The 142,158-nt window shown below is 48.1% G+C and overlaps 5 protein-coding genes across 6 annotated transcripts; 3 read left to right on the top strand and 2 right to left on the bottom strand.

Annotated features, from left to right (window-relative positions):
• Positions 1-5,386: 5,386 nt before the first annotated feature.
• Positions 5,387-8,775, top strand: LOC144106231 (transcription factor 21-like). The gene is made up of 2 exons (XM_077638973.1): positions 5,387-5,821; positions 6,507-8,775. The coding sequence occupies exons 1-2, from the start codon at positions 5,453-5,455 to the stop codon at positions 6,819-6,821; spliced, it is 684 nt and encodes a 227-aa protein (XP_077495099.1). The 5' UTR covers positions 5,387-5,452; the 3' UTR covers positions 6,822-8,775.
• A 559-nt stretch (positions 8,776-9,334) lies between these two features.
• Positions 9,335-14,879, bottom strand: LOC144106595 (uncharacterized). Its single transcript, XM_077639443.1, has 4 exons — positions 14,768-14,879; positions 14,640-14,664; positions 10,307-14,407; positions 9,335-9,681 (listed from the first exon to the last, which is right to left on the bottom strand). The coding sequence occupies exons 2-4, from the start codon at positions 14,659-14,661 to the stop codon at positions 9,593-9,595; spliced, it is 4,212 nt and encodes a 1,403-aa protein (XP_077495569.1). The 5' UTR covers positions 14,662-14,664; positions 14,768-14,879; the 3' UTR covers positions 9,335-9,592.
• A 215-nt stretch (positions 14,880-15,094) lies between these two features.
• Positions 15,095-45,858, top strand: LOC144107058 (CYFIP-related Rac1 interactor B). 2 transcript variants are annotated; one of them, XM_077640035.1, is made up of 10 exons: positions 15,095-15,236; positions 20,831-20,907; positions 22,607-22,728; positions 24,823-24,928; positions 26,129-26,265; positions 28,984-29,058; positions 30,072-30,274; positions 32,654-32,780; positions 34,787-34,857; positions 39,575-45,858. In XM_077640035.1, the coding sequence occupies exons 2-10, from the start codon at positions 20,838-20,840 to the stop codon at positions 39,636-39,638; spliced, it is 975 nt and encodes a 324-aa protein (XP_077496161.1). In that variant the 5' UTR covers positions 15,095-15,236; positions 20,831-20,837; the 3' UTR covers positions 39,639-45,858. The 2 variants fall into 2 exon arrangements, with proteins under 2 accessions (XP_077496161.1, XP_077496160.1); XM_077640034.1 differs by lacking the exon at positions 15,095-15,236 and adding an exon at positions 16,596-16,742.
• A 5,052-nt stretch (positions 45,859-50,910) lies between these two features.
• On the bottom strand, positions 50,911-58,231 carry LOC144107117 (galactose-3-O-sulfotransferase 3-like). Its single transcript, XM_077640103.1, has 5 exons — positions 58,135-58,231; positions 56,655-56,958; positions 55,886-56,026; positions 53,908-54,206; positions 50,911-51,390 (listed from the first exon to the last, which is right to left on the bottom strand). The coding sequence occupies exons 1-5, from the start codon at positions 58,221-58,223 to the stop codon at positions 51,018-51,020; spliced, it is 1,206 nt and encodes a 401-aa protein (XP_077496229.1). The 5' UTR covers positions 58,224-58,231; the 3' UTR covers positions 50,911-51,017.
• Positions 58,232-67,743: 9,512 nt separating this feature from the next.
• Positions 67,744-134,646, top strand: LOC144107864 (phospholipid phosphatase homolog 1.2 homolog). Its single transcript, XM_077641076.1, has 4 exons — positions 67,744-67,976; positions 127,853-128,174; positions 130,298-130,643; positions 131,320-134,646. The coding sequence occupies exons 2-4, from the start codon at positions 127,869-127,871 to the stop codon at positions 131,670-131,672; spliced, it is 1,005 nt and encodes a 334-aa protein (XP_077497202.1). The 5' UTR covers positions 67,744-67,976; positions 127,853-127,868; the 3' UTR covers positions 131,673-134,646.
• Positions 134,647-142,158: the final 7,512 nt, after the last annotated feature.

The raw sequence follows: 142,158 nt of genomic DNA, 5'->3' as shown, positions 1-142,158 counted from the left end.
GACTTCTTTTTATTCTGGGCAGTTTCATAAAATGAGGAAGAAGAATGGTTGGTCATTTCTAAATTTGTGATTTGTGCGTTAGAGGTTGACTACGCGGGGAACTCCGCATTGCGCGTTGTCTGGAATGTGTGTCCAATGCTTTCGTTGCGACATTGAAGTGTTTGTGTTGGCCGCGTTTCTTCTAACTTTCCATGGGATTTGGTTTGGTTTATGGTGGGTTTAACGTCCCAAAGCGACTCAGGCTATGAGAGACGCCGTAGTGAAGGGCTCCGGAAATTTCGACCACCTGGGGTTCTTTAACGTGCTCTGACAACGCACAGTACACGGGCCTCAAGAATTTCGCCTCCATCGAAATTCGACCGCGGCGGCCGGGATCGAACCCGCGTCTTACGGGCCAGCAGCCGAGCGCCATAACCACTCAGCCACCGCGGCGGCTATTTCCATGGGATTCCGTTCACTGAGAATGCTTGCCGCCTATACAGTACTCGCACGGGCCAGCGAGTCTGCTCTTACATTTTCGAGCATATCCATATGACCTGGGCTTAAAATAATTCTCCACTGGCTGCGTTAGTGCTAGTTGAAAATGCTTACTGCTATATGGGCGGTACATTGTTATTAATGACGTTTTCGCTGGCTTCCTGCTAACCCTTAAATATGGTGGGATGTGCTGTGTAATTAATCTATTCGCCGAAGTGTCCCTGAAAACACGAGTTGACCGCTAAAGAAAATGTACATTGCGAAAAACAGCACTCCACTTGGTACACAAAATGGCTCTGTTTCTTTTGCTTTCTAACCGATTGTTTCTCAGGTATAAAATGATTTCCGGCCGAATGATAAAGTGAACACCATGGATTAAAAAAATTATTCCCCTAAGCTATCCTTGGATTGTCGGCTTCCTTTATATGTCCTTACAAATAAGTTACACAAGAGTATATTCATTCAGACAACTACTTTTATAAAAAGCATGCCGTCTTGTCGCTTTTTGCGTCAATTTATCATGTTCTATGACTACAGCGCAACGAACGGGACGTAGAAGAAGCACACAGGCAGGGACACAACACAGCGCTGCGTTGTGTCCCTGTCTGTGTCCTTCCTCTACGTCCCGTTGCGCTGTAGTCATGGAATATCGAAACCAACTCGCCAACAACCTACCATGCGTCAATTTGAACTTAGTTTTCAGCATGTACTTGAGCGTGTCATGATCTTGGAGCTAAGTGATTTAAATGATCAAATAAGCATCGCTTTAACGCCACAAAGCACAAACTATTCCTTTATGTGAAGTTATAATTTTGCACAGACGACGGCACCTCCCAGCTGTGTTCCGATACTCATTGCAAAAGTACTTGCCGTGACGAGAGCACACGGAAGAAAAGTGTTATTAGTGTTGTGTTTGTGGAGTCGAGGTCATTTTAGACGAATTTCATCAAAAGTACCAGTACTCCACCGATGCAGCGGAGGATGCAGCTGCTGTATGCAAACTTATATGCTTGGAGGAGGAGCTTACGGAGAAGAGAACGGCGCAGTAAAACTCGCAACTGCGTTGTGAAACGAAATTCGCAAGGTACAACCAACCCGCCGCGGTGGCTCAGTGGTTGGGGTGCTCGACTACTGATCCTGAGTTTTCGGGTTCGAACCCGACCGCGGCGGCTGCGTTTTTATGGAGGAAAAACGCTAAGGCGCCCGTGTGCTGTGCGATGTCAGTGCACGTTAAAGATCTCCAGGTGGTCGAAATTATTCCTGAGCCCTCCACTACGGCACCTCTTCCTTTCTTCTTTCACTCCCTCCTTTATCCCTTACCTTACGGTGTGGTTCAGGTGTCCGCCGATATATGAGACAGATACTGCGCCATTTCCTTTCCCCAAAAAACAATTATTATTATTATTATATCGTACAACTTGCCAGTGCACGTTAAAGATCCCCAGGTGGTCGAAATTATTCCGGAGCCCTCCACTACGGCACCTATTCTTGCTTTCTTCTTTCACTCCCTCCTTTATCCCTTCCCTTACGGCGCGGTTCAGGTGTCCGTCGATATATGAGACAGACACTGCGCCATTTCCTTTCCCCAAAACACCAATTATTAATTATTACAACTTGCCTCCCTACGCAAGTACGATTGTTTGGGAGCATGAAGAGCTTTCTGTTTAAACTTAAAATTTCGGTAGCGTGGCTAGTTGGGCTTGTTGGTACATATTTGACAAAAATTTTCTGTTTCATTTTCAACTAAAGAAATTATGCCCGCTGTCTTTGTCGTTTACACCGGTGCCTAACACTTATTATCTGTAGCTTTATTCCCTAAACAGCCATTTTTTTCCAGATGTTACCCACTGAATGCATTAAGTAAAACATATGGGCCCGCATTTGGAAGTGTCCTCTTCGGAGCACGCAGATTGGCTGGAGCCCCAAGTGTGGAGGTGACTGTTTCGCCACCTCAGCTGATGCGCTTATCCTGTTACGTCACCTCGGGTAAGACTACACACACCGTTTCATCGATAATCGTAGTGCAAGAGCGAGTATAGCACAAAACGTTTGCTGCGAACTCAAACAATTGCAAATGAAGAGTTAGAAGGTAGGAAATGATAGCTGCGTTCCATGTAGAAGAGTTTTCGGAGTATTGCAACGTGTCCGGTTTAAGGCACGCCTCTTTAGACGCCCCCTCTTAGTCGGCACATAGAGAATAAAATCCCCCGAATTGCTCGGTTTCATTTGAATTGGTTTATGGGGCTTTAACGTCCCAAAGCGACTCAGGCTATGAGGGACGCCGTAGTGAGGTGCTCTGGAAATTTCGACCACCTGCGGTTGTTTACCGCGCGCTGACATGGCACAGTACACGGGCCTCTGGAATTTCGCAAAAGGCGACATTGAGATAAGCCAGTGGGAGAATATATATACGAACGAAATGTGTACGGTTGTCTCAAATGGCGGTGCTCAGCTTACTGTGTGCGTCCTACAGCCGCTTGATGACGTCACCTTATTTTTTCTTTCCATCCCTGGGATTTTCTGTATCATCTGTGAGTACAAACACACTACTGCGCAATTTGAGTGCACGTTAAAGAGCCCCACGTGGCCGAAATTTTCCGGAGCCCTCCACTACGGCGTCTCTCATAGTCTGAGTAGCTTTGGGGCGTTAAACACCCATAGACCAAAACTATAGCATATTAACGCATGCCGCCGGCTTTTCTCGTAATAGATAATTGGTTTTTGGGGAAAGGAAATGGCGAAGTATCTGTCCCATATATCGTTGGACACCTGAACCGCGCCGTAAGGGAAGAGATGAAGGAGGGAGTGAAAGAAGAAAGGAAGAAAGAGGGTGCCGTAGTGGAGGGCTCCGGAATAATTTCTACCACCTGGGGATCTTTAACGTGCACTGACATCGCACAGCACACGGGCGCCTTAGCGTTTTGCCTCCATAAAAACGCAGCCGCCGCGGTCGGGTTCGAACCCGGGAACTCCGGATCAGTAGCCGAGCGCCCTAACCACTGAGCCACCACGGCGGGGCTAGGGTAAAATGAAAATTGGTTTTGGGGGGAAAGGAAATGGCGCAGTATCTGTCATATATCGGCTGAGTGCGCCCGAAGTGCGCTGTAAGGGAAGGGATAAAGGAGGGAGTGAGAAAAGAAAGGAAGGAAGAGGTGCCGTAGTGGAGGGCTCCGGAATAATTTCGACCGCCTGCGGATCGTTAACGTGCATTGACATCGCACAGCACACGGGCGCCTTTTGCGTTTCACCTCGATCGAAACGCGGCCGCCTCCTCATCTTCCTCCGCGGTGGGCGCTAAACTTTTGGCGCCGGAGAAGCGTACACAGAAAAAGGCATGTAATCGATTTTTACCTAGGCCAAAGAATGTATGCAGTTCTCCTTTGTGCCTCTTTTAAGTAAATAACCTTCTGTGGTTTGTGCGAAGAAACGTAATTGGATCTTTTTGGCTGCTTCCGCTTCAATACAGTGCGGCAATTTTCTCAGAGATCATTACAAAATCGGTATGTCCCTGATTGTTTCGTGCAGTACCAAGAAGGCTGCAGTGGACACAGTTGTTGGAATCGTTATAAAGCGGTGTTTCGGGGCTGTTTTCGTGCAGGAATGCATTTCACCTTGAGGCGAAAGCCGCCTTAGCTCACGAGTGGCTGGACTGTCCACGCAAGTGTCCGCGCGAACCGTCAATCATAACGTGATTGGTAATTAAATTAAAATGCAAAGGTTGATTAAGCAACAGTTGGTAGGCAACATATATGCGTGATAGTAAATAGTAAAAAATAATGATAATGATAGCTACTGATATTAATAGTTATTGCTAGAGATAGATAGTGATGATGATTACGGCAGGTATGATGATAGTAAGCTATAGTGATAGTTGGTGATAGCTATTAAGGCCACAGTGATGATGATGATGATGATGATGATGATGATGATGATAATGATGATGATGGAAGCGATAGCGAAAAAGGTTGTGAGTTCGAGCGCCGCAAAGGTCATATGGGTTCGAGTTCCATGAATGTCGTGGGCTCCAGTCCCGTGAAGGTCATGGGTTAAGCTCCACTTCCCATACCATAAAAAGTTAAGCCTACTCCCCATAAGATCAAAATGAAAAAGGGAGGGGAAGAGAGGGGAAAGGCTTTCTCATTTCCCCTCTTAAGCGGACTTAATAATAATAATAATTGTTTTTTTGGGGGGAAAGGAAATGGCGCAGTATCTGTCTCATATATCGTTGGACACCTGAACCACGCCGTAAGGGAAGGGATAAAGGAGGGAGTGAAAGAAGAAAGGAAGAAAGGGGTGCCGTAGTGGAGGGCTCCGGAATGTTTTCGACCACCTGGGGATCTTTAACGTGCACTGACACCGCACAGCATATGGGCGCCTTAGCGTTTTTCCTCCATAAAAACGCAGCCGCCGCGGTCGGGTTTGAACCCGGGAAATCCGGATCAGTAGCCGAGCGCCCTAACCACTGAGCCACCGCGGCGGGTGCGGACTTAGTGCAATCCTGTAATTTCTTTAACACCAGAATTTGGTCCGTCGGTCGACACCGCGAGGAAACTCGAGGAAGCAAAACACACAAGGAAGGGCATAGATTCGAGTTGGATTCGAACCCATGCCTTTTGGGTGCCAGAAATGGTAGTGGAAGCGCGGTGCGCGGGGGCATCTTTGCGTAGACCCGAGCCAATGGCGCTTCTGCTCTGTGATGTCTCGAGCATGAGACAAAAATTACTCGCTGTTAAGCTTCACCCATTCATGAGGAAAAACAGCGCAAAAAAATTACGGACAAGAAGAAAGTGGTCACAGGACAAGCGCTGTCTTCCTGTCTGTCGTTTTTTGCACTGTTTTTGTACCATGAAGCCATACCATGTCGCCAACTCAACGTTTTACTAACCTTCAACCATTACCGCTTAGGTTCTCCCAAACGTGTGCGTCTTACCTCCGGGTCATCATCTCCGACGGCCGGTCTTCATCACGTTCGGTGATGGCGCGAAGACGCCGTCTTCCCCACGACGCCTCGTCTCCCATAGCTCGGCGCCGGATCCCCGGTTCAGACACCGACTCGGCGCCGGGGACGAGACTCAAACCCCGGCCCCTTCAAAGGAACGCGGCCAACGCCCGCGAGCGAGCCCGGATGCGAGTCCTCAGTCGGGCCTTCTCGAGGCTCAAGACGTCCCTGCCTTGGGTGCCCGAGGACACCAAGCTGTCCAAGCTGGATACGCTGAGACTTGCTTCCGGCTACATTGCTCATCTGAGGAGGGTGCTGTTGGCCGACGATGACCAGGCGTCGTCTCCTGGTGGGCCATCTGAAGAGGCCTGCAGCCCTCCGCGATGTCTACACCCCCTGGCGCTGGTGAGTTCCACGCAGAGGTAAACAGTTCTGGAATAGTTTCGAAACCGTAGACGAACATCGTTTGATTGAACTCGGTTTCATCGCGCTCTGTACCATCGGAGGATGATCGGCCGAATGTCTTATGCAGCTATCTTCGAGGTACTTCGGTTACACTTTCGGGGCGCTTCATCTTTTTTATCTTAATGCCTATAAATAATATTAATTAAACCAAACCCTAACACTTTCTGATGTCCGATGTACCCTCGGCACAATAAAATGCTAACCAGGTTGGTCTGGAAAACGATAGCCTCGGTAATGAGCTACTACGAGACCTCCAGTTCTAATAGACATTGATTGATTTATATTTCTGTTGAGACTTGTTTATTTCTTTATATACTTACCGGGTTCTTCTCTGCTGTATCCGTTAATGCCAATCCTGTATATTCCGTCATAATAAAGCTCCCGGCCACCCCGTAAATGCTAATAATTTGTTCCGCCATTCGAGCGTGCCTTAGAGGCGGCCAGATTTTCCTCTTTTTAATGTAAAAGCAATTCTGTCCATGGCGTTCTCGACCTCGCCTTCACTCTGATAGACGATGACACGCACCGCAATAATTATGTTTTAAAAGCTCGTTTGGTGACAGCTGTAGGGAAGCAAAAACGAGAGCCTCTCATAACAGCGACGATATCTACGCTGTCGTTCCAGACCTGGCCGTTCTCGTTCCATCAACGCCTGCCCAGTCCAGTGGGAGAGGAGACGGAGAACAAGGTGCGAAACGTCGCTTCCTGCCGAGTATACGACGATGACGCGTCTGTGACCTCGCATCGAGTGATGAAGCCGCAGCATCATCAGCATCAGCAACCACCTTCTTGTCACGGCGCTCATCGTTACCCGTCATCCGCGGACGACGGCTTCGACTCGTTCCTGGACTACCTGAGCAGTTCCTCGGGGCCTTCGCAACCGCCCCACTCCGGCCGATTTTTGTCAGTGGCCAATCACAGGCCGATGTGTTCCTCCTAAGCCTCTCTGCGCTCGGTGTTGTGTCAATCGCGGAACGTGATGAGATCAATCATATGCGTGACGAAGCCTCGTCTGGACGGCATAACACAGCCTTGTCAGGACGGGTGTTAGATTTCCTTAGCTAGATGCCAACCAAGAAAGTCGAGGTCGCAGACGTCCAAATTGAATAGAGAGATTGCGTGAAGATGGGTTTCGTGAACAAAGTCTAGTTAAAACCTGGACTACAAGAGTTTGTTCACAAATCAATTCTTTAACCGCAACCGCTGATTTAAACCTCAGCGTTTTTTACCCCAACTTTTTTGATCGACGTCTTGTTCATAACTGTAGTGGAAGTCGACGATATAATAATTTTTTTGCATATCGGGTTGTATTTAATGGTTGATAAAAATCGCTGAGGCACATTTTTGGCCCAACATTATGAAAAGGCTTAGAGAAGATACAATACCGTCGAGGCATCCCAGGGTACCTTTTATGAGTTGCCAGTTACGAAACAGATTTACAGCGATCCGGATTGATTCGCATCTTGGTCCGAGCTCGACACCGATGCGACATTACTACATTACTATAGACATACATTCAGAGACCTACATTACTTTGAAACATGCTCCCAGTTTTCTGCAAAAACAATTTCTGCTGACATGTCGGTTGCAGTAGACATCGGTACAATTCTTTTAGCATTTCACACAGGCGAGGCATGTATTGTTGGCCTATTAGCTTAGGTAATGAGTTCCTAAATGTTTTCGATGCCAGCTGCTTTTCATAGTGCGCCGTCCACAAATTGCTGCTGAGAATGCTGAAAAGCTATGCACAACTTCATTAGGATGTGGAACTAACCGTAAATCATAGATGCGGCCCTTGATGCGAGCGGGTTCTCAGCATCAAAGGGCCACACCAGGCCTGGTCGTATGTTTACATCAGTGGAAAGGGGTATGACATCAAACGTTGGCAAATGTGACCATGTGAGTTTATGGAGTGTTTATCGTTTTTTTTTTTACCTGTGACTAGCGTTGCGGTGCAGGCTTTGTTTTTTTCACTGCGTGACAAAGGTTTCATGATGTGGGACTACATCTTTTCGGGCAAATCACTGTTACGTTATAGGGCCTTGTAGATCGGCAATTTCGACGTCACCTGGTATGACAAAGGTTTCATGATGTGGGACGACTTCTTTTCGGGCAAATCGTGGTTACGCTATAGGGCCTTGTAGATCGGCAATTTCGACGTCACCTGATAAAGTATGTGAGCCAACGCTAACATTCTTCAAACGCACTCTAAGGCCGCCTTCCAGTTCAGAATATTCATCAGTTTATTTTACCGTTCGGAGCTCGTGGATGTATATATTTGTATATTTTCAGTGCAACAGAAAAATAAAAACCCCAAAACAGTTTGTGGGCCGTAGCAAAGCTCTGGAACAGAGAATAGTTTACCGATTCACGCAAAAAAAAAAAATTAGTCACGATGTGATGTATTCATGTATGGATATCTCCGGTTTTCTTTTCTCTTCGCAAATGCAAAGAGCCGAAAAAGATCCGTCCATATTTAACCTGTCTTACTGTTGTTTTTAGAAAAGCTCGTTTTAGGTCATCAGTTACGATTATCTGCTAGATATTTCTCAGTGAAAAGGGGCAACTTTACAACGCTTGAAAACAGCACCGACAAATCTCTCAAAAGGTTGTGTTTTTGGTCGCACCATCATCATATGTAGCTTCCTGAGCTAAGATATTTATCGTACTAATCTTCAAGGCACCATGCTACATAAAGGCAGTGGGTGACCACTCACTGAATTTGCATGAACGGTGATTGAGAGACTTAACCATCTGTTGACTGCTGTTGCAATGTTCCTGCGTTAGTGTCACCCCATCAAAACTATTTTGCAACATATGCCGTGCACTTACGAAACATATTTATTTCAGTGCCTGCATCGAACAAGTGCAATAAATATATAAATATTTATGTCATCTCCTGCTTTATTGAATTTCATTATTCTGCTAGCCTCCTAAGTCCACCAATCACTACTAGGATCGTTGGACTGCTTCACCTCGCGCACTTGTGCACTGAGGTAAAGCAGTTTGCTCTCTAATGCCAGACGCTTCGGAGAAAAAAATGTGTCGTCAGTCATAAAATCCGCTGATTGGCTGGAGGGAAATGACGTCACAAAATCGAATGATTCCTCTTGGCTGGAGGACGCTGACGTCACCAGGCTGGAAGTGTCGTCACTTCCGGTAAAAGCATCCACAGTTTGTGATGTTATCGCATTGACAGCACAAAATGAAATTAGAAGTCCCTGTGATCTTTAATGGAGATATAAAGTGCCTAACAAAAGGTACTGCCTTGTGCGACTGTTTGGTCCATCGTGTGTTGATAAACATGGCTCATAAACTCGTCAACAAGACTTGTCGCGCACCAACAGAAAGCAGAGTTTTCGGCTACAGTTAGCAACAATAATTTCTCACATACGGCGTGTTGCTTTGATGTTATAGCAATTTTACTTTCAAGAACGACACATTGGACAAAATAACGTTGAACCAAAATTTTATTGCAAGAAACATGGGGAACAAACGAACGTGTGCGCACGGCACTGCAGAACTTCTGCGTTCAAATCAAAAAGGCACAACTCTCACGTGCTCTTCAAACTAAAACACGGAACGTGAAGTATCTGCATCCAAACAGAAAGGGTACAGCTTTCACGGGTTCTTACAACTTAAACATGGAATATAATGTTGGCTGAATGAAATGTGTTGAGAAACGAATAAACTGTAGAATCCAGGCTGGCGTTAATTGTCGCAATCAGCCTTCCATTTTGAGTGCAGGCCTGGGCCCTTGTAGCGCTTGGGGAGCCCGATCCTGCGAATCTTTCTTGGAGCTGTAAGAACAAAAAGAAATAAGATTTTCCTCACTTGATTTCATTATTTAGTAAACTGCTGGCTTGTGTACCATTTACGCCCTTTTCTGTGTTTGCGCAGTTACATAGTTCAATAAATACACACAATGGTATGAATATCAATCATTAATTCGGAAGTATATTTATTATAAAACTTAGGCAGCTGGTCAGTTAGCTAGCTGATTATCTAGTTAGTTGGTTGCTTAGGTAGACCACTAATTAATATATCAGTCAAGTAACCAATTAGTTAGCTAGTTAATTAATTAATTACTTAATTAGTAAGTTATGTTAGTTAGTTAGTTAATTAATCAGTTAGTTAGTTAGTTAGTTAGTTGGTTAGTTGGTTAGTTAGTTAGTTAGTTAGTTAGTTAGTTAGTTAGTTAGTTAGTTAGTTAGTTAGTTAGTTAGTTAGTTAGTTAGTTAGTTAGTTAGTTAGTTAGTTAGTTAGTTAGTCAGTCAGTCAGTCAGTCAGTCAGTCAGTCAGTCTGGCAGCCAGGCGGGTGCCAGAATGAGACGAGCAGCCTAGTCTAAATCAATGGCCTCTCCCGAGGGGCAAATATTGAGCGCATGTCAGCGGTTAGAGTTCAGTCTCCATGCCAGTCGTTACCTCCACAATGGGCGTTCTCTGGGTACATCGGGTCTTCAGACGAATTCACGCCGCCAGAAGCACTTATGTCTGGAACCACTTGATCGTTGAGGGCTCGAATCGTGCACAGTTCAACCGGCATGGCAGCGTCACTGCTGGCGGAAGCTTCTTCCTTCTCTGCGGTTCCTCCCGGGGTATTTGCGTTTATCGCTTCATCTTTGACGAGACACTCGTCCGACGTCGGTACCACCATGAATCGCTTGGAGTCTTCGTCGAAGAAGACCTCCATCAGTTTCTTGTAAGTCCCCTTCACAACCTGTTCGCCCTCTGGTGGTAGCGCCGACGGTTCGCCGTCTTCTACGAGACATATTTCTGGCTCTAAGCAAGGCTGCTGGTAAGGCGGACTGCTGTCGCAATGTTCCTCCGATGTCAGCTCTTCGTAGTCCACCAGGCTGACAAGCTCCATGTCCAAAGCCCCGGGATCCGTTGGTTTTCCGTAGGTTACCGAGTCAGGATTCCTCTTGTCTCTTCCTGGACCTCCAGCAAAGCTTTCGGTGACGTCATGTTCTTTTGAGTCGCCCGAAGTCAACTTGTTCGGGGTCGTATCACGGTTAAAAGGAGCGGCTGCGCATGGGTTATTATTGCGGTAATTATCAACCGGCTTCCATCTCTCCTGAGAAACTCCGCTGCATGAATATGTGTCCGCACTCTGCCAGCCACAGACTCCCGACTCCGAGCTGTGAGCGAATCCCAGCTCATTCAACGCACATTTTGTGCGCTGATTAGGGCGTTCCGTATCTCCATGTTCGACAACAATCTCGTCTTCGGGTCCCGGGACAGGGTACCGTCGCATGATCTTCACTGCTACTGGCGACTCCGAAGGCTCGCTTGAAACTAAACCCCATTTCCTCTTTCTGGGTATTGTCGAGGCAGAGCTCGCTGAGCTGAACAATTCGGTGTCATCATCTAACTCTCTTTCCTTTGCATGCTCTCCCTCTTCTACGGGGCTCTTAGCGACAGTTCTGAGTGGAAGATCTGCAGCTGAGACACTGTCTCCAGACTCTGGGCCATCCGAATCAGAATAGCTGGACGATGGCGTGTCGGTGTCATCGAAGAGGTCCAAGTCCGAGACGTCCGAGTATTCTTCTTCGCTCGTAGAGCACAGGGTGCAGGACTTGTCTTCAGAGTAGTCATCGCCGCATTCACTGTCGTAACTTGTACTGCTTGATGGATACCCGTTGCACAGAAGTCTGCCGCGCTGCACCATGCCTATCGGAGCCAGGGCTGCCGCAGAGGCGTATTTCAGGGTCCGCAGTTTGATTCGACGGTGGACTGCCTCGCTACGTGAGCTCGAGAGTGAAGCATCATTGTAGTTTTCTTTGTCGTCGTCGTCGCGACTAACGGTTTGCGAGGCTTTCAGGTAAGGAAAATTATCCTGACGAAATACGTGGCTAGACCCGGGGGCTGTGTTTTCGTCGTAGAAGCTCGCGTCTTGGTCCTCGACCTGACTGTCCGGGCTCTGAATGCAAAGCACTTCGAAGTTGTCGTCGCTGCATTGAGTCCTGAAGGTCGGCGACCTTGAGGAGTCGTCCATCTCCATGGCTTCTGAGCGAACGGGTGTTTCGTCTTTCGGGCAGGTATCCCTAATTTCCTGTCCAGCATTAGGGAGCCCGCCGCAAGAACTGACCTGCCCATAATACGCTTCGTGTTGTTCCTCATGTAAAGGAGGAAATCCTGCGTATGTCTGCAACCACGGTGAGGACAATACGAGTGAGGGGTCATTGCAGGCACCACTGGGAACGGTTGACGCAACGCACTGCTGCCGACTGGGAAAATTTGATCCCGTTCCTGAAAAGGAAAGCTGTGGAATGGAGTGAATCGTCGCGCACTTCTTGGTCATGTTTCTCGGTTCAGCATCAGCACTGCCAACTTGCACTTCCAAGTTGCTTGACTCAGTGCGCTCAGTCGAGGATTGACTAGAAGGCATGCAGGTATTCTCGTTGACGGCGGAACTCAGACTTTCCGCGACCGCCTTGTAGCCTATCTGGACTACTCTGGCACAGCCCACTTCTTCACTGGAAACTGCTCGAGAGTGCTTTCCTTGAGTCCAACTTTGTCCTTCGAAAGTGTAGCTTTCAGAGTCCTCTGGCTGGAGCTCGGGGTAGGTTGGAGGTTCTTCCGTTGGACGACTGGTGGTTACTGCTGACTCATCGTCTGGGGATTCTTGCGAGAAGCACTCGGAAAGGTTCCATGGTCTATACTGCTCTTCGAGCAACAGCGGAATGACTGAAGCAGGTGGTCCACTGTCGCGACTGTTACCCGGAATATTCCATGCGACGACTTTCTTGCAATATCCATGGTCTGAAAGAGGTCCTGGAAACACGGCCGTTTGACAAGGTGAGAGTTCCCGGCATTCTGCCGCATTGTTCATCGGCGCAGATTCAATAGCTCGGGTCTGTCGGCTCCAGTCGATCTGGTCGGCATTCTGTCGCTTCGTGTAACAAAGGGGGATTGTTTCGTCCTCGTTAGCAGACCTAGTCCATCCACTGGACACTACTCCATCACTCACGGAGACTATCATGCCACGAGCCAAGTCACCACTAATGTCTACCTTGGGTAGTTCTTCCTCAGTCCCACGCTGCCCCGCGAATGCAGCATCGGTGCAGGCATCGTGCATTAAACTGTAGTAGAAGCTGACAGTGCCTTCTCTATTCATAAACGCTCCCGTTGGAACGCCGTCGATAATTAACACCTCGTCTACGACCATGGTGCGAGTTCTTTTGACCACGGCAACCACGTCTCCAGAGTCATAAGGTCTCTTGAAGCTCTCATTCGTCGGTTCGGATTTCAATTCTACCTCCCTGCAGACTTGCAAGTACCCTCTTTCGCCTGGGTATGAAACTTCGGGCATTATTGTTGGTCCACTGTCTTGAGATAAAACTGGCGTGTCCGTGACCACTCTAACGTTGGCTTCAGCGTCTTCGAGAGGTTGCAGTTCAGTGAATGCATGTCTTGCCGGAAGAAGCGAGCAGTTCAACACCCTCTCCTGAGTTCCAGCCAGTTCGTCCATCTCCATTTCAGTCCCCACCGTTTCAGTTTCAAAGCAATAGTTTTGTTCCGGGTCATTGACACCATGTCTTGATCCCGAAAGGTGGTCTCGAAGAACTAAAGGAAAGGCCAAGCATTGCAAATCCCCTTCCTGAGTTCCAGCGTGGTCGTCCATCTCCATTTCAGTCTCGACCGTTTCAGTTTCAACGCAATAGTTTTGTTCCGGGACATTGACGCCATTCATTGATCCCGAAAGGTGGTCTCGAAGAACTAAAGGAAAGGCCAAGCATTGCAAACCCCCTTCCTGAGTTCCACTGTAGACGTCCATCTCCATTTCAACCTCCACAGTTTCGAAGCATTGGTTTTCTTTCGGTTCATTGACCTCTTGTCTTGGCCCCGGAAGGTGGTCTCCAAGTCCGCTGTTTTGAGTTGAAAGCAAGATCTTAGCATCTGTTTCTCGTTCTTCTCCCTCAGAAGGTTGAACAGGAAGGAGTTCATTGTCCAGTTGGTTCAGTCGCAAACCGTGGCCATTGACAACTTCAAAAACTCTTTCATGGCTTAGCAAACCGCGTCTACTCGCTGCCTCAGTCAACAGATCAGCGGTGAACGATGTGTCGGCGTTCTCGTAATGCAATACAAGCTTCCCTTCAGCTGTGTGGTAGCGTGAATCACCCGACGACAGCTCCGTCACCCCGGCTGAGGTGTCGCTGGTCGCAGTCTTCTGTTCTGCGTTAACCGCCACGCCAGCAGACGGGAAGTTCGCGGTAGCGTTGTCCGTTAAGAATGCCGGCTCGGCCCTCCGCTTTGTTGCACCCTCGCTTGAAGAGGCGAAGAACGTAGCACCCAAACGAAAGGGCAACGAAGTGCAATTGGCTTCTTCAATTGAGCGCTCGGCTAGTACGAGCGACAAGGCGTTTGGGGCGCCGGCGCGTCGCTGGCCTTGACGCTCCGCTGGCTCGGCGTAGTCGCCGCCATTTCTCGGTTCAAAAGAAGCGCCACACTGCTGTGCGCTGGCTGGCTCAGTTTGTTCAGTTTCGGTTTCTGGGTCTCCGCTGACGACGGCCATTTCGGCTCCTGCGTTTTCAAAAGGTCGTGTACTTTATCACAACCACATCGCGCTGCTCATTGGAAAGCGACAGTTATCGCTGACCGGGTTTTTAGCTAACATGACGCGATGTCTCGACCCGTTACACGTATATTTCCTCCATAAATTCAATATTCACAATGTGCAGAGTACGGCAATCCAACACTGCTAACAAATCAGGGTTGCAAGTAGCTTAATATTCTATTTAAATGAAAGACTTACCTATTTTTGGGACCTGTTCCATGACCTGGAGCAGAGAGACAAGTGTTAACGAAGGTTCGGTAAATTCTTGGACGGCTAAGCCCAGACTGCGTAGGCAAAGTTGAAACGTTGGTTATGAAGAACCTCACCTCTTTGATAGTTCGAATTATATGTGGCGACGTTGCATAGTAACACTGGGGCTGTGAAAATTATTCTTCAACAGTGGAGCGACGTGAGTCCAGCAAATCGAAGAGAAGCGTTCCGAGTTGTAGTCTGCTTCCAAATCAAAACGCGATCTTGGCAGAAAGAAAACGTCATATTACACAATAAAATTTATGAGTATGTTTACATAATATGGTTAGTTATGCTCTACGCTCGTTTCGATAGCGTTTTGTAATGAAAAGATTATTTCATACGCAACTGCGCCTTTGCCCTGTCCGTCTGCTAAAACCGGAAACTGGCTCGACGGCGGTGCTACACTTCCTCCCCAATGGCAGCGGTCGGTGGGTGTCGGCGGAGCTCCTCGAGCCGTCGTTGATAATGTTCGCCCGGTTTCCTTCTAGTCGCGCAACGATTGCTCAAGCCCTCACAAGTCACAGGGAGAGCCAGCTACGAATTGTAAGTACACCCCCTTACGTCCACATCTCGACCACGAGCGTGGAAAGCAGCGCGCGCAATTCCTTCACTACCGAGATGTGTCCGCGCGTGCTTTCCGATCTGACAGGGACTTTTATTTCTCTCTTCATTTCAACTCTTCCGTAGACTTCCTCGGGCTACCGGATGGCTCCGAGCTCCGCTTCGAATGTCCGGAACGCTTCGCTAGCCATATAGGGTTCTTGAGAACGTCCGTTGTGGGTATAAAGAAAACGAACCTCCGACCTATATATTACCCAGAACCAAACAGCTCTCGTCTCTGAATGGGGAGCAAACTAGCCGGGTTTCTCCCGAGACTGTGTTGCACTTTTGAGCCGGCCAAGAAAAACACGTCCCTGCGCCGGTGTTCCCGTACTGCTTGACCGATTTGGCAGGTTGCAGGGCAGCGTTTTGTAAATAAGCAAACCCCGCCGGGATCTCTCCGCGCAGGTTCGACGAAAGGCGCATCGTGCTTGCTTCGATGTTCTGGCGGGCATTCAAAGCAGCGATTTTTTGTTTTGTTTTCGATTGCTCCGAATGGTGCTGTAGTGGTGTTGGTTGCGGAAAATACATCGACGGCGGAAGGAAGGGGAATATGGGGTGATTTTTCGTGCGTGTTTATTTTACGCGGTATCTCAGTCGGCCAGTGGAGGAGGAGACCGACTGGCCGGCCAGCGTCCGTAGGCGCGTCAGGGTCGCGCGCGCTGAGCGAAATGCCCCGTTGTACGACATTCCGAAACAACTTTTTTTTTCTTTAGACCCCCCTCCCAGATCTCTCTTCCTCTTTCTCTGTCCAGGTCTATATTCCACTCACGTAACTTGCTCTGGCTCTTTTCCGTCGCTCCTTCAGCAATATAGTCTTCGATAAACGACTCTGCAGGAAACTAGTCAGTCGGACAGCGGCGCTTGCCGGCTGTTTTCCTCTCAGCAGCCGCCTTGGATTGGCGTCTTTCCTTAGTTTTCTTTTTTTTTACTCGTTTGTTTTTGCCTGCCTCGTGTTCGCTCTCCTCCGCGAGCAGCAGCAGGTGTTTCCGGTCGAAGTAGACCGGCCCCGAGACCCGTCCCAGAGGCGACGGCAGAGTTGCATGCCTTTTACTTCACTCATTTACACACGCACGCACACACACGGACCATGCTCCGTGCCTCGGCTTTGTTCTGAGGGCGAGAGACCGCTGGTCTTTGTGTCTGCCTCTCACCCCCGTTTTTTTTTCGTCCAGACCTGGCCCTCTTTTCTTTTTTTGTGTTCTCCACCATCCCGGACGTATATATACGACACACGTAACAACTGCGAAAAAAAAGAGAGCGCGCGTAACTCCTGAAAGAAAGAAACTCGGTCACTGAGCGCCCAGCTCTGTTGTTTTTTTTTCTTCTCTCGTCACCGCGCCGCCACTTCATGCCTCCCTCATCTTCCCATTGTGCGCGCGGTTTGTTTTCGTCATCAACTCGTCCGCTTGCTCCGAGCCTGTTTGGTCACACCTGGTCTGGCATGCGGTGAGTCGCTATTTTTTCGCTCCGCACACGCGCCCCTTGCTCTCGCCTCTTCCTTGCATGCCCGAGCGGCGACGGCTGCGCTGGCTACAACGCTCGTGTGTGTTTGTAGAGCCAGATCTCCGATGCGGTGTTGCATCTTGCAAGGGGTGACCCGAGCGCGCGGTGGTGTGGTGATCCAGTTGCCTATGCACGCGCACACGCATTCACGGTGCGTGTCAGTGTGTGTGTGTGTGACCCGGCGTCGTTCATCGCTTCGGCTGTGTTGTGAGGACGTCGCTTCAAGCACTCGTGGTGGTTTTTCGCCTGCGACGATACCGGGCGGGAACGTAAGCGTGTTTGGATGTTTCGCAAGTTTTGTTTGGGTCTTCCTTTTGCAGCGACTGCATTTGCCGACGCTTGGTCGGGGAGTCGGGTTTCCAAGCGCGTTTCCGTCACCTCCCAACTTATATAGAGTTCCTTTGCGAGTTTGCGTTTTTTTTTTTTACCCGATTCTGGAGAAGCGCGTGACGTATCAGTTTCGTTATGACGCCTTTCTCGGTGGTTGGTGAAGTCAGAGTATGCAGCGCAGTCGAGGAACGCGTCTAGGGGAACCAAATAAGGGGCTTTAATCTAGGCGCGAAAAGGAAGAACTGAATTCGAAACCTCTCCATAGGCGGACATACTTCGCTGTCAGCAGCTCGGCGCGGTGAAATCGGCCCGAAATCTAAAAGGACACCGATGCAACGAGATTTATCAACTGTCGCGCCATATACGGAGCGTTTTTTTGTGTGCCGTCTAAGGACTCTGCCCCAAATTGCCTCGTGGCTGCTAAAGTTTTCCTTTCCTTTTGCCTTTTTTTTTCCCCCTAGCGTCGGTGGGTACCAACGCCCATGTTTTATCCGCACCGAAATCGCACGACCTTGTATCTGTAGGCACGAACTCAGAACAACCTGCAAAAAGCGGCGGCCGCGGGCGAAAGCGATCCGCGCTGCTGCTGTGGGGAGCCGGTAGCTACTGCGGCTTTTTCTTCTTCTGTCTTTCTTTTTGTGAGTTGAGGTGAACGACATCGGGCTCGAAACTGGCGCCTTGCCACTGGCTTCCGGGGAGCGCAAATAGCAGGAAGGGATATGCCTTTTATGCCTGTGTTAATTTTTACGTGTCCCTTTGTGCGTACGTGTGTGCCTGCGGCGAGCGCTCGGCGCGGTGATCTTGGAAGGAACCGCCGCCGCCTCTTTCTGTTCGTTTCACTTACTCCCCCGAGAGACTGCTTCCATCTGGGGCGAAACCGCTTTGCACGTGCCCAAGTTTAGCACTCCGCTGAAACTCCGTGTGCGCGCGCGGCGTGCGTGTGTGGGTGGTTGTGGTACTGGAGTGCGCGGAGTGATTCGTTCCGATCTCCTTCACGTCTTCCTTGGGCTGTGTTCCGAGTTGCAAGCGTGAGCGACCAGTGCTGGTGTTTCTGCCTAGTCATCCACCCTAAGTGGATGAAAGAGGCGCTATACAGCCCCCTTGGTTTATTGTGATGTATATGTGAGTGACGTGGTGTGGACCCTGGGCTGGCAGTTTTGATATTCAGTAGAGAGAGACCTAGCCGAAATGTTTCTCTGCAGGTGTGTATTGTCCGTAATGTGCTGCCTGTTTTTCGTCATATCTATCTATGTGTTCCCATCCATGCTAGGCTGGCTGTCATAATTTATAGTGAATACACATAAACACTTGACAGGAAGTAGAGCATGTCTACTGCAAATACTTGAAGCCTTCATATATTGTGTAGAAAAGTACCGGCATTCTTGTTCTACAAATGGTGTATATATCTTTCAAGACCGAGAGACTTTGTATCCTGTTGTTGGGGGCAATTACTTTTTTATTTTTGTTTCTTGGGGCCATGCTATGGCATCCCCAGCACAAGTCAATATCAGTCTTCAGCGTGGTTATATCTGCTTTGTCACTACAAGTTGCTGATTCCTTATCAGCATTTACCAACTCCACAGGTTAGAGCAATGCAGGCCAATTTGTTCCAACCAAGGTCTAACTCCCTGCCATTACAACTTACGACTTTCTCGTGCTCAGTCTGCATTTAGCAACTCGCATATGCATCACAACAACGGCGGCAGCGTCGTCCAATGCGCATGCCGGAAGGCTAGCAGCCTTGACTCTGGCCAAATGCCAAGGCTTCATTTGCAAGGGAGATTGCCCTACATGGAGAGACACGCGCCACAAGTTCCTCTCCCTCCGTCAAATGACGCGTGACCTCCGAGAGGAGCCAGAGCAGAACAGAGGGAGTCGCAGGGGGGTGTGACAGTGTCTTCGTCGTCTTCTTTTTTTTTTTTTTTCTGGGTGCTGTCACGCCAGGGTGCTCACATGTTTTGGGGTCAGGGCGTCTCTCCGATGCTCCTGCGATCACTGGAGGCTCCCTCGAGAGACAGATGAATATGCCGCTCCGTTCTGTGGCGTGGTTGCCTCTGTGCTTGATGTGTGATAGGAGCTTGTGGAAGCTTTAGGTTGAGCGCCAGGAGCTCGGCTGCCATGATGTGTGTGCGGTAAATGTGCCTCATTTTACGTTGTCGCTGTTGTTGGCACTGTTCATTGTCGCCATTGTTTCAGGTTTTCCAAGCCGTATTGCCACTGACCATGTTACTCTTAGAAATGATGCAGTTTGCAAGAGCTGCACGTTGCATCTTTTTAATGTAACTTGTCTTGGTCAAGCATTTACTAACAGCTCACTGCACTCTGGCAAGAAGGCAGCTCTGCTTTCTTTGATTAGTGGCATTATGTATGACTGCAGCTACATATTAAGGTTTTCAGGTTGTTTGTTGCTTTTTGGGGGCTTTCTTTAAAGTTAGTCATACTGTGACACTTGTTGCTGTTGTCATGCAGCTTATGGAAGATGCACATAACATATCTGGAACTGCATTGTACATCATACTACTCCAGGCTTCCATTTTAGTAAACTACCTTTTGACATGGGATAGAAGAGCACTTTTGTGTACTTTTTACAACATCCCAAGCTGCTGCTGCTAACTGCTTTCACAGCCATTTCCTCTGTGTACTGCATTTTGCGTGCAGTGTTTCATTTGAATGTAAAAACCATAGCAGTATGAGTAATGTCATTGTTCTCTGAACTGGCACATGGAAAGCTATAACTGTTTTAGTGTTCCCTTTTGCCTATAATTTTTAAAGGAACAAAAGGCAAATTGGCATTTGGAAGGTACCCGCTGCGGTGGCTCGGTGGCTCAGTGTTTAGGGCACTGGCTCTGCGTATAGGGCGCTTGGCAATTGATCCAGAGTACCCGGGTTCGAACCAGACTGGGGCGGCTGCGTTTCAATGGCCCATGTGCTATGTGATGTCATTGCATGTTAAAGATCCCCACATCTTTGAAAATTATTCCGGAGCCCTCCACTACAGCACCTTCCTTTCTTCTCATAGTCCCTCCTTTATCCCTTCCCTTATGGTGCAGTTCAGGTGTCCACTGATACGTGAGACAGATACTATGCCATTTTCTTTCCCCAAAAACCAGTTTTCAACTTGGAAGGTTGGGAAAGTTGCAGTGTACCTTATTGCTTGTAATGTGTTTTTAGGAACGCGCTTTCATTGTGGTAAACAAATGACAAATTGGCAGTGCATGTGTACTCGCAAAGGTTGCAGTGCTGCCTATTATCTGCACTGTGTATCTTGGAACACTCTCATTCTTGTAATTAAATGACTTATCTTTCTTATCTTTTACCTAGTTTGCTGGGATGTAAGCTCTGATATTTGCTTAGTGGCATCACACATATCAAAAACTGTCACCTCTCTGTCTGCTTTCGTGATCAACACTGTTTATCAGCGTAGATGTAACCTTTTTAAAAACAGGAAATCCTTTCCACCAACTATGTCATTTAGAACTCAAACAGAAGGAAGCCATTCTGAGTAAAAAATTTCGTAGAATCGAATTAAAGCCAAATAAGTTCAAAACAATCCCGAGACATTTCTGTCTGTCTCATGTATTCAGAAGATTAGCATGTACTGTGATGAGAACATGTGTGACGAATAAGCGAGAGTTTCCCAGACACCTGTCAGGAAATTGCATCGATGTGTAAGGCCTGGGCATTCTCTCTGGGTTTCACAGATGTGAGATGGGAAACCTCCTGCGCTTGCTGTCGAGGGATGACACCCCGAAATACGATGTCTTTGTCGACTTTGAAAGTAAGTGGTATTGCCTAACCTGCATGTTTGGATGTTTATAAATTTTTGAGTAGCTATATTCTAAGCTTATGGACACATTTTATGGGAAGGCTTTTAACAATGTATCGTGTTGTTACAACAATAATCCTTCTTGCTCAGACTGCTGGACAGAGGAAGTTCTTCAGTCATGCTCCTTTCTTATTCCCAAATGTTTCCGCTCTTGAAAAGTTTTTTTTTAAAACTTTAGTACCACAAAGCAATGCATTTCTTTTTCAGTTATAAGAAAGTTTCTATACACTGCATGTTTCGTGCATATTGTCTTGTTCTGAGCGGTTAAACCTAGTCTCTGTGTTACTTTTTTTTAGCTTTGGCTGATGGACGTATATGCTGTCGTATGTCCAGCCACAGCCATGTCAGTGTTCAGTGTCTCACTGAAGACATTCAAGGGTTTAACGGTATTATTATTCCTGCGTTGTAAACTTCGCAAGTTAACTGCATCTTTGATATTCTTGCAGCTGGGAACATGTAGGCCAGATAGAGTGACGTTTCATTCTTTAAAGGTGCACTAACGAGGAAACTGAACTCGTCTTTTTACCGCAGGAACACTATCTACACATTCCGGGCAGTCTTAGAAACTTCGAATTATCGTCCTGTACGGTTGATTGCCCTAATTAAATCGGATTAAACATCCCGGTTCCCGCCTTTTTTTTTGTTTATCTCAGCTAGGTAGGTCGGAGGAGTTAGCCAACGCGTCAGCCAGTCCCGTGGCGGCTTGCCGCTCTGCCATCGGTGGAGTGATACGTAAATCAGAGTCCACATGTATTTTATTTCCGTGGACCTAATTTGCAGCTATGTTGTCTGGAACTGAAACTATTTATTCACAGAAACCTAAAAAAACTAAATAAAAGCGAAAGCAAAGCCACCACACTACTGGTTGAAAGGAACTCCACGCGTTGGTTGACTCCGCCTACCTACCGCGTTGAGTTGAAGAAAAGGTGGGAGCCGGGCCATTTAATCCGATTTAATTAGGGCAATCGGCTGCATGGACAATAATTCGAAGTTTCTAACAATGCCCGAAACGTGTAGATAGAGTTCCCACGGTAAAAATATGAGTTCAGATTCCTCTTTAGTGCACCTTTAAGAGACGCATCTTCCTTAATGCAAGCATATTCCATCGCTTAAGTACTACCCCATTTTTGCTCCAAACCCCCCAGGTTAGAAAAAAGTGTAATGGAGGGATGATGTCATTTGCGTTCCATCTAGTGCTGTCACATATTTTCATATTCAAAGTTGCTATTAGGACCATAAAATGTGCACACACAAGTTTGCACACTTGCACAAAAATGCAGCCAATATGGTGAAGAAAAAAATGCCAAAACATATACAGGCGGCCAGGCATGGAAATACATGATTATGCGTATGTGTCTTCAATGGCGGATCCAGATTTGCCAGATGAAAATGAGTAAATTGCACCGGGTAATGAGTTCCATTCTTCAGTAATGCGGGGACGAGAAACTGAGCTCAGGCGTGTGTTTGTGTGTGCGTTACAAATTTTTACTGCCAGATTCAAATTTCTTCCTTGTTCCGCACTTAAAGTTTTCCCAGTTTTGCTTCTATTTCTTGGTTCTGTATGTGTGCCATTACGTCCATTTTGCGGTGTTGCATTAGTGTTATCGGTGCATTGCAACTGATCTGTTTGTGATCCTTTTTATGGTTTCAGACGCTGAGCCATCGGAGTCTGAGGAGGAAACATACTACATAGTGCAAGATGTGCTACAGCACTCAAGGGACATACTCGTGGAACTGCAGACGTATAAAGGAGCGGGCAGCGAGATCAGAGAGGTTAGCCACTGGAAGCTCTAGAGATGTCGTTGCGTTTACGGTCATGGCATGTAAGCTGCAAAGGCCATCATGTGCCAAAAGCAGGGTTAGAAGGATATGTACTTGCACATTACTGATTGATTCTCCGTGGTAGTGCATTTCTGTAGGAGATAACCTCCTAGTGGGAATTTCCTTCTGCATTGTTTTGCTCAATTGCAGCTATATGGCATCTTTTCTCAGGTATGAAGTGCTTGGAAGTGCCACTGTAGAGGCTCTTAGCAGAAAACCAAAACACAAGTGAATTGCACAGTAATGCTCAAAATCTATCTTTTGTTGGGGCGGTCTCACAGTTGCAATAGAAAAGGTTCAGAGTAGTGGCTTCAAGCTTGAATAACATGGCTGAGCCTCAAAGGAACACAACTGTGGATCTTGTTGAAGCATAGTCGAACCTTGCTGCAGCAAAGTTGGAGGAGCGCTGAAATTTTTTCGTAGCAGTCATTGAGTTGCATCCACATAGAATTGCATCGTGGCACTTTTAAGCAGTAACTATGTTTCCTTTGTTAGGTTTGCAGACCATTTCGTTACGATATTGAGCTGTATAGTAATGGTAACCACGATAGTGATCAGCATTCTAACAATATAGTTTCCAGTGTCCTTGCCATTGGCTGGTCCCATCATGTGAATTTTGAAAGAACACTGAAGTAAATTTTGGTAATGTCTGCACATTGCAGAGTGAGCTTATAAAACACTGCTGGAATGTTCAGCCATGCTCCAGAGCTTTAATCTTTTTATGATACTATAATTAAGCTACAGCGATGCCATAGGTTCTGTGAAACACTAGTAAATATGGTGCCACTTTCACCATGCTAGCATGAGTATGTTGGCTTAACTAGTAGCGTATGTTGCCTAGCAAAGGTAGCGCACGCTAGTTGAGCCATGCAAGAGACTGCTTCAGTGCAGTGGCAGTAATTCGCGACATTCGCCCCTCAGAGCTTCTACAGTGGCTTTACAGTTTTCATCACTACAGTCGACAACTTTTTCCCAGAATAGAGCGGAGGTTACAGAGCCAAAACACACCCTCTCTTCATACGTGGCAGAATATAATCCTTGCTTGGCTTAATTAGTTTCCTATTGAAACATACTATATTGTTAATATTCGTTATTTATGGCATATTTCTAACACAGCTGTTAACTTTCAATGTTGGAAGTAAAAAAAAAATGCAGTTTTTGTGATTGCAACAAATTTTCTGGGCATGAGTAGTTGCAAGTAGCTTCAGTTAATGGCGCTAGCTGCTCAAGGGATGGCATGAAGGTACCTCGAAGGGAGTAGCGTGCCATGCAGCTGAACTATTTGGCGGAATTGCCGAGAAAAGCTGTCACCGAGTGTAGTTGGGAAGGGAACACAGCAAATTATTGCAAAAAAAAATGTATCATATGAAGCACTCCTGTCATAAAAAAAACTTGAAGAAATGGTATGTGTAAGTGTCCATGACTAGAGACAACAAACTGCTAGTCTTCGATCCATGTAGATGATGTCGGGGTTCATCTTAGAGGGACACTCAGCACAGCTTCGTACAATTTTGTTTTTGTAGTAAAATTCGATTGCTTAGTTTTTGCAGCTGTGTTGACGTTCGTTCAGCAGCACAAGATGTTTCCATTGCAGAGAAATGAAGAGTTGATAATGGCATATTTTTGGTCTGCACTCAATTCAAACTCGTAATGTTGACGAAGTCAAGGCAGTTATGGATATCATGTGGTCCTATTGGATGTGGCTGGTGGCATAGTCTAGCCTGAGAGATCTGCATAAAAAAATGAAAGTGTTGCTGTCGTTGCAGTTTGCCTGTGAAAAACCCTGACGGTGACAGTATACCTGTATTTCATTTTTCAGTTTTTCTAGGTTGCAGAAGCTCCGTTTTTCTGTTAATCTCTTTACCATTATAGCAAGGCAATCAGCTGATACATGCAAACTTTAATTTGTGCTTGGTGTCCTTAACGACTGCTAGCTCTAAATCTTGGTGCTTGCTTTGTTAACAAAGTATGTGAACGAAATTTGTTTGCAGCCTGCCTAGCTCGTTTCTTCGGCCTGATGCAGCATTTTGGTCATGCTTTGTCCAGGCCATAGCCAATCCGAGAAGTGAAGCCCGCCAAATGAAAGCCTGGGAAGCTGTGCTGCCCCTGGTCTCCAAGTTAAAGCAGTTCTACATCTTCTCCCAGAGCCTTGGTGAGCATTGGCAATAAGTAGTTTGCCTTAGCTGATTTGGTATCCCTAGCCTTTATCACAAAGCAGGACAAAGATCTTTTGTCCTTTCATGTCACTTTATAAAGAGAAAGTAAAATCATTGTAGCCTTGATTAGTTGTCTTGAAAGTAGCCATTGTTTGTGGGTTGGTTGTGTATTGCTGTCTGATTTGTTACCAAATGGGCACGCCAGTTGCCTAAAAAAAGAATGCAGTGCAGAAGATAATAGCCGAAAAGGGTGGCCATCTTGCATGCTATAATTAGGGGTGTGCAAATAGGGTCTTTTATCTTCATTCAGTTCATATTTGGAAATTTAAATATTTGCACACCCCTAGTCTCATAATCAGTTGCACACTCAGGAAATTCCTGTTATCAATCGTGTTAGTAGGCTGAGGCAGCCAGTTAAATATGTCTCTGGAAAGTGCTGTTCTATCACCTGTATTTGCAATATAGTTGTCATTGCCTGTCGCATCGTTTCTTTTTGGCTTTCCAGGTTTCGAATACATTCCTGTGACTGTACTCTTTGCTGTAATGAACATTGTGCATTAAAATTAAAAGTTGGGTAATGATGCTTAACACGGATGGATTTCAGGAAGACTGTGCTTTTCATAAGCTAGAGTGATGCTTAAAGGGGCTCTGAAAGGGGCTCTAATAAAGTTGCAGTATGGTTGGAATGTTAAAGCACGCCTGTTCATGAATACTGTCCAGCAAGAAATTTTCTAATGCGCTTTGTAGAAGCTGAGTTACCTGTAGTCAAAATTTGAATTTCAGCGTCTTCGTGCTTTTTCCTCTTCTCTCGTCACTTTTTTCACGCTGGAAGGTCGGCGCTCCACCGCTGGAGCTACGCGGGTTATTGGCATTGGCTGTGGCCACAGTAGCTGCCTGACGACTGAAAGAATCTAACCCAGTAGCCACCTCTCAACATGTATACGTAGATGCGAGCAACGAAGGAGGGTGCGAGCATGAAAAAGTCGCCGGGAAGGGCTCTTCAACTTTCACGCGTGATTGTGGGTCCTCTGCTGCGTGTAGAAGAGTATTATTTGGCTCAGGTTTTCATGACAACACAATGCAGTGATTGAGCGAGTTGATGTGCTCTCCTCGGAAGGTGTTTCAGAGCCCCTTTAAGGAGTGAGCCAGTGTCTTCTAGGAATTCACACGCCTTTTTTCCATTCTGATTTCTCCAGAGGAAGTTGTGCCTCGCATCCTGTGGGAGCTGTGCTCCGGTCCACGCACTCCACGTGAACACCTGGAAACGCAGCAAGCCCTCGTCAAGCAGTTTGCGGAAATCCTGGACTTTGTACTCACATTCGACGACCTCAAGGTGAGGGGCGGGCTTGGTGGCATGGTCTCATTGATTGTGCGGCCATTGAGACTCATCCACTTGCCATTTTGTTGGTCTGTCTACATTCCCTGCCCTTCACTTGAAAATAGTATTTTTCCCGTCTTTTTTTCATGTTTGTTTAAGCATTGCAAAGGCTCAAGGCAGTTCAGCATGGGAAAATTCTTGTTGTCATTGAAAACACTGGCTCAACTCCAAAGCAAAAAAATGTAACCGTTCAGTGTAGTACTAGGTTACATTATACAAATTAAGGCTTAATGCATACGGATGACATTGTCTTGGTGCCGACCACAAGGAAAAGAAAAATGAGCATATCTCAAGATAGTAAGACCTTAACATTTCATGTTAATCAAGACCTGCAAGAACACGTGAAAGTATTACGCGACAGGGTATACAGCTCATTCTGTCTAAAAGCTATTGGCATCGTAGTAGTTGTAGTAGTACTAGTTGTCAGCACCGTGCGTTGGAAATATTCAGGGGCTGCATAAAAATCAGAGGGCACACACACTCAGTGAATAAAAAAAAACTGGGTCTAGGCCGGGAATCGAACCAGGGCCTTTGGCGTTCGAGACGGGGACAGTTCCACTCAGCCACGACGGCTCGACAGTTGAACATGATTAAAAGTGCGTCTAGTCAATGCACGGATTTCTTAGAAACCTATCTTCGAGTTCTGTACTGAGACATACATGAGTAATTATCAGCATGTGAAATGCAGATGTCGGAATTAAGCGAGGACCATGTGTTTCCAGAAAATTTCCTCCATGCTTGGTGAGCAGTCATAGTGCCATCGTGTGGGACCCACTGAAACCTTTCTTCGCCATGCACGGTGCTGGCCCGGCAGATGCTGCGCGCGTAGGCGCCCTTTCTGTGTCGGAGAAGTGTTGTTCTTTTTTGAACAGGTGTGATGGAACCGCCACCGTTTACGAGTGTTAGTGTGGAGCAGTGTCTGTGTTTTGAGAGGCCTCCTAGACTCTGAGCGTTTTGTCCAACAGGCAAGGCGTCGCGCCGAACGGGCGATTGCGTTCCGTGGACTCCTTGGCAGCGCTGCAACATGCTGTCGCGTCCCACTCTGAAAGACAAAGCTTAAGCGTCCTCCAATTTTTTATTCCATTTGGGCAACTGTACTGTCCAGTTGTGAACGCTCTTCACTGAAATTAAAGCATTAGAGTTCAAGCATTTGAGTGTTGAAGCACAAGTAACTGATTGATTATTACCCATATTTGGCCCCGTAATTCTGTCCTTTGGGGTTAGCCATTAGAAGCATACTCAAGCTGCGCTTCAAGAGAATGATGAGGATGACAGGAAACATGGTGTGTAAATATTGTCTGGTCAGAATTGAAATGTGAATGCCACCTGTGTATCAAGCGCAGTTTTACTCCTTGTCTGTTCAGTTGTAGTAAGGGTTTCTGCAAAAGTTATGCTCAAATAGTCAAATTGATGTCGTGTAGCTCTCGAAGAAGGACTCATTTGAGTGTTCTTGTCTGCATCTGACCACGAAAACTAGGTCCTATGAAAGTGAAGTAGTGATAAGCAAAACAAAATCCTCTGGCCTCTGACATTTAGCTTCGGTTATACATTCAGATGGCACGATGTCTTGCTGCATAAAAGGGCAGTCACACACACCACTTTGTTGTAACTGCTGCTCCATGTTATAAAATGCAACTCATTTGTTCAGCTATGCCGAGTCATTGTTTTGCAATGAAAGGAGCAGTGCAATTTTCTCGAGATATGTCATACATTAACCAGAATGAAGTCAGCACAATGCAGCCTCAAAAAAGGCGGCTGTTCTATCAGTTCAGTTCAAAATGAATTCACAGGCAGTGGTCGCATTCTTTGGTACCTTTCAATATATACACAGAAACTGCGTCAGATCAGACTGCAATATTGCTCAAAACGAACATCAGTGCCTGTTGAAATTTTTCTCACATGTAGTGCGCTGCTTTTGTAGACGGTTGCATAGTTGCATATTGCTGAGGTGAATTTGTAATCAAAAACGGGCGTTGCACGCATGTTCTTGTATAATATGTATGGCAACAGTGGCCGTGGGGATTGCCGCGCAGTCATCACTGCAAAGTGGTTGTGCAGTGGGCGTCAATTAAATGGGGAGTAAAGACAACACAGCTCACGAGCTGAGATGCCACTCTCAACGTCCTGCATTTATTCAACATGGTTACTGCGCTAGTTCGGTCAACCCTCGGTAACATGAATATGTGTACTTTGAATTAAGAGTAGCCTTTTTATAAGCGTAGTGCTCAAAGAACCTGAGAGCTAGTTCGAATAAACCAGTTTCAAATAAGCGGCTTGGAATTACTGAGAGTTCACTACAATCAAAACGATGCTGATGGATGTGCATGTGTGAATATGTGCACATGTATGGGTGTTCATTCATTGCCCATTCCATGGCGAGTCACAATGTGTGAACACGAAAGGCATGACCTGACAACTTGGAAAATCAGTTGATTAAGCCACTAACAGGTGTCACTGATAAACAGCCGCTCCAGGATATGCCTGCGCTTATTTGATGCTCACTTGTGTTTTTGATTCTGATCTGGGTTGGTTGCTTATAATTACTGTATGTGATACTCCTGCTACAGGGCGCTGCCCATCAAGCCATCCTTTGGCTTGGGTGGGCCTGCAATTGCAACCTTTTTTTTCTTTTCTGGCGAAAAAGTAAAACAAACTATTTCACCTTTTCCGCAGATGACGAACCCGGCGATCCAAAACGACTTTAGTTACTACCGCAGGACGGTTAGCAGGTTACGGCTGGCAAACCAGGTGAGTCTGAGCAGATAAAGAGTCAGGGCGGCCAATGCACCAACTGCCAGGGCTCTGCTGGAATTGACTTTCCCAATCAGGCTATGATGTGTTGAGCTGAGCCTTGAAACTGGAGGTACACTCCCTCGTCAAAGGTAGACGGCCGAAGGGGTTTGCTTGTGAGGCCTGCTGTATGCCTCGTTATGCAACCTCAGTGACCGTAACCTCTCGAAAGAGGAATGGCTTCACATCCTCAATCCTTCCAGGCTTTGGACTGCTAGATGTGCAGGGAGCCCCGCTAAACTGCTCAGAAGCAAACCACTTGGGCTGTATACTCTTGACGGGGGCTGTTTATAGCTTTCATTTTGTCACACAGATAAGATAAGGGGAAGCGAATTGCTAGTTAGCATCAGTGGAGCCAAAATCAGAGCCACAAAGCATTTCGTTTTGTGTTTCTGCCAACGCTTCAAAGATTTGCTCTAGTATTTTTATTGCTCACGATCTCGGCGTAGGCTCCAACTTCCTTCACTGCTTCCTTTTTGCACATTTCAAAAGAAATACACTACTTGAATGAGTTTGCTGAATCGAAGCTGCTAGTGTTGCAGATGTGCTGCAATGGTTTGAGTGTACATTTATATGTGGTGCATCATTATGATCACAAAGTGCTATTCCATAAGGATTGTCAGCGACGCTATTTGTAAAGTGCGTACTGGCTTGGCTTTGGTGTTTGATAAAACCAAATAAGAGAATGAACAAATTGGTGGCCTTATGTTTTTTACATTGCTGAATATGTTGACAAATTCATTGTTATTTCGAGAATTTCATTGAAGCGGAACTCCGCTCCAAAAATATCTCATGCTCGGAGGACCTGCATTACTCTATATGGTGTGCTGAAGCCTGACGGGGATTAGGGAATAATTTGTTGTAGTTGCGTATGTTTTAGCGGGGTTTGACTCTCGCCAGGAAACACAATATACGGGGCATAAACTGTGAACAGGTTGTAAAGGCCTGTCGTGCATGTCAAAACTGTGCAGGAGAACATTGAAGACGGCCTGGAGGTTCCAAATGAGCTGGCAAACCACATGTCGCTGTTCTACGCGCACGCAACGCCCATGCTGAAGGTGCTGAGTGATGCCACGACGCGCTTTGTGGCTGAGAATAAGGACCTTCCTATTGAGAACACCACTGAAACCCTGGGCACTATGGCCAAGGTCTGCCAACGAATGGTCGACAACAGGTATGCAATCGAGGGATAACTTGCAAGAACATGAAGACGAAAGGAAATGGGAATAGACAGAAATGGCCCTGGACAGTGCGCTCAGAGCAGTTACGTATATTACTGGCCTTCAGTATATAAAGGAACGTGTATTTATATGTGCCGATTTGAAATATGCCCTTTAATTTTATGTAATACAAATCCTTGTGCACTTACCATAAAATAATGAGCAAGTGCCCACATAAACTCTCACAAGAATCACAAAAAATTGGGAAATGTGCGCTCGCTAATTCTAGGCATGAAAATCCAGAATGGCACATGGCAGAGCAGGTCCTTGTTTGGTCTGACGGTCAATAATTATTCTCAAGATAGCAACCACTTGGGGGGAGGTGGGGCAGATATGAACAGTTTGTTAGAAGGCATGAGGAGCCGGATTATTGTTGCAGAAGTAGTACTACATACTTTGAGTCCCACTCCCACTATTGCTTTAGGTCAGTTTTAAATTTCCAACTTGTGCTGCTTACATTCTTTCTGTGCTCTTGATGCCACTGCACCACCTGCACTTTCTCGGCAACAGTATACAAGTGCATTATCAAAACGCGAAAGTGTCTGCAAGAACCACGCTGTAGGAATTCTCGATGCATTTGAATCCTAACTGATCAATGATCGTGAAATAAACACTAGCCAAATAAAATGCATGTGAGGAGAAAGTGAGCTGACAAATAGCGTGGCCACTTGATCGTAGACCCTCTATCAACACCACTGCGCATGCCTTACAGTTTGTCGGCTCCCCATTTCCTGTGCTTCTATCATCACGTTAGTCTAGTTCCTAGATCTTTCTGGCTCTTTATTCCACCCTCGTAAGCTTTTCTGTGGAAACTGCTTGACCTTGACCTTCGACACAACGTCACTGCCCCATTCAACCCCCCCTGTCCCCTTCCCCCCTCCCCCCCTTCGTCCGCTTAAACGTCGCGGAGATACCCAACAATGGCCACTTGATGTGCCTTTGCCGTCTTTTTGAACTTCTATTGGGCACGGGACATAACCGCACGGGTGCCTACTCGGTTTGCTAGGAGAATTGAAAATCTCAAGAAAATGGGGGTACTTATTCAAGCATGGACGGGTGCTCGGCATTTTGCATGTGCACTTATGTAGTATGTTATGCAAGTTTTTTGCTTACAGCTTTATAAGAAATTCTACTGCAGGGCAATTTGCTAAAATGCATGCCATTAGTTTGTTTTGACAGGAAGGAATGCAATGTTTTTGATATTGTAAATTTTAAGACTTTCTGGTGGCTTTTTATGGCTTTTATGTTCCATGCCACCTAAAAGTTTTATAAAATTATTTATATGTACATTCCACCTTCTTATATTTTTCTGTAAGTGTTAACTCACCCAATCCTGCAATAGCCTCGCACATGAGGCTAGTAGTATATATTAAATTAAATAAACAAGGGTAGAACTATCATCCTGCCTATTTGAAGCTTGAGGTTTTGAAGTTGCCACTTCAGGAATGGGAATAAAAGGATAACTGTACACTTATGGCATTTCTTCATGCCAAGACAAGCAAATTGCACGCGTTTTAGCTAGTTTCCTGCAGAAAAATTCCTCATAAACTCTCGACAAAAGCTTCCATAACACATTATGTAAGTGCATAAGAAATTGTTTTATGTTAAATGAAATGGCATTAAAAAACTGAAAAGCATGGTAATGTTAACTTCCGAAGAAGGAATACAAGTATGATTCATCATTGCTTTCAGATAAAATCAATCACACTTAAGAACTGATAATTAACCCTGAAAGTATTTCTTATAATGTTCTCATTTTTTTCTTTGCATTTCAGTTGTTTTGTTTGCATATCATTTGATAGTGCCTTATGACTCACTTTTTTCTTTTGAGTTTTGAACTGATGAAACTTAATTAAGCTTCGTCGCATTGATCAGACCATTTGCACAATTGGTACTGTTTTCTTGTGCTTCGTTAGGCAGGTTCTTCTGAGCTAATAATCATTTTCTGATGAAATTTATTATGCTAATTGCCTTAAAGGCACATGGAACATGTTGTGAATTCTTCTGTATTCAAATTCATTTTTGTATTGAATTTCATTGGACAGTGTGGTGTAGATAGAGAATTGACACGAGAAAATATTCTATGGTTCAGTATTTCACAATTTCTAAGGACTTCACAGAATGAAAACTGGAATACTGTTAATATTTATAGGGAACCTTTTGAATTCCGTTGAATTTTGGGGTCTTTCTTTGGATCTAGTTTAATGCCTTTGAGTCGTATCCAGAATGATGGCTAAAAACTGTTCCATGCTGTTCTGTTTGTAACGTGACATAACTTCTGAACATGGTAACTGGCACTTTATTACATTGAAAGTGTTCGTTGCATCATGCAGAGAAATCTGTTCAAGATTCAAGAACGAAGAGACCATCCTGTTTGTGCTGAGGGTGATGGTCGGTGTGATCATCCTGTATGACCACGTTCACCCCCAGGGAGCTTTCACCAAGACATCTCACATTGACGTAAGTTTACCCTTTCCTTTCATTCATCGAGTGCAGTTAGTGAGGTGAACAATGCTATCAGGATTGATTGGAGGCTTCCTTCCTGATGACTTGTACAACCTTTGTCCGTAAAGTTCTGAGACTGAGTCCATTAAAAAAGTGCGTTTAACATTGAAATCATTTGTGCAGCACCTCTTCGAAATAGTCTCCCTTGCAGTCTATACGCAGCTTCCAACACCTCTTGAGGTCTTGGAGACAGTTGGAAAATGCTTATTTTGGCAGGGCTGTCAGCTCCTTTGTAATGGCGTCTTGAACGGCCTCCACCCTCCCCGTCCAGCGACTTTTTAGGGCTCTCTTCACACGAGGAAACAGGAAAAAATCACATGGGGAGAGGCCAGGCTAGTATGGCGGATGGGGAAGTACAGTAAGGCTGTGCTTGGCGAGAAATTTTGTCACGCTGAGAGCAGTGTGCGGCCTTGCGTTATAGTGGAGAAGGCTCCAGTGTCCACATGCCCATAAGTCAGGGCGACGGCGTTGCAGCTCGTCGCATCACGCATGTGTTGGAGCACCGTTTGCCGTTGTGGGATGAACTCGTGGTGTATGACACCTCTGGCATCGAAAAAAACTATCAGCATCGTCTTTTCTTTTTTTTTTTGGTCTGCTCTCGCCGCACCTTTCTCGATGCCGGAGAGCTTGTGGTCCGCCATTTGGCGCTCTGCCTCTTCATTTGAGGATCTTATTGAAAACACCATGTTTCGCCTTCAGCGATGGTGCTGTCGACGAATGCAGCATCCTTCTCTGCCTCAGACAGAAAATCAGCGTTCACTGATGCCCCCATGTCCTTCTGGTCCTGTGAAAGGGAGTGTGGCACAAGTCTGGCATTCAGCTTTCGTTTCCCCAAGTTCTCACGCAAAATTTGGTGGCATGTTGTCTTACTACTGTCGAGGGCATCTGATGGCATGCAGACTGTAATGGTGCGGTCTTGCTGTACGATTTCCCTGATCCGAGCCACGTTGTTTTCATTCCGTGAGGTTGAAGGCCGCCCGTGCCTTGTGTCGTCTTCCACCAACGTTCTCCCCGAAACGAACCTCTTGTGCCACTCGAAAACTGGCGCCCGCGATAATGTCTTGTTGCCGTAAGCATCAGGAAGGAGCTCGTACGTTTGTGTGGCTGTCTTGCCAAGCTTCACATAGAATTTTGTTTACTCGCTGTTCGAGGTGGACGTCCATCTCTCCACATTCACTCACGGTAAAATGCGCAGACGACTAGTGACAACGTATTTTTCTACATGTAGTGCCATCTAGCGGCTGCCACAGCAATTAACATAAATAGCTCAGGTTAGCCCGAAAAGACGGTGCTACACATAGGCACGCACCAACATTTGTTTTGGGGAGTCATTTCTAGAGAAGAAAATAAATCAGTCTTGGAACTTTACTGACAAAGGTTGTAGAGTGCAACAAAAAGATGTCCAAATTAGCGCACCTAAAAGGAGAAGGCTTAGGAATTATTTGCTAGGTGACAGTTGTCACAACCCCATATACTTAGCACATTTCTGATTATATGCCTACGGGTCTAACAGAAATTTCACGCCTTTTCTTGGTTTTAACGACAAACCACAGCAGTGGCCTAGTGGTTTGAGCATCCCCCATGTGTGCAGCAGGTGCAGGGATTGATCCCTAGTGCCACCGGGTTTCCTATTGAGTGCAGGCGTTTCCCTCATCTGACACTTGGCTTTCTCGGGGGCGAAATTCTTTGGAAAACGGCTGTTGAACAGGCTGACAACACGTTACCCATGGCGTTGTTTTGCCGAACTGCCCTTGCATTGTTAAAAATCAAGCCATCATCATCATCATCAGCTGTAGCTGCAGTGCAGGACAGCAGTTTCATAATGGACTGTTGAAGTATCTCATCGCATAGCTTAGCGTCTTCCAAAGTGATTAAAGCGAGGTGTTGTGGGGAAACTTTGTTTTTGCCAAGGCTGTCGCAGCATGTGCCATGAATGCAGGCATATTTCTTCTTGTCCACAGGTCAAAAGGTCCATAAGGGTCCTGAAGGAACAGCCCCCTAATGTCGTGGAGGGACTCCTGAATGCACTAAGGTGAGAATGACTGACCGTGATAGCTACTAGCACTACTAGCATTGGTTTGACTGCTGCTTTTACTGGTGCTCTTTTAATGGTGTCTTCGACTGGTCGCTCCCGCGATCCGGTTAGGATCTGGCAGAGTGGGAGCCGCTCTCGCTCTGAGCGCATAGAGAGACTAGTCAAGCCGAATAGTCAGCGAGTTTTTAGAGCGGAAGCGCAGGAGGCAGAAAGGGGACGTAACTTCCGCAACCACTACGCGGCACCGCTGCTGATGTCAACAGTAGCCACACGTAAGGTCCCTTGATTACCTTTAGCTGCACGTGGCCACTCACAGTTTGCGTCGTGGTCGCCGCTTAGCCTGTATCGATCGCTACCCCGGCTTTCCGTCCCACGGGACGCTCGTTTTTCGAACATTCATCGTACCCTTGCTTACGCCGCACCCTAGTCTACTTGCAGCACATCTGTATCTTCGCCTACCACCTCTAACGGCGCCCGTGCAGCTGCCTCGAAGCCTAGTTGCCTCGAGCTGACAAAGCAGATTGCACCAGATACCGACTACGCCCACAATCTGCCCCTGCACCCTGGTCTCCTTCACCAGTGCCTCTACCGGCTTCTTGGCTGCATAGAAAAGACACTCCCCGCCTTGTGGATAGCACTGTCGTCCTCGTCTAAGCTGCTGCTGGAATCTCTGTTGTCATGCCACAGCAACACAGACCGCGTTCCTAGCGTAGTTATCCGGCGTCTCTTGGACATTTTGCCTCACACAGAGCGGCACCCGCAAAACACAACACAACAAGGACGCCACCACTGCGTCAAAAGCCTACACTTGCTTCTGCCTACGTGTAGGGGACGCCGAGGTCTCGCACCGCTTTCGCGAAATGGCGGAAGTAGCTCTGTCACGTGGACTCATCTCGAAGCCGCTCCGACTTTTTCTCGGAGGGCGTCAGAGCGCTCTGAGCTGGAGGCGAGCGCTCAGAAAGAACCAGCCGAATGTAGTCAGAGCGGCCGGTTTCGACTAGCCGAATGTGCTGTCGCCTCTAAGAGCGCTCTAGAGCGATCTAAAGCGACCAGTCGAAGACACCATAAGAGAAATGCATTTCTATTCTACTGGCAATAAAATTTTGCCAGAAGCTGTCGTCAACAGCTTTTGATATTTAGGGGAGATGCGGCTTTCAGCCACGAAAAATGACCCAAAAAATCAGTTTTTTTTTTTAAATCATTGAATCTACTCGTTTGCCTTGTTTTCAATGCTATGCGGTAGGCTGGTCTTTTTTGTGACCTGTAGCAGTGCAGTTGACCACGAAGAATGGCTTGCAGGTTGCTTTGAATACGCAAAGTTTTCCTCTCTTCTGTGTCGAATTTGAGAGAGTACCGCTTAGCTAACTCTTTGTGAGAGGCACTAGAACCTCTCACGACTTGTGCATTTCACATGCGACATCAGAGAGTAAGCACAATCGATGTCTTGCCAACAAGGGAGTATTGGTACATTTCCAGTACACTAATGAGTTCGGAATATTTGTACAATATATCGGAACAACTATGACAGGGAAATATCGCAGCACGTTTTTTTTTACACAGGTGCCGTCTCGTTGGCATAAATCGGTTGCATTCCTTGGCCAGTGCCATAAGCTGACATGCAACTAAGCCGGAGTATTCAAGACATGTCGCACAAATTAGTTAACACATTTTTGTTGATGGAGTCACTGCTAGCCTTCCTTGTTTCTGCATTTATGTAAATAAGAGCCTGAGGGATTGGCTGAAATGTCCAGAAGTGTCTTGTGCAGTTTATTCTATAACGTACCGTATTTACTCGCATCTAGGCCAACCCCTAAACTCCGAAGCCAACAATATACATATATATATATATATATATATATATTACCTCAAATGTAAGCCGAACGAAAAAAGCGAGGACAGCGTTCACAAAATGCAAACAGCATTTATTGAATTTGAACGTGCAGAGCTCATTCAATGTCGTCGCTGTGTTCCTTGTCACTGTCACCTTCAAACAGTGCACTATCTTCGGTACCGTCAAGCGCATTAGATATGCTGCACTTTTTTAAGGCGCGCACGATCAAAGTACCTGGGATGTCGTCCCACGCCAGAGCTACCCAGCCCGCCAGCTGCGATAGCGTTGCACGTTTGATGCGGCCCGTTTACGTTAGCGTGTGGTCTTCGTCAGTCAACCAGTCCGTGTAATGCTTCCGCAGATGATCCTTGAAAGGTTTGTTGATGCAGACATCAAGTGGCTGCAACTGGATGCCGCCCGGTATGACAGCGAGGTCCTTGTTCGCTTGGGCGAGCACAGCCTTCACGTTGTCGGTCAAGTGCCCACGGCAAGAGTCGACGACAAGGAGCGAGTTCTTTGTCAAAAGGGCTTCTGGACGCCGTTGCCACACAATCTTAACCCACTCTTCCACCATCGCACCCGTCATCCACCCGTTCTCATTTGCCCGCACAATGACATTTCTTGGCAAAGTTTCTCGAGCAGGCAGTGTCCTTTTAGATATCATATAAGGAGGGAGTTTATATCCATCAGCTGTGCAGCACGGCATCACAGTTGCGCGCTGCTTCTCGTAGCCCGCAGAGCGCACCTTCACCTCCTTGGCACCCTTTTCATTCACGGTGTACGCCACTGGCATACCAAAGTACACAGCCATCTGGTCGGCGTTGCCGATTTGCCCAAGGTTGTAGCCTGCCGCTTCTCTCTTTCGCAGCACGTAGCGCTGAAAAGCTATCAGCTTTTCTTCGAAATCGCTTGGCAGCTTCTGGGTGATGGAAGTGCGACGTCGGAGGCTGAAGCCGAAGCACTTCATGAATTTCTGAAGCCAGCCCCGGCTGGCTTTGAAATCCTCTGGCGTTAGGCCTCGCTCCCTCGAAAGTTCCCTAACTTTCGTTTGGAGCACTTCTGTTGTCACTGGAAGGGCAGCTGCTCTCTGCGTCTGAACAAAGTCAGCCAAAACTGTCTCCACTTCGTGGTGACGGCCTTTGTTTGGTCCGCTAAGTGCCATCCTTGCTGCGGCACACGCAAAAAGCTGCTGCCGTTGTCCCCTCCAACGACGGACGTTTTCTCGTCGACGCCGAAGTCCCACCCAGCTTGAAGGTTTGACTATGCCTCTGCGGCTATTGCAACTTTTCGCATGAAAACGGCACTATAGTGGCATCTCTTGCTTGGTGCCTTCGTGATAACACCACGCCGGACACCGATACAGCCGACACGACACAGGTCAAAATGGCGACCTCGCATGTGTACAGTTGGCTACTGGCACGACTAGTAGCGGCTGCAATACTGACTTTTTTAGATGGCGCTAGCTATGCACCATATTTAGCAGTTTCAATGAAAAACTGGCGCGTTTTTTAAAATCCTCGAATCTAAGCCAACCCTAGAGTTTGGAATATGATTGTTTGAAAAAAAAACTATTGGCCTAGATTCGAATAAATACGGTAGAATTCATATTCTAAATAAAGTTTATTTACCTTTAAGCCATCACTTCGTCTGCTTGAAATACACTTGACTCATTGTGTATTACTGCCACGAGTGTACCTCATTTTTCTGACCTATGTGGGGCTCTGTTTTCGCCTGTTCATGCACTACTCATTATGTGGATGCAAAGCAAATATTTTTCTGCCCAAGGAGCTCAACCAGGCATCATGGAAGCCACTTTTTTTGTTTTTCCAATGCAAAACGACAGCATTTAGTTATTCACAGACATCCGCAAAAGTTTCATACTAAGTGTTAAAATCATTGCAAGTTGGAACATCGAAAACACTGGGATTTGGCAGACGAATATCTCGGGGATCCTGGAATCACTTAATATTTCAAAGACTTGATGCTAGAAATTAAATATCATTACAGGCAGCCAAATCTTCTTGCATGATAATAGTGGAGAATGTGCTCCTAGCTCACTGGTTTGAAAAATATTTACTGAGTTCGCTAGCTGGCATGAAAAAAAAAAACCCTGTTAGCAATATGAGGGATGCTAAATTTGCCTGAAACGAATAAATTAATGCTAGGTGTAGCACACTATGAGAAAAAGCTGCGGGTTCGCTACATAACAGTTGTGTACACAGCACCTCAAGAGGTTAAGGTTGACCGGTGTACATGGTTGATCATTGGAGCGGCGGAAAATTGGCAGCATTTTCATGCAAAGGGGTGGAATGATTTAGCGTCTTCAGCCTTGATCTGACGCCTACTTTGGGGCGTTGTCAGCGCTAATGAGTCTTGCCATTGATTTCATCGCCAGGTTTTAATTGGTGTGTGTCAGCTGTGTCATGCAATTGTTTTTCTTGCATAGATTCTAGGACACTTGCAATCAAAAGGTACTTGAAAGCTTCCCCATCACCCGATTCAAACTCGTGTCATCAAGACCAAAAGAACTCGGTCATCACCGTTTGAATTGAAAGGTGCTCTAGCCTAGCCTCAGGGATTCGCGCGCAACAGACTGGCTTGAAGCACCGCCAGTTTTCTTGCAAAAAATGATCGCCGATAGCAATATCTGCAATTCACTTTGTTACCTTTCCTAGATCATGAAAGCCCTGTTGTCTGTGAAAGTTGCATCTTCGTCATTAAAATGTGGAAATCTTCAATAAAGGCCGAGTTTAGCTCTACCTCGGCGTCCCTATAAACCTTCATTTCTGTGGTTATTGGGTTACTGTGCGGCAAAAAGTGCATATATAGATTGTGGTCAGATGCTAGAGTTGAGACCGATTAGGATTTTGTTTCCCCCCGCAGGTACACAACGCGCCACCTCAACGACGAGACGACACCACGCAACATCAAAGGTTTGCTGGCCTGACTTGAACCGCGCTGCGGCAGTCATTTCTTCGAGCATTGCTCTTCCGCCTACCCGTTGTCTCCTGTCGTCATCGCCGACATCTGCGGCCATCGCGCTGCACTGGAAGTAGTGCTTTTTATTTGTATTTTAAACAGCATCTGTGATTGTTTTTTTGTTTCATTACAACGAGAGTGGACGGGGCGCACGTTGACTGAAGTGAACTGGACCACTCCTCTCTTATTTTTTTTTTTAACCCGGCATTCACTCGCTGGTCACAAATGTGTTGAGCAGGCTACGGGGTGCGCATTCAGTGGACTACTGTTGTCTTCTTGTCGTGTGCATTGACAAACGTTTCAGCGTTCATCTTGTTGCTTCCTCTTCACCATGGTTTGGACGTGGCATACGGGTCGCTCTCTGCATGTTGGTTATTATGCTGTCGCATCTTCAGAAAGGAGTTAGGGTGTGTTCCTGGACTCTTCTTGACAAGGAACCTCTCTGCTTGGAGGGACACACGTGCAGTCCAGTTAGCCTCGCCTGCGTTTTGCTTTGGTCTTTGGTTTTAACTCCTGACTCGGCTTTCACTTGCTTTAGGTTCCTGATGGCTTTTACACCCCTTTTTTGTTTTAATTTTAATGTTTATGCCAACTTCTTTGACTCTGCTTTTGCTTCGGTCATTTTTGTATCCTTTATTCAGATTTTTTTTTTTGAAGGCCTTTGTTGCTTTTAGCCTTTTGTATTTGTTTCTGTCCTGTTACTTTGCTTTTGGTTCACGATTGGTTTTACTTTAGCCCAAGTCTGTCTCTAATCACCTAGTTGGGTTTTCAACTTCTTTCACTTACTCTTTTCCTGCTTCATTTGCGGTTTAAAAAGCCCTGATGGTTAATAGTAGCTGTCGGTCTGTGTGTGTCTCGTGCCGCGCAGTCAATGTCCTCAAGTTCTTTTTTTTCCTAATTTTTCTTATGTGTGCATCCACGTCTGGCTGACTTGCGCAACTTTGTGCGACATCTTGTCTAGTTTGGATTACTGCCAGCCCACACAGTAGCAAGCTGTGCTGAGGCCTGTGTGCATTTTTTTTTTTTTTTTACCATGACGACGTCTAGCTTTTTCTATGGAATTTGTGTGCTATTGCATGGAAATCTTCCCTTAGGACTGTTTCATATAGTTGCACAACAAATCTTGCGTCATTGCAGTTTTTTGATGCAGCTCGTGTGTTGCGTGATGTATTGGTGTGAGTGCGGCGTGGCATGCAAGGGTATCGATGCTGCTACCATAAATTTACTAGCAATATAAGTGGCACTCTGAGGACATTTGCTCCATGCTTTCTAGCCGACTGTGGAGGCAAGCCCACAGGTTGTTTTCTAGCTGCAGCAAGAATGGAAGGAATGGAAGCAAACAGGTTTTATACTCGGCTCGTATGGATCAAGCTTATGGGTCCATCAGTTTCGAGAGAAAATGAGAGCCGTTACCTTAGAACAGTGACGCTTTCGCTTTCTTGCGATGCGACATTCAGTGCGGTATTATGGTGTACCCAGGTCTCTTTCCTTGTTTCAGTGTTGCCAGTAGCACGTTTTATGAAATGCAGTAGAGCCCAGCACCTCAAAGGATGGAGTAACGATAGCCAAGCTGTAGTTGAGGGTTCTGTAGTGGTAATGAAAGCTTCGTTTTAGTTGATGGGGCCAACATCGAGGAATTCATGATTTGCAGGGTTATTGTTTCCATGTTCTAAAGCGAACCAACAGTGAACCTGCTTTGTTCCTCCGTGTGTGGTGCAGCATTCACTGAATTTAGCTTCGGAACTGCAGCGCATACATGCACGCTGAAAACGATGTTGCTGAAAGCGATTGTTCCAGAGTACGGGCCCTGAACTTGGAATGACAGGGCATACTGTTGTGAAGCCGTGTCGACAATGTCCCTGAGCAAACCGAGGAGACTTGACTTGGCCTTTCGCTGGTTGCTGATGTCTGGTGAATGACGTGTGGGCTTTCGAACAAACTTATATCCTACCCATCATACAATGGACAGTGCAGAGGCAGTGCTCGGGTGAGTTCTGCCACAAAGACTTTCAAGTCTTGTCTCCCTGCTTTGTATTCTTGGATTCAGATTAGTCTTGTTTGTTTAAAATGCAATGCAGCAGGATAAAACATGCCCACCTCACCAGAAAGGACTGGGGAGTGGTGATGATTGATTATCTGCAGTGTCAGCCATAATTTCAACAAGCGTCAGTGTGCAAAAAAAAATATTCGTAGTGTGTAGGACATGCATTTTTGCCTTCATGCCTGCTTTTCTGTGAAAACCTGCAACCAAAGTTTGGATTTAGGCAACATGGGCCGGAGAATGCAGCTCATGCTTTCATGTTGAGATAAAATGCATTTTTTTTCCCCCTCTGAATTCTGGCCATGTGAACCTGCAAGCTCAAATGAGTGAAATATTGTGCAGCATGCTATAACAAGGGCACCTTGGTCATTGTTCCACAGTGGAGGTTGAGATATGGCATGTGTTAAACCTGTTCTTCAAACAAGCTTGATCGTGGAAGCCTGTTGGAAGTGATCGGTTCTTGTATAGAGGGGCAACAGGGTTGCTGAATGTTGTACAGGGTGCCTCATTTTAGTGGTGAAAATAAGTATTACTGCATGCGCAGCTCTCGGCTAGGGAGTGTGTGGTAACCGCACGAGTTCAACAGTAGTGGCCCAGAATCTTAGCGGGTTGGCATTCTTTCTGACGATATTTTCCAAATGCATTGTATAGCTTTGAAGAATGACACGAAAATGAAATTATTCAAGGACGGCACAGCACCGGTCCTGTTGACGGATAGTTTTTTGAAAAGAATCGTAATAGGATGTCTTCCGGTGAATTTTGATAGAGACAAAGCGCATTGCAAACCAAGACATACTGCCAAACCACTCTTTATGTAAAGGCATTGCTTTTTCTGCCTGCGCATCATCCGCGGCTGCTGCTGTGTGGTGGCCGTTTTGCTACCAGGGTTTGCACCGTGTTGGCTTCTAGAAAGAGGTGCTATTTTTGGAAGGACCCCAAGAAGGCAGTGGTAGTCGAGGAGACTGGAGCTCGCATGGGAGCTTATGTAAGGTGAATGCATGGAAGGAATGACGCTATTTGCAGTAGACCATTGATAACTCAAGCTCGGCAGTGGAACAAGTCCACAGAGCAAACTCTGTTAAAGTCACTTGAATTTACATCGTTAAACACTCATATGCTCATGCAAAGTGCACTTGAGTTCAGCTTAGTGAGTGTACTTGGGTGCATCCACTTCTAATGAGTTCAGGGAAGGTTTGAAAGCATGGATGTATCACTAGTGTATTTGGTGAGCAGATGTGGACTCTGGTCATGACATGCGTCTGTACAGTGCACGCTGTACTTTGGCGTCAGCTTTGTTCTGATATGGTTTGGTTATATTCTTGAATTATATTTCTTTCAATTCTTTTGTCAGGGCTAGTGCCCGTGTTTTCCTGTATGTCATTCATAACTCGAAGGGGGTCACATGGGGTCAGCTTACCGTGACTGGTCAATGGTCTACTGTATAGAACTTAAAATATTGTGGCTTTTAATGCCACCGTATGTGCATGCTGAAACAGTACTAATCTTGCGCCGATGTATGTGTGTGTGTGCGTGCTTTTTTTTGCTGACTGTGCATATGCTCGCTTTTATAATATCAGGCCTGAGGAGACGTGGTTTCCATAAGATGACAAATAGGCCCGATGGTGTCTTGACTAGTAGGACTGATTGTTGAATGCAGGTGTTTTTCTTTTGCTTAATTTCTGCAAGTATGTGTTTGTGTGGTGATAAGTTTTGAGTCTTGCAAAAGTGTATCCAGAAAGCCTTATCCTGGAGCTTGCTGATTTTGAGTCGTTAGCAGTGAGAGTGGTTGATCTGTCACTAAACAGCTTCTCTGCTATTAGTATTCTTGATTGTTCTTACCAGTTAGAGCACTTTTTTTTCCTTTTTGGTTTATTTATGAGATGCTAGTCATTCCGTCATCCTCCACTTATTCTTTTTTTGTTTCTATGTTTTTTGTATGCGACACAATTACACTTTCTCTCGGAAATATGTGGTGCAACGTCTTTTGTGTAACATATTGCGCTCTCGCGTATACACTGCATTATGCAACGATGTGAAACGCTGATGATAAACAGGCCCTTTTGAGTATTGCATGTCAAAGAGGCTTGACAAGAAGTTCACTGCCCGGTCTTTTGGTCACCATGTTACAATTTTTGGAAAAATGAATCACCTTGACATGTAACTGGTGTTTACTGCTTTTGACTCGAGAAGCACGTATGCAGATATCCAATTTTTTTATGGCCATTGTTTAATGTGATATCAAGCAGTGGCGTTGGACTTTGTTCAGGCTTTGTTTCATGATATGCAGGGTATGGGTTCACTGCATGGATCATTCTCAGATTGGAAAGTGGATGACATTGTCCAGTCTTGATATTTATTTGGGCTCGGAGCAGGTCTCTCTGTCAACAGTTGTCAGTGAAACAAGGGCCTGCTGCTTCTGTGTGGTTTCATACTTAAGATAGTAGTGTAAACAAAAAAAAAACCTCTCGAGATGAGAAAACAGGCCAGCTGTGTAACTGCTAGCTTTCTGTGACCAAGGCCCGCATCATTCATGTGTGTCTGTGACCATAAGTGCAGGCCTTTGAAACACTGTTTGCACTTGGAGGGTATACTCCACTCGTGTGCGACTATTCTGCTTGAACATAGTTATGTGCACGGTCTGTCAAGAGTTTGGAGCTCACCGCAGTAGTGGTTGGACCTGGAGCGTTGCCTGGTGGTGCTCGTGCTCTGGCGACGACTGCAGTGGACTACTAATTTTTGACAGACTGTATGTGTGCAGTCGCAGGTATTCTACTCAACTAGCGTGTGTGCTCTGCAGGCCTGGAAGTATGTGTTGCCGATGGCTTTGCCATCCCAATATTCTTGCTGAGCAGTGGCTGGTGATCTGAGAACCTGTGTAGGACATCGAGAGTGTGCAACAATGTGTGTGGAAGTGTGTGTGTACTGCAAGTGCGACTCTGTTGTCTAGGTTGTAAGTCATGGCACAAAATGTCGCTTGATGCTCAATTTGTTATGTGCATTCTACATTTGCACTGTGTTCTGTAGATACAGCACAGCTCTCTGTTTAGGAGTAGGTTTGAAATGTTTAGCTGTTCCCTGTATGGTCATGGTTTAATTTGTTTTTGTTTTTTTACATCACAACTTTGCTTCATATGTGACAGAAGTCTCAACACAAGGTCGCAATGATGATACAGCAGGAAAACTCCTTTTATCGCTGCATGGGCAAATGCGATTTTTTAGCTTTTATTAAGAAACCAAAAAGTTATACACGGTTTTGTACACATTCCCTAGAAGGCCATCTACTTTGGAGCCAGTATTTGTTTTCTTGTCCAGTTCTGAAAACAGCAACCTATTTATTATGGCCTCCTGGGAAGGTTGGTTCATTTAGTAAGTCTGTGTTATTTGTGACACCGCTAACAGCACTGTGTTAGTTTTGTTGTCTGATGTAAGGTCACAGGTGTTTGTCAACAAAAGTGTTCGATTTCAGAACCTAACCCGCTTAGCATTAGCTCCTCAGTCTGTGTTAGCTTTTGGCACAGTTTCGTAGCATACCGTTTCACTGCATACACTTTGTAGTTTAACCATGCACAGTACTTTTATCTTTTTTTTTTTCATTTTTTTTTTTGCATGAGCACCAAAAATGACATTGCGGTGAGCAGTTTTATGTAAGTTGCAATGCACGACCTTGTTTAAAAAGCACTCACAACACGCACCTCTTTTTAGCAGCGACATTGCAACGATTACGACATCATCTCACACCTGTATTTTTTTTATTGTTGACATCTGCAAGCTCTACTTAGAACACTGAAATGTTGATGCAGTTTGCTTCAGTTATTTTTTTTTCGAAGGTCGACTGATCGTGGCAGATGAAATTGCTAGAAGTGATGAACAGTGTTGCTTGCTACTTGCTGCACTTGAATTTGTTTGGAAGTATGTACTAACCTTAGCGTTGACGAGTTGGTCTAGTTTGTACACTTGGAGTTCACAACTTTTTCATGTGTCCACAACAGTTATGTGCATTTAAGTGACCTTTTTTTTTAACTTCTGGAAGGTGAGGGTTGGAATGCCATATCGTGCATTTTGGCGAGCGACTGGACTTTTCGCAAGTGCTACCCTCTATTGTCGTATCTTTCGTTGCTTTTAATAAAGAGTATTGTTGTTTATAAAAGCATGTGCAGTTTTGTTTTTTTGTAAAAAAAACAAGCACCTAGATCAGTTTTCAACGGCTAGGAGCAGTGGCATCCAAAGTATCATTCTAGGGAATTTGACAGTCTTTGCGCTGCAGCCAGCGCAACTTCTGGTGAAAACCAAGCTCAGTGGAGCACCAGCTTATAGGAGCAGTTTTTCACCACTACGCCAAGAACGGTGTGCAGCATTAGCGGAATCTATTGTAGGATGTGGTGTGACCGCTTTAGTTGCACATATTTTTGTCCATTTACGGAATATTCTCGTTATAGCGAAGGCACTGCCACCGCGGTGCCTCAGTGGTTATGGTGTGCTCGGCTGCTGACCCAAAAGACACGGGTTCAGTCCCTGCTGCGGCGGTCGAATTTCGATGGAGGCGATATTCTAGAGGTCAGTGCACTCTGCGATGTCAGTGCACGCTAAAGAAACCCAGGCGGTCTAAATTTTAGGAACCCTTCACTATGGTGACCCTCATAGCCTTCGCTGCTTTCGAATGTTAAACGTTAAAAAAAAAAATAGGTGTAACATTAAGAGACCGGAAGCGGGCAGAGTGGGTGAGGGAACAAACGCGGGTTAATGACATCCTAATCGAAATCAAGAGAAAGAAATGGGCTTGGACAGGGCATGTAATGCGAAGGCAAGATAAGCGCTGGTCCTTAAGGGTAACGGAGTGGATTCCTAGGGAAAGTAAACATAGCAGGGGGCGGCAGAAGGTTAGGTGGGCGTATGAGATTAAGAAGTTTGCAGGCAAAGGGTGGATGCAGCTGGCAAAGAACAGGGTTAATTGAAAACACATGGAAGAGGCCTTTGCCCCTGCAGTGGGTGTAGTAAGGCTGATGATGAAACTATAAACCATACCGAAAGCACTTTGATCAGTTTCGTGAGTTGACGGGGGATATATCATACTTTTTCGGACAGCTTGTAGAAAGCTGTTCAGTGGAGCACGCTACTGCGGGAACTTTCTGCCCGACCATAGCCGCCACTGCGTTACTCGCCGGGCGCTTTCTTTGGACCAACAGGTGCTTTGTTTTCCACAGCTTTAGCCAAGGCGTACGCATTTAGAAGCGTTGTTCGATCGCTTGCGTGGTACTAAATCGGCCGCTATCGCAAACACGAAAGAGATGCACAGTTCTTCGGCATCTGACAAATGCAAACGGCTCAAATGTCGCAGTTGCGCTTTCGGCTAGGAACAAAAATCAAAAACCGAAAGGACTCGTTTTGTCCCCGCGAAGTAATCGCTCGATACAGCACGTCGAAGCGGAGGTCAAAAACAACCGCCGAAGTCGCGGTTAGTCACAAAAGAATGCGACGCTCACTGCCATATTCGTACACATAGCCTGAAAATACAGCAGTTTTTGTAATTTATCTCTCTAAAATCTTTAAGTGGTAATGGGTGAACGTTAGTAAAACGTTGAGTTGGTATGGCTTCATGATACAAAAACAGTGCAAAAGACGACAGACAAGAAGACAGCGCCTGTCCGTAATTTTTTTGAAGCGAAAAGCTTCACTACGCTGGTCAACACCGCGCTTCGCGCGAGCCGGCGTATGTCGGAGCACGAGGGACGTCACGCGCGGCGTAGGTGGCCACTGCCGCGCGCTATGCGTCATCGTTTGACGTTCGCCGCAAGCGCGTGATTGTCGCGGAGGCCGACTATATAACCGCTATGAGCCGCGGAGCAGCCGCTCGCCTTGGCAGAAGACGCAATGGAAGAAGGCGCGGCTGGTAGTAGGTTAAGACGCTTGGCTAAACGTTCTTCGCGTATACCTCGGGCGTCTCCGACACGCGCTTAGCTCTGCGCTCTTCATCCTTACGTAGACGGGCATCCCCACGCCAGGCAGTTACTTCGGGGACGGTAGCAGCAGCTTCCCGTGGGATCTGCAGATGCCGCTTGCTACACACGCGGCCACCAGCCGCGTCGTCGTCTTCCATTGCGCCTTCTGCCGAGGCGAGTGGCTTATATCATCCGCTGCAGGGCAGCCGTTAAGAGCATAGCGCATGCACCCTTCCTTTACTCAAAATTATCGGCGTCTAGAACGTTGTCAATGCCAATGAACGCAGACAGCTTTCGCTTTGTATATCCTGGATTAGCTGAGCTAATCCGCACCCATTTTTTATGGTACGGGAAGTGGAGCTTAACCCACGACCTTCACGGGACCCGTACTCACGACCTTCACGGGACTGGAACCCACGACATTCATGGGACTCGAACTCACGACTAATTTTCGCTATCGCTACTATCATAATTACTATCATCATCACTAACATAATCTCAATCACCGATTATCATCGTTGTCGTATTCATAGCTATCACCAACTATCACTATAGCTTACTAGCATCATATCTGCCGTAATCATCACTATCACCAGCTATCACTATCATCACTACCTATTCAATTCAATTCAATTCCATTTATTTTCCAGAAAATTCTGGCGGCTGCCTGGACTAAAAGCTGTAGGTATACAGCTTGACGAGGCCCAGGCAGCCGTTACAAGGCATAGAAGCAGACTTTGTTGAGAACATTTACATACACACACACAAAAAAAAAAACGAAAACATAGTCAGGTTGCAGTTTTCACAAAAACAGGACAGCCAGAAAGCACAAAATCATCAATAAATTACAATAGGGAAATACAGAAAACATATTTACATAAGATACAAGGGAGCAGCTGTACTTGGGCGCGAATTATACGTCAGGAATTATTTTTGAAGAAATAATTCACGCAATGCTTTCTTAGTAGGGTTATTTATGTCTTTATATCTATTTAAAATCTCTAGCAATAACTATCATTATCACTATTTTTTTACTATTTACTATCACGCATATATGTTGCCTACTAACTGTTGCTTAATCAACCTTTACATTTTATTTTAATTTTCAATCACCTTATGACAGTCCAGCCACTCGTGAGCTAAAAAAGGCTTTCGCCTCAAGTTGAAACGCATTCCTATACGGAAACTCAGACCGTCACACTGCATTACAACGATTCCATTACTAGATTACTGCAGCCTTCTTGGTATTGCACAAAATAATCATGGACGTACTGATTTTGTAAAGACCTTTGAGACCATGGCTGCACTGTATTGAAGCGGAAGCTGCCAAAAAGATCCAATTACGTTTTTTCGCACAAACCACAGAAGGCTATTTACTTAAAAGAGGCACTGAGGAGAACGCAATACATTTTTTTTGGCCAAGGTAAAAATCGATTACATGCCTCTTTCTGTGTACGCTTCTCCGGCGCCAAAAGTTTAGCGCCCACGGCGGAGGAAGAGGAGGTCGCGTTTCGATGGAGGCGAAACGCAAAGGCTCCCGTGTGCTATGCGATGTCAATGCACTTAACGATCCCCAGGCGGTCGAAATCGGAACCCTCCACCACGGCACCACTTCCTTCCTTTCTTTTCACTCCCTCCTTCATCCCTTCCCTTACGGCGCGTTTCAGGTGTCCAACGATATATGAGACAGATACTGCGCCATTTCCTTTCCCCAAAAACCAATTATTATTATTATTATTTACCGTGGACCCGCAGCGGTGGCTCACTTGTTAGGGCGCTCGGCTACTGACCCGGAGTTTCCGTGTGAAACGCCCGAGCGAAATATGTAGAAAAATACTTGGCAGTCAAGACGAACACTGTCTACACGGACGCCGCGATGTACACCCGAAGACGGGGAACAACGGAGCAAAAAGTCATCGCGACAGTAATAGCCTCAGGCTATAAGGAGATAGCTTGCGGGTCGGCACGGGACTGCACGGTAACCGAGGGAGAGGCTGTTGCTCTAGCGTCCGCGCAGGGTTATCGCGCGAATAAGTCCTTAACAATCCTCACAGATCCAAAAGAGGCATGCCGTAAATACATTAACGGCAGAATAGGTCATAAAGCGCTCCAAATCCTCCTCCGCGCAGGCCGACCCAAAGATCACATTAGACGCACCATTTTCTGGATACCGGGACATACCGAGATAGAAGGCAACCAAAGAGTCGATAGAGTCGCTCGCGAGTACACTAACCCAGCACTCTTGAACGAAGACCCGGAGGACTTCTTGAGGGTAATCCCGACGTACTCCGACATTCTGAATTATTACAGAGGGACGGGACTAAAGTATCCTCCTCCTCACAACAAATTAAATCAACAAGAAGCAGTTTACTGGAGGAAGCTGCAAAACCGGAACCTTCCCCAATTTACACATTTGAAGCAAAATGTTCCCGAGCCAATACAGGGACATCTGCCCGTGGTGCGGTGCAAACACCCACCCTATATCATGTCACTTGGGAGTGCGACAGAAATAAAGCACTCCACGGGTCCGAAAATCTGAGTGCGGAGCAGTGGGAGAGTGTGCTCTCCAGCGGCAATCCAGTCCTCCAATAAGGATTGGACATCCATGCCCAGCGAGCAGCCATGCTCAGCGGTGCCCTGGAATAGGGGCGCCGACCCTGCAAGACAGAGCCACGCCATCACCAGGAAGATGGAAGAACTCTGTCGACCGTAATATCTCTAAAATAGAGCAATAAAAGTTTATCCTATCCTATCCTCTATCGTCTCCAACCTTCCACTGCATGCCCAAATTGCCCCAAACCAAATGTGATCTCGCACATCCATTGTTTTGCTCCGTTGCCACTCAATCCCCCAATTCATTACTCACATCCTACTCCCTCGTTGTGGCGGGGCTGGCAAGCTTCGGACCAGCTGACCGAACAGTTGGCTTTGGTGACCCTGGCGCAGTATATTCCCGACGCCTAATGCTGTGTCGTAATAAGGTTGCTTCTCTCTCTGTCTCGGGGGCAGCGTGCTGTCACTAGATGCAGCCAAGTGTGTCCCCACGTACAGCTTTCTACATTGTAATTGCTGGAGTGGACGGGGGAAGTACGGCGTGTCCCACGGTGATTGGCCGATTACGTCACGCCAACTGAATGAATTAACCGCCTGAACCCGTCAGCCACAGCGGATGCTCCGCCCGGGGGACAGTACTAATGCTGACGCATACTCTGCCGAATCACTCTCATTGATCGTGTATTCTTTTTTTGATTTCTTTTCTTCCGGGCGTCTTGTTTAGTTAATTATGCACTCAACAAAGCCAAAAGAAAAATAACGAAGTGTCATATGCGTAACCGATCTATCGTCCCGTGGCTGCAGCGTCCACATCTCGTCACCTCGGTCCGCGAACCTTCGGTGACGTCATCTCCTCCTTCGTAACAGATGGCGTCACTAGCTGCGGGCAGATGGCGAATAGACGTTCGCGAGCCCGCCTGACGAACGTCTGCTCGGGCATGGTGAGGAGCTGGCACATTCGGCTCTCGCCTCGCGAGACGTTCTTGCGCGGCGAGTACTGGTAGACGCCCGGGCGACTCTCGAGGTCTACCGAGCCGACGCAGCGCCGGTACCAGAAGGCGGTGCGGCTCTCGAGCGCGGCCACTTCGGCCTCCATGCGGCCGCGGCCGAACGCCTCGACGGCGCGGTCCAGCTTGGCCGCGAAGTGGCTGTACAGTGCTTCGTCCACGCCGTTCGCCTCCTCCAGGATCCTGCGGGTGGCGGTGGTGTTGCGGAAGAGGTGTGCAGTGAATGAACCAAGGCAACACAACTATACATCCTCAGGACGTCCTGAGGATTAATTTTTGAGGACATTGTGTTGTCCTGAGGACGTCCTCTATTGATCCTAAAGAAGTCCAAACTTAGTCCTATTGTCCGGCCTCAGGATGTCCCCAGGACATCCTCAAATTTCCTCTCGAGGACCTTCTCAGTCCGTTTTCAGGACGTTAGATGACGATGTAGCCCAGGAAATGTGGGTCACTATTTGCTTAATTATTGTAGGCAGTGCACAGGGTTATGAAACAGCTTCTTGCTTTTTGTCTTGGATTCGAGCAAATTTCGCGAAACTCGCCACGCTCAACAACTGTCCGGTTCGTTCGCCGCATTTGTTGGTAACTACAGATTGTTCTTCATGCGATCTTTTCATGCAGCGATGACTATAACTCCCAGTAGAATTGAATTCTGCCGCCTGAATGCGTTCCTGTTGTGTTCTTGTGCCTCTCTTGTCCTTGTTCCTTTCGCACCGTCCTGACATCATCTACATCAATAGAAAAGCCGCTCAGAAGAGTGGCCCAAAATCTAAACATTCCAACCTCACCAGAAACATGCAGTACGTAAGACCATGTTTAAAAAACAAAAATATCTTAAGATATCTCCTCAAGGCACAATTTTCAGTCACAATGGCTTTCTACATTACATCCGTATTGTACACAAGTATCTTTTAATGAACTTGCAGTTTTTAAATAATGAAAGCCAAGTGTGAGAGATAGAGCTGGTTTTATCTCGGTTCAATACGACAATGTTGCATGGCGATAGGATGTTTGTAGGAGATTTGAGCAATTTTCGTCCCCGAGTCGTCCAGCTAAGTACAACCTGAGGACGTCCTCATGAGGACATTTGGCAATGATGCACTCAAAAGGGCTCGGAATGTCCTGTTCGGGATGGGGACGTTTTGACCATTTGAGGACGTCCTCAGGACGTTTGGTGTTGCCTGGGAAAGCAGGAATCTGGAAGAATCCATGCAATACTAACCAAAGTTCCATCGGCAAAATCCCCGCAGATTTCCTCATCTCACCCGCTCACCTCCTTACTGCCCCTTGCTACGGTTGCCTTCTCTCAAAATCCATATCGTCACCCCGCCTCCTTCTATGTACGGTTGCCTTATTCTCTCGGAACCCACACCGTTACCCTATGAACCGTCGGTTACACGCTCTCTACAATACATGTCCTGGCCTTGTCAATTTCCCGTTCTGGATTTCAGCTAGGATGTCATTAACTCGTGCTTGCATTCGTTAACCAATTCTACTCGCTTCCTGTCTGTGTCACCATTTCCTCTCTATAGCTCGCTGCGCTGCCATTTTCGGTCGCACCAGTCATTAAGCTCTAAATCAAAACTCGAGCAAATTCTGCGAGAAATTTCTCGAAATTCCTGGAGAAGTCGCCAATGAGTTACGCACCTCGTAGGGTAGAGCTTAAAAAAAACAGCTTTGGTAACACTGCGCCATGGTACGCGGCGTTGCCAATCACAACAGTAAGCGAAATCAGCCTTATCGAAATTCTTTAGCTTTTCATTTCTTCTAGTGATAAGCTTCTTTTTTAAGTAGCAAGAAAGTTTAAACAACGGGCTACTTTTCTGTCGCGGAGGAATACTCTGAGGTGTTCTGAATGTGAGCGGAGCTTCAGTGCAGACTCATGTTGGGCCCCGCAAGCTATCTTCCCCGTGTGTTGAGCAGTGACTGTCGCTAGTGGCAGTGACAATTATCTAACCTCCGAGTTCTTCACTAATCAGAGTGCAGGATACAATACACAGTTCTCAGCTGTAATGGTCGTAAAACAATGTGCTGAGAATGCGGGTTTGTCCAGTTAGAGCCTGAGTTTATATATATGATATATGAAAGTCGAGTAAGGGTAAATGGTGAACGGGGACAGGCGGAAGTCCTGCTGTATAAACCCATTACTATCACTTTTTCACCCTGGCGATGCAGTACGAACTCTGGGAGTATTTAATTCCAGAGAATTAGAAGTCTCAATGCCAAAAAAAAAATATATGCCGTCGGTCATAAACTTCGCCGATTGACAAGAGGGATGTGACGTCACCAGACAGGAGGTGACGTCAGTTTCGGTAAAGGCATCAGCGGCTTTTAATGCCATCATATTGCCAACACAATGTAATTAGGCATGGTGGAAGGAAAGAACTCAGAAGAGGCGGTTACGTAACAGTTCTTGTATCCACTCCCCTCTGCCCCCCCCCCCACTTGGCCTCCGTCTCAGCACGCTTGCGCATGCGCAGTAGCAGACGACGACGCTGCACCTAGCGTTACCATTGGCTTCGCCGTCGGCCAAATACTCCCAGTAGTCCTTGCGAAAGCACCTGACTTCCGGTACACTTTTTGGCGTGCAGCTCGCATAGCGAGGGCCTCTGTGACTTTTTTTTCTTTTGATTTTGTTCCACCAAACCGGTCCACGTGCGCTGATGATGTATATGCCTGAAGAGGCCCATTTTTGCCCACCTGGCGACGTCGGGCGCTGGGGGCGGATAGTGCCGCGCCCGCACGTTGTGCTTGAAGACGACCACGTCGTCCAGGTCCCAGCAGAGAAGTTGGCGCAACAGGACCAGCGATTCGGTGAAGCGCTCGGCGATCATCACGAGGTGGAAACCGCGGTCCACGGATTCCACGAAGCGGGACACCGCGGAGCGCGGATCCAGCTTTTCGCCTCCTCCTCTAAGCATCTCATCGCCGTCGGCGCCCAGGTCGAATGTCATCTGGTTGAAGCCCATGGACGCGTGCAGCCGGAAGTTGCGAATGGTCTGCGTCCGCAAAAAGCAGTGGGATTGACCTTACCGGTTGAAAAGGTCCAGGAAAGACTGGTCCTTCAGATCAAATCAAATGAAATGAAATCTTTATTTTTCATGTATGCGCAGGTACATGAATGGGCTGGGGAAAAAATCTGGCCTTTGGCAGCTTGACTGGCCCGCTGACCCAGTCGTTTCAACAGCAGCGGGTATATAATATGAAGGAAAATTACACGAGATAGCGTAAATTGCAGGAATGACATACAAACTAGTGTAATGACAAAGGAGAAAGAAAGGAAAAAAAATTACAGTAGATCAGCCGAAGAGAGATTACGCAGGTATATATCACACATCGAACAATACGAACATTGAACTTCGCGATAAGAGAGGGCGTATACATTTGTCATTGATTGGTTAATTATTTAACACTGAAGGTAGCATATAGCACAGCTGTTGTTTGCCAGAACTGAGACGAATCGTGGGCATAACCCATTCTTCTGTAAATCGTGTTGGATAATGAGTTGTTTTACTCTCTAAACGAAAGTTTATCTCTCTCCCTTTCGCTCGCTGCCTTAATTAAAGCCAACTCCCTTTCCAAATTCCTCTATGTGCTAGCCTCATCTGCATCGCTTCATTAACACAGGACAAGTGCTGCATTTGCCCGAAATATATACAGGCCACATCGTTTTTTTCTGAGTCGTAAAGTGTCGATCGCTCCACTATGCATCGCCAACGTTCCAAACTTCCCAACGGGCACTGAAACTCCACAGGACGTCCAGAGGACGTCCCACACGTCCCCAGGACATCCAAGGGAGGTTCAGTGCCCATTGGGTTCCTGGCAGTGAGAGCAACACCTCGTCCTCGGCTCTCCGCAGAACTTTCACTGGGTCGCGCTGCGCACTCTAAAGACAAATACACCCATATGGGTGTAAAAAGAGAGTAAGCTGTCCTCTGGCGCACACCCTGTGATATAAAGGTGTGCGCTAGTGGACAACTTACCGCCTTTTTTACTCCTTGCTGTTTAGAGTGCCCGGTTTAAATGGAAAGACTATATGGGCTGTATATTTCTGACTTACAAGGGTTGTGCTTGAGGTCGCCCACTCCTAGCCATATCTGGATGACGTCTTTACCCTTGTAAAAATGGTCTATAGACAGTCTATATATATAGACTTCTTATGCACTCTATTGCCTTCCTATAGATATTTCTTTTTGTCTATCCATAGTTTATAGACTGTCTGTAGACAAAAGTCTACTAAAAGTGTATGGACATAAATCTATAGAGCGTCTATAGACTGTCTATAGGATTTCTGTTGCCTATGGACTGTTCCTTAGCGTTTGTCTATAGAGAGTTTATAGACTTTATAGACAAAGTCTGTGAACAGTCTATAGACTGTCTAAAGAAATTTTTGTAGGGGATACTGGCCAGCGCGTCAACGCGGGCGTTTTCATTAACCTTTTATTACGCGACCGTTGATTACACATCGATGAAAGTCGTGTGAAAGAATGATTGTGAAGGAATTTCGGGTACTTCCGTCGCCCCCATTTATGTTCTCCCGCAGGCCTTTGAGGGTGAGGGAAACAATCATCCTAAACCCTCCTGAGCCGAGGAGTTCCAAGTGCGCTTGCTATCCGAAAGCTCCCCAACGTGAACCTTAGCAAACCCTGTTTCGCGTATATTTTTGACAAAGGCTGACCTGGATGAAGAATGGCTGCCTGAGGAAGGCGCTCATGTCAGCGTCGTACAGTTCGTTCATGTTGAAGTAGTAGAAGAGCGAGGAGAACAGCTCCGTGGGCCGCCGCATTATGGTCACGTACACCGCGTCGGAAGGCATCACCTGCGTACGTGGTTTGGAAATGTTAGGTTCTCGATTCTGAGCAGTTTGACACCTTTGAACGCATTTTTTTCATTTTTCAGTTGTTTCAATTAATTAATTGATCAATTAAACGCTCTTAAATTCCTTAATTAGCATAATAAAGCATTGTATTTTCATTCTGGGCATTTGACACCTATGAACCCCCTTTTTCAAATTTCTTTTTCACTTCTTTAGTTAAGTTGCAATGACTTCATTAACTCGTCATCGCTTATCACGCACCAATCAATCATAAATCACTAGAACCACAAATTACTATGATACGATTTTTTTTACTCAGCCCCCGATTATAGGCAACAGTTTCGAATCCCTGCCGTGACCTAGGCTCTTACTTAACTGGTAAGTTTATGCTGCACGAAACGCTGAGGCGTATGACACCACCCGGAACATTCAGCGGCAAACGGCTGTTATGATACGAATTTTTTTACGCAGCGCCCCATTATTTCCAACACGTGGTGCCGACTACGCCCACGGCTTTTCGGCCGAACGAGCTGTATACGCTGTCGCGTAATATACAAAGTAATTCAGAGCAGGCAAGATGACAGCACAGAGTCCCCTGTTCTCTTAATAGTATACTCCGTGGACACGTTACCTCCATGATTCCGGTCTGGTTGTAGCGCATGTGGAGCGCCATTAGGTTTGGCCGCATCCCGCACTGGGAGTAGTTGAGGAGGTGCTTCTGCGGCGAGAAGGTCTGCGGGTAGCCCATCAGGTGATTGGCCGAGTTCCTGGGCAGGGCCAGGGTGAGGTTCTCGCCCTCGGCCCGTCGAAGCAGCAGGTTGAGGACGGATGAGCCGGCGCATTTGTGCATCTTCAGGAAGACTATGTTGCGTTTGGCCTGGCATCTCGAGGGCAGGGATCCCGGTGACCACAGGGGATGCCGTTGGGATAAGACACTGCCGAACGCGAAGATGCCATGCGAACCTATAGTAGGATACAACTTAAAAAAAAACAGCAATGGGTAACACTGAGCAATGGTTCGCGCCGACCTGTATTGCTCCTCTGGCCAATCACAACAGTAAACGAAATCAGCTTTGTAACATCTGACTACATTAAACAATAATAATAATAATAATAATAATAATAATAATAATAATAATAATAATAATAATAATAATTGGTTTTGCGGGAAAGGAAATGGCGCAGTATCTGTCTCATATCGTTGGGCACCTGAACCGCGCCGTAAGGGAAGAGCTAATGGAGGGAGTGAAAGAAGAAAGAGGTGCCGCAGTGAAGGGCTCCGGAATAATTTCGACCACCTGGGGATCTTTAACGTGCACTGATATCGAACAGCAAGCGGGCGCCATAGCGTTTTTCCTCCATAAAAACGCAGTCGAACCAGACCGCGGCGGAATTGTGCTCAATGCCAGTCGGAGTGTCTAAGTAACTCTGGGTACGAGTGTTTTTGTGGGGGTGTTGCTGTAGCTTTCTTCAGTGATCAGTTACGGGATGTGGAGGCAGGAAGTGGGCGTACGAGTCGCGGGGGTAGGGGGAGCAGGGTGGGTGTGCGTCACGCCCGACTGAGCATGATGTCGCTCCATCTTGACCATTGAGCGCGATACATTATCACTACGTCATGCTTGACGCCACTTCATTTTCACCAATCAGTGTGATGCGCTGCACCTTGTTAAAACGATGACGCTTAAAAGGAAAACGTCTTAGCCAGCTGTCGTGGTAAAATACCTAGTAGAAATTGCGGCCATTTTTCGTCCTGCAGGGTGACTCGCATGGTGTACCAGTGGTTTGAACACTGTCAAACCTGCGGACGTTTTGTTTGACTAGTGGCGGCAGTGACACGACCATTTACCACCTGCGGTACGTCAGACGTTTCGACCTGCCCGCATCGTGCTCGCACCACGTGACACAATTTTCTCGTTCGTATTTGAGCGCCCTTGCGGAGTTCTCTCAAGATAACGCGGGCGCTACCTTCTCATACGGTATGAGTATCATTTTACACAGTGATGCGAACGGCCAGCTTTAGGGTCTTGTTAATCCCTGTGTATAAAATGCAGCTAAGGACGCCCAACAAATACGAAGAGGTCCTCGAGAGCACAGAGCTCATGTCTGCTTACTTGAAGGAAGCGACGCCGACCATAAAGAGCGCGAAGGCACCCAGCAGGTAGGTTTTGTACCCTTTCAGCATTCTTCGAGACAGGCGCATTCCTTGGAAAGAGCGTCAGCGTAGTTCGTTTTCTTCTTCTCCGACGGCACGTGCTGACGCGTTGCCCTTGTTCGCATGGAACTTCGGCCACATATTCTTTAATTAAGATGGTATGGTATGGGGAACTTGCGCTGAAGTTTGCGGTGCCGATTGCAGCGCCATAACACACTGCCTAGCGAGAAGAGCAAGCAGTTTTGGGTAGCTCTAGATAGATAGATAGATAGATAGATAGATAGATAGATAGATAGATAGATAGATAGATAGATAGATAGATAGATAGATAGATAGATAGATAGATAGATAGATAGATAGATAGATAGATAGATAGATAGATAGATAGATAGATAGATAGATAGATAGATAGATAGATAGATAGATAGATAGATAGATAGATAGATAGATAGATAGATAGATAGATAGATAGATAGATAGATAGATAGATAGATAGATAGATAGATAGATAGATAGATAGATAGATAGATAGATAGATAGATAGATAGATAGATAGATAGATAGATAGATAGATAGATAGATAGATAGATAGATAGATAGATAGATAGATAGATAGATAGATAGATAGATAGATAGATAGATAGATAGATAGATAGATAGATAGATAGATAGATAGATAGATAGATAGATAGATAGATAGATAGATAGATAGATAGATAGATAGATAGATAGATAGATAGATAGATAGATAGATAGATAGATAGATAGATAGATAGATAGATAGATAGATAGATAGATAGATAGATAGATAGATAGATAGATAGATAGATAGATAGATAGATAGATAGATAGATAGATAGATAGATAGATAGATAGATAGATAGATAGATAGATAGATAGATAGATAGATAGATAGATAGATAGATAGATAGATAGATAGATAGATAGATAGATAGATAGATAGATAGATAGATAGATAGATAGATAGATAGATAGATAGATAGATAGATAGATAGATAGATAGATAGATAGATAGATAGATAGATAGATAGATAGATAGATAGATAGATAGATAGATAGATAGATAGATAGATAGATAGATAGATAGATAGATAGATAGATAGATAGATAGATAGATAGATAGATAGATAGATAGATAGATAGATAGATAGATAGATAGATAGATAGATAGATAGATAGATAGATAGATAGATAGATAGATAGATAGATAGATAGATAGATAGATAGATAGATAGATAGATAGATAGATAGATAGATAGATAGATAGATAGATAGATAGATAGATAGATAGATAGATAGATAGATAGATAGATAGATAGATAGATAGATAGATAGATAGATAGATAGATAGATAGATAGATAGATAGATAGATAGATAGATAGATAGATAGATAGATAGATAGATAGATAGATAGATAGATAGATAGATAGATAGATAGATAGATAGATAGATAGATAGATAGATAGATAGATAGATAGATAGATAGATAGATAGATAGATAGATAGATAGATAGATAGATAGATAGATAGATAGATAGATAGATAGATAGATAGATAGATAGATAGATAGATAGATAGATAGATAGATAGATAGATAGATAGATAGATAGATAGATAGATAGATAGATAGATAGATAGATAGATAGATAGATAGATAGATAGATAGATAGATAGATAGATAGATAGATAGATAGATAGATAGATAGATAGATAGATAGATAGATAGATAGATAGATAGATAGATAGATAGATAGATAGATAGATAGATAGATAGATAGATAGATAGATAGATAGATAGATAGATAGATAGATAGATAGATAGATAGATAGATAGATAGATAGATAGATAGATAGATAGATAGATAGATAGATAGATAGATAGATAGATAGATAGATAGATAGATAGATAGATAGATAGATAGATAGATAGATAGATAGATAGATAGATAGATAGATAGATAGATAGATAGATAGATAGATAGATAGATAGATAGATAGATAGATAGATAGATAGATAGATAGATAGATAGATAGATAGATAGATAGATAGATAGATAGATAGATAGATAGATAGATAGATAGATAGATAGATAGATAGATAGATAGATAGATAGATAGATAGATAGATAGATAGATAGATAGATAGATAGATAGATAGATAGATAGATAGATAGATAGATAGATAGATAGATAGATAGATAGATAGATAGATAGATAGATAGATAGATAGATAGATAGATAGATAGATAGATAGATAGATAGATAGATAGATAGATAGATAGATAGATAGATAGATAGATAGATGTGAACAGAGGTGCACGCAGTCATCTGTTGCCAGTTGGTGCCAGCCTGCGGAGAACCGGCGAAATGAGGCGTGTGTACGTGTTGCAAGAAACAAAAAAAAATTGCCCTCTCCCCCCTTACATTGCGGCACTTCACTAAAAGATTATTAAGGTGAAACCCTTCCTAGCCCCATTAGATGAAATTCCGTCAGTGACCATCGTTGTTGAGGCCCCGAAATGGTCCCAAAAAGATGGCGTCACAACAGCCGTCGTCTAGAGCGCCGAAGCAGCGAGTGCGACGACGGCATGCACAACAAATACCAACCACCTTCCCGCCTCTGACGCGCCGCATACCTGGCGGACCTCCATGTGGCGCCAGTTTTCGCGACTTTAGTATCACAATTGTGACGAAAGCGTTCGTCCAAACAGCGTTCCGGGTGATATCGTACCGCATGATTTCTCGTTACACATAGAATATATATGCAAGTCCAGTTTTACGCTAGCTGCGACAAATTCCAACGGACTACATATAAACTCACGATGCACCCCCAATTGTATGCCTTCCCCGATATCCATATAAAAATTGTGACACAACCGTGCGTCATATACAACGTTCCGGGTGGTGTCATACGATTTCTCGTTGCACATAACACACGGCTGCTAGTCAAGTTGGAGGTAAGCGCGAGACAGGGATTCCAACCAGCGGCACATAAATTCACAATGAGATATTCATGGTATCGCCTTCACAGTCCGTAAGCAGTTGTAAGTGCCCTCCGTGTGTTTTTTTTTATGGCTCTTTGCATACGCCTGTCCGGCGGAAAGACCGAAATGAAACTCAGGAGACAATCCGCACAATGGCACCGCGCACAGCGGTGCCCGCACGCCGTCGCTCACGACATAGTTTCGGTTTTCATTCGCGTCCGCTTGCTTTACTGTGGCGATGCAACTTCATCATCAGCCGCAACAGAATTCACACTGCCTGTACACGCATGATTCTTCGGGGCGCCTTGGAAGCTGCCCAGTACTCTGGAGTGGGGTCAAGATTTGATGGGCATTACAGGGTTCCGATATGGCCAGTGTGCTGTGCCCGTGGAGCGCGCACATATGGTAAGCGCACCTCGAGTCGTGTGAAGCCTCTGTAGAGCTCGCCACGGTTAATACTTGGTAAGTCACGCCAGGCAAGGCCATTCTAAAATTTGAAATGGCTTCTGGCACCCGTTGCACGCCCAGGAGCGCTCTTATTGTGATGCAACAGCAGATTTTGCATAGCATAAAAATCTTCAGAAGCTACAGTGGGACCGGCCCGAAAGGATGTAGCAGCCAGAAAAACGCAGCAGCTGGGAGCACTTCATCTTGGTACTACGCATGACTTAGAATACCCCTTGCTCTCGGTGCTGGGAAGTGCTTTGCTGTCCTCGACACATGGGAATGTTGACCGAGGCCATTTTTTAATGAGAATACGTGCACTGCATAAACGGGCAATCCTTGGAAATTCGCCTAACAGCAGCATTCCCGAAATATGTATGAAAAGTGTTTTGAATACTCCACCATAACCCAGACAAGGTATTCTCTCGAGGCATTATTTTTTTTCACATTATACTTACCCGTTTCCAAACTAGCTGCTTAGTGGGCAAGCAATGTCTAGAAATTGGAGCACAGCTGCTCCATGCTCCAAAATTCAGATTCCACTCCTTCAAAGTGCTCAAACAGAGCTCTACAACAGCTCCAAAGTGCCTTTTTGATAGTTCAAAATCACAGTTTGGCTGTAGGACCCCTGCATACCTAAGTCCTGCTGGTAGCTGGTTCGCAGTGCAGAGTATGACTCGAACCCGCCACCTCAAAATTACACGATTTCTTCACGTGCGCACAATGTGTTCACGAATTTTTTTGTTTTCATCCTCCTACCAAAATTTTCAACAATACACATACTGTCTAAATGCCACTCCACGAACTTCTGCCATCATGCCCAACATCCTTTTCTTCAGCATACGAAGAAAGGTGGGGCACTCTGCAAAATGCACACAAGGTAAGAGGAAAGGACTGCACACCATTTATTTACAGCACACACACTCCCATGGTTAGTTGAAGTCTGGTGGGTCTCATTCCGCAAGCAGTCGAACCAGATGAAAGCGCAGTCCAAATGGCCGCACATCAGCTGCACACATTCCCTGCAAAGAACCAATGCCATTTGTCAGCAATAAGCAGAACATAAAGAACAACTCTTAAATAATACCAACACTGAGCATTGGTCTGTAAATGTAAAAATCAAGACATCACATCGCCAATGCACACACTGCAAACCACTAAACCACTTTGTGGTTCTGCCTAAAGCAGCTTAGACAGCAGAACCTACCAGACAGCATGCTGGCTAGCAAGCTTGAGTGACAAGAAGGCTTCAAAGTAGCACAGACCTGACAACTGCAGTAATGGTTAGACCAAGGTAGCACAAGAGGTGGCATCTGTGAATCAAAGCAGCAGTGATCGGTGTGACATTAATTCCAATTCCATGGATTAGATAAGCTTCCAGGGTTGCCGTGCAATAGTACAAAAACGTACCAGTTAAATTGTGTTAACTGCAGCGTGCAATTTTCCTCCAGAAATGTAAGCTCACCAGGATTTCTTTGCAGCTCCCAAAAGAGCCAATTATGGCGCACAAAAGCAAGATTTTCCTGTAGTGTGCTTAGACGAAATGATATGCAGTCTTATACCGCAGTCACATGGGCACTTCAGACAGTTAGTGAACCTGACCTACACAGAACTTCGCAATGTTCGCAGGAAGCTGCAACTACATGGTCCGACTCAATCAACACTGACTGGTACGGTAGGCTTTTAGTCCCAGTGGTGCGGCTAGGTTCACACGAAGCACTAAGCAGCAGTTTTTGTACAAACATCAGTTAGTTTAACCAGTGCACATTGCATCTGGCAGCAGAGAAGCACTGTACAAAAATTCAGCACGTGTGTATTCAACGGCCAATGTTTGCAGAACTGCTATGTACATAAACATTTGGTGTTCTTAAGGTTTCCATGGTAAAACAAATGCAAACTGCCAGTTTCTGACAAAAAATTGTTTTATGTGTATGCTCTTAAGTATAGGCGAAACTGCATTTGAAATACCCATAAGCACATTGAAGGGTGGTTTATTGGGATGTGAGAAGCGCCGGCGACGAAGACTCTTGCACAAGTAATCAGAGCAGCAAGACGTGTTAAAAGGTGCAGTTCTCCAGCACAAGCGTCAGCTGGCTGCCTCAAGAGCTTCATCATAGTTGGCGTTGGTGCATGATCACCTTCTTTATTCCAACTGCCCTGGCAGAAAGAGGGAGCCATCGTGGCGACTCAAGGCGAGGAGACAACATGGTTGTAACACGGGTTCAGGCGGCTGACGTGAATGACATCATGGGGGCGACGGTCCGAAGAACGTGTCACCGGTTCGATGATGTAGTTGACAAGTGACAAGCACTCCAAGATACAGTAAGGGCTGATGTGCTGGGCCAAAAATTTCGATGCAGCTGGAAAAGAGAGCCAGCCCAATGACCCGCGGAAAAGTGTACAGCATGCTCGGCTTGATCGGACACATGTTTGTGGAGGCCTTGACGTTCTGATGTGAAGGAGTCAGCCAGCTGGCGGCACTGCTCGGCATGATGAGTAACTTCGGAAAGGGAAGTGTATTCCGAGCTGTTGGGGTTGTAGAGGACGATGGTCTCCAGAAGACAGGAAGGCTTGTGCTCAAAATGAAGGGAAGTACGGGGAAAAGCCGGCCGTTGCTTAAGATGCAGTGCTGTATGCGCAAGTGACGAACGCGAGGACTTGATCCCAATTAGAGCTGTCAGAGCGAACATACAAGGCGAGCATGTCCCCAAGAGTTCAGATGAATCGTTCGGTGAGGCCGTTGGTTTCAGGGTGGTAAGCAGTAGTGGTGCGGTGAATTGTGTGGCACACATCCAGGAGCTCGTGAACAACTTCAGATAAGAAAGCACGCCGGCAATCACTGAGAATTTCCTGAGGAGCACTGCGACACAGGACAAAGTGATGAAGGATGAAACGACGTGCAGAGTAGCCACAGGGAAGGCAGCGGCCTCAGCATTGCGAGTGAGGTGGCCCATGGTGACAATGATCCATCGATTCCCAGCAGCCGTGAATGGAAGCGGCCCATACAGGTCAATGCCCACACGATCAAAAGGGCGAGCCAGGTATGGTATTGGCTGTAACGGGCCAGTCGACGGGTGAGGAGTCGACTTCCGCTGCTGACAGGCAGTACAGGAGTGAACATTGCGGCAAATGACGTTGTACATGCTGCGCCAATAGTACCGCTGGCGGATTCGCTCGTATGTTTTCAGCGGGCCAGCGTGCACACTCTGAGCGTTGCTATGGTGATATGTACAAACCTCAGACCAGAGATGTCATGGAATCACCAGAAACCACTTTCGGATGTCCGGACAATAGTTGTGGCGGTACAGGAGAGCAAAGAAAGACTATGTTTACCATGGATTGCCAATTGCCCCTGTACCCTCACAATGGAAGCCGTAGAGGGTGCACGGAGGATGTTGAGCAGGGATGAAATCCATGGATCCTGGTGTTGTCCAAAGGCACGAAGTACAGCAGGAAATGGTATGTATGGAGCATGATTACCAGCATTGGAGAGCTAGATACAAAAACAAGCAAGAAACTGTCTAGTGAGACACTGCGCCTGCGTTCACAGTAAAAGAGGAAGAAATTAACAAAGTGAACGACAAACGACGGGCACAGTAATACCCTAACTATGTGGCGACATAAATGGACCAGAGCAGGAAACTAAAATGCAAGCTTTTTGTGCCAAATCAAATGGCAAAATAAAAAAGAGCGACAGCAAATAGATAGTGAGGCATTGTCCAGGCAGTCACCCGTGAACCAGAATGACATACGAATAAAAAACACTTCACCGCGGCATCACTGCAGAGTCTTGGGCGTCAGCGTAGAGAAAAAGGAGGTTTGTTTTTGATGGCAGTAGAAGATGTTTCCAAACTCTGGGAAAGACTGCGCTGCTTAATATAAGGGCTCTGTATTAAAAACTTCCTCCACCAGGGGATTTTTTAATCTACACAAATATATGAATGCATGGATGCCTGAGTGTCTCGCTTCGACCTAAACTAAGATTTTTGCTGAAAAGGCACTGAGGACAACCCCATACAAGCTTTGTTCTCAATAAAAATCTATTCTGCGGGCCTTTCTGGGCATATCGGTGTTTGTCTGGCAGCAAAGAACACATTTCTTGCTAAGAAAATTGCATTTAAAAATGAAATTGAACACCGAGAAGGACTCTGCGATCACCATATTGGAAGTGAAGGCGAGTGCAACCTAGCCACTGGGACCTGTGCCTGAAAAAACTGTGCTGCTGCAATGCAAGCAGTTTACTTGTAAAACCAGCCAGTGACAACAACACCTGTACAAATTTTCTTTCGCTTTTTCTAGATTATAAGAAGCTCCTAAATGAAGCTCTTATAGCTTCATTTTCAAAAGTTCACGTAGTGTCTGTCATTAGAATGCAGTAATATATCAACACAGGAGAACTTAACTTGTCCTCAACGTCCCTTCAAATTTTCACACACAAATACGTTCACACAAGTTTTGCCGACAACTTCTTCATGTAACTCAAGAAACTTTAGAAATTCATTGGATGTCTCTTCATGCAAATGAAGGGTTTGTGCTTGACTCTGCATACCTAGTCGCTCTTCTTTGGGTTGTTTACGGACAGGTAGTGGTACAAGACCACCAGGAGAAACAAGGACACCCCGAGGGCATTTGCAAAGACAGCCAGCTGGATGTCGGTGATCATGGTGACCTGCAGACAGAAAGCAGCATATATCACGTTAGGAATCAGAACTTGACTGTTTTATGAAATTAGTGACTAGTACACAGCATTATATCAGCAGAAAAAGGTCTCGCAGTTAACAACTGAAAAGGCAAAAACTCTTATTGGTATGAATGACCCACAAAAAATGACGTTAGCGACGGTTGATTACCACAGAATGAAAGAGGCACTACACTTAGGGAGGAAACGAAACTAATTACTAAAGCCTATTAAAAGACAACGAACAAACAGACAAAATTATTACAAATTCAATAGAAATGAACTAAGCTCACCTGATTAAAACAACCGCAAGTGAGCATTTATTCGTTAAGCTTTATGGGTAATTTTGTGTTTTTTTCTTTCTGCAAAAAACGTTAAACTCGGACATGAAATTTTATGCATTTATACGGCCACTGGATAAAAAGGCAAATTAATAAAGTAATAGTGCATGAAGCCTACGCGTGTTTGCGCCAGTAACAAGTAGTCAGGCATTTGAGTCTGTATTGATACAATGCAAGTAGCTTCTTAAGTAATTCGAGCACACGCCCATTTCCTTCTAGAAAATTTGATCGAAATTGATTACACGAATGAACAGACACACAAACAACAAAAAGTGTGAGCGCCTGGATTCTGTCAAACAAGGCAGGCTCGCAGCAAATTGGTGCTTTTCTTCACCGTCCGGTTTAGTGCGGATAAGGCCGCATTCTAGAAGTTTGAAAATCACAAGTGCAAGGCACCTAAATGGAACTAAAACAAGTGCATTCGCTTGAATACACTTTTAACATTCTTCAAACTTATTACGCTCGCCTTCACTCAATCAAAATTAACACTTCACGAAAGCACGAATTAACTGATGACACAGAGCAGTCAAGCAAACTCTTTAAACGCCCTTGATTCTTTAGAAGCGTGCAAGTCGAATTTTGTTGCAAAAATGAGCACATAAGTCGGGACGTCTTCGTCATGTAGAAATGCGTTAGATTAGAGATACCACGCCAACGATGCAGCTACGTGTCGCCTACACGACGACATTCTCGTCGCCATCGTCTTCGTTACTGACAAAACGAGGCAGTTGTGAAACACTCCTGTCAAAGTGAAAACACAGACCATCCAATGCGTTTTTTTAGGCCACAAACCTGGTTATTTGCGCCGAAAGTCCACGCAAGCGCACACCAAAACAAACCCTTCTCAGCGGCAACGTCACCACGCCGGCTACCATGCAAGAGAGGAACTCTCGTCCCCAGAAAGCTTTCTAGCAACGCCGCCTAGAAATTTTAAAAATTAACTTTGAAGCTAAGCTTTGCGGTTTTACTGATGTGCCTCAAATATTGCACTAATATATACAATCAATAATTTATAAACGGGATCAATAGTTATTTTGCAAAAGCTGCTCGCATTTTGATATTCGGCGGATCACGTGACCAAAGAAGTAAACAAATAGATAGAGAGCGTCGGCTGGCGGCGGCGCGCGATGCCCGAAGTAGGCGGCAACAAAGGCAATGGCGGCATGTGGGAAAAAGCGTGAGTGACGGCCTTTGTTCGCTGAATGGTGCGCCGTGGCCCCCGAAGGGCTTGTGTTGACGGAAGTGGTGCGCGTGTGCGGTGCTCGCGTCGGTGCCTCGGGATTACGGATTAACCCATTCGGAAGAAGCGTCGCTGGATGCGCCGAAACTCAAGTAAGGAAAAAGAAGCCTTGCCCCACACTCCGCGCGCCGACCGAAGCTGTGTGTGCTTTCGGTCGCTTTGTAAGCACGTCCTTCTTTTCCCGATCGGCGGCGGAAAAAGCTTTTGTGTCGGTACGCGCCACCTTCGGTAGGGTTAAACGGTACACGGCTCAAAATTCCGATGCATCTGGTCGGGGGAGCAAATACTGCGGGCCTTGGTGCGCGCGGTTTTGCTCGCTGGCTTTGTGTAACCACGCTTTCTCTCGGGTCGTTGCATGCTTGGTTTTGCCGCACATACCAGCTTTTTAAAGATTCAATAACCTCTTCGAGTGGGTCGCAACTGATGTTCTAATTCATCTGCGCCCCACCATAGCGGCATTCGGGGGACAACGCCTTCAGCTGTTCTTTGTTGCCGCTACGTGCGTAGCAAGCCTTTCGTTTGGGAATGTTTCTGCGCGCTTTGTTTCAACCGGGACTTTTCGACAGGCGCGTCACGATGCGCATAGGCTTTATTTCTCGCCCTGCTTATTTGGTTCCCTGTTTCTCGCATCGGTTTAGTGGGCATCGCTTTGTCTCTGTCCGCGCCTGCCGCCTACTTGTTGCACGCGTGCTCGACGACATTCGTTGTCTCAAATGTCGAATTCATTGTAGGAGTTGGGGCAGCTATCCGCTGGGAAGCCACACAAAGGGAAACCTTTGGAGGGTGACGCACTGCTTAAGTGGTGGCATGAGCGCCTTCAATTGAGTTTAAACTCGCTTTGTGCGCGTTGCCGGCGCCTAGCCAGTCACTCGCGGCTCTCCGCAATGTTGCCGCGCGCGCACTGGTTCGCCGCTTCCCTGGAGTCAATGACCTCTTACTGGGTTCTTTCAAAAACCGTCGGTTGCGTTGGAACTTGCTTGTCACACGTCGTACGCAGCCGTCATGTTTTCATCTTTGTTGTTTTTAGCGTGGCTGAGATCATAACTCATTAGCTAACTGCTATCCTTGTTTTTCCTTTCATTTTTTTTTTTGTACCTACCAGTAGTGAAATGTCGCGTCGGGTGTCGACGCGAACACTGTTCAGCTTCGCTCGCCTCCATCGGCCGGCCCTGTTCAATAAGCTCGTCCTTGTAACCGTGCCGCTTCATTTGCTGCGGGGTGGCTGGCGGGCCTGAACTGTTGATGAGGATGCTTGTGATGGCTTCCGCTGTGCGCGCAATCGAGCCAGCCTCTGCTTCTCTTCGCGTTAATTTCCTTGTTGGCGCTCTTTTGCCGTGATCGTTCAAGCTGTTTGCGTGGGGTAGTCGCAGCGTGTTGAACATAGCTGCTACTCGTGACGCGGACTCGCTTAAACAGGTCTGGTAGTTAAAAAAAGAGTTGATCGTTTTTTAACCGTGTCAGTTAACATGTGACAAAGAAGGGACGGTGTTGACCGCGGCGTCTGCTTATTGCGGTTTGCCTGCGAGCACATTCTAATTTTTTCATTGTCAGGTAGCTAGTGTTTATGGCCCGTACTTGTAAAATCGAAAAAAAAAATTGTCAAAAACTTGTTAGGATCAGTACTCCTTTCAGCCCTGTGTAAGCTGCGTATTGTATTCGCATGCTCCAGTTTGGTGTCTAACCTCAGTAAGGATGCATGTGCTTACATTAGTGCCAGGTAGAGATATTTTATCGTTTATCTTCGGAATTTTCTCCTTGTCGCGCTGGCTATTAATTTTTTTTTCTTAATGGGTGTATCGGACCTCACGATGAATGGTAACACCGCTACAAGTTTATCATATTGCTGGTAATTCGCGTCCCCTCCCCCACCCCGCCTTTGTGTGCGTGTTGTCGCCAGGTTTTCTCTTGTGGTTTTATCTCGCCTCGCTGCTTTGGTACCCCTCCAAACTAGACTATCCGTGAAGCAGAGCTTTAATCGTCGTCACAAGGTGATGAATAAGTGATCTCCATTTTGGAGGCAGCTTGGCCCGAATAGAACTTAATGCGCTAATTACCACGTTGGGTAGAGCAAGCACAGATGCGCTGAACGACGAACGCGGCCTCTACAGGGCTTCGTAGCACTCGCTGCAAGTTGCTTGGCGCCTCATACGACAGAGGGCGCGGGCCGTGCCGCGCTTCTCCTGCCATCTAGTGGATTCGATAGCAGTCCGTAGTTCGCCGCTCTGTTCTTCGCGGAGAGATGGCGCTTGGGGTTGTATCAGGTTAGAGTCACTGGAAAAATATATCAGGGCCTGTAGAGATACAGCGGGGGCTTAGACAAGGATGTCCTCTGTCCCCTTTGTTGTTCATGTTGTACCTGCAATGTGTGGAGACCAAGCTAGAGGGGAGCGGACTAGGCTTCAACCTATCATTTTTCAAGCAAAGGGAATTGATTAAACAGACATTACCGGGACTAATATACGCGGACGATATAGTGATAATGGCTGACAACAAGGAAGACCTGCAGAAGTTGTTAGACATATGCAGTACAGAGGGAGATAGATTAGGCTTCAAGTATAGTAAGGAAAAATGTGCAGTCATGATATTTAATGAAGAGGGCGGCGAGCATAGAATACAGGAGTTCGTGCTAAAAGTAGTGAATGAGTACAAGTATCTTGGGGTGTGGATAAATAACAGTGTTGAGTATCTGACAGAGCATGAAAAATATGTAATGAATAAAGCTAGTAGGAATGCAGCTGTCATGAAAAATAGGGCACTGTGGAATTACAATAGGTATGAGGTGGTAAGAGGAATCTGGAAAGGGGTGATGGTCCCTAGCCTGACCTTCGGTAATGCGGTCCTGTGTATGAGGCCAGATGTTCAAGCAAGGCTGGAAATTAGGCAACGGGGAGTAGGGAGGTTAGCTTTGAGAGCACATGGCAATACACCAAATCAGGGGGTACAGGGTGATATGGGATGGGCGTCTTTCGAGAGCAGAGAGGCTAGCAGTAAGATAGCATTTGAGGAACGATTGAGGAAAAGCGGAGGGCTAGGAAAGTTTTCAGATACCTGTATATAAAGAATGTTGACACGAAATGGAGAAAGCGAACTAGAAAATTGACAAGCAAATATCTGGACAGCAGTAAGGGGGCAAATCAGCAATTATCGGTTAAGAAAAAGGTTAAAGAAACAGAGAGAGCTTTGTGGAAAACAGGGATGCTGACGAAATCGGCACTGGAAACATACCGGACCTTTAAACAGGAAATTGTTAAAGAAAATATCTATGATAATTGTAGGGGAAGTTCTTTGTTGTTTGAGGCCAGGACTGGAGTTTTGCGGACTAAGACGTATAGAGTCAGGTACCAGGAGATAGACACTTTGTGCATTGCGTGCGGAGAGGAGGAGGAAACAGCTGAACACTTGATACTTTTCTGTAAAGGGCTTCACCCTACAGTGGAAGGCAGCGGGGCTGACTTACCCAAGGCATTGGGGTTTAGGGATAGTGAAGGGAAAGTGGATTTTAAGAGGTTAGAAGTAACCAAGCGAAGGTTATCTGATTGGTGGCTAAAAACAAGACAGGAGTAAAATTTCACAAGACGTGGCTAGGTGGCTTGAGCCACCGCCCGATGTAAAGGGTTCAGCCGTATCCATCCATCCATCTTCTCCTGCCATCTAGTGGATTCGATAGCAGTCCCTAGTGCGCCGCTCTGTTCTTTGCGGAGAGATGGCGCTTGTGGTTGTTTTATTTTATTAGTAGGTGTGTTTTCCTCTTTGTTGCGTTTCTGTTTTCATTTATCTAAAACTCATTTTCCTTAATGAGGTCTGGGCATAGTACGATGCCCGCCCGATTCAAAGGATGTGACCATAAAATACAATGCAGTCGAGTACGGTTTTGCAGCCACTGCAGTTTGGCGCTCAGAGTCGTCAGTGGCTTAATTCCAGTGTTCATATTAAACCCACATGATGGTCTGTTGTGTCACCTTTTCCATTGTCTTCTATAAGCAGTGTACCTCCGTGCCGTTCAGATCCTTCGAGATAATTCGAGTCCATCCTGATTTTATCTTGTAGCTTGCATAAGTGTCGTCTCGACACGTAGTCCCCGTGATCTCATCGTTTTGTGAGTCTCCCGCCTACGTGTGGTAATGTTATTTGCACAGTATTGATATCCTTTTACATTTATACTTTTCATCTCTGGATATTCGGCCCATGATTCGAGTATTAATAGAAATGGCAAACGTAAAACCAAATCGAGGCCAGTGCTCAGTGCTCTAGATTGCGTCGGCCAGTGAGGCGTTTCGGCATGTGTCATTTTCGGCATGTTCAACAGAAACAAGCCCAGGTTGTCAGTCGACGTGTGTGTGTGTGTGTGTGTGTGTGTGTGTGTGTGTGTGTGTGTGTGTGTGTGTGTGTGTGTGTGTGTGTGTGTGTGTGTGTGTGTGTGTGTGTGTGTGTGTGTGTGTGTGTGTGTGTGTGTGTGTGTGTGTGTGTGTGTGTGTGTGTGTGTGTGTGTGTGTTTACTATTAATGTCCTCCACGCGGTATGGGTCTTGCAACAGGATTTGAGGTAGCGGCACCGTGACGTCATCGCCTTGCACTTCGACGCAGCATGGTGGTGGCCCGCCCGTAATTGAATGCAGCGCTACTGACCATCCATGTTGGTTGCTTTTGCCGCGCGCAAACTCGTCCGTGTCCACGGAGAAGCAATTATCCTTACCGCTCATAGCGTGTGCTCGCAAAAGAAGACCTCGTTCGACGTGTGAGCCTGATTGCTCGCTTGCGATGGGTTTAATATTTTTTTGCGAGGGACGCGTTTTGCTTGGCTAGGCATCTCTTTCCTCGTGATTGCGTTTGGACGTCGTACGCGGGTACGCTCCCTTCTTGACGCGTTTATTTACTATTTTTGTTTGCCTGGTTCTTTCACCTCGGTTCTGCGGAAGAAGAAAGAAAACGAACAGCTTGGACAGGCTGTGGGATGCGGTACCCCCTGGGAAATTACAGGCTCTTGACCTCACCTGGCGTCTTCGTATCGTGCTTAGACGGCGCAGATGGACTTGTCATCTGGGCTGCAACTGGGCTCGGTAGAGAGGGGGTAGCCAGGGGTTTAAAATTAGCCCAAGCAGGGTGTTTCGGGGTCATCGTTTCTGCGCCTAAAATCTAAGTGCCTGCGTTCAAGCGGCTTGCTTTTCAAGCCTTGGCGGCGGAGAGTTTTGTAGCCATGGGGTTTCTGAGGCAAACGACAGTCAGCTGCAACTCCTTTTTCGTAGGGGACACTGAAGAGTGAAGACTACTGCATCCAATTATTGCTCTCAGTAAAAAATGATTCACTGGCTCTTTCTGGATATATTGGGTGCTTTGTCCGGCGGCAAAAAGAACGCATTTATGACTGAAAATAATTGAATTTAAAAATCTTCCCGCCAATCCATTCAAACTGATGACGTCCGTACCGATAAGTACTGGTTTCCGCCGTATTGTAGTGGATGGCGCTGTAGCCTGTCACAGAGCGTGAAAAATATGTAATGAATAAAGCTAGTAGGAATGCAGCTGTCATGAAAAAAAGGGCACTGTGGAATTACAATAGGTATGGGGTGGTAAGAGGGATCTGGAAAGGGGTGATGGTCTCTAGCCTGACCTTCGGTAATGCGGTCCTGTGTATGAGGCCAGATGTTCAAGCAAGGCTAGAAATTAAACAACGGGGAGTACGGAGGTTAGCTTTGGGAACACATGGCAATACACCACATCAGGGGGTACAGGGTGATATGGGATGGGCGTCTTTCGAGAGCAGAGAGGCTAGCAGTAAGATAGCATTTGAGGAACGATTGAGAAAGATGGAGGAAAAGCAGTGGGCTAGGAAAGTTTTCAGATACCTGTATATAAAGAATGTTGACACGAAATGGAGAAAGCGAACTAGAAAACTGACAAGCAAATATCTGGACAGCAGTCGGGGTGCAAATCAGCAATTATCGGTTAAGAAAAAGGTTAAAGAAACAGAGAGAGCTCTGTGGAGAACAGGGATGCTAACGAAATCGGCACTGGGAACATACAGGATCTTAAAGCAGGAAATTCCCAACGAAAATATCTGCGATAATTTTAGGGGAAGCTCTTTGTTGTTTGAGGCCAGGACGGGAGTTTTGCGGTCTAAGACATATAGTCAGGTACCACGAGATAGACACGTTGTGCGTTGCGTGCGGAGAGGAAGAGAAAATGGCTGAACACTTCACACTTTTCTGTAAAGGACTTCACCCTACAGTGGAAAGCAGCGGGGCTGATTTACCTAAGGCATTGGGGTTTAAGGAGAGTGAAGGAAAAGTAGATTTTAAGCGGGTAGAAGTAACCAAGAAAACGTGTTTTTTTTTTCTTTTTTTTGCGATATAATGTGCTATTTGTGTGTGGTCAAACGCCGCTTACAGTGTATATTGAATGAACTTTAATTTAAGTTGTTTTCGGTGGTTTAGTTCGGTTCTGCGGCCAAGGTTTCGCAGAAAAAGCGAGGAAGATGCTACCTTCGCGGAAGCAGTTAGTTTCACCGCACGCCGGTAGATGGCGCCACCATGTCAATTAGAGGCACTTTTTTCTCCCTTCCGGAATGTGTTTCGTGCGGCGGGTCGATCACTTGCCGCTGCTCGGCTGGCTCGGCTCTCATGTCGAGGCGCAATGTTGCTTGCTGCAGCCTTTCTGTGCGTGCTTTTATTTTTTTTTCCAACGCTGTTTGTGTCGCTTATGCATTCGGTGTTGTGCATGTGCCAGACTCGGAGCGCGGCGTATAAAGAAAGAAACAAGAAATAAAAAAGGCACCACAGTGCTATTAACCCGTTGCCCGAAATAGCCTCGCCTTGGCGTGGTGTAAATTTTTCGGCGCACCCAACAACATCGCACTGGCGTCAGTGCGTTGCCGGAATTTGCACTAGAACGCTAAAAGCGTACAGCGCTCGTGGCAGTTCGAAAACAAACCACTGAGTCCCAATCGGCATTGAAACTCCTTTGGACGTCCTCGGGACGTTTAGGATGTCCGCAGGACGCCCTACGGAGGTTAACTGCCCATTGGGGTGCTTGCACTGTTCTGATCAAAGATACGTGAACGGTTTTGTCATATGAACAACCCATTCTAACACCGTGGAACCTCCAAAAGAGCTCTCCTTCCATTTCTTTGTTTTTTTTTTTGCTTTGCCTCCATTGTTAACTGGCGCGAAGAGTTTCGACGTGCGAAAAGTTACTTGTGGACCACTGCTTTGAGTGTCGATGTCACATTACCGAATCGAGTGCTATTGCATGCACATTGTCTTCTACGCCGGCTTCATTGTGCAACTGAGCGTGCTAGGAAACGCGAAACCTCGCCTGACTACGTGTTCCCTTCCCAGGATTGCCGGTCCGTTCCCCTAGCTGGCCATCGGAAATCTGCGCTCCAGATTACGTGACCAACCCCGAGGTCCATTTACTGTTTATTTGCGCTACGGTATCAAGAGCGGCAGTTTTTGATTTTTTTTTCTCAAAGCCTCTTAAATGCGTCTGCGTCGCGTAATGCCAGGTTCAGATAATGCGGAGCTAATCCTACCCTCGCCTAATGAGCCAGCGCGCCTGCCCCAAAGAGTTTGGCGATCGCCTCGATTGCGTGCGCCTCCTCGCAAGTGGAGCTTCTCTTACATCACCCCCCTGAGTCCGCATTGGCCAACAGCGCTCGGTAAACTCTCGCATTAAGAGGGGTAGTGTAGCAATCCCATTTACAGGAGTCTTAAGTGCTTCCGTTTCTGGTTCTCAGGGTTTGCGCTTTCATTACGATACTTGGTTGTTTAGTCGACGAACATTTCTGTTCCTAGCGTTCCATTGTGGGGTCGGGGATGTGAAGTGCGGAAGCCGTGACGTCAGTTGAATTGTGTGTGATGGCTTATTCTGTACTGCACTTTACTGCAAAAGAACAAAAGATGTGTTGTTGCTGTTAATTCTCTTCTACGCCTGCCTTGCCGCTGCGCCACTAGCAACATTCATGTCTATATATTTTTTTAAGCGGGTATTGCTGCATGGCAAGGGTACTGCTTGCCTGCAATTAGCAGTTTTTGTTTGTTTGTTTGTTTTACTTACGAGAATGACCCAGAAAAGAAAAATACGTCCGGGAATGGAATGAAATCGCGGATTCTATGCTTGCCAGGCTGATTGAATTAAGCTTACTGAAAATGCTCAGTGGTTAGAGCGCTCGGCTACTGATCCGGAGTACCCGGGTCCGAATCCGACCGCGGCGGCCGCGTTTCGATGAAGGCTAAACACCAAAGGCACCCGTGCGCTGTACGATGTCAATGCGCGTTAGATTCCCAGGCGGTCGAAATTATTCCAGAGCCCTCCACTGTGGTACCTTTTTCTTCCTTTCTTCTTTCACTGCTACCTTTATCTCTCCCTTACGGCGCGCTTCGGGTGTCCACCTAGATGTGTGAACCAGTTACTGCGCCATTTCCTTTCCTCGATGTCAATTTTAATTTTTAACATCGTCCCAGACTGAGTAACGAATTGTGGTAGCTTGTGTGCGTGCTTGTGAGCGAGCAAGTGTGTGATGGGGGACGTGCGCCTAGTGTTCGTGGTCACCAACAGATGGCGCCACCGCCCCGGCAACCTAGCCCATCGGTCGCGCATGGCAGTCGCGCCGATCGAAGGGCGCCTCTGCCTTGCGGCGGCAACCGAAGTGGTGTGGTGGGGGGACGACGTCGGCGGAAGGGAGGGGTGATGACCATGGGTACGCGGAATGGGGAGGGTCTTGATCTTGACCTGCAGTGACCTCGCGAGGAGGCCATTGTTTCGCCGAAGAAGAGAGCGGAGACTCCGCGCGCTACTGCGCCCCGTTCCGCGGTGCGCGCGCCTGACCACGTGCGCGATGGTCCCGGCGTCGTGCGGAAAACAAAAATAAAAACATGGCGGACACCCCCCGGATTGCAGCCGTTTGGCACCGTCCAATGCTCGTTTCCACTTCTTCGTGAAAAATTATTAAAAGTCGCTTCTCGCGGCAGTGACACGTGTACTGTTCCCGTAGCTGTCTGTTTAGTGTTTCCGTGGTTGTTTCGCGCGCTGTCCTTTCTACTCTCATTTGCGGTGCGTAATTAAATTAGGGCGACGTGTTGGCGCGGGGATGTGGGGTTGCGAGAGCGCGCTGTAGCTTTGTACGATATAAAGGAGTCAGCATTCGACAGCCCTGGACTTATTCGTATTTCTTGGTCATCGACGAGCCCACGTTGAATAAGCATTGATGCATATACTCATTCGCTCTATTCCCGCGTGTCACGTTTGCGATGGATACTCGCCCTTTCCCGGCACCTAATCTTTTGGAAGACAGTTTCCTCGTGGTGAAGTCCTTGTGCCTATTTTGTGTGCGTGCGTGCGTGCGTGTGTGTGTGTGTGTGTGTGTGTGTGTGTGTGTGTGTGTGTGTGTGTGTGTGTGTGTGTGTGTGTGTGTGTGTGTGTGTGTGTGTGTGTGTGTGTTAATTTAGCTGGTTTGTGTTAACAACTTCGAGGAAATAGTTGTCATCCCCAGTTATTGCAGCGACGAGCTGAAAAAAAAGTGAATTACATGCGTGCGTCACGTGATGTGGCCTCACGGCATTACCGGTTCACAGTTGCGAATCTTGGAGGCCGCGGTCCCTGTATCCCTTTTGCACCTTCCCGTGCTTGGTTCGCATCTGTGTAACAGACGGTAGGTTGAAGTCGATTGAAGACCTCGGCCCGTCTGTGTAACTCTCACTTGGTTTCAAAGCATCTGGAAAAACGCTTAGGACTTCGAGTTCGAACCCGACCGCGGCGGCTGCGTTTTTATGGAGGCAAAACGCTAAGGCGCCCGTGTGCTGTGCGATGTCGGTGCATGTTAAAGATCCCCATTGGTCGAAATTATTCCGCAGACCTCCACTACGGCACCTCTTTCTTCTTTCACTCCCTCCTTTATCCCTTCCCTTACGGCGCGGTTCAGGTGTCCAACGATATGAGACAGATACTGCGCCATTTCCTTTCTCCAAAAACCAATTATTATTATTGTTATTATTCGCGTTCGCGATGTCGAGAGGTCGCTTCAAAGAATCTGCGACCTCTACGGAGCGAGGTAAAATGGGTTTAACATGGCTCGGGCGGTACTTTTTAGGCTGCTTTTGGACCTGAAGCCCAACTTTGCTTCATATATTGGCGAAAACTGTAAAGTTACATTGTTGAACGTAATTTGCGCGCGTCGGGGCGGGAACTGGCTAGCACGTGGCGGCAGCACACTTGTTTGTGTAAAAAGCATTCGCTTCTCGTCACGTGTCCTCCACTCTGCGGCGGGCAAGCTGCTCTGCTTCCGTCGCCGCAATGTTCACCGGTCTGTTTTGTGTGCGGGTAGCTAGAAAAAAGCATCGAGCAATGTCACGTGGTAGAGCGAGCTCCTGATCCGCAGCTGTTCGCAATACTCCCAACAGCTCGTTTCGTGCTTATATAATCTGTGTAAGCTTAAAGAGCCCGATAGATGTTTACTTGGGATATAAGTGAAGGACAGCATCGCCTGACCATTGGGGCTGGCTTGGCCGGCACCGCTCATTAGATTCATTTGCCTCTGAAGCCTAAAGAAAGCATTCTGTTTGACAGTGTCACTGCAAATTTTCTCAAATCAGTCTGTCTAGGAATTTAAGAAAGCACGCAAGCTAAATTGACAACAAGCGGATGTTCTCGGTTTGTATATATCAGAAAGGAGGCATTCATTAACGAACTCCATAACATTGGGGAGAAATAGGAGAGTGTAGCGGACGAGACGAGTGGCGGCCAACTTAAGGGACGGATTTCTGGGCGTCTCTGGAGGGGTTTGTGGTGAAAGGGGGGTTCAGATCTACCTCTGGTCAGCTTTGCGCTGCTCTCGAGCAGTAACTAGGGCGCCTTGATGTCCGCTCGCCTCAGCGGCGCTGGCCATCGAGGCACCCTAGTAAGTAACCGCTAACTGTGCTCTCCGCATGAGATGTTTGCGTGCCTAGTCGAGGCCTAGTTGTCCACCTCGCCTTGGTTCGGCAGATGGTGTTCCCACACGTGTCGTCGCGTGGTGGTGCCCCCGTCTGTCGCTGGCATTCTGCGCGTTTCCTGCGGCCGTGTGTCCGTGCATGCCTCGGCGTGGGTGGCGTTCCGATAAAACCGTTCGTCGGAACGGCCTTGGTTGCATGCCGCCGTCTCGAGTGCCTTGTGGGGTATGTCCCAACGCGCCCTTCCCCTTATCGGGGCCAACGCGGTGGAGCGCGGAAGTTTTGCGGGGAGCCCTTTTCCGCGATCGGTTTCTGCGTGCTGCTGTACTTCGCAAGAAGTAGTGGTCGTTTTTTCTTTTTTTCTATTAGCAAAGGCGGGTTGCGTAACGCTGTCTTCCGGGGAGAGACGGCTGCTTTCGCCTACGCAGTAGTACTCCGTGCTGCTAACGACGGATAGGATAAACCTTATATTACAGAGGAACACATTTTCCCAGCCATGAACACGTTTGTTTTTTCCCACACCGTTTTCTTTCTCGCCCTTAGCGCGCGGATTCTACGCAGTAGTTTACTTAGTTACTCAGTGTTGACTAGAACAAACTAATCCTAATGTTAATTAGAATTTATTAAGTAATGCTTTAACGAGCTTTTCACCTGACCAGAAAACCCGGCCTCCAAAGCGGTGCTCTGTAACTGTTACGCCATTTCTCGAAATAGAAACGTTTGTTATTGCACATAATCATACACCCTGTATATTTTTCTCCCACCTTGCCGTCGTAGGCTTAGGACGGCGTGTATTTATTGGTTGGGGGGGGGGGGGGGGGGGGTAGTGTGCCGTTCGTGCAGCAGCCGTCCGTTGTTCCGCCCGAGTGGTTCCAGGTGCGGCTGCGGGCGGCCAGTCGCGCAACGCCGGCTCCGCGGTCGCGAGAAACGCGCTCGTCGCGAAAAGCTCTGGTGGCGGCGGCGGCGGTCCTAATCTGCGTCGTTTTTTCGCCATGGTTTGGGTAAAATTGCCCTTAAATTACTAAACAGCAGCACCTTTCGCCGCGTCTACACCATCATCTAGTTAATTTTGTAACTTATTATTTTTGTTTAATACTACGTTTCGTTCAGTCTACCACGTGTTGGCCTTACTAAGCTGCGTTCGTTCTTTTCGTCCGTCTTGTGCCTTCTGCACCAACGGGCGTAAGAATGGCCAGACCAGCCCTTATCCAGAACCGGAAATGACGCGGCAAAAACAAAATTGTCTTTAAAATACTCTTTGTATTTTGTAAATAGTGTACAAAACTCTTCCCTGGACAATTGTTTAGGGGAACCCTCCCAAGGTGGAGTAAATATGTAATAAGGGAGTAATTGCTCATTGGCAACCACCCAAGCGCAGCCATACGGATACAGAGGAAAACTATACAGCTTTCTCAGAAACTTCGTAGTTAAAGGAAAATTCGTCCCGGTCGGGGCTTCGAACCCGGGCGGCAGTCGCTCTACCAACCGAGCTAACCGGGCGGATGGGCGAGAGCGAATTGATCAATAATTTGAAGTGAGAACAGCGTTGGTCAAATGTTCCTGTGAAGCGGTGGTCTCGGGTTCGAAACGCGGACCAGGACGAATTTTTCTTTCACTGCGAAGTTTCTGAGAAAGCTGTATAGCTTTCCACTGTAGCCGTAAGGCTGCGCTTGTTTGATGGCAATGAGTAATTACTCCCTTATTTCAAAGCTCTCCCCTGCCCTTCTTGCTTCCTCTCCCCTATAATTATACTCGCTATCCTCTCCATTTCACCTTCGCCGGCTGCAGCTCGGGTGGTTAGTGTATCGGATAGCAATTGCCCCAGGGGGCAGCATTCTTTCCTTCGCTTTTTTTTTCTTCGCCGCCACCACAAGCACACGCCGTCTGCAAAAACGCATATGCATCTCATGCACAAAGGGCGCCAGCGAATAATAATAATTGGTTTTTGTGGAAAGTAGGTGGCGTAGAATCTGTCTCATATATCGTTGGACACCTGAACCGCGCCGTAAGGGAAGGGATGAAGGAGGGAGTGAAAGAAGAAAGTAAGAGAGAGGTGCCGTAGTGCAGGGCTCCGCAATAATTTCGACCACCTGGGTATCTTCAACGTGCACTGACATCGCACAGCACACGGGCGCCTTAGCGTTTTGCCTCCATAAAAACGCAGCCGCCGCGGTCGGGTTCGAACCCGGGCGCCAGCGAAAACCCTCGGCCCGTATTCTCGGAAAGGAAGGGGTGCAAAGTAGGGTCGCTGGAAGCAGACCTTCCACCATCGGACGCCTCCTCCCCCGCCCAAGAAAAGTAAAGGCCCAAAGGCATGGTGTACAAAAAACCCTGCTCGGAATGCTGGCCGTCGTACCTTGGTGGAAACCAAGAATTTCGCCGAACAAGGATCGAAGCGCGGTGGCAGAGCACTGCGAGGGGTGCTGGCGACCAGGCCACACGGCTACACCCGCGCAGGAAGGCTTTAGTCATGGCGCATTTAGCCGACGCGCGGAATGTTAACCGCTTCCTGGGAACACTTTCCCCATTCCTACACCCGCGGTTTCGTTCAGTGACCCGGAGGGTGTCAGGCAGCGACGTCACGCAGATGCGGACGAGGACGGAAAAAGAAAGAGCTTTAAACGAGAGGTTAAAAACGCTGAAGGTAAAAATTGGAGAAATTCAATGGAAAAAGAAACATGGTGTAGAACTATATCGATACTGGAAAAGGCAGATCAGGAAGGAAGAGTTTTATGATAGCTCAAGAGGCAGTGCCCTACTCTTTGAAGCTAGGTGAGGACGTCTTAGAGCGCGCAGCTACAAAAAGAAATTTAACGAACATTACACATGTGCTGTGTGTGTGGTAAATCTGTAGAAACAATAAAACACCTACTACTAAAATGTGATGGTATCCATCCCGATGTCAATGCAGGTTCTCAGTCACTCTTCCTGAGGCCGTGGGGTTTAGAGATAACAATGGTCCTGTAAATATAAATCTGCGGTGGAAATAAGCAGAAAGCGATTGGAAGATTTGTGCAGAGAGGTGACATAAGGTTAAAAGTGTAGGAAGACGTATTTTAAAAAATGGCGAATTTTAATAACTTGATATAAAGGGAAAAAAGCTGAGCATGGTGGCAACTGCCATCACCCCGTTTCAAAGGGGACGCTCCTACCTTCCATCCATCAATCCATCCACTTCGCGCGCGGTCGAAATCGGCACTGGCAACATACGAATGTTTAAGCAGGAAACTGCCAAAGGCAATATCTACGACCCGCCGCGGTGGCTCAGTGGTTAGGGCGCTCTGCTGCTGAGCCGGAGGTCTCGGGTTTAGAACCCGACCGCGGCGGCTGCGTTTTAATGGAGGAAAAACGCTAAGGCGCCGTGTGCGTTACGATGTCAGTGCAAGTTAAAAGATCCCCAGGCGGTCGAAATTATTCCGAGCCCTCCACTCAGGCCCCTTTCTTCCTTTCTTATTTCACTTCCTGCTTTATCCCTTCCCTTACGGCCCGGTTCAGGTGTCCGCCGATATGTGAAACAGATACTGCGCCATTTCTTTTCCTGAAAAACCGCTTATTTTTTTTTAGGTAGGAACGCACCTCGAGCAGCAAGAGAAAATTGCCTGTAAGATAAGAGCGATCAGCTGTCGTGTCACCCTTCCTTGTAACAGTCAGCAGCAAAAGTTTACGGGATGCCTGTGCGCGGGTACAAATTTTGGTCGCGAAGCTGCGCAGCAGTGTACTTCCAGGCATCTGGGACGATTGCCTTGCGGGACAGCATTTTTTTTTTATCATGCCCACATCGCGAGAACTTCTGCTGCCCACGGCATGACCCAGAATTTGACGTACCAAGGGAGGGTCGGAGGATTTGCGTGCGTGCACGCGCGTGTTAGGCCTCCACTGGCGCTATCTGAGCTGTGTGTGCAACTCATTGCGTCGTTGCCTCATCCTCCTGCATCTTCATTCGCTTTATCTGCCCTCAGGGGAGGCCAGGAACATGTTCTTCCAGCTTACCACTATGCAGCCATCCCCGTATTAGACCAGTCTCGCTGTCTGCATGGTTGACAAGGAAGGTTGTGCAGCAGAACTTCATCCTGGGCTTGTTTGTTCATACTCACCTACTAAGGTTTTTTTTTTTTTTTAGCGCTACGGGACGACAGGTCAACGCCAACTTTCATCGATAGTTTATTTAAAGAAAGCGCACAAAATAATGCTGCAGACGAGGCTTTACTTAGCTCGCTACATTCTTCCGTATTGTTCGAGAAAGACTTTAGTATTTGCACAGAGGTAGCGAAGCACAACTCACGCAGTCAGCCCCGCTTTTCGTGATCTACTATGACCGTTAGTTCTCCTGCGAGCGCGTTCTGCAACGGCCCTCCTAACCACATTTCTTGCGGTGTTCTGGAAAGCGTTAAAAAAAGCCTGTCCATGTAAGGTTGTGCACTTTAACCTTGGCTGACCACCTTTTCGGCATCCCTGGTGAAACTAACCCTCCTCTGAATTTAATATCGCTTGTCCCGGAATCGTTTCGCCTGCAAGTTTAATGATTTTGAACCTCACCGCGGCATCAGCCAAGTAGCATACCACTTAGAGACCAACAACGCAAGATGATCAATGAAAATGTCTCGTGGATGCGGTGATCAGGCGCCCACAGCTTCATTCCATTGACATTCAATTTTTTGCCTTCGGGAACCACGTTTTCGGGTTGTACCAACGAAAAGGGGAAAAAAATCGCTACAGCCGACACGTGACGGCGGGCTTCCGCTTCGAGCGACGTTCTCGCGCCGCCATTTATGAAGAGGAAACCTTGTTTGGGGGACAGGGTGAGCACAGTACAAAGGAGGAAACTAACAGGGAAAGAAAAGGAAGGAAATGTCGGAAGAAGTCTTTCGTTTTCCCCGTTCCATCCCTCGTCTGCGTCGCCCCGCGCAGGGCTTCGCCGATGGCGCGGCTACCGCCGCTACTCGCGACAATTGTTTTTGACAGCGCCCCCTATCGGCAGGCTTGATGGGACCGAAATAGACAGCGGCGGCGAAATGAAAGGCCTCTACAGTTGCAGCAGGGTTTACGAGGGGGGGGGGGGGGGGGGGGGGGGGGGGGGGGGGGCGAACCCCGGAGCTGTAAGCCGAGGGGCAGAGCATACGTAAAGACAAAAGGGAGACGGGCGCACAAGTGCTGCCCTGTCGGCTCGCTTGGCGTCGCCACTGCTGCTTTCGGGGCGGCCGCGGGAAATCCGTTGGAAGGGGGCGCCCTCTCTCGGGTCGGCGGCGCATTACGTAATGCGTTGAGCAACTGGCGCTTTTTCATGTCGGCGCCGGTGTAGAGGCAGCACGCCGCGGTCATCCGTTTTAAGTGAAGATGCGCGCCATGTTCCAAACAGCTTGCTGCCTCGAGCCGGGTTGAAACTTTTCCAATAACCAGTGAGAAGCGACGTTTGGTAGCGGAAAGGTTGTTCTAGTGTTTTTTTTTTGTTTTTTCCTGTCCCATTTCTATTTGAGACATCTCTTCGCTGACGCATCTTATAGCGCCTGCTGCACAAACAGAATGACAGAGTTGTTTAATCTCGTCGTTACGAAACTGGATCGAAATTGCGGGAATGACCTGCGGTCAGTTACTTGAGGTTGACAGATGGCGCCACTCGTTGGCTGCGCAGTCGCTTTTCTTCGCCGCGGCCGTGTTTTGTAACAGGCTGCGGGTAAGTTTACTTAATTCCACGAGTGCCGTGACAGTCGTCCAAGCTCAGACCAATCACGGCGCCGGATTTTGCCACGTGGACCCTGTGGGCAGTTTCGCAATTCGAAAGATCAGAACTCGGGAGACATTTGACTCTGTCCCTTTTGCCTGTGTAGTTGGCTATGTTGCGTTAGGCTTTGTGCGTTTTGCTTCTGTATTTGCGCCATGAAGAAAAACTGGAGGGGGGGGGGGGGGTACTTCGCGATTTTTAGTGTGTAATTACTATTACAGACGTACTACCAACCCCGAGCGAGAATCTTGACTTGCGGGTCTTGTCATAGTCGCGAGAGATTGGTCGGGAAAAGAAAGTCGCACAATCAATCCTTCAGGGACGTTTCAATAGCAACATTTAGGTGGGAACGTTGGCGGGGGAAGTCAAGGGAGGGGTGAATTCGGAGGGGAAAATATAGTCAAGCTAGACATTTTAAAACCTAAGTAGAAGGAAAGGGGAAAAAATTAACAAAGGGGAAATTATAGGCTAGGTGGCGCGAGCTGCAGCCCGATACAAAGGGTAATGCCATTATCATCCATCCACCTATCCAACCGGTGGCTCAGGAATACTCTCAGGAATTCGCGCGCAATGATAATAATAATAAAAAAACTCAACGTCACCGCAGTTCACCTGAAAAAATGACCTGTGGCGATACCAGCCTGTATTTCATTTGACCTCTTCTGGCTTATAAAAGCTCCGGTTGCAGTAGAAGTACCTTCCCTGTCATTAGAATGCGGTAGTAAAATCGGTATAAGTCGAATTGAATTTGTTCCGGTGTCCCTACAACCGCATCGGCACCTTACGTCATTTCTCCCGTTTAGTGCCGAACACGCCGAATACCGCTCCGTATTGTCTCCCAAAGCGGAAACGGCCGAGGTTCTTCTCTGGGCACGTCGTCTTTTGCGGCCCCCTGGCGACGAAAGTGCTTTTCATTCGCTTCGTGTAAACGAATCACTGTGCGCTCGAGGAGCCAATGAGACGCGGAGCTGGGTTGCGAAAGGATTTCCTTGCGCAAGGTGGAACCTGCCTGACGGGGGAAAAATGGGGGGAAAGATCAGGGAAGGAAAAGGGCAGACAACGATGGAGGGGGAGTGGGGGGGGGGGGGGGGGGAGTAACAGTCACCTTTCACTCCTCGCTTCTTCTCACTTCCTCGACGCGATAGCGCGAGCGGAAGAGAAAGATGCGGCTCGACTTTGGCGCAACGTAGAAAAGGATGGCTGGGCGCCAATGATGCGTGTTCTGTCCGTATACCGGCTCTCTAGATCGGTGCAGCGTTGGAGTAGGCTGTAGAGCGGTGTTCATTCGTCAATCGGGCGGGGAACACGGACGCTTCGACCTTCGCGCAGGCGACGTGCAGAGAACGGTATGTTCTTGAGCTCTTCTGGTTGCGACACCCTTAGCCTAAATCCGGACACGACCTTTCGCAGTTTTTTTTTTTAATCTTTCTGGGAGAGGGACGGGGTTAATAGTTTTAGTTCGCGCGGCCGCCGCCAAGTGCCGCATGGTGCCGAACATCTCGCGCTAATTTAGAATGTTGGATTTCTGTGGCCGTCGCTACTGGTCGTCGTGAGTGAGGGAACAATTCTATAGGTCGCATTTTGCAATGAGTGGGAACGGCGGGCTGTCTTAATCGACATATAGCTCCACATTGTTAGCTAGCGGCGGCTGACAGATGGCGCTTGTTGTTCACTGGTGCACAGCAGCAGTAACAATGACCGCACTGCTGTTATATCGGACATACAAGGACCACGTTACCGCAGAGAAATTGTATGACGATGGCATTGGAAGCGCATTGTTCTTCGAGGTGCTCGCGGGTGGCTTGCGTACTGCCGTCGGTTTGGCACCCACCACCGTGGCCCCCACCCTACATTGACCCTAAAGTATCTGCGCACCTCGTAGTTCGGTGCACGAACCAAGACTCCCCGCCGACCAAGCAACACAGCCCGCGCAAGTGCACTTAACTTTGGCAATGGTGGATGGGAGGGACAGGGACCACTCGGAAATGCTGACACTGGAGACGGACTGCTCCAGTGGGGACGGCTGACCAGACGCTGGCACCACGGTAATTATGTAGGCGACCGCTGAGGGATGTCGAGCAACTTACCCGAAAAAGTGCTCGCCAGCCCTCTCCATCCTTTCAATCTTACCTTTTAGTTCGAAAGCACTACTTAACGAGGTCAAACCGGCTCTCGAGTTTGTGTGAAGCTTAACCTTGAGAATGACCTTGGCCAAACCATAAATAAAATGAATAATGCTGTGACTGGGATTCGAAACCGCGGCGGCGCGAACAGATCAGCTTCGCTGGCGTCAGTCGCTGGCACGAGAGTACTGTAGGCTATCACCGATCACGCCTCGTGTTAAACTGCAACACACTCTCGCGGTGTGCACTGCACGTCGTCGTCTTCATCAGCTATTACTATTATCGAACTAATGTCGTCGCCAGACATGCCGACGACCCAGCAAAGCAAAACCGTGAGCTGTTGAAGGTGGGGATCGGAGTCGCTTCTCTACAAAACCTCGGCCAAGATGACGCCCGCTCCGTCCCAGACCGGAGTGCCGCTAAGTGAAGGGTTCGTTAGTGGAGAAAGAAGGCTTGGTTTATTTTACATATTTACAAGCTTTCGAGTTCAGAAGGGAGCGGGAGCTCCTGCAACTGCATCTGCAGTCCAGTTTTATACACTGCGTCTTCCCTTGATTCCCCAGGTAGGGGACGCCCTTGCCGTGGTGGGTGTGGACAAAACTTTCACTATCACGCACAAACAGACACCTCCGCACACGTGGACACGCCCCTGGCATAAGTTGAGCCCGAGGGAGAGGGGTACGCGGCCAGGACCCCCCGGGCTGGCCGGAGACGTCAGGTGTTCGGTCCGCTCTCCGCCGGTCGGTGAACTTCGAAGAAACCGAGGCGCAGCCCCGTCGGGAGATAATCCCCAGTGGTTCTGTCATTAGGCACGGCCGGCGAAGCCTGCAGACAAGCCACTGTGGCGATCTGTTCCCACGCTGGTGCTATGCCCGTGAGGTCAGGAGTAGTCGGGTCGGTGGAGACGTCGGGGGAAATCGGAAGACAGCCCGAACCACTTCGCGGCCGGCGACAGCGACTCCTTAAAGGGACTTTCGCAGAACCCTGCACCCCGCTTGTCCCACGCAGCAATGACGGGCGAGCAGGGTAAATGCACCCCGCAGACACCTGGCGAGAGATTCTGTCTTGGTGGCAATTTTCGAAACATGCTGGCGCCATTCCTAATACCAGCTGGCGGCGTTCCGCGGGCCCTCGCTCCCCTGGCTTCGTTCCCGGAATCCACATGGGCGACGCTCTCGGTACTCAGGTCTCGAACGTGGCAGCGATTCGTATCACGTGGCTCGGAACCATACCGGAGAAACTTAGTGCTGGTTTCCAGCAGGTGAGCCTTGCTGACCACGCTGCCAGCACAGACGGGCCGGAATGTAACAGAGCCGACCAGGCTTTGCTTTCGGACGTCTGCTCGGTTTAACTGCGTGAAAACCGTGCCAGATTATTTTTAAATTTGCTACCCCCTCGCTATTGTGGCCGCGGGGCAGTGCGCCCACTCGTGAGCGAACTTTGGTGAGCATCTGTGCATTCCTCGAACACACGGGCTTGACGTCCCGTCTGTTCTCCGTCAGGTAGTTACACGCAGTGACCGAACGCTCCGCGAGTTCTACCTTGAACGATTAATAACTGGACGCCCCACTCCAGTTGTAACCAACACAGTGCTGTGCGCGTGTGTTTTAATTCCTCCATAACGAACTAATCACGCGCACAACCTGGACACATTTCTTCTTGTGTAAATAGTTTGTACATAATACTTCTCCCCCTATCCTCTCTTCCTGTCCCCTCACCTCTTTCATTTCATTTCTCCATTCTGCCTGCTATCCTTTATTTCCGCTGCCCCAGCTCAGGTGCTTCAGTATCGACGGCAGATGCCGAGGCTAGCAAAAATCTTTTCCTTCCTTTTTACTATTATTTTTAATAAAACCACTACCACCTACCCCCGCTCTCTTTTTTCTTTTCTCAGCCGGCTAGGATAGGTGTGTGTACCCGCCTTTTATGAAACGGATTAGCTGCGTCGCCTAGATTCACCAGGCGCGGCTATAAGCGCGTGAAGCAGTAGACATTAAACCACGGTGTATACACAGTTGGTCTCAAATGATTAAAAAAATGCGTGACGTTGGGGCAGGAGCCAGTTGTGCCAACTAGACGAGAAAAGCGGTTCAGATCGCCGATCCCGTGGAAATATTTCTGCCGCGAAATTTAAATCTGCTGCAGCGTCGTCTGCTTTCCGAGAACGTAAGCAGGCGACTGTGCATGCACAAGCTCGTCGGAAGCCCGGCACAACGCGCTTTTTTTGCACTGCACTGAATAACTCGGTGAGGCAAGAAGTGCTGTCTCCGTGGGCGAATTCCGTAATAAGAAGCCGCGCGTACGCGATACCTATATAGCTCCTTCTCCACTTTGACGCGTCAGCGGTAAAAGGCCCTCGGAGACACCTCTGGTTCCTCGAGTGACCCCCGTTTCTACATACTGCACCATAGCCTAAGGCGCAAATGCTTTGCGCGGACGCCCCCCGTTCGTGTCATCTTGCGTTATACGGATGGTGTTGGCACATACCCCGACCTCTTCTTGCCTCACGCAAGACGACGTGGCAGAATGGAGCGGGGGGGGGGCTGATTTCTTCACACGCAAAGGGCTGTTGCTATGGGGATACAACGCCGAGCGCTCCCTACGTTGCCGCTCGCGCGGAGTTCGGATGCGGTCGCCATGGGAACGGGTCGGTTGGGGAGGGAAAATTAGGGAGGAAGAGGGCGACTTGGGGATGACCGGCGCTTTTCCCCTTGTTTCCCTCATCGAAGCCCCTTTCCCTAGGCTGTTTCTCCCTTCCGTCTTCCCGAGGCTTCCTCCGCTCCGCTGCCGCTTCATTATTTCTCACCGCTACTTTTGCTTTATTCGCAGTTTTCTTTTTGTTATTTTTTTGTGTTCGGGATTGAATCGCTGGCTAGCTAGGCAGCTAAGAACCCGTCGGGAGCCGGCCGCGACGCCGTTTTTAGTAGAGGGCAAACGCGGTGTCATGCACGTGTTCTCTCGAAATGTGGCCAGTCTTGCGACAGTGCTTTTTGTATTTATTTTTTTTCGTCGATTTTATCTCGGGGCTTCTTTTTTTTTTTGTCGCTGCTGTTGTGCGTGCATTTCTGTCGCTTCGCGTCGCTCTCGTACGAGCTCGTTAAATTTATCGGGACTATATTTTTTTTCTATTTCCTTCTTTATCAAACAGGCAAGGGAGTTGAGACGAACTCCGTGCAATACGTTTTTTTTTTTGTTTGATTCCGCAATTATTCGGCACCGCCATTCTCTTACCCCCCCCCCCCCCCCCCCCCAAATGTGCGGATAAATGGAGTCTCTCTGTGGCTCCTGCAAATGTCTTCCTCCGTGGCGTTCTTTTCTTTTTGCTTTTGTGCTTTCTTCGCTGTCCCAACTGCTCTCTTCCGCCAATCATTTTTACATCTGTACGCGTGTCTCTGTGTGCCTTAGACACAGTGTGTCCGATCTCGGCCGCTCATACCTTTGCTGCTCGGCTTTTTCCCTGCGTTGCGCCGCTCGCGGGATTGTGACAAATGAGCCGCTTTGCGCAATTGTAGTAGAAGCTGGGTATCGATTCTTTATTGACTTTTTTTTTTTCTTTTTCCTCTCCGAGTTGAGAAAGAAGCGCCTAATTGGCGCATTCGGTAGCTACGCGCCAGTCAGAGTCCGGTGTGTCGCAGCTCAAGTTGTGAAACAGTTCTCGACCGAATTCTTCCTCTTATTCTGATTCGCTGGCGGCTTCCTGAAAGGGGGTCCGCGTGCCCTAATTTGTTCGAATTGCCTGTACTCCTGTTCGATAATTTCGCATTGCGACACTACTCTGTTGTTAACGACGTCTTTTTTCTGGCATTCTTTATGGGCCGATATGTTTTGTTGATCGCCTTATATGTTCGGCATCCTGGCCTTAAATATTTTGTTACTCCTTGTAGGTATTCCAAATCTTTAATTTATACACTGCCAAGTTTTAATGCCGTAACGTTTAGAAGCCTCATTGCGGGGGGGGGGGGGGGGGGGGGGTAGTGACGTCAACAAACCGCACGTGACGTGACTGTCGGTAAACGCATCAACAGCTCGTAATGCTGTCGTACTGCCAACATATGAGGTAATAAGGTATTCCTTTGAAATTTGTTGCTGTTTCCTGAATTTTTCTTGCTCAATGAGTCATGTAGAAAAAGTTTCGGCCTGAAATACGCACACACATACACAGTGAAGGAAGCCAACAGCCACCGAAACTAAGGTGCATAGGGGAAAGTTTGTATTTTTTTATTTGCGGTGTTCCTCAATGTCAAAATAATGCTGTCATTAATTTGTCGCTTAAAGATAATTATTAATAAAGCATAAGAACCGTGCCGCCGGTGAGATCCGAACCCACTGCTCAGAATATATATATATATATATATATATATATATATATATATATATATATATATATATATATATATATATATATATATATATATATATATATATATATATATATATATATATATATATATATATATATATTAGTGCGCTGTACATTTACTCCGTTCATTGTGAGGACATCGTCGGCACTGCGCTTTTTTGTCGATGATCTGGTTGGTTTGGAGGCTAAGTGGCGAGAACTGCAATTCAATTTTTTAAAGCAAAGTTTCGACGAAAAAAAATCTTGCTGCTACGCTGTGCCGCGTTTAGCGAGATTTTTCAGCATAGTGTCGATTTTTTTTTTATTTCAAATGACCATTTACCTTCATTGCGGCATGAAACTCGGCGAGTTAATATGTTAACGGAGTGTCTCGCTCTACCGTAATTGCTTGCGGCATTTGTCACAGCATTCAGAATCTCGCCTGGCGGGAGAGAAATACAAACTTGTCGAATCCAGTGAGGTTAACGTGCCCGTCTGCTGCTCTTACTTCCTTGGCAGCAGTTGTACAATGTCTTCCTGTTCAGCTGTTGCTTTTTACGTTGGCGGTTTAAGAAAAAAAAAAGCAAGAAAGCTTAGGAACATCACTACGGCTAGATTTTGAAGGCATTGAATTCTCCTTTCTTGTTCACGCTTATTTCGAAACATTGTTCGAACTGCGTATACTCCAAGCGTGTAATTCTTTGTGGACAGCGCTGCTCTGTTCTAGTCACGACTTGGAACGTTTTCCGACTGTTTTTGACCGGTGTCATTTTAGCTCTGGTGTTTCTCGCAAATTTTCAGGTCTGCCGAGCGATATTTCAGTGTTGGGAACAAATTTATTGGCGCTTTCACCACTAAGTTTCTTCGGCTTACAGGCCTGTAGATACAACGGCAAATACCAGTGGTTACCCCTGTGTTTTCCTCACCAGGGAAAGGCGCACTACTCTGGAGCCTCCCGGCTTATTCAAAAATACCTTCATGACGATGAACTTGGTCCACACTTGGTGACGGTCTCCACTGGGCGCCTGTGTGAGGATTGAGAGCGGTCCTTGTGTGACAGTGACCTGTGCCACGAATGGTTGAACTTTACTAATTTATTGTTTATCTAAAGTGTCGCTACAGTGGAGCAGTAGCCAACGGTAAAACGCTGGCAGATTGAGGCGGTGACTTTGCAACAACCTTGGCCCCTTGCCTCCCGCCGTTTGGCTCCGATACAATCGGATGTGTCCAAGAAAAGAGTTCGCGCCAACATGTATCCTTCAGATCTGAACCAACTTATTCCCGCAGCGAGTTTTTGCGTGCCTGTTACTTCTTTTTTTTTCGCCATGTTCTAGTAAGCTCATAGTGGTCAAGTTGGACCCAGTCAACGCGTCTCCCACACTCTGTGACGCCCTGTGGAGAACACTCGAGCAGCCTTGGAAGTAGTGGCAATCTCGCGCCACGCCATTGAAACTTGCGACCGAGGCGGCCGCCGTGCGGCGGTTGGGGGCGTGTTTGCGTCTAGCCCCTTTCTCCCACCACCATCGCTGGCGCGCATTGCACGGGCATGCACTTGCACTGCTGGGCGGTGGCCTAAGTGCGTATGCGTGTGTGACCTCGTCGACAGTCGTCGTCGGAGGTCCTCGCTGACTCGACTCGCTGTGTACTACTACGCGGGCTTGGCGCTCGTACCCGAGTCAAGGCTGTGCGCGAGGGTCGTTCGCTCGCCAGGCGGCAGGTCGCGCGCTGCCCACACACGCGCGCGCCCCTTTCCCTTTCCACTTACTGTTAGCTGGAGCGATGTGTTTGTTACGTGTTTGCTGCGCGTGTTCTGATTTGTTTTTTTTTTCTTCGCTTGATGATTCTGCGGTTGTTGAGTGCCTCCTCGAGAAGAGTTGAAGGTCGGTCTGCAGGAAGCGACATTGCCTAACCAGCCCCCCCCCCCCCCCTTCTTTCGTGGTCTGACTTTGACGGGGGCGTGGGAGTGTGCATGTCGAACAAGGCGAGTCGGTGGCTGTGGTTGCCGCCGTCGGGGGCCTCGGGCGGCGGGCCGGAGCATTTACGGTGGTGTCCACCTCAGTTCGACACGCATACTGATTGCGCTATTTGCCATGCGGTGAAGGTTGTTGTGGAATAAATTAGACTGCGCGAAGATGTGACGTCAAGGCAGCCACGCGCTCGATGCTCAAAGTGGGCTTTAATTAGGCGCCCGCTGGCTTTGCCTTCTTGTTTTTTAAACGGCTTCAACATTGCTTAATTTCTGAAAAAGTTGAAGTTCACTGGCCATGTGAAGGTTACCAATTCGAGACGCTTCGAAAGTTCCGTTCATTTTTTCGTAGATTTTTATTTCCTTCGCGATGAATAGACGCAGTTACAGAAAGCAAACGCGCATTGCTGAGAGGAGCTCGTTTAGGTGCTTGGAGCCAAAGAGTATCTGCAGCGGGCTTGCTGCTACCCTTTCTGGTGTCTTAAAAGTTTGGCGTCAGAGCAGTTGTCGAATTGCTAGAGGAGGGCGGGCGTGAAAAAAAAGGGGTGGGGGGGGGGGGGGGTACAAACTGTACATCTCTTTCGAGTTCCTCAACATTGATCTACGCTCGTCTCTTGGAGTTTCTGTTGCAACCGGCTGCCGCCATGGAGCGAGCCACAGTGAGCCCGACAGTTTTCGACTCGGAGAAGGGCTATTGCCTTATCTGAGTGATAAAGAGATAACACGGTGAGACGTGCTGATTTTAAGGAGCTGCTACCGCCAGTGACAGCTGGGCATAGTGCAGCTTTTTGTGATTTCCTCGGCTTTTGTCTTGCAGAATGTGTCTTGGCGACGTCTTCCGTTGCGAGCGCTGCAAATATAAGATCGACGTTCTCTACTTGGCACTGACGCCCCACAAAACTGCTTCTGTCCTCGCTCATACGTAAATCGGCGACTTGAGTTTCGGGACTTTTTGTCCCCAATGCAATTGCAGTATTTCTTTGCGCTTGAATGCATTTTTGTGGCGTATATCAGTGCCTTGGTGGTATGGAAGGCGGATGGTCCGATTAGCTAGCTCTGGTAGTAGTATTAGTAGTAGGTGTGCTATAGTAGTGGTTGTAGCAGTACTGTAGTAGTAGTAGTAGTAGTAGTACTTGTAGTAGTAGTGCTTGTAGCAGTAGTAGTATTCATGCGCACATTTTGTACCACACTTAAATGCAGTGCTTTTGGTGGGTGGACATGTCAACAGGGACGTACCGGACAAAAGGGGTATTATACGGATAAATAATCGGAACAAGACCCAGCGCTGGTGAGAAACAAAGTTTGATTACATTTTTTTAGCAAAGACAAACAGGAACCGGCGAAAAAGAAAGAGGCACTTTCAAACTGTTAAAAGTCAACGCAGGAATGACATAACTATTTCCATAACGATTGCACATACAGATATACCATCGGGGTTGCATGTTTGCACCATCAGCAGCTTATAAATATATCTGTTGTTACGGTTCCGCTCACAAGTATGCATAAGCCGCCGCGGTGGCTCAGTGGTTATGGCGCTCGGCTGCTGACCCGAAGGACGCTGGTTCGATCCCGGCCGCGGAGGTCTAATTTCGATGGAGGCGAAGTTCTTGAGGCCCGTGTACTCTGCCGAGATGTCAGTGCACGTTAAAGCACTCCAGGTGGTCGAAATTTCCGGAGCCCTTCACTACGGCGTCTCTTACAGCCCGAGTCGCCTTGGGACGTTTAACTTCCATAAACCATAAACCATGTATGCATAACACGATCTTCCCAACTGAAAAAAAAAAATTATGCATGTATAAACCTAAACCCTTACAAAAATTTCTTTACAGTCAATAGACTGTCCATAGACTTCTATCTGTAATATCTGTAGACTTTCTATGGACAAATGCTAGAGAAAAGTCTGTAGACAATACTAATCCTATAGGCAGTCTATACACATTCTACAAATTTATGGCCATACACTTTTAGTTGACTTTTGTCTGTAGACAGTCTATAGACTATGCATAGACAAAAAGAAATATCTATAGGAAGGCAGTAGAGTCTATAAGAACCATATAGACTATCTATAGACCATTTTGGTAAGGGAATACTGTTATGTCCGGCGTGCCTTCCAGCCCAAATGGATTAAGACGCGGACTCCCTCGACCAGAATTTCTCGACAACCACCCGACCACGCTACCCTGCATCCCAACAATTAAAGTATTTTGCCGGTCAGAACTTGAGTCAAGTGGCGGAACACGAAAACCGCGAATCCGCCTTTTGAAAATTCATCTGGTTTCGGTTGAAAACAAGCGCATTTGAGAGAAGCAGGCGCGACCCTGTTCCAGGAGTGGTCGCCAACTTTGCCTGGGAAGTGGCAATTGTGTGCAATCGGGGACAAAAGTCCGTGGACCACGTGTTCGTCAAACGAAGCCGATAGCTCTGTTATTAGCCAGCGGCTGGAGACCACACTTGTGGAGGTGGAACTCAAAATTTCGTTCTTTCATTCACTCCACAGGTGTGGTCTCCAGCCGCTGGCTAATAGCAGAGCTATCGGCTTCGTTTGACGAACACGTGGTCCACGGACTTTTGTCCTCGGCTGTACGTGACAGCTACCGCCACCTGTGGCATGCTCCGGTCTCTAACATGAACTCAGCACATGCGCAGGGCGACCGTGTGAATTGGGCGAATTGCACCAGGCTGAAGGGAACTCTGCACGACGCAGACCACCCGTGGCTCGTCTGAACAGGAAGTCGTTCTCGTGGAGACGGGAAGTAGGGTCAAAGGCTTCCGAAGCTTTAAAAGTCAACGGTCCGTGGTGGGCAGAACTTGAACGGTACCAGCACAATCCCGTTGTTGACGATTGCAAACTTCGTTGCATATCCGCTCTTGTGCTCGCTTCTCCCGAGATGCTTTCGTGGATTGGAATAGGGCCGTTTTACGGTGGCTTGTTGCCCGGATGTGGCGTTCGGTTGTGTTTTTTTTATGTAATTTGTAGTGTTATCCGTTTATAACAAGCTCGTTTACAAAAGAAAGGCCGAGAGGTCGGACAACGACCGCGCATTGGGCATCGCGCGAAGCAGACGATACAAGCGTCGAGTAGATTCAATTCCGTCTGCTTATCTAGCTTCGTCTGTCTGCTCTGCCGCGTCGTCTTGTGGATGTAGCGCTGTAATTTAGTTGCACAAACGGGTTCTTCCTACATTTGTTTTGTTGTTTTCGAGTGATTCGCGCCCGCATGGACAGTGCTGGTCTGGTGGCCGGAAGTGTGTAAGACTCTAGCGTATTTTTCGCCTTATCGTCCATCTGCACACCCTCGGCCACTGACTCGGAAACAGTACGCGTCCCTTGCGGGGGCCAAACGTCAGTCGTACTTCCGAGCCTCGTTATGAATACACGATACCGCAGACGATCTCGTTGCATGCGTCAGTGCGCATGCGCGGAACCGCAGTGCCTGTAGTCCCGAGCCTGTTTTTGTGTTGCGTTCTGTCGCGTTTGAGCTACTGTATTGTTTTTTCGTTGTGTTTTCCTGTTTTGTCGGCGCCGCTGTGGCCACGAGCTATGCAAGTGGAGAACGGCGCTCGTTGCGCGGTCAGTGCGCCCGACGCCGCCAGCCTTGCCCTTGCCTTTCTTTTTTTTTTTTCCTGCCGTGCCGAGGGGCACGCTAACCCGTGCTGGCGGCGCTAATTGTCGAGTTGACCTCGCAGGCTGCCCCGACCGCCGATGCCACCGCGCAAATCCTGCGTCACTACTGCTTGACCGTGAAGGGAAAAAAAAAAAAAACACCTGGGCCACGTAGTGTGCGTGCGCGTGTCGGACGTGCTTCACGGTCGCATCGCACTCGTGTGCCCTACGCGTGTCTGTCCCCCCCCCCCCTTTTTTTTTATACATTTCTCTTTTTCTTTGGTTTTTCATATTGCTCTTCTCTGTAATCGGTTAGTCGCTTCCTCGTTTCGTTGTGTTTTTTGCTGTTACTCTGTTGTCTTTGCTAACGCGGCGTGTTTCGATTCAACATTTTTGTTTTGTTTCGTTTTGCACTGTTTTTCACTGACGTCGCGCAATCGTTTTTCGAATTTTTTTCTTTGTATACTAACGTGGCTTTGTTTCTGCATCTTTTCCTCAGCCTCTCTCTCTCTCTGCGTACATCGTTCTCTTCCCCGCCTTCCTTTCTCGGCGCATTAATTTCCTGCGCGCAACAGATGGTCCGGCTTTTTTTTTTTTTTAATGTCGCGTCGTGGAACCGCTCTTGGCGGTGGCAGGGCCGAGCATCTGTCGCGTGTTGTGCGTGTGTTGCAATCCAAACCTGGTGCGTGCGGCGCCACAACGGTCGGTTCTGTCGGCGGGCCCTTCGCAACGGCACTGGTGTTTGGAAGATGGGAGTCTTGATAAGCGCTCCTATGTGTAGTTGCCGCCAGATTTTTTTCTTTATCTTTTTCTTTTTGTAAGGTCGCGCACCTTGAAACCTACTGTGGGCCGCCGCCGCCGAGTACTGATCGGGTGACACTCGACGTTTCAGCCGAGATTTCAGCCGCGTTCTTTTTTTTTATAGCGCTGACTTCGAGATTGTACAGTTCGGTTGATCGGAATATATGGTTTGGTTTATGGGGGTTTAACGTCCCAAAGCGACTCAGGCTATGAGGGACGCCGTAGTGAAGGGCTCCGGAAATTTCGACCACCTGGGGTTCTTTTACGTGCGCTGACATCGCACAGTACGCGGGCCTCTAGAATTTCGCCTCCATCGAAATTCGACCGCCGCGGCCGGGATTGATCGGAATATATGTTTGGCTACACGGCAGCCGAGCTGGTAGCTGGACAGCCCTTATAAAAATGGTCTATAGACAGTCTATGGACTTCTTATAGACTCTGTTGCCCTCCTAGATTCGTTTTGTCTACTCATAGTCTATAGACAAAATTCTACTAAAAGTGTATCGCCATAAATCTATAGATTGTCTATAGACTGTCTATAGGATTTCTATTGCCTATAGCTTGTTTTCTAGAGTTCGTCTATAGAGAGTTTATATATTTATAGACAGTCTATGGACCGTGGACTGTCTGCAGAAGTGTTTGTAAAGGGGGAGCAGTACTGAATTAGCGGGTATACCAACGGTAGAGGAAGGAGACGCGGGGAACTGCGTAGGAATTGTGAGGTCGGAGCAACGCGTGGGTTGGGAATGGATGAGAGCGACCAGCGGTACGGGCATACCAGAAGAGATTCGACTCGTTGTGGGCAACTCTGGTGATTATGATACCTCGGCTACCGGCATGCCATCTGGCGAGCACTTTGCCGCCGTCTGTGGTGGGTGTTAGTTCGGGACAGGGTCTGATCAAAGAATGGTGTGTGGGTGTTGTGCGGTAGTACAACAGTTTGTGTCTACCGGTGAGGAAAGGAGTTGGGCAACTTCGTCTGGCTGAGAATGGCTTGTCTTGATGACGCTGAGTGTCCTGTGCCTTGGTGGTGCGACAACAGCTTACAAACTAGTTGTTCTCTCTACGCCTCTATGGGAGTAAATAGGGAATAAGTTGTCATCTAGCGCACTACCTTTTATAAAAGGTTGTGTACTAGAAGACAGCTTACCCCCTTTTTACTCCTTTTTTGTTTAGAGTTTGTGGCTTCGGAGTGCGAAACGGGCTTGGCGCGTATGTTTTTTTGCGATTCCAAGAAAGAAAAAAAATTAAGAATTGAATGGTCTTGCACAATACTGAGCAGTACAATGCGCGAAGATTATCCAACTAGCTTTTGTTTTAAGGGGAGTTCCTCGTAATTGAGACGTTATAAACCGCGCGTCGACGGCATAAACTGACGACGTTTCGACTCGGATCCCGTCCCGTGTAGGAGCCTCGTTTGTAATGGAAATGTTACAGCGGCTACGGTTAAAAGGGTGCTTAGTTGTGTGGATGTTATTTCTTGCTATGAACAGCTTTGCCTGCAGTTAGCGCGAAAAGAAAAAGCAACGCAAACAATACCGAGAACGAGTAATCAAAAGTATGGGGGCCGTGCAGCTTGGGTTTATTTTGTTCTTATGTGTTGTTTTTTCTTTTGTCGACGCTCACTATAGGTCGTCGTACTTTGTAATGAGATACGAAAGCTGCTCATGACGCAGAGATGAGTAAACGTGCGCCTATTGATGTGTTTATGCTAATTACTACGCTTTCATGTCGCTTCAGTGGTGATTGCGGGAATCTATCATTTCAGCTGCGAACTACAAAAACAACGGTCGCCTTTTTTTGTGTTTCTTTCTTTGCCAAACTCGCGAAGCCGCTTTAATTACAGAGGCCCAGCTTGAACGAGTTCTGTAAGGACAGAACTCCGGAGGTCATTAATCCCCGCGGGTGTTTTCACTCCTGAAATAGCTCTGACCCCTTCTCGCCGGCAGCTGCCTGGTAATGCGCGGCGTGTCCGCCGGATTTTCCTCAATAAAACCGCAATTACGGGACACAATTACTTCGTGTGTAGTTCTGGGAAAGTGGCATGTTGCTCTTTTTGTGTTTCTCTCTGTCTCTCTCTTCTCTTGGGAGTGAGCGATTGCCCTCTGTTGGGCCTCTTGCGAGGCCAATGCCACTTCTATCTTTACGCCCACCAGGAGCGCTGATCGGCAGATAAAAACTGGTAAAGGCTGTGCGCTCTAGTCGGCTTTCAGAAGCGAACATGGCCGTCATGTGTTTTAAAGCCGACGGTAGCATCTCGTTCGGCTTTATAGCACATCTTGTTCTGCGTTCACGTAGATATCGCGCCGTCGTCGGGGAAGAGCGGAGATCCTGATATCGCACCGCATGCGAGCGGAACTGGTTATCGCGCGAGGCAGCATTGAGGAACGCCAGAAAGATTACGCTTGGGGCTGGGCGGACTGCTCATCTCTGGGCTGCGGAAGTTATTTCCAGTTATTTAGCACAGCCTCTGTATCACGGAAGTATAGTGCTTTAGTAATGACTCGTAAAAATGTGTAATGACACGTAACAATGATTTCGCATTTAATTAATGGTTTATGGGGGTTTAACGTCCCAAAGCGACTCAGGCTATGAGGGACGCCGTAGTGAAGGGCTCCGGAAATTTCGACCACCTGGGGTTCTTCAACGTGCACTGACATCGCACAGTACACGGGTCTCTAGAATTCCGCCTCCATCGAAATTCGACCGCCGCGGCCGGGATCGAACCCGCGTCTTTCGGGTCAGCATCCGAGTGTCATAACCACTGATGGTTTAATACGCGGGGAATTCCTCGGCCCGTCGAATTCGTATTCGTATTGCGCTTCGAGATTCTGTCTTGCCGACGGTCAGGACGTATTCCGTCTTCTGCAGTAGACGTTTTTAGCATACCGGAGACGTATATCGGTTTACCGAACCCCTCTTGCGCATGCGCTGTGGCATTGTTGGGGCGAGGGGGAGCCACTGCGCGTGCCCAGGAGGGGTCCGATAAACCAGTATTTACGTCTATGCTAGTACGTCTCCGGTATGTTAAAAACGTCTAGTATGTGCCAGGGGTGAGGGCCGTCCTCAGGACCTTGAACAGACGTTCCATCGTCACCGTCGTTCCAGTAGTTGAGTGATCCCGGACGTCCAAATTGAGCGAGCCCGTCTCCCACACGTGCGAACAAAGTATTTGGTGGAGTGCCTTGGCGGCAGCCGTATTTCGCTATGTGGGATCAGTGGAAGGAGGAAGAGGACTTTAATGGAACAGGAGTTGTCTGCCTGGTTGTCGGCCTGGCAGGCTACTCCAGGTGAGGGTGAAAGAATAGAAGAGTAGAGAAGAGGATGGTGAAATCAAGCACACTCACGCACTCACAAACACGCACATGATTGTCAAACAATGTCCACCAAACCCGTGTCTCTTAGAAACACTAAAAAAGCTTTCGTCCCGCGCACACCCGAAGCCGCGTCCCTCCAAGGTTCGAGGACATGCTCCAGGTGCACGGGGCCGTCCTGTCGGAGTCCTAAGTCACTTAAAAGTGTCTTGCGATGATTGTTGAAGAGCTGGCAGCGGGAGATCAAATGTTGAAGATCTCCGGGCACACCACATGTGGGGCAAAGAGGGCTACTTGATGCACCAATTTTATGTTGATGGGATTTAGTGAAGGCGACGTCCAGGCGAATTCGGTGGAGTCAATTTTGATCACGTCTATCTCTATTGCGTGGCACGCGGAGGTCACAAGTGGGGTCAATACGAAGAAGGGGCCTGTATTGAGGTTCCGGATCGCACCACAGAGAGCGTTGCGTGTGCCAGGATTTTGTAGATAGAAGTCTCGCGCCATCACTGCGAGAAAACGGTATAGGTAGGAGCAAGGTGGTGTCGCCATGCGCCGACCTCGCTGCACCGTCAGCGTGATCGTTGACTGCAAGGCCACAGTGGGCGGTGTTGGGGATGAGGGGTCCTTGAGTGAGCTGACTCTTTCAGCGCCGCCGGTCCCTTCTCCGAATGACGTTGTCGGACTTGGTTATGAAGGAAACTGTACAGGGGGTTTATTTTACATTATTTACAAGATTTAGGAACCCATTGGAGGGCGATGGGGGAAGGTCGGAGGATCTGAGAAGATCTGAGGATGATCGAGAATTCCTTCCTCACGGCACTCGTCGTCCGGTTTTAAAAGGGTCCGGTCCCTAGGATTCCCCAGGTTCGAGGAGGTCTTCGCCAGGTTGGGCGTGGCCTAACTTGCGTTGTCGTGCACACACACACACCACTTCACATAGGGACACGCCCCCGTCACATGCCTCGCCGGAGAGAGAGGGTGCCGCTGGACCATCTCCCCCACCAGAGAGAGCGTTGTCTTCGCGTCCGAACGACAGTTCTCACGCTGTCAAGCCGAACACGTCTTCCGGGAAGTCCGAATGGGCGAGGCGCCGGCGAGCAGGCACAGTTGAAGGGGTGAGCCACCCCTGCTCGGTTCTGGCGGTCGCTAACTGCCTCCGTGCCGCACGGTCGATCTTCCGGGAACAATGTTGTTTACAAACGGCAGCAGAATCCTCCGTCTCGAATCCAATAAACCAGGCGAGCACCGGCCGTGGGAACCAAGATGCCTATCGCTGTGCAGTGACCCCGGTTGCAGGTGTCCCGGGCCGAATACGCAGCTGAATCAGACCGGCTGTCGTCAGAAACCTTCCAGCTGGTAACCACTGCAACACAACACGGTGGCCAAGCTCACAGGCCTCGGAGTGGAATCTGTTTAAGTCATCGACGATCAGCTCATGAATGCTTCCTGATGACTTTATGGATTGTAATGCAGCCCGAGAGTCACTGAAAATAACCCACGCTTTTGGCGGTTGTTGAAGAATGTAAGTGAATGCTGCTCGCAGAGCAGCCATCTCGGTAGCAGTAGTCGAGGTGCGGTGACTGAGTAACGCCGAAATTGTGGTGCGCGTTGACGGAACCCAGACGCCAATCGCTGATGAGACGGATGTGACAGAGCCATCAATGTAGATTTGACGGTGCGCACTGTAGCATCCATAGATGTGTTCAAGAGCAAAATATTTAAGTGCAGGACCGGGGTTGTTTGTTTTTGTTTTGATTCCAGGAACTGTTGTCTTGATTTGCCATTCTGTGTACCTCCAACGTGGGGAGGAGGTCGTGACAGGGCGCTCGTAGTGTGGTGGGAGAAGGTCGGAAGCTTCCTTTGTGCAGTGCGCTGCGAGTGGATGGTAAGGTACACGAGCCACGAACCGCACCTGGGCACGAAGCAACTCCTGGGTTCGCAGTACTGATGCAGATAGACATCTGCTCTCTGTTAAGAGTACCCACTGTGGAGGTGTTCTTGCGAATGCCGAGACAGATTCTCAAGGCCTTACCTTGCATAGCTTCAAGGAGTTTGATATTTGTTTGTGAGTTACCCCGAAGAGCTGGAAGACTAGCGTAGGAGGCCTTCACAGAGCGCACCATACAGCCGTAGTAATCAAGGTGTAGAGCAGCCTTTTTTGGTGGTGGAGAGCGTACGAAAGATAGAGGCTTAAGAGCAGAATTTGGTTTTAAGCTGCTGTGCATGTGGGGACCATGACATGGTTGACCATGGTGGAGGTTACCATGACAGGGTTAGTGGGGTTGTTGAAAGTACGTAATAGACTGTTAGCATAGCGCGTACCGTTACCGCGCGCTGTCATTGCGCATGCGTAGAATCGCCCTGAGGGCGCGAGATGGCGCCAGCTGCCCGCCAGCTGCGAGCGCGCCTGCTTCTCCCGGGGCCAATCAACGCTTGCTAACCTGCGCCGCGCGGTAGCTATCAAAGCGTGAAATCGCGGGAGGTAGCAGATGAATGGGGAATACCACGGCGTCATGAAAATCGGTCGATGCCATTGGCTGGCAACCTCTTTCGAGGGGAATCTGCTGCAAATATGCTGTGAGTTTCCATACGCTCGCGCTTCTTTCCTTCGCTGCCGTCCTCCTGTTGTCGGTGTTCTCCTCCTCTCCGAAAGATGGCGCGCATAGTTCGGTGATTATATGTGGCCTACATGTATTGTATATCAGGGAGAGACTACACTGCGTCTACGGCGTACGACGCCGTCGCGACCGCCACAACAGCTCTTCACCGAAGTGCCCAGTCAGCGTCCGCCGTGTTGCCACGTCCTCGCGTCTGAGCTTCGCGAACCATGCCTCCCTCTTGTGTTCGGATCGCGTCCCCGGGGCGGTGAAGAAAATAAGGGAAGGCGACTCGCGAAAAAAAAAACGAAAAAATAGCGCCTCCCTCTGTTCAGTGCCTCTCGTCCCTGCCCGGCCCAACGACGGGCGCGCCGCAATGTAGATCGTCGTGCCGGGGCAACTTTCTTCTCGTCTTCTTTTCCGTTTATTTTCTCGCTTGACCTCCTTACTCTCTTTCACGCTTTTCTTCGGCACTCGTTGTCGTCCGTTTCGTGTACACGAAAAGCCAGTTGAAAAGAGGGGCCCTGTCTCGTGTTAATAATGTGCAGCGCTGTACAAGTTACTCGAGCTGAATCTCGGCGAAACGGTGTCCGCTGTGACGTTCTTAACGCCGGTTTGAATAGCGTGTTTGGTTACTCGGTGCCGACCTAATCGTTATTCGACCTTTTTGGTGTGATGCCCGACCTCTTCGTTGTGTACCATACATAGTTCGCTATGTGAATATAGTCATTAGAATTCCATCCGTGTTTCAGATTTCGATGGTCTTCCTTGAGTTCTGTATACGTCCTGTGTCATCAAGCAGCTTCAGCATCTGCAGCATCCTCATCAGGGCTGTACTGAGTGCAAAGAAATCGAAATCCTCGTTAGCTAACAAGACAGCCGTGATCGTTTGCGTGTGTGATTGTCGATGATAGCAAACGTGGCGAAGAACACTGCACCGTTTCTGACTGCCTCGTGGTGCTGCTTGCTTCTGCCTGTCTACCCGGAGGCGGTGTTCAGGTCATCAAGGTTGTCGGACGCTTGCATTCAAACCGCCACTGTCGTATTCGATATCGCTGCACTTTCTGCACCAGTTCGAGGAGTGCGGCACTTCGGTATTCGTTTTTGCAAAAGTGCCAGCCTAGTGCAGCACGAGTTCATGGCTGGCTTGCACTCTTCCAAGTGGAAGTGCAGCTTTTGTTCAGCAGTATGGCGGCGCCCCTGTGTATGTCGGAGATGCGAAGACAGCAGTCTCTAAATGAAACGATGACAGTTCTTTCTTGAAAGCAGGAGGTGAGGAACGGTTCATGGCGTCATAATTTGTAGACCTAAGCGGTCAAGTCGAGCCGCGTGGGCAACATTTCAGCCGATATTCGTAAATCGTCTGCGCGTATACATAAAGTGTGTGTGTGTGTGTGTGTGTGTGTGTGTGTGTGTGTGTGTGTGTGTGTGTGTGTGTGTGTGTGTGTGTGTGTGTGTGTGTGTGTGTGTGTGTGTGTGTGTGTGTGTGTGTGTGTGTGTGTGTGTCGACAGTTACTTGGGCCAGGTTCATGACGACACTGAGTGCCATTTGCTGCTTGAAAATTCTTCATATAATAATAATAATAATTGGTTTGGGGGGAAATGAAATGGCGAAGTATCTATCACATATCGTTGGACACCTGAACCACGCCGTAAGGGAAGGGATAAAGGAGGGAGTGAAAGAAGAAAGGAAGAAAGAGGTGCCGTAGTGCAGGGCTCCGGAATAATTTCGACCACCTGGGGATCTTTAACGTGCACTGACATCGCGCAGCACACGGGTGCCTTAGCGTTGGGATTTTGGCGCCCGTTGATGTTGGCGGCATGCTGTAAATTGGCAGCGACGCGAAGACTAGCAGGCCTGCACTCGATCATTCGTTTTGGAAGCAGCCAGTGCCAAGCTGCACTTGAACTGACGCTGCACGCAGGTGGCGCCGCCGCGGAACTCCACGGAACTAGCGCAGCGAAGTGCAGCGTTTCGCCCCTGTTCCAGCTTTGCGCCTTGCTCAAGGGAAGAGGAGTAGACGGCGTGGAGAGAGGGAGAGAGAGAAAGCCTTTCACGACGAGGGCGAACGCCGACGGCAGGAACCGGCTTCCTGCGCTGTTTCTCACTCACGAGATGGTCGCCCCAGAGACCTTGACATTCTTCCCAAGCACGCCCTCCTCTCCGCTGTATTCCGCTTTCTTCCTTTGGCCTTTTTTTTTCCTTTTCTTTTCTATCTATCCTTCTCTTCCGTGCTCTACTTACACTTTCATTTCCTCTCTGGGTTGCGCCATCTTCTCGCTTGCGGGCTCTTTTTGCTATTCCTGTGTTTTTTTTTTTTTACTTGCCGTCTCTTCTGGCGGTACCGACGGCGGGATTTTTTTCTTCTCTTCGTCCATTGTTTTATTCTCGCTATTCGCTGGGAAAGAAAGGGATGTTTGTTCCTTTTTCTCTTTTTGGGCGTCTTATTGCAGTGACGCCGTTCCGATCTAACGTCTCGTTGCTCGTGAAACCTGTCGTGCTTCGGCAGTTGCGCGAAGTGCCCTCGGCATTCGCATCCAGTTTCGCTGCTCGCAGTCATGTTACTGTGCTGCGTCCGGTTTATTGTGCTCTCTTTTGGAGCCCAGGGCGACGACGCTCTTTTGTGCCTTTATGGGCAGGCCTAAATAATAGTGTGCCTGCTGAGGTATTTGGCGACTGTGCTCTTATGAGCTCCGTTCGGTCTTCTTTTCTTTCTTACTTCTTACGAGCTTATCATATCGAGGGAGCTTATTGATATCGAGCTTATCTATATCTTGACACACCGCAGGAGCGGTGTAGATATCGTTAAACATGCTGTAATATCCTCTAAAGGCACATTGTGTGTCATGCTTAAAGTGGAGCACGGTAAATCGTGGTTGCCGCTCTTCGCGAAGCTTTGCCGTCGACAGCCGGTGAGAGATCCTCGTCCGCTGTCGGCGGCCCCGCGTTGCCGTGTTCCCTGTAAACATGACGCGTACTGTACGCACCCATATGTGAGTGAGGGCACGATCTGCCTCGCTGAAGCTCTGGGTTTTAGGGCTATAGCAGGATACAACTTTAAAAAAAAAACGAGTTGGTAAAACTTGGCCATGGTCCGCGGCGTCCTGTTACGCCGGTGACCAATTACCACGGTAAACAGAATTAGCTTTTTAATGTTTGACTGCATTAAATAAGCCAGAGGCATATAACAATTCTTGAGCTGATGTCTTTGTCTAGTGATTAGCTTCTTGTTTCGATGACGAGAAAATTTTAACAACGGACTACTTGTTTCGTGTCTAGGAAGTCTGTGCGGTGCTCCTAAATGTGGTCGGAGCTTCACTGCACACTTAAGTTGTATTCGACTGTAATGAAAGCAAAGGTCACACGTCAGTAGTGGAAACGAAGACTACAGGGCCGGTGGAGTCAAGGCTAAAAGGAGACACTTGCACGAGCCGTCACAGAAATCAAAATACCACAGACGCTAATCACGGTCACTGACGGAAGCGCGAAGGTGATCGATATTTAGGAATCGCGTACGGACAAATCGTAGTGACTTTTTGTACGCAACATCTGACGAAGTGAATCTGCGTGCGGCATATTCCTTTCTGTCTTCGATTCATCGTGGCTGGTGTCGACTAAATGATCACTGATTCTAGTGGCCGTGTCACAGTCGTGCGTCACAATAACGTTCGTCGCACGATTATTCGCCTGATCGCTTTCCCAAAAGCTACTGATTTTACACAACGTCTCCTTAACATACAAGCCAGTGCAGGTATGATTAAAAACCTGAAACTAGTTTTCATTTACTATGTGGACGCACGACGAAGCGACAAAAATTTGAATCGTTAATAATCGGAGTTTAGTTATATATATATGTGTGTCTCGCCTTTCTTTTTTACAAATACTGGACTAGAAACCGCTGTAAATGGGTTTGCAGCTACGCACACTTGGCGTCCGTTGTCCAGAGAGGGACGCGATTCTAATAACCACGCTTTTAAGGCCAGCCAATGTCCCTCCCGAGTCCTCGCATATTTCTCACGCTTCTCTGGAAGCGGAAAGACAGTAGGCGGCTTCCAAAGACGAAACCACTTTTATCCCGTCGATTGTCGCGCAATCAGATAATGGGCGCGCAATCGGCCTCGCGGCGCAGATTTACGTAGGAGCGCACGCGGAGGGTTAGATGGAGAGCAGCGCAGTCTGGCGGCCTTCGCGCTAACGAATGGAGTGTGTGCTGTGGAGGAGTGCGCTTCGACGTTCACAGAATGAGAGGCCCAGCGCAGCAGTGTGGGTATTATAGACACTGCCAGTGGGCTAACTGCCGCGTTCATCGGCAGCAGCAGCAGCAACGCCACAAGGAGCGGAGCGCTCAAGAAGCGACGGAAGAAGCCAAGGGCTCTCCCTCCGTTCGTTAATGCGGCCATCGATCTCGACTACTGCTACTTTTTGCCGGCGGTTCTCGGGGCGAGCAGCTCGCTCGGTGTCTTCTTCATCCGAACGTTGTCCTCGGCGTCCGGTCCCGCAGCCGCTGCTGCTACTTACGGCCCGGCGCGGGCGATGGGAGAGTCCCTCCTTTTGGGTAGAGTGGTGGCGCCGCACGCATGACACGCTTGATCGCCGGGTGCGATGACCTTGCCCGCGCCGCCGACGTTCGGTGTTTTCTTGTTGTTTGCTTTGCGTGGTGCGGGCGTCGCGTCGTCGGCGAGGGGCCCTGGTTTCCGTGGGAAAAAAAAAAAAGATTCTTCCAAGTCGGGCCCGCGTGGACCAGCTCACTCCGCAGGTCGGGGAGGGGGGAAAGTGGAGGAGGAGGGATGTGTTTCCTTCTCCTTTTCTTGTTTTGGTTTTATGGCTTTTATTCCTGCTGTTCACTGTGTGTTTATCTCGGTTATAAGTTAACTCCCTGTTTTGTCGGTTTCTACCTACTTACGAGGATTTATTCCATATATTTTTTTTTTTTTGCCAGAGGGATATTCGTAACGAGTGCAATGATAAGATCTCGTTACTGGTGTTGCGCGCTTTACTTAATTTGTTTCCCTCCGTTACGAGCATGGCTTCGCGTGCATTTTCTTTTTTTGTCTTTGGAGGCTTTAGGAACCTAGGGAGACAGTTAATTGACGTCAATGGATATAAGCGCCGGTGTTGCAGTGGTCGGTGTCGTTTACTGGTGCAAGGTAAGGAATTCCATCAAGAACGAGCACGCAGGAGATGTAGTGTCGTTGGTAGAGGCTGCAAAAGTTGCGCATAACCAATGAGTGCGCAATCGTGTGTGTGTGTGTGTGTGTGTGTGTGTGTGTTGTGTGCGTGTGTGTGTGTGCGTGTGTGTGTGTGTGTGTGTGTGTGTGTGTGTGTGTGTGTGTGTGTGTGTGTGTGTGTGTGTGTGTGTGTGTGTGTGTGTGTGTGTGTGTGTGTGTGTGTGTTCCTTTGCACAGCACGGTTTAAATGTTCGTGCTGGTTGGTGGGACTCTTCCCAAACCCGGTGACATCATACCGACACGAAGCTTCGCTCGCATTTAGCAAGGAGGGCGCGCGTTTAGAGGTGGCAGAATCTTGTATCGGGGTGCTTTTTATGTTTTCCTGCTGGTCACGTAAACTATGCCTAACGTTCTGAGAGAGCTTTGCTAGATGCATAGAGTGGCTGTGCAACGGTGCCACGTCGATCGGGAGCGCAGCCCTCTGTCTGAAGAGCAATCGATACTGTTCGGTCGATTCTAGCGTCAGAGATCGCCATGCTCTTCTTGTGTAAAGTCGAATGGAACGCGTGCGGGATAACTGAAACACAAAAACAAGAAATTATAAGTAATTGCTGTTGATTGGGAAATAAAGCCGCGTTCCTTTGACACTTCTGCGCAGCGGTATTAGCGCCATCTATGTATAACTGCCAGTGTTATATGTCCTCCAACTAAGTTCTTCGCGTTTTTCTGTTCCCGTTGCAATCGCGTTGTTCGCGTTTCATTCGACTCTGACTCGGGGACGGATCAATGGGTCAGTCTTATAGCTGGCGTGTGGGGGAGGAGTTTGTCATTTGAATGGTGAATTTCTAGTTCAACGTTGTTTTCCTACGTAAAATTTATCCTTTGGAAATTTAAATCCCCCTGCTAAATCCGCCTCTGCGTTGATAGTACACAGTGTTTTGACTTTTTCATCATTGAGCCGCCGCGGTTGCTCAGTGGTTATGGCGCTCAGCTGCTGACCCGGAAGACGAGGGTTCGATCCCGTCCGCGGGTGTCGAATTTCGATGTAAGCGGAATTCTAGAGGCCCGTGTGCTGTGCGATGTCAGTGCGCGTTAAACAACCCCATGTGGTCTAAATTTCCGGAGCCCTTCACTACGGCGTCCCTTCATAGCCGGAGTCGCTGTGGGACGTTAAACCCCCATAAACCTTTTTTCATCATTGGCGCCACGAGTATGAAGCCGTTTGAAACGAGTTCGTAAATTTGAAGGCAATTTTCCATCAGTAAATGTGTCGTTCGCAGCCAGACAAAATATCTGCGTATCAGCCATAGCATGCCACGGATGTACAGGGTCATTCTCAGCGAAGGTAAGATCAATACCACTGACACGAAAACTGCGGATGAGGCGGCCATAGCCTAGGCGTTCACACTACCTCAAATCACTACCCTCATATCAGACTCCCAAACGAACTGGTCAAAATTACGCCCAGGGTCGCGTGACACCGCACGCGGCCGGAGACCTCACCCCCTTGTACACACACAGTCGGGATCATCTGGGCACACGCGTTCATTCCTCCCTCCCAGGCAACGATTCAGCCCACAAAACCGCCCGAGATCGAGCGTACTGGGCAACGGGAGTTGATGGACACGGCAGTAACTTTCAGAAGGATGTACTGCCGACTCGCCCGTAACCAATATCCCGCCGCCCACAACAGACCTAGCGCCGATCGCAGACAAATATGTACCCATAGCCCGCAATTTACTCGCAATTTTAGCCAGGAAAGTACACAGGTACATGTTAATTCGGCCCTCAGCCAGCTGACGTCACAGATACAGGTATGATGTGGGGTTGCTAAAATCTCCCAGAAAGACACAGCAACATTGAGCTGTCCAAGTGGCGGTGGCATGCATGTGGGCTGCGGAAGCCGCCGGGGCTCAAGGGCTCCCTTCTATCCGATCCCCATTGTGTGCAAAATCAAGCCTTTAACAACTCCAACAACCACTTTTTTGCCAAGAACAAAAATTGGATGGAGGAAGTCTCCCTCGATATTCAAGGATTCCTTGAAAGCAGAATGCCAGGCTGCTGGCCTCATAACTTGGCACCTTTTGTATTGGCCATGACCGTTAATGCTGTCAGTGCCTGTGTGGATAATCTGCGCGTAGCCAGAGGATACGCGCCCCTGTTAACGAAGACGCAGGCTCCATAGTAATCGCGTGACGATGTCGAGAAGTGGGCCTCCGTCGAAGGGACGGCGTAGACACGTGTCGTTCGTTCTCTTCGCGGTGCAGTGCACATCGGAAGCTATCATCCTATAGAGAAGATGGAGGGGAGTGTCGTGAGGATCTTTGATTTTTCTTCAACTTTTATGGCGCGCATTTAGCTGTTCATTGGCGACTCTTTTCTTTTTCTTTTTGTATTTTACTTTCCGTTCTCCGTCGAACGATAGTAATCGGCCGGTGCTGGTTCACTTCTGTCATTTACTGTTTTTTTTTTGCTTAAGTTTTGCGTTGGCGGTGTTTTTGATTTTCATTATATTGATCTTCGTTTCGGACTCGAGCGAGTTATAAGGGGATGGGGATGAGCGACTCTATGTAATGACACTCTTCTTCGTGAGAGCCTTTAGGGCGGTTCTGAATATAAACGCAATGATGTCGCCGATCGTTATACTGAGCGGCGAGCCCTGCTTGGTCCAGGGCCGGAGGCCTGGGAAACGGCCGGTCGCGATGAAAAAGGAAGAGGTGCCGTTAAAAGGAGAGCATAAACACGACTCCGGCGTTCGTGCAGTTGTTACCCAGGGTAAGAAGGCTGCCGAGATGGAGGGAGGGAAGAAATTTGTGTTTGTGCCCGGATTATGCGACGGCGGTGGCCCCCCGGGGGCTGGTCACGTTGCGTTGCGGGTCGCCAGGAGTCGTTCAGTCGTGAAAGAAGGACGACCGGACGAAGAGGGACCGCTTGGGAGACTCTCGCGAGAGCGCGGTGGGCGCGTATATACGTGCGTGTGCTGCAGGGTCGGGTGGCGGTAGTTTTTGGTTGCTGCTGCTGCGATGTTGTCGTTGCTGCTTCCTTGCGCGTAGGCCTGCTGGATGAGATGGCGGTAGTAGTTTGTGCGGCAGATTGCCGTCTCCGCTCTCAAGGAGTGCTTGCACCCGTGGGAAAACGGATACACGTCGCCCGGCGTCGGGGGGGTTGGGGGAGAGAGGGTGGGTGATCAAGCGGCCCTGCTAGTCGGGAGTGGAGGCGAAATTTGGAAGCAGCAGCAGCAGGGTGGCTATCGTTTTCTCTGGAAATGTGGCGAGAGGGGAAGGGGGGAGGGGGGGGTGCCGCTGCCAACGGCTGTGTGTACTCGCCTGAACGGGCAGGGTGACGAGGGGAGCGGCTGTAGCGTGGCGGCCCTGGTGGGACATGGGCGCAGCTCTTCCTTTCTGCAGAGACCCTGCCTTAATTGCGTGCATTGGTGTGTGTGTGTGTGTGTGTGTGTGTGTGTGTGTGTGTGTGTGTGTGTGTGTGTGTGTGTGTGTGTGTGTGTGTGTGTGTGTGTGTGTGTGTGTGTGTGTGTGTGTGTGTGTGTGTGTGTGTGTGTGTGTGTGTGTGTGTGTGTGTGTGTGTGTGTGTGTGTGTGTGTGTGTGTGTGTGTGTGTGTGTGTGTGTGTTTCCGCTGGCATGGCTTCAGTCGTAGAAGCAGTGCAGGTACGATGAGTGGCGCCCGTCCGAATAGTGGCGCCCGTTCGAACAATGGTGCCGAATCGGACGGCCTGTACGTAGTAACAAGGGAGACTTTCCTTACGTACCTTCCCTGAAATAATCATCTTTGATGCACAGAGCATGCCTAATGAAGTTTCCTTTCCGTTTCGGAGAAGCAATTTTTGAGAGCTTCGGTGTGCTGACTGAGACGTTTCGCCATGCCCTCCAGAACGCCTGGCTGCTTCGTCGCTGTAGATCATTGTCTTCCGTTACCCTATAGCCTGTGTGTCGTGCTGCACCGTATTATTCTGTTAGGACACGTGGAGGCAAGGGAGTGAACGTTGGAACCTTGGGAGCTGGGGGAGAGTGCCGCTCTATCATATGCGCCGAAGGTGGACGGTTCTGTTGTGTGCAGTGTTGCTGCTGCTGTCGTTACCCTGCCGCTTTCCGGCCTCCCTTAGGCACCGTGAGAAACTTCTGCTTTGCTTTGCAACGGGGCTGTGGTCGCGTAGTACGGACGGAGAAACTCTTCTCTAATTGTTGTGCCGCGTGAGTTACAAGCTGTGTAGCTTGTGCGACTATCTCCCTTTTCATATCCTTGGCCATAACCGCAGATGTGGCGGGTACGCTCGTTATGGTAGTGTTCTGGGCTAGTCGGTGGGCAAACATACCTGACCCTGTTCAGTTCTAAACTATTGGAGTCTTGAAAGAAACTTGCCTGAATTTGTGAGAAGCAGCATCGGTGACCCGCCGCGGTGGCTCAGTGGTTAGGCCGCTCGGCTACTAATCCGGGGTTCCCGGGTTCGAACCCGACCGCGGCGGCTGCGTTTTTATGGAGGAAAAACGCTGAGGCGCCCGTGTGCTGTGCTATGTCAGTGCAGGTTAAAGATTCCCATGTGCTCGAAATTATTCCTGTGCGCTCCACTAAGGCACCTCTTACTTCCTTTATTCTTTCACTTCCCCCTTCCCTTAGGGCGCGGTTCAGGTGTCCGCCGATATATGAGACAGATACTGCGCCATTTCCTTTCCCCAAAAACCAATTATTATTATTATTTCATCGGTGAGTTTCATCTGAAGGAGGATACATGTGTGTGACGCACTAATTAGCACTCAAGCAAGTTTTCGTTACTACTGCTAACCCTTGGTTGTCTCACTTGTCTCGTCCTTACGGCCTGATTTTTTTTTTTTCAGTGCACATCGTCATAAGGAAACATACTCACCAGCCCTTGAAAACTGGCGAGGGTGGCCTGGGTTTCATCGGCAGTTGAACTCTGTTGTGACCGTCTTGGGATTTTGCAAAACTTATTGGGTTCTTTCGCTTGCACCTGCATTGTTTGCCGGGCCGTACTGAGGGGACTTTTCCTGTCTGTTCACAAACAACAATGCGCAGCTGGATCAAACCGTATTTCGGGGCTCTGTAAGAAAGATTATCGAGCTTAGGGCGCGCGCCTTCTCAATGGCTCCACTGTACCTGCTGTACACAGGGCGTGAGAAGGGAAAACTATTGTGTTGCCGAAATATGTGGGCCTCCCAGGTGGAACCCCTGGTCTGGCGCATTCATAGATATCGGACAGCGGCGGTGGGGTCTCTTCTCTTAGCCGCGAGATGATTGTCCCCAATGTGCTTATTGTCCAAGATGTCAGCTTCTTGACAGGGGCCCGGTTGAAACTCTTCGGTTGCTCGATCCGTGACGCGTGCATTGGCCGCGAACTTTCGCTTGATGGTGTGTAGCGGTGTCGCGATCTTCATTCAACAAAGTTCTAGGCCAGAGAGTAGCATTTCCATTGAAACTCCCAACGACACCACAGTCCTCCATCTGCGTAATGATCGACAGTGTAGTCGTCCCGCATGGTTTATCAAGTTGTATTGTTTTCACGCTACTGCCTTGACGCCTCCTGTTGCTGTGCGAATATCCAAATCTGAGCTCTCTCTCGTTTTCCCTCCTTCCTAAGCTTAGCGTTTCTTAAAGCGCGTCCGGAAATTCACGATCACAAAACTAGAAGAACAAAACATCGAGCGTTTTCCTTATTTGGTCATGTCTCTCTCTCTGTACGCTGCACGAAATGCACCCACAGCATGGCTGCCTTGTAGCTATGCGCCGCCACACGACAGCATCCGGCCGCTCTCACCGCTGCTGCATTGCATCGCCGCCTCCGTACCGCGGGCCTGTCGACTACCCGATGTGAGATACGGCGTCCGTGAACTCTCCTTCCCCAGACGAGCCCCGTTGTCGTGGGGGGACGCACCCCCATGGCTCGATCGGTTTGATTTTTTTTTTTTTTTGTGCGCTGGGGGCGTTCGTTGAGGAGATGCGTTTACTCTGCGTCAGGCCTCGGCTTGCGAGAGAGCAACTTAGGGGTAGGGCCAGGAAAGGAGGGGGTGGGGGCAGGATAGAGGGTAGAACAGCCGAAGCAGGGGCCAGGCAGGGCAGTAGTGTGCTGCTGGTGTTCTATTTCGAGCCGTGAGGGTCGCTCCCCCCTCCCTTTCCACCTCCGTGGCATAGAATTCCCCCCTCCCCCGTTTGCCCCCCTCCCCCGTGTCTTTTTCCTTCATCTCTTTTCCGCATTCAGCTCGGCGGAGAGCTGTCCTCCTCCTGGTGCTCTTTCGCGCCGAAGGACGTTTCGGCAGATGAGTTTTCGCTCTCCCTTTCTTTGGCCGGTCTCTTTTTTATTTCGTTTTTTTGTTATCTTCGGTTCCTGCGGCGGTCGGTTTCCTCTTTCGTGCGTGAATTCTCGGGTGTTGTGCGTTTCTTGCAATTTCCTCCGGGGGCGTTCATATCTGCGGAGAACGCATTTTGTCGGCGCCGGTCGCCTTTGAGCTGCGCAGTACGGCGGCGGGCGCGGCCTCCTTTTTTGCTCACGCGAGGCCTTTCTGCCGTTAAAAGAGCACCCCCCCCCCCCCCGCCTCGCTGTGTGGGTTGCGAGGCGCAAAAATAAATATTGTAAGAAGAAAGTGCGGACCTGATATGACTTGTTTGTTTATGCCTGGTTGCTGTTTACTTAGCCTTACACCATTCCCCTCCCTCCCACACGCACCAGTTTATTTTTATTAGTTTATTTTTATTCATTTAGCTTAAGCCAAGCGGTCGCGATTGTTCTTTTGTTGCTGTTTCTTTTTTTCTTTTTGCACCATCTCTTTCCTATGAATTGCGTACAGTTATTCTACAAACCATTCAAGCTTCACTCCGCGTGTGTGAAAAATGAAAAAAAAACATGATGGAGAGAGATGCGTGGTTGGTTTGTCGCTTGATGATGTGATCTGTTCGTTTTATTTATTCATTTAGTGGCGGTTTGGCAATGCTTAACACTTGGTTTCCTCGGATGCTAGAATGGGGCGCATGTAATTGCTTGTATAGCCGGATACAACTCGGGAGCGAGGGGGCAAATGCCCCTCAAAGGAGCGCCTCCAGCCAATGGCGTTGACCAATTCTCTACCTTGACCCATTGAACGATCCTTTTGTACCTGCTCGCGTGATATCGCATAGGGTGACAGGTGAATAACCACGGCTTAATCGGATTAACCGCGGATTAACTCCGTACATCGATAGAATTAACGGCTCCGTGATCGCTGGTTTAAAGCGCCCATTCATTATTTTTTTAACACTCACATATTCAACTTTTTTTTTTTACGCTAAGTTCAAATTAGCATTTTGAGGACGAACTTTGGAAACAAACGAAAGGTGGTTTGACCCTTGACTATACCGTTTTTTTTTTTTTTTAGAAAAAATACACACCTGAAGATACACTGCATCCTATACAGTTTTTAAGTTTCTACAGCCTGCTTTTCGGGCAAGTTGGTGACTGATTCTGAAGGAAAGAACAGCCGAAACGACAGGAGAAAATGGGGTTATAGACAGGCATACGAGCTCTGTGCGTGTCTCTTTGGAATGTTCCCACATTTCCATAGAAGGAAGGAGCGAGCAATAGATAATTATTGCCGCCAAAATAGCGCCACTAAACGCACACGTTACACACTTCGGTGATGATGAGTTTCAGCGGTGCAAAGGCAGCGTTTGGCCAAAGAGCGCTATGGCGCGAGGTATTTTCGTTACACAAGGTGAGGTCAGGGGCCCTTTCTCCCAAGCATTGCATCCCTGAGAAGCCGAGCACCAGGCTAGGGAAAAGCTTGAACCCATTGTATTACCGGCGGGTACCTGGGGATCGAACCCTGCACCTCCGCATGCGAGACGGATGCTCAGACCACTAGGTCACCGCTGCGGTACTACACACCTCACTGTTATGAGACAAAATTGTTAACATAATCAATGGTTCGACGAAAGTTCGTCTGGTCAGGCATTGTATTAAAGAAAAAGGAATGCGGTCACTGACCATGTCATGAAATTCAAAGACGTTTTCGGAACCTCGTACGGGTTCCTTGATCACTACGAGGTTCCGAAACGTCTTTGAATTTCATGACATGGTCAGTGACCGCATTCCTTTTTCTTTAACAAAATTGTTAGGTAATATATCGTACAAGTAATTCCAAACACGTCGCATTATGCAGGGTGATATGAGGAAGCGAAAGGAAGTATTTCGAGAACTTCGATGGGCAAATAGTAACACATTTCGTCCTTTGTGTAGATCGAGTGAGTGTGTGTGTGCTTTTTACGTGCCCATTGTTGTTGGAGGGAGCGTTTCTATTATAGTAAGCCCGATTTATTCTTCGGCGCACGCCTTTGCAACCGCGTGCCTCGGTTGTCTCCGGCGTGTACGGATTATTTTCGGCTGAGCTGGGAATAACCGATCGCCCGTTGCGCGCGGGGCGCGTATTTACGGCAGCAGCTGGCCTCGCGTCCCCTGTTTTCATAACACCTACGAGAGCGGTGCGCGCCTCTGTGGCGTTGACACCTCGACGGACGGCAACGACTGTGCGGCGAATAAGGACACACGCGTAAGCGTTTTTTTTTTTTGTGTGTGTGCGTGGGGGGGGGGGGGGTAGGCGCTGTGTGTGCGTGTAATGTTGGTGACGTCGTCCGAGCGATGCGCTCGATGTTTTCGGTGGACCGGGACTAGAATAGCCCCGGTAGGTGTTGCTTGCTAATAATAGCGAACCGGACCACTGGCGCTGTTTTTGCATGCTGCACGCGTTGACGGAGGGTGTTGTTGTGATGCGTATGTGGTGGTCGTGACGTAGCGGACATGTTTTTATTTTTGTTTAACTCCTTGTTGAGGCGAAAGCAAGCAGCACGAAGCTGTATTCCTTTCAGCTGCTTCGTTGTTGTGTGGGCGTTTCAAGATGTGTGTGCTCTATTTACGGGGAAGCGGTGTAGGAGCACGTGCGTACGAGGCCAGTGGTTACGGTGCTGTAAACATCTTCAGTGCAGCGGACCCTGGTCAGTTCGTACTCGCGTTATTCGAGCATCCGGTTCACTCGAACCGAGTGAAGCTTTTGGCCGTCTACACAAGGTGGGCAATATTAGTTCACTCGGGCAGAATCGTGCACAGAATAATAAAAAAAACACGCAAGGATGCGGTCATTATAAAAGAAAAACTTGATAATAAAAGCAGGCAGTTATAGCTATGCTAAACAAACGATGTTTGCCCGTGTCCGCTCACCGGTGGTGGACACAGAAAAGGAAAAAAAAGAAAGATTAAAGTGATGTATTTGTCAAGCTCTTCAGCAGTGCTGCAATTTAATGAGTGCACAAAATAATAATAATAATAATTGGTTTTTGAGGAAAGGAAATGACGCAGTATCTGTCTCATATATCGGGCGGACACCTGAACCGCGCCGTAAGGGAAGGGACAAAGGAGAGAGTGAAAGAAGACAGGAAGAGAGAGGTGCCGCAGTGGAGGGCTCCGAATAATTTAGACCACCTGGGGATCTTTAACGTGCACTGACATCGCACAGCACACGGGCGCCTTAGCATTTTGCCTCCATCAAAACGCAGCCGCCGCGGTGGGGTTCGAACCCGGGGCATCAAAAGGCCGGATTGCATCTACTGGCAAGGGCGTACAGCACGCACGCTGCCGGCAATCCGCAGCAGTGTTTATTTTTTTCCTTTTTATTTCTTACTCTTAGCTTAGCTTAATTATCGTCCGGTTATTTTACCGGGTCTTTGTTTGTATGTTTTCCTGTGTCGTATAATTTACCGCGGTCTCCACGTCGCTTATGCCACGGCGGCCTTGCGGCGGCGATGTTCTTTGAGCGAGCGCACGCGGGGTCTGCCGGAGGTCTCCTCAAGGGCCTTTCCGAGAACGGTATTGCGAAGTTGTTTGTGTTCTGTAGTGCGTTACGAAGCCGCTGACCCCTCATACCCTTCCCTCATGTGGCTCTGTCTATCGTACGACGGAAAAGCAAGCATATATATAACGCAAGGCCTGGCGAGGGGCGCTTAACGTCATCGCTCGTGTGTATATATGTCCGTGTTAATTGTGCGTGCAGATGTGTCGAGGTGGTGTAATCCTTGCCGTTTATATGTGTATGTGTATATAGCGTTTGAGCTCGTAATCAGTTTTCTCGGTCCCGCCGCTGCCATCCCTCCCCCCCTTTTTTTTTGCTTTTTCCTGATGTAATAATGGGTTCGAGAACACTGGCGGCTCCGTCTAATGCGAATTTGCCGCTGGCGGGGACCACTGAAAATATTTAGTTTTTATATGGGCTCGTTGAGTGATGTGCTTTTAAAAGGCCGACGCACTTACGACCAGCTGAGATTCACGGTTTGGCGTTGTTGTTTTTATTATTTTATAGACGTAAAAGCAGTATCGTGAATTTATTATATTTCACCGTGGCTTTTTTTTTACAGTACAGCCGATGGTCTGACTCGCTGCTGAATTCAGGTTTTTCTTTCTAATCTCCAGCATCAGCGAACTTTCTAGCTGCCAACTTATTTTTTTTCGGGCTTATAAATATTATTTATCTATTGATTTATTTTGTCACAGCTGATCCGCTGCTCATCGGGCTTCCGCTGAGTCTCGCTAACCGTGGGTGGTTTCACTCTAAGCAGAAAGGGGTAAAGAAAAGGAGTAAGCTCCCCTCTATAGCACACTCCCTTTTGTAAATGCTTACTCCTTTTCTCTGCTCCCATACAGGAGTATTCGTATTTAGAGCGTAGCCGTTCGGGAAGCGGCACAGTGCGTCCCCTCGAGCTGTTCGTCTCGGTAAGCGGTTCGACCTGTTCGGAGGCGGTGGTTGTTTCGCCTTGTCGTTGAATCGGGCGCCAATGAACCTCGCCGTGTAACGCCACCGCGGGTTGCCTCGTTTGGCGACGTCATACCGGCGTGCGCGGGGTCTCCCTTACAACGTGGGCTTGGGGGAGAGAGGTTGCTCTGGTCTCGATCTGCGAACGGAGGGAATATTGAGTTCGAATGCCTCGGAGGTTGTCTCGAGGTTTCTGATCGCGCGTTTTTACGCACAGCTGGAGATATTGCTCGTTGCTTATTATTTTGTAGCGATAGCTACATTACGGTAGCATTTCGAGCCTTCAGCGTGGCTGCGTCGCCACGCTGTCACGTGGTTGGTCACGTGTTCCGGAGGAGCTGCCGGCGGCGCAGTGGCTGATCACGTGGTTGGCCACGCGTCCAGCCACGTGGTTGCAGAGCAGCTGCTGCTGCCGGCGACGCGGCGCGCCGGCGAAACCGAGCTGCCACAGCTGTGCGCATGCGCCGTGTCAAGTGGGACGAAGATGAAGAAGGAACGTTCCGCGAAACGGAGCGGCAAAAGACTGGCTTTGCAATTCGACTGAGCAAGTTCCACTCGGCCAGCTGTAGCTATCGCGTCACTCCGGGTTTAACCAGAGCTAAACCACCGCAATTTTTTAGTCATGATTTTTTTGTAATTTTGAATTCGCATCTGTTTGTTTGTTTTTAACGCGATAGCGTTTAAGCGTTCACCAGAAAATCCGGTGTCGGCGTCTATGAGCGAAAAACCCCGGGCGTGGCTCTGGCAGGTGGTCCCCAGAGAGCGTTCCTAGGACGCAGGTAGGTCACCTAGGTCACGTGACCTTGCGGCGTCATCACAACCCGCCCACCGGATTGGTCGCTCGGAAGGAGCAAGCTGTCACCGGTGGCACCACCTGCCGTCGCAGGGCACTGGCGCATCGCTTAACCGCTGCGCCAGAAGCATTGCACTCCCAGGGATTTATGAATGTAAAGCAGAGAATTATCTTGTGCATATATGGGAATTAAGCCATTACGCTATCGCCTCATATATATATACCCTTAAGGCAAAGCTTAAGTGTCCACTCCAATTTTTTGTTCGTTTTCAATGCGTTGGCATTAAAACTCCGATGCCAGAAATAAACTATCCGTCGGTCTGTCCGTCCGAAGTAAGGGTAGCAGGTGGTGGTTGTAAAAGTGAGAGGCAAATCCGCTCCACTTCAAGGGGAGAAGAACCTGCTCAGTCCAGTGGAACGCATACTCTGCCGCACCAATCGGATTGATCGTCTATAATTTTTTTGCTGCTACACATTGCCATCTGTATTGCCGTTTGGACCCTGCAAGTATTGATAGGTATCTTCGGGCGGCTCTTCGAACATAGTCACGCCACACTCCTGAGAGTCCCCTCTCTCCGTCGCAACAAGTTGTTAATTTAATATACCGTGTGGAACCATTTTCAAACAACCAGGACATAAAACCGAAACTCCTTGGCCAGGGATGGTGCTTCGCGTGACGCAGGAATGACGTCACGAGCGTTAGTAGAAAAACGTTCGTGCTTTGAACGGTTGAAGCAGCGGCTGGAAACGATGGCTCCTTTCCTAAAATGCCTGAGATGAGCTGATACAAGCCTCTAAAATCTGTTTGTGAGGAGGGTTTTAAGGTGCAGCGATGTTTGTGACGTCGAAAACGCAGTGTTGCCCGTGGAAATGATCTAAACTGAGGCAACGGAAACGGCAAACTTTAGAATGGATTTGCCCTCCTTTATCCCTTTCCTTACGGTGCGGTTCAGGTGTCCAGCGATATACGAGACAGATACTGCGCCATTTCCTTTTCCCAAAAAACCAATTATAATTATACATTAGAATGGATCTGCGCCGGACTTGGCTTCGTAGAAGAAAAGTAAAGTTTTATCGGGAACTCGTGTGAGTCAGCTTCCACATTCAGGCGCACAAAAAAAGCCAAAGAAGGAGTTTGGACGCAGCGTGCATCGCTTGTCTCCGCACTCGTTTATTTAATTTTAAAATTGTGCTCGTCGTCGAAGAGCGGTTGTTTTCCTGGAAGTTGGAAGAACAGAAACCACGCTTCCTCGAACTTGATCGCCGTCTCGTTGTGGAAACGCTCGCAGGAAGAAGTGATCTGCGCGTGCATCCATCTCTTTGCACTTCGCGGATTCGCCAAACTCGATTCAAAACGCTAATTTCGCATCTGTTGTTGGGCGCGCCTTCCCGTGGGAATGCAACGAGCTGCGCTTCCGCGAAGCGCGAATTGTGCATGTGAGGCATGGAACTTTTCGAATAAGCTTTTTAGGCAGTCGCGCAATATCGCGCGTTATCCCAGAAGCAACACCGTCTCGCGTTGAGTCTCTGTTGCTCTGATCCCTCGATGTTCGTTTCTGAGAACCGTTGTAACCTCCTTTTCATTCCAAACTTTCGCCGACTACAAATCCGTATTTGAAAGCAATGGCTCCTGGCACGCATTGGGGGATTAAGCGCCGGCAAGGGGCAGGGGTTAAACTTAATCCAGCGATGGATTTTTGTTTTCGAAATTTTTATTCATTTATTTACAGAATATGTGCATCCGCTTTTTTGAGGTTCAACAGGGAAGGCATAGAAATAATAATAATAATAATAATAGGCTTTGGGGGGAATGGAAATAGCGCAGTATCTGTCTCGTATGTCGTTGGACACCTGAACCGCGCCGTAAGGGAAGGGATAAAGGAGAGTGAAAGAAGAGAGGAAGAAAGACGTGCCGTAGTGGAGTGCTCCGGAATAATTTCGACTACCTGGGGATCTTTAACGTGCACTGACATCGCACAGCACACGAGCGCCTTAGCGTTTTGCCTCCATAGAAACGCAGCCGCCGTGGTCGGGTTCGATAGAGATATGATCACCGAAATCAGTTCAGGAGAAGGTAGTTATCCGTCGGCAGGCTTAGGAAGTCCTCGAGTTTTGCTCTGCTGCGGTTCTTGGGAAAGGTCCAGTCCCGGTTGATGTGACGCTTACACCAGATAAGCGTTACACATCCAAGAGCTGTAAACGTAGGGTGATGTGCGTCCTCACAGGGAACGCTGTCTTCCGGTCCGAACGCAGTGCAACCGAACACTTGTAGGCACGTGGCACTCTAATTAGGAGGATAGGTCTCAACCTCCTCCCCCAGGCGAAATGGTTTGAAGCGGAGGGGATGATGACGTGCTGATTAAATACCCCGTTCCTCCGGAACCTGCGCAAGTTTTTAAACCCGCTTCTTTTCTGTTTATTTTCTTGGAAAAGTACGCTTGGTATGCTTTTCCTGGGGACAGTAGAGGATCTTAATAAGTCCAATAGACGCATTGGCATAGAAGTGTGCAGTAATCGGGTATACTGTTCCGCTGTGCTAAAACTCTGCCACAACTGCAGAGCGTGTATAGGTGCAGGAAGGGGAGATATTCCTGTAGCGACGCGCCTATTTTACTTTCAACCTAGGCCGGTTTTACGAGGTAGACCTTTCGGCCCCCTCCCCCGAGCTGTGTATTTTCCGAGAGAGCCGCATTGACTTCTTTATGTATTTTTTTTAATGCGGCGAAGATTGTTCCTGAAATGCACTGTTCAGGCGGCACCGCAACCCGCACTTCATCTGGGAGTGGCCGGTTATGTCTGCCCTATGTTCTCAACAAGCGACAACATGAGATAAGCATTCGTGGGAGCTCGTAGCTGATCGAGTGTGTGTGTGTGTGTGTGTGGGGGGGGGGGGGGGGGGGGGGGCTGTGACGGCATGCCGCCGCCCTTGTTTTAATCTTCCACGCTCCGTTCAGCTGACTTGACTTTTGGACTCGAGCCAATCACGAGAGCAGAGCACTAGCGTTAGAACCAGAGATGTCTAGTGTGTGTGTGGGAGGCGGGGACATTGTATTTGCCTCCGGCCGCTCCCTCCGTCGCCACTTTGTAACCGTTTTGACTTAACTCTAGCTAACTGGCTTGTTTCCTCTCCCTGGCCTGCCGCCTTGACCCGCGTGCCCCCCACGCTAACGGCCCGCTTACAGCAGCTCTGTGTTGAAATGTCGTGGGCACCGTGCCAGAGAACACTGGACGCAATCTAACCATTTATAAACGGCGGAAAAGTACTCACGACAAGACGAAGACAACGCTTCAAACGTCGGCAAAAGGAATATTTAATTGAAATGTCATCGGAGTTGAATAATTCTTTTTTATTGCTAGTGTTACTATTCGCTGGAAACAAGCAATGCGGGCAGATCCTTGTCGTTTGTGTAAAGCCTGAGGGCTGGGGTGCCTGAAGACGGCACTGGCCTTCTGGCTAGATTGGAAATTTCGCTTATTTAGCACTTGTTCTTCGCTACTGGACCGGTGTTATTCATTATCTGTTTGTGTGTTAGCTTTTCGTTTTTATTTTTGTCACAGTCGCCGCGCTGTTACCTTTCTCATCGTCCTTGCCTCCAGCCCTTGCCACTGAAAGCATGATCAGATCTTCCACCCAGCGGGCGCAATAATCGTCCGACCTGGGATCACTGGAACAGTCGGGGTTGGGAAAGAGTGAGATGTCGAGGGCTTCCCCCGTTTCCGAGAATCGACGCGCGGAGGAAAGCCGTTAACGACCAAGAAACCTATTACTGTACTCGTACGCGAGAGAACGTTGACCACCGCTGCAATGACTGGCCGTCGAAACACCCCCTTTCGCCCTCTGCGTGCACCTCCGCTGAGCCACCGCTGTTGTCCGTGTGCCGTAGACGTTGTTTGTGAAAGAAAGGGTGCTTATACCGCTGTCGGCTGAGGACGGGGTTTTTGAATGGACGGCACTTAGCGCACCACCTCCGCCATCGCGGCGGCGGAGAAGTCGTTTGTTGGAGGGGTGATGACGGTGCGCGGGTTTTGTTTTTCATCTTTTGTTTTGTTTTTGCGCGGGGACCAGCCATAGAGCACCTGCCCTCTACGCGGAGATCGCGTCGTCACAAAATGTGTCTGCGGTCTCGAGTGTGCGTGTTGCGTCGTCTCCTGTGTGTGTATGGGTGTGTTTTTTTCCGCTGAAACGCCCAACTGGAGGCGAGGCGAGGGGCCTTGGGTGCCCGTTTTTATTCTCGGCCTGCGCGCGTGTCTGCCGAGTCCTGTGGCAGGGGGGGAGAGACGCTGATGCGACGTCGGCAGCGACGGCTCGTCAGAGGTCGAGTGCCTCCTTGGCTGCGTGGTGTGGTGTCGGCTAAAAACGACGCTGGCCTTGGTCGGGGCCGCTGCCTTTCCCTTGGCGGTGGAGAGCGGCTTCTTCCATTCATGGCGGCGGCTTGTTGTGCTTGGTCGTCGTCTCGATGTGCGAGAAGGGAGTGACTGGCGCTGATCGGTAGAAGAAAAAAAATAGAAGCTAGGGTGAGAGAGAGAAAGGGGGGGGGGGGGGGCGTCCAATTGCCGTTTTTGGAAAAGAGAGGGCGCTGTTGGTTTATCTCCTTCGGCGTGGGAAAATGCCGAGAAAACGAATGACACGGGGTTGAAATGGTTAATGCGGTTACAGTCCGAGCCGTAAATGTGTGAAGTGCGACTGACTTTACACTGCCGAGTCATCCGACTAGCGGTTTACCTGTGGGTTGAATAACTGCTTCTAGCGTTGCTTTTCAGCTACGTCATCCGAAGGACTAGCAACTCAGTTGTATAAACTCAGTCAACTTCTCAAGGAACTATCTTGTGTAGCATTCGTCAGTTGAGGTGCGCGAACAGTACACTTATTGGAAACCGAATCGCATATTTTGTGTGATTATTCGCTACTTGCGCGAATCCTCATGTAAAACTTATATATTTTATAATTACTCCCTTATTGCAAATCTATGTACTCTAACTTGGGGGATTCCCTTAAACATTGGACCAATAATAATAATAATTGGTTTTTTGGGGGAAAGGAAATGGCGCAGTATCTGCCTCATATATCGGCGGACACCTGAACCGCGCCATATGGGAAGGGTAAAGGAGGGAGTGAAAGAAGAAGGAGAGAGAGGTGCCGTAGTGGAGGGCTCCGGAATAATTTCGACCACCTGGGGATCTTTAACGTGCACTGACATCGCACAGCACACGGGCGCCTTAGCGTTTTTCGTCCATAAAAACGCAGCCGCCGCGGTCGGGTTCGAACCCGGGAACTCCGGATCAGTAGTCGAGCGCCCTAACCACTGAGCCACCGCGGCGGGTCGTTGGACCAACACCGTTCCCTTTTTGAGTTGCCCAATTCGCTCTCGCCCTACGATTTGCTAGCCGTCCTGGTTAGCTCATTTGGTAGAACGGCTGCCCCTCGCAAGCGATGGTCCTGTGTTCGATACCCAGGACAGGACGAATTTTTCATCAACTGCGAAGTTTGTGGAACCTGCGTAGCGTTCCTTAGCCGTGTGGCTGCGCTTGGGTGCATGGGAATGGGTAAATTCTCCCTTATTACAAATGTGCTTTAACTGAGGGATTCGCCTATACATTGGAACATAACGAATATGCATGCGAAACAGCGAAGCACTGACGGCTGCTCTATTGTAGAGCACCATAGCTGCACTATGAGTCATAAAATTCTTTAGCTGTCGGAAGGTATACAGCTCTGATCTCCAGTGGGTGACACGCAATACGAAGTCAGTATATTAACTCTGTGGCCATCGTGTCATACGCGCAAGAAAATGATCTTTTTGCTGCCAAATCTCAGTTGATGAGAGGGACTAGGGTTCGAGCCGTGGCCTCCGATATCGGGCATGAATGCAGAGTTTGAACCTTGTCGCGTTGGCCAATATTGGAGACCGTCTGTATGAGTGTCTGTTGCAGGAATGGACCGATATTCGCGGCGCTGAACCTTCCTTTCCGCGAAGACCGATCGCAGCAGCATGCTATGCGGTGTGACCGGGGTCCGAGTGATCCCTGTTGTTGAAACAATCGTTAAAAAAAAGAAAAAAAACTGGAGGGGACACACAGGCTACGCCTCAGGGGTATGACGCAATAGCGTTAATGGGTTAATGCCCGTGTATGCGGAATTGCTCATTCTCTACTTTACATTCGTAGATCGCTGGGAGTCCTCATAACCCGTCCTGGCGCAGTGATGCAGCGGTTAAGCGATGCGCCACTGCCCTGCGATGGCATGTGCTGCCATCTGTTGGGACTTGTGAGACCCAGGGTGCTCTTCCCGTGCGACCGGTCGGTAATTCAACTGCCGCCTGCCACTGCGCTCAGTTTGCTCATAATCCGGCGGGTAGGTTATGATATGACACCACAAGGCCACGTGACTTAGGTGAACGACCTGAGTTCCCGGAGCGGCCGGTCGCTCCGGCTGCGAAGCTCTTCAAACGGTCGCTAACGCCGACGCCGAACAATATTTTCCGACGTGGGGGTACTAGCGCCTTCGCGTTAAATGTACGGCATGCCTTATTCGAAAAGCTTGCGGATTATTTACTTCAGCTCCAGTTTAATTCGTTCAGTTATTCGAATAGAAGGACATTCGGTTCGCATTTTGAAGCGAAAAGCTTCATTCACTACGCTAAATAAAGCTGTCTTCGGGTAGACTGCACAACGACCTTCAGCCCTACCAAGGATAGCCGTGCATGACCATATGTGGTACAGTTATGGGTAGAACCCCTGACCTTGAACCGTTACCTTTAGTTGGCCTTTGACACTGGGTGACCTTCGCGTTGACCTTTGACTTCAAGAACATCGGATGGGGGGATGTGAAGCCACGTGATGACATCCGATGGGGTGTCGTAATACCATGTGATACCACGTCATAGTCACGTGGTCGTGTGGGCATATATGGAACGGCTGTCACGAGCGTGTAGCGGAGCTGCCGCGGACGAGCCTCAGACGCTTAGCCAGCGTGCTTGCTTTTCGCTGAATTCCAGGGTTAGCCAAGCTAAGCCACTGCCATTTTTATAAATATTCGCACGCCTCTACTCTAGTATGCGTCAGCAGGAATGTAACTGCCTGTGTCGGGTGGAAACCGCGCCGATTCGCCACCACAGCTTCTGCGCTCTTGACTCCATTAAGTAGATGCCGCTAAGAAGGCCATGATAGTGCAACGACTCGATTAAAGTTTTATTCAATTCGAGTTAGGTTTTTTTTTTTTTGCCTTCGTCAACGCACGGCGTGCCGTCGGTTATCGCGATCAGCAGGCACCGTGGGCAAAAACAAAAAAAAATGTCAAGCCAGGAACATGATTGCATCTATTCACGTTAGTGGATCCGGCTCGGCAACAACGCACAAGCGCAGTTCTGCTTTCAGCCTGTCGACCGCGCGGCGTGTTGGATTCGGATTCTTTTCCTAGATTAGATATACTCCTTGGATGCGGTGCGTATAAACGGTCGGACAAGCCAGGCAGTTACTGCACCCTTTCCTACCTTGAAAACCAATTTTCAATTTCTCACGCGTGTACCGCTATAATTCCTTGCATTCAGTCCTCGCTCGCTTGCATATATTCCGGCGATGGTGGGGGGCGTGGCATTGGCTCAGCGTGTGACGTTTAAGCCGATAACAATTGGAATCGCTTTATCTGGCCTACGAAACTGGGCGCTCTGTGTATGGCCTCCATCGCCGTCGCTCGTCCCGCTTTTGCAACTGTGGAATAGACTCGCGTTATCCCCCCCCCCCCCCCCCCCTCGGTGCCGATCACGTGGTCCGCCGCTAGCTTCTCCGCCCTGTGCGCTCACACGGCCTCGCCTCTTGCGTAGGTGAACCACGGCGGCCATGGCGACGTCGGCGACGCTGAACTGTGCCGACCCCGAGGCTCCTCCGCCGGCTTCCGCCACCGCCACCTTGGACAGGACCGACCAGGAGCTGCTCAAGGACTGCGGCGACAGCTGCGTCTTGGCGGACGCGTCGTCGTTGCGCGATGCGCAGTGCTCGACCAAGTCCCGCCGGTCGGCGGCCTCGCTGCTGGTCGTCTTCCTGGACGCCCTGGTTCCCGCCAACAACCTGTACGAGCTGGCCACCGAGGTGGTGCTGGCCACGCTCGCCGTCTACATATCCCTCTCCATCGCGGGCCTCTTCCAGGTGAGTTTGCGGTGCCGATTGCAGCGCCATAACACACTGCCTAGCGGGAAGAGCAAGCAGTTTTGGGTAGTACCCTTAGTACTTTTCCGCGACACCTTCAGGTGCTTATTGGCTTGAGCCTCCGCGCTCTGTCGAAGGTCAGCTATCTGGACTACGCCGAGAGAAGCTAGGCAGTGAATGCTGTCAGCCAAACGGGGGTATTTAATCGCGCAGAATGTGTTCTCGCGTTTGCAGCGGCCCCAGAGGCTGACAAAAGCAGTTTTGAGTCACCGAATGGAACAATTGCAGTGCCACCTTGGCAGCGCAGAGCCGTGGTTAGGCGGCTCCGGGAGGGTTCCCAGGTTAATGAGCGATTATACCAGTTGTTGCGTTATTCATAGTCCCTTCTAAGCTAGTCCCACCCCGTTCCCGCTAAGAGGTCATGTTGCTGGCGCCGTTGTAATAGTTTGGTGGTGGAACGCGGAAATAGGGAAGCATGGATCACTACGGGTGCAGTAATGCAACAGGTGTGAAGTAATACAAGGACTTTGGAAGGGTGCAGTGGCACCGTTATGAGCAATATGATGGAAAACAAATTTTTTGCACAAAATTGCAAATTTTCTGGTTATTTTGTCACAACATTTGAGAATGACTTCTGGATATTATATCCCAAGAGGAAAATTAGAAGGCAGAAAAAAACTGCGTTTGTCACAAATAATTCTGAAGTTATCAATAAATGAATGTTTAAACTTTGTTCCCTCTCACTTAGCTCATGACTGTACTGTACTCCAAATCAGATGTGGTAGAGAGGAAGGAGATTAACAAGAGGACCGTTGGCAGGTTGGCTCTAAGGGCTGTTCGGAAGACAACAAACAAAGCTGTACAGGAGGTATGGGTTGATAGTCCTTTCAAGCACAGGAGACAGATCAAAGCATTATTTGAAGGGAGGCTAAAAAAAATTCATAAAGTGGTGGGCTGCAACAGCCTTCAGGAAAAACATGGATATGCAATGAAGAAAAGACTAGAAAGCTTGTGAAAGAGTACACAGGCAACAACAAGGAAAAGGAGTTAACGTGAGCGTCAAAAAATTTACGGGACACTTAATCTCCACCTGAAGGGTATGAGACAACAGTGTTCAGGGTGCCCTCAGCACCCTGGGGCCTTCTTTGCTTATTACTTCGCAGACGGGGTTTCTCTCGTTCGCATTCGTAGATCTTCAGGGAGTTCTCATACACTCCTCGTGCAGTAGTTAAGCAATGCAGCACGGTCCCAGCAGGCAAACAAAGCCATTGCCGGGGCATGTGAGATTCGGTTTACCTCCCCAGTTAACCTCCCACAATCAGTGATTAGTTTAGCTGCCACCTGCCATGGTGGGCAGCTTGGTAATGGCTGGTCAGAGTCCTCGGCTCGCGCAAAGCTCAAGCCTTCAATGGTTGGTGAGCGATGTACGCCATAGAAACCACAAGTTGCTGAGATTTTTTGGATACTTGGTCAGTATGGCTAAAACAGGCCAGTACCTCACTCAAATGTATGTAATACGAAACAAAACTTGCACTAGCCGCCGCGGTGGCTCAGTGGTTATGGCGCTCCGCTGCTGACCCGAAAGACGTGGTCGAATTTTGATGGAGGCGGAGTTCTAAAGGCCCGTGTACTGTGCGATGTCAGTGCACGTTAAAGAAACCCAGGTGGTTGAAATTTCGGGAGACCTTCACTACGGCATCTCTCATAGCCCGAGTCGCTTTGGGACGTTAAACCCCATCAACCAAACCAAAACTTGCACCTTATGCCATTTCAAAGCAAAGCTGGAGCGAGAACAAGCCAGCTGTGAGTAGCATTCTAGCTGGGGCTGCGGGCAACAACAGCCGGTGCATTTAGCCTGGGGTTCGCTCGCGTCTCGGAACACACGCATTTTACCACTGCACTGTCGGGGTTTGATCTCGTGACCTCGTGCTCAGCATGGAAAATACTTCACTGTGCTACCGCGGCGGTTTGCTGCCATTTCGGCAGCGTATTTAAGCCGGTAACTTTTCCAGCTTCAACCCGTTCAAACAAATGTTGTCTTATTCTCGAAGCGCAGAGGTATTATGCGCAGCCCTGGAACTGTTCACACACGCGATATTGCCACTAAAATTTCGCACGTGCAGGCGGGTTCCAGTTCCAGCATGCGGCGCCCGGCGTTCCGCTGCGACGACCCAGATCTGCAGTCACCATTCCTTGCCGAGAGCGTCCGCACCCGCGACCTGGTCATCTTTGTGGTCACCGTGCCACCGGCCGTGCTCCTGGTCCTGGAGTTCCGCCGCAGCGGGGCACCGCTGCGCGACCGCTTCTTCTGGAGTGGGCGCCTGCTCCGACGTTACATTGTTGGCCTGCTGCTGGTAACCACGGCGACGCAGCTTCTGAAGGACATTGTGGCTGAGAAGCGCCCGTACTTCCTGGACGCCTGCAAACCAGTCTTCCGTAACCACCGGAATGCCACACTTCTCTGCCAGTGTGCGTATGGATGATGGGGCCCCTGGGTGGGGGGCATCGAAGCCTGTCCGAAATCAGAAGCGCAGCAGTACAAGAAATAGAGCTAGTTGTTGCAGCATAGCAACTTCAAAATGTACTCAGTAGTGACTGAAAACAGGAGGGCATCAACATAAAGTTGGTCATAGATTTGTTGTCCAGATAGCTGCGGATATAATTTCACTTCATAGTTGTGGTAGGTCTCTTCTTGTCATCACATTTATCCTTGTTCTGTGGTCACTACTAAGCACATTCAATTTGCCTGATTGACAGTGCCAAAAAAATGGGAATAGTCTAGCGACCTCTTGTATTGGAAGCTGTCGTTGAGCTTGATTAGCTAACTGCCTATGAGTGTCGTAAGAATATGTAATTGGTAGGCTGAGAGGCTGAAGACATGAAAGTTCTCAGGCTGAATCGGACACCTGGTGGTTTTGGTGTGGAGCTGTTTTAAACGTAATTTTCAAGTTGGGTTGTTTAAATGATTGCTGTGTAAACTGCTCCCTTAGACTTGTGTAGTTTACTGAACTTGCATGCATAATCAGGAAATATTGGCTTAATCAGTTGCAGTTAGGCTAATAAAACATGTCCACTATTTTCTGAAAGGGTATTTATTGGTTTGCATTGAACTCACAGCCGTGCTTTATGATTTGACTTTGTGCAGCCTCCATGGTTGCTGTTCTCCCAACAGTCACAACAGCATCACCCCTGGTCACAGATTATGTCTGCAGCGGACCTCCAAGAGATGTGTCGCGTGCGTTTGACTCATTCCCATCTGGCCACTCCAGTGTGAGCTGCTATGTGGGTTTCTACCTTGTTGGATACCTTGTGTGGCGAGGTGATGCCGTTGCGCCATCAGCGGCTAGAGTCCTTCTTGTGGCCTTGCTGGTAGCTTCTGCTGCGGCTGTGTCTCTGTCCCGGATTGTGGAGCACATGCACTTTTGGTGGGATGTAGGCGTTGGCGGGGCGATAGGTTTGACGGTGGCTCTAGTGTTCGTTTTATGGCCTTTTTCCTGATGCCTGTATCGGCACGGCCCAAAGAAGGGGTCGGCCAGTGATTTGTCCATTTCCAACTTGTGAGCGGTGGTATGCAAGACTTATTTTCAAGTCCTGTGGACGCTGTTCAAGACTCGGTGATATTTGTGAGCATATCACTGTTGTTGCATCTGTAAAGTTAATGTGATTAACATTTTTGGGACAGCATGTGTATATGGAAGGAGCAAGGCTATGTTTATCAGTGTGCTGTTGTCTGTTTTTCTATGTTTATGCAGAGCATTAATGGTTGCAGGGCACATGTTGGTGGTTTCATCTTTGTGAATAATTGTTGTGGCCTTGACACGATAACAATTTCTGCAGTTTGCACTGTTGGTTGGAACTTCCTTGAAGGACCAAGATATGTTCCAAATGCAGTGTAATAGATTGGAAGGTTTGACACTGACTTATTTTAAATTAAGGTAAGTTCATGTCAACAGTATGTGTGAGCAAAGTATGACCATAATTTTATAAACGTGTCATACACAGAGCTGACTGCATTAGTGCTTGTTGGCATGCTGTTAATGCATTAACTGCCTTCATTATACGCTCATATTTCCCATTGTACTATGGTTTCTCCTAATATTTTTTGTGAATATTTTTTTCATGGGTTCTGGGACTAATGGCAAATAGAGCTACAATCTGTAACTCTTGCCATGGGTTATCCATTCACAGAATGGAACTTGCAGCATGAACCAAATTGTACAGTGAAGTTTGGGAATATATGTGGGTCAACATATGTATCTGTTGCTTTTGTGTCTGCTGTGTGAATGTTATGTAAAGGCAGCCTTTGGAACTTTACTCCTGAGAGTGGCAATAGTTAAATGCTTAAGGTATTATGCAAAATACGCGTTAAAATTGCAATTTAATTGTGTATTTACATGCCTTTTCACTTGCAACACCAAATGAACAGTTCATTGGCATACACTTTTCATTGACTCACAGCATACTGTTATCTCCTGTGATAGTGTTGCTTGAACACACAAACCTGCACCCATATACATATGTGCTTCATGTACATGCAGCACATGCCAGGCTTCCAACAGCTATATCGGTAAATTCTCAGACCTGCTATCGTTATTCCTGGAAGTACTGAATTTCAAGAAAGATGAAACTACACAACTGCTTGCAGAAGTATTGGAAACTCATAGTAAATGAAATAGCTTAATTTTCTGGTGGTAATATTGTCGCTAGCAATCAATAACCGAATTCCACACTTGCATGGACGATCTTTATATTCTTGCTGTCATTTGCTGGTTGTACGTCAGAGCTGTAGTAAAGTGAGCTTTCTTTGGACATATGCTGTGAGATGCCTTGCGAGGCTTTTTACCAGTCCTAGTATCTTTTATGAATGTTGCAGAAATCCTTAGCATATTTATTCTTTTATTCTTGGCAAATGAAGAGACTTTTCTCAAAGATGTGAAGGCTGATTAAGGCCAATTTCCTGCCAGCTTAAGGGCCATCTCTCCGTGGCTCTAAATGTGAAATGTTAAACGTGCCTTTGCAGATTCACCTAGTTGGCTGTCCTTCCCTTTTGATTTTTTTGTCTATTCAGCTTTGGTATAATACTCAACTATCAGAATTGTGTACGCTGAAGAATGCAGTTTTCTGATTTTCTTTCATATTCCATCACTGTTGCGTGGAAGAAAACTGCTTTCATTTCTTGTTGTGCTGACCAATTTTTTTCTGGCTTTGTAATGCATTAAGTCGACGTGTTGTGATTGATGTTTCTAGTGTACAAGTCTTCATTCAGGTGTCACATTGAAAAAGGCAGCTGTGCAGTCCCTTTAACTGCACTGTGCATAAGAGCTGTATTTTTGCACCGATATACTTCTGAAGTCTTGAAGAGCACTCGGCAGCCTCACACTCAGGCTCCTGAAGTCATTAATCTGTGTTTTGTTATGTCTTGGAGAGGTTTACTTTATACAGCCGCTAATGTTGCTGTTATGAGGCATGAGCTATAAACTGGTTTTCTGTCATAAAGTGCATCGCTTTCACGTAACGGCCACACCTATTTACATTTTGTAGCTACAGCCAACGAACTGGCAGCTTATAACTATGCAATATATTAGCATTTCTGTGAGCGAGCATTGCCTGAAAGTGTTTTACAGTGCCAATGTTTTTGTCATGGCTTTTGGCGAGTGGCCAGTCTAGCCATTGATACTAGATAATCTCATATCTTTGCAATGTCTTTTGTGGGGCCAGTCAGTTGTGAGCCTCAGCCTGCTCATCTACACGGATAATCACTTTTATATGCGTAGTAGCGCAAGTTTGAAGACTTCGTATACATATACATAAATGTGCCACTTTGTAATAACACCATTTACAGCTTCTCGTAGGAATGAAAATACACAGGACACCACTGCACATGCAGCAACCTAGCATACACTTGAGCACTTTTAGCAAGCAAGTTTAGAGGGGTAACATTCAACAGCTTCTCTAGTCAGGCCAAATGCATTGATGCATTTATAACTGCTGGTTTTGATATATGCTTTCCAGAAGTCATTCAATCCTCTGGTATTTGTGTGTCACTGATGTGCGTTAGAAGACTGCAACTATTTCGTTATATCAAACTGTTCTGAAATCACTTTCTAGCAAGTTTTATTTCATTTGTGTTTGTAATGTAGTAACCGTAACCAGCAGTTGCTGTCTGCGCATTCCCAAGTGCACAGATTTTATTTCAAGATTTTGTATATTCGGCGCTCAAACCTGTCAAGACTCGGTAAATTTCACTAGGGTGATTTAATGTATTTGGCTAACTTTACCGTGTTTTAACTGACCCGAGGAAAGTAACTGTCCTTGGCCTCATTCTGGTTACTGTGCAATACAGATATGTGCAATGTTGTCTGTGCCCGACCTGTTTATATTGAGAAATGTTTGGTGGTGACTATACACACCCTAACATTGTATTTTCCAAGTTGCTTCCTAGTCATTAAACATGTTTTTGGTGTTGCCTGGACTCTCTTGACTCGGTTTTGGCAGTCTAGTTTTTTATGGCAAAGGGGAACTGCTGGCACCAGCCGAAGTTTCTCTTTCACTGTGTTATGCCTTTGTGACATGCCTACTGAGCAACAAATCATCCAGTAGGTGCAAAAATTAGCAGTGGTTGAATGGGGTTGGACGAAGTTTGTCGAGCAATAGCTCGGCTTTGCCTGTTTTGTCAAAGGAAGGGACCATTGGTTTACAGTGATTTTGCTTTGTTCGTCATTGGTAGATTCTCGCTGTATCTGTTGCTGAGTTTGCTGCTTTTCGCGCCGCTTGGCATGCTTGCCTCGGTTTTCGCGAGCCCATTGCGCAGGCGCCAGCGCCACCTATTTAAAGCTGCTGTTCGCTCTGGCAGACGTGAAAGGTGCGTCATTGGCCACACAATTTTCTTCCTCCTTCATGCGTGCATCGGTCGCCCTGAGCAGGCATTTTTTGCTCCTCTGTTGCGCTGTTTGCCCCGAGCGGGGCCCTCGCGTTGGCAGAGATTGACGGAACCAGCTATTATCTGGGTTTGTACGTTAGGAATAGAGCTTTCACTCTAAAAAATTCTGATTCCCGACTTTCTCGTGAATCAAAATTTTACTGCAGTTAAAGTTTGCAAAACTATAACATGAGACAGACTTGTCTTGTGGAAAAATTCTGGCTATAGGCCCTTCAGTGGTAGCGATTTTCTGAACAGTTTTACCAAGTTGTGCCTCTGCAGTCAAAATGGGCTGCATGTGGCAGTCATTACATGGCTTGTATCCTTGTGTCCAGACAGTAAGGTGAAATGTCGTTTCCATCAACTTCTGCAATGTGCAGACCAGATAGTTCGTATTGTCATTGGGTGGCAGTAACAAGTGCAGTGGAAGTTGGACAAAGGCTCTCATGACAAACCATTTATGAGGCGAGCTTGTGCCTTGAGCAGAAGCTAAAGTGGACTTTCTATGTAACGTGCTTGCATTGCTCGTGAAGGTCCACAGTTGTGTGTGGTCTATCCTGCAATGTTTGTGACGATGTAGTCGCGCCCAGTGAGTGTACTACCTGTAACTCTCCCTTTGTGAACAGAAAGCAGTAAGGACACATGCTGACGGGAGCAGACAAAATGCAAGCATATGCCTATGCTATTGCTTCTTCACAATTAGCATGTGAGCCTTCAGTCACTAGGATTAGTGTTGCAACCAGACCACCACTTTCGGGAGCTCGGCCCTTCACGGCTTTTTGTGACGTGGCCTGGCCATCAAATATTCCTGGGTAGGGGGGGAGCAGGCAGGTATGGTTTGTTGGATACTTGAGGTCATCGAAATGGGCCCATATTTGGTGGTAGTGGGTACGTTGTGTGTGTCTTTACGCATACAATGTTATGAGAAGCGTGGCCATTTCAGGTCCCCCATCATGCCTGCATGCCAAATGCACGTCGCCGTTGCCGGAATGTCTGACTTGCGCCACCGTATAGAATGCGCTCTTCAACACTGCCCGTGCATCTAAATTGGTCACATGCTAGTGATCTTTGCAGAAATTCTTGTTTGGCAGTGGCATACTTGCTCCTAGCCTATAGACCCACGGCTCTGCTCGGCCTGTCCGTAACAAGAGCTCCGCACACCAGGTGCGTCCTTGCCAGGGGTGCTAATACCAGGCAAGTTATTTCGCGTGTGCTAGCTGTTAGGTTACCAGCAGAGTGCGTGGCCGCACTGCGCGATCTGTCGACACCGAGCTGGGACGTTAACGCCAAACGTGGCCCGTCCTATACCTTGCGGCTCGCCCAGCATGGCAGCAATGCCGTTCTTTTGACCTGCTAACACGCGTCGTCAGTGAGGAGATTGAGCACAATTTCGCCTCGGTAACCGAAAAGGGCCTTTAGCCTGACATCGCAGAGGCCGTCGGTTTTGTTTTGTGGCCACCTATTGGGCAAAGACGGACTGTGCAGGCGCTAGGTAAGGCGCAGCATCATAAACGTTGCCACATGCGGGTCGGAGCTGTCGGGTCCCATTTCTATGTCTTTTTGCTGCCTCCTTTCTAGTCCCGTCCTTCACGGCGCTGTTGAAGTGTCTCGCCTGGGTGAGGAATTTGCGGCCGAAGTGCCCCCCGTTGTTTGTTTCAGTCACAACACGCTGCAGCGAGGGGCGCTGCCGTCGGTTGAAGGGTAACACGCTGCCGTTATGTCGTGTAAAGGACTTGCACATAGACTGCTGTGTAAGAATTGCCGTGTAGAAAAAGTTGAGCATAGAATGGACCGCAGGCGGCACTACTTGTTTACTTATTTTACACAAGGCAATGCGTAGTTCTGCGTTTTACGCGATAGCGTAGGAGCTCGTTCTGCTGAAGACCTGGCGTCGGCCTTCGTGCTGCGTTGGTCGAAAAAACTCTCAGGATATAGAAATAAACCATTAAAAGAAAACTGCCGCCATTGAGGTTCGAACCCATGCGCATAGGCCATGAAGGGTCCTTGGTTCGAGTTTAATGTTAGAGGGCCACCTAGTGAACGCGTTGCGGTTGTATGACAGTAAAGTGTGTTTGGGATGTGTACTGATATTCTAGTAATTTAAAAAAATAAAACAACATAAGTACGCTAATTAGGCGTCAGAAATTGCGCGGAATGAAAAGGCGGGGTTATGGTGCTTCCTTCATTGTACTGAAACAAATGGCGTATGTCGTACATGGTAACTTAGGGATTGGTAATTGCGATTACCGACAAGGATACGTCGACAGGGTAGCCGGCGACAACTTGGAAGGTTCCCGCACCGTAAAAGCGAAGGGTGGTAAGCAGCAGCAGCGGCACGGGGCAACCTAGTCCGTTAGGGCAGCACAGACAAAAGAGTTCCAGCACGGCAGGCTTCGAAAAGCGGTACCTCGCGTGAAGCTCATCGTCGAACAGCTCCATCGGGTACTGGCGATCCCTCAGCACTCGCCGTGCCGGCTTCGCACGATAGGGCACCTGATCGATTTCTTCCATTAACTCCGTGAACTTGATAAATCGGAAAAGCGGTCGTCGATCGTACTCGGTTGCCATGTTGAATTGACGAAAGGAGCTGCTAAAGGTAGGCCAGGGGCTACCTTTGCGTACGCGCCCTTTCCAGGGCCGAAAGGGCGGCTTAAGGTGCAGTTTAAGGGTAAGGTTGGTTTCTGAAACCCGGAAAGGAGCCGTAAAGGTAAGGACCTCGAAAGGGAAGGTAAAGGTCGGTTTGTGAATACGGGGGTTAGAGATCTTCAACCTGCGCTGACATCACATACTGGTGCTTTTGCATTTCGTCCCCGTCTAAATGCTGTCGCTGCGGCCAGGATTCGAACCCGCGACTTTGGGCTCGGCGCTCGATCGCCATAACCACTGAGTCACCACCAGAGATAAAGTGTTATCGTTTGAATCCGTAACCTGCTTCGGAACGCCGGCTGGGGCACTGTTCATATAGGTCCTGATGCGCGCTTCACTTCCGACAACGCAGGGGGCGTACTTTATAAGAATTCTTTCTTACAATTGGCCAGCCCCGCCCCCAGTACGTGAGCTGGCGGATCACACTGCTCGTCGTAGATGGGTAAAATAAAAATAATAAAAGGGTTGTTACAAAATACGTACTACAGGCCCCATTGGCGCTTTGCGCATAGGCCGACAAAGGAAGTCGAGGTCATCACCGCAGTATGGCGCGCATGCACGACATTGTGTGATGCACAACTGTCGGAGCCTTGAGCGTGGAAACACCTCCACTGCGTCCACAGGACGGCGCCAGCCGGTAATCGCGCGCTTTTGTTCTGTCACGTTTCCCTCTCCCCCTTCCACTTGCTTTCGTGGCGCACTGTTAACAGCTTGGCGCTCCCCCTCCTCCTCCTGGCGCTCCCACCAACCTCGACTCTTCGGCTCGGGGCCATTTGCATGGCTGAGTTGAAAGTCGATACATTGTTTCAGCGGCGCCGTACCAGCTCCGCCTCGCTTTAGATCGTTTCGAAGGCGTCGTGCTGGTCCCCTGCCCTTGGGGAAGGGGGGGGGGGGGGTATGCGCGTAGGTATATACAATACGCTTCACTCTTGACGTACCATTATACACAAACTAAGCGATACCCGATTGTTCCCTTAGATGTGTATGCTAGTAGTCTGCTGAAGCTCTGAAAAAGATATTACTTCGCCTAGTATAACTACTGCGGCGCCGCTGCAACCGCTAATCACTTATTTGATCAGGTAAGATAGAAAACTAGTGGTATTTCTGAGCCCACAAAGCGTAACTCTGGAACAGTGCAAATACGGGCTGAATGGTACATTTTTGAAGACCTAGATGAAACGCTAGTGTTTGTCCTCTTGTCTCGTCTTCCGGTTTTGTCGTAACCCTGGCCCTGCTGTAGGACTGGTATGCTAACGTCTGAGGCCTTCAACTATCGTTGTTTTAGCTTTCTCCGAGATTTATCTCTGGTCTATAAACTATTGTTATGGTCTCTCCTGGTAATTTGAAAAACATGAGTGTAGTGACCAGGACGTGAACGATCGTTTTATTTCAAGCCTGCCACATGAATTTTCACCCTGCAGAGTAGAGCAATCGTGCTTTCAGCACCGTTCCTGTCAGCTCGAATCGGATGTTGTGGCATCTTAATTACTGACTAATAATAATAAATAATAATAATAATTGGTTTTTTCGGGAAAGGAAATGGCGCAGTATCTGTCTCATATATCGTTGGACACCCGAACGGCGCCGTTAGGGAAGGGATAAGGGAGGGAGTGAAAGAAGAAAGGAAGAAGGAGGTGCCGTAGTGGAGGGCTCCGGAATAATTTCGACCACCTGGGGATCTTTAACGTGCACTGACATCGCACAGCACACGGGCGCCTTAGCGTTTTTCCTCCATAAAAACTCAGCCGCCGCGGTCGGGTTCGAACCCGGGAACTCCGGATCAGTAGTCGAGCGCCCTAACCACTGAGCCACCGCGGCGGGTCCTTACTGACTATATGCTGTGTTGATTTTTTAAAGTTTGTTACCAAAGCTACCTGCACTAATTCGGGCAGTCTGGTACTTCTGCTTTCACCATGCTTCGTAATAATAGTAATAATTGTTTTTTGGGGAAAGGAAATGGCGCAGTATCTGTCTCACATATCTTGGTGGACACCCGAACCGCGTCGTAAGCGAAGGGATAAAGGAGGGAGTGGAAGAAGAAAGGAAGAATAAGTGCCGTAGCGGAGGGCTCCGGAATAATTTCGACCACCTGGGGATCTTTTAACGTGCACTGACATCGCACAGCACACGGGCGCCTTAGCGTTTTGCCTCCATAAAAACGCAGCCGCAAATAACCGCGGAAGTTCAAATTTCGCGCCAAAGTTTTGCTACGAATGCAGGAGACTCGCTCTACACTACTCTGGCAGTATAGTTAATGTATATTTCGGCCACGCACCTGTCTTTTCACATCGCACGACTGCGGCTGACGATTTGTGCGCTATTCAAATATTCGTTTCTGTGTGTAAATTTGTTTTTGTCAACTTCTTGTGATATCACTTGCCGTCAGTTACGTGCAGTAATTGCTAATGTTCAGAGTTGGTAATTTGTCTGTTTTTGTTGTGTTTTACATGCAATAGTTCTAACAAAATGTGCACTTACAAAACTGCAGCGCCTGCCTTGGCCTGTGCCGGCAGTATGAATAAATAAATAAAATAAATAGAAAATACTCTGAAGTTAAATGTGACAGAACTGTTCTGCGCGTTGCTGCAATACAGCAAAGTAAAATGGCTGCACCACTTCTTCGCGTTCGCACCAGTGTGGGTAAAAAGAGAAGTGAGATAAATGGTTCTTATGCAGAACATTGTGTGCTATGTCACAGCGCAACTGTCTGATTATCTCCGGAACTAACTCTGGCTCACCATTCAGAACTTTCAGGATACCCTCTAAATACGCAAGTATAAGTTCACGAAGTTCGCTTTTGAAGCTTTCGACAGCTTCCATCTCCTTACTTTTACTTCTGAACACAACCTTTCTTCAGTTAAGGTGCATTTGAGGCAAGCTCCAATTCACACCAGTTCTTGATGGCCTTGCCCTGAAGAGATTACAATCTGAACAGAAAGGAGCGAAAAGGGAGTAAGTTTCCCTCTAGCTCAAACCCTTTTATAAAAGGTAGTGCGCTAGGGGAGAACTTATTGTCTTCTTACTCCCATACAGGCGTATTCGTGTTTAGAGTGTACCTTCTGGACACCAGAGAACACCCCCAGATCACGTGGTTTGTGTGCCTCCTTGCCCTCTCTACAGCCTCCAGCACCAAGTCGCGTGTGCCTGTTCCAGTGATACTACGTGACGTAAACAGGAAATTCCTTAAATTTGGCAAAAAAAAAAACTCCTATTTCTGGCACTTTTTTTCCTGGAGCAGCTTAGGAAGTCCAGCAATTCAGAAAAAGCCTAGAAAATCTTATCTCTTAAAATTCCATGGGAAACTAAGAGAATTCCTTTCTCGTCAAGTTTTTCTCCTAAAATTTTGTGAAAAGAGGGAAATTCCCTGAATGGGACATTCATGGGACATCCTGCAGACGGATAGTATGCCTTCCTCATGCTGCATGCACAGAGGAAGCTAAAACCGCCACGATAAACTAGGGAAATTTTAACCGAAGTAAATGAGAAAACCTTTACATATATAATCATCAAACGAGACTACCGTGAGGTTACTTAGGGTAAGCGGGTTTAGGTACAAAATTTCTGGCTGTATATACTACATTATACTTATTTACTGTCCTCACATGTTGTGAGATAAGCTCTTGGCAGCATCAGAATTGCCTTTCAAAAACGCACAGCAGAGAACTAGACATTGTACGGCGCACATTTAGGATTCGCGGTCCATTGCTGTTCCTCAAACATTTCAATCAAATGTTTTGTGAGGTTGGCAACCGAAGTTCCTCTCAACACGTACTGGTGTGCAAAATTTGTTCAACACGTGCAACGAGAGTGCTCCAAAAGGCAATCTACACACAAAGTTGACACAAACACAACACACGGCGTTGCCTGTGAGGCCCTTTCGTAGAGTCCCGTCTCCTGTGCGACGTCAGTGCACGCTAAAGTACCCAGGTGGTCGAAATTTCCGGAGCCCTTCACTACGGCGTTCCTCATAGCCTGAGTCGTTTTGGGACGATAAAACCTGTAAACCAACCAACGTAGTACAATTCAATTCGACTGCTTTCGATAAAGGCAGTGTTTGAGATACAAGACCCGGGGTAATATACAGCCGGGTGAGCAACCGTTCTTTTGGGATGAGATCGATTTGGGGGGGGGGGGGGGGGGGGGGGGGGGGTACAAGGACACAAGGGAGTCTCCCGCAGTGGTATGCGTTGTAGTACGCTTCTCTAAATCGGTGGTTGCGCACATACGCCTGTTTTACACCCCCAACTATAAAAGACGAAGCGAGAACCACGTGTCCGCTCGCTTCCCACCGGCAGGCCGAGTTCAACGCTCCGCGAAACAAAAACAAGCGAAAGAAAGGAACACTCCAGCCCTGCCTTCCGAAAGCGGTGTCGTGAGCTTCGCGGAAATCGACGCGCCCTCCCAGCGAGCGCGACCGGT

Source organism: Amblyomma americanum, chromosome 10 (assembly GCF_052857255.1).
Source record: "Amblyomma americanum isolate KBUSLIRL-KWMA chromosome 10, ASM5285725v1, whole genome shotgun sequence".
Classification (NCBI taxonomy): domain Eukaryota; kingdom Metazoa; phylum Arthropoda; class Arachnida; order Ixodida; family Ixodidae; genus Amblyomma; species Amblyomma americanum.
Note: the sequence above shows the minus strand (reverse complement) of the source record. Positions and strands in the feature narration are given on the sequence as shown.

Coding starts and splice junctions, on each gene's coding strand:
- LOC144106231 (XM_077638973.1), top strand. CDS start 5,453: ATGGCGCGAAGACGCCGTCTTCCCCACGACGCCTCGTCTCCCATAGCT. Junction 5,822..6,506: donor GTCTACACCCCCTGGCGCTG/GTGAGTTCCACG, acceptor CTGTCGTTCCAG/ACCTGGCCGTTCTCGTTCCA.
- LOC144106595 (XM_077639443.1), bottom strand. CDS start 14,661: ATGGAACAGGTCCCAAAAATAG. Junction 14,408..14,639: donor GGAACAGGTCCCAAAAATAG/GTAAGTCTTTCA, acceptor TTGAAAACGCAG/GAGCCGAAATGGCCGTCGTC. Junction 9,682..10,306: donor AGAGAACGCCCATTGTGGAG/GTAACGACTGGC, acceptor TTGTTCTTACAG/CTCCAAGAAAGATTCGCAGG.
- LOC144107058 (XM_077640034.1), top strand. CDS start 16,645: ATGCCTCCCTCATCTTCCCATTGTGCGCGCGGTTTGTTTTCGTCATCA. Junction 20,908..22,606: donor TGTCTTTGTCGACTTTGAAA/GTAAGTGGTATT, acceptor TTATGGTTTCAG/ACGCTGAGCCATCGGAGTCT. Junction 29,059..30,071: donor GGTTACGGCTGGCAAACCAG/GTGAGTCTGAGC, acceptor AAAACTGTGCAG/GAGAACATTGAAGACGGCCT.
- LOC144107117 (XM_077640103.1), bottom strand. CDS start 58,223: ATGCGCCTGTCTCGAAGAATGCTGAAAGGGTACAAAACCTACCTGCTG. Junction 56,959..58,134: donor GTCGGCGTCGCTTCCTTCAA/GTAAGCAGACAT, acceptor CGCGTTCGGCAG/TGTCTTATCCCAACGGCATC. Junction 54,207..55,885: donor GGCAGCCATTCTTCATCCAG/GTCAGCCTTTGT, acceptor TTGCGGACGCAG/ACCATTCGCAACTTCCGGCT.
- LOC144107864 (XM_077641076.1), top strand. CDS start 127,869: ATGGCGACGTCGGCGACGCTGAACTGTGCCGACCCCGAGGCTCCTCCG. Junction 128,175..130,297: donor CCATCGCGGGCCTCTTCCAG/GTGAGTTTGCGG, acceptor TCGCACGTGCAG/GCGGGTTCCAGTTCCAGCAT. Junction 130,644..131,319: donor TGCCACACTTCTCTGCCAGT/GTGCGTATGGAT, acceptor GACTTTGTGCAG/CCTCCATGGTTGCTGTTCTC.